General features: G+C 44.5%; 3 protein-coding genes across 4 annotated transcripts; 1 reads left to right on the top strand and 2 right to left on the bottom strand.

Annotated features, from left to right (window-relative positions):
* Positions 1 to 26,175: 26,175 nt before the first annotated feature.
* Positions 26,176 to 57,408, bottom strand: SNAP47 (synaptosome associated protein 47). Of its 2 annotated transcripts, none has more exons than XM_074157335.1 (5): positions 57,341 to 57,408; positions 48,620 to 49,175; positions 43,119 to 43,603; positions 37,748 to 37,878; positions 26,176 to 28,766 (listed from the first exon to the last, which is right to left on the bottom strand). In XM_074157335.1, the coding sequence occupies exons 2-5, from the start codon at positions 49,114 to 49,116 to the stop codon at positions 28,620 to 28,622; spliced, it is 1,260 nt and encodes a 419-aa protein (XP_074013436.1). In that variant the 5' UTR covers positions 49,117 to 49,175; positions 57,341 to 57,408; the 3' UTR covers positions 26,176 to 28,619. The 2 variants fall into 2 exon arrangements, with proteins under 2 accessions (XP_074013436.1, XP_074013433.1); XM_074157332.1 differs by lacking the exon at positions 57,341 to 57,408 and adding an exon at positions 52,756 to 52,822 and having other exon boundaries at positions 26,177 to 28,766.
* Positions 57,409 to 58,151: 743 nt separating this feature from the next.
* Positions 58,152 to 67,696, top strand: JMJD4 (jumonji domain containing 4). The gene is made up of 6 exons (XM_074157146.1): positions 58,152 to 58,755; positions 59,362 to 59,527; positions 61,578 to 61,703; positions 62,881 to 63,148; positions 63,841 to 63,987; positions 64,846 to 67,696. The coding sequence occupies exons 1-6, from the start codon at positions 58,491 to 58,493 to the stop codon at positions 65,155 to 65,157; spliced, it is 1,284 nt and encodes a 427-aa protein (XP_074013247.1). The 5' UTR covers positions 58,152 to 58,490; the 3' UTR covers positions 65,158 to 67,696.
* ALS2CL (ALS2 C-terminal like) lies at positions 67,561 to 97,027 on the bottom strand. Its single transcript, XM_074157145.1, has 26 exons — positions 96,947 to 97,027; positions 96,429 to 96,537; positions 95,327 to 95,519; positions 93,419 to 93,484; positions 92,562 to 92,727; positions 91,546 to 91,674; positions 91,091 to 91,210; positions 89,243 to 89,319; positions 88,775 to 88,841; positions 87,693 to 87,889; positions 85,214 to 85,279; positions 84,309 to 84,407; positions 82,934 to 83,092; positions 82,524 to 82,635; positions 80,942 to 81,019; positions 79,305 to 79,432; positions 77,971 to 78,144; positions 77,298 to 77,391; positions 76,554 to 76,711; positions 74,652 to 74,720; positions 73,492 to 73,665; positions 72,678 to 72,720; positions 71,958 to 72,019; positions 70,907 to 71,056; positions 69,190 to 69,286; positions 67,561 to 68,909 (listed from the first exon to the last, which is right to left on the bottom strand). The coding sequence occupies exons 1-26, from the start codon at positions 97,025 to 97,027 to the stop codon at positions 68,838 to 68,840; spliced, it is 2,940 nt and encodes a 979-aa protein (XP_074013246.1). The 3' UTR covers positions 67,561 to 68,837.
* Positions 97,028 to 116,784: the final 19,757 nt, after the last annotated feature.

The raw sequence follows: 116,784 nt of genomic DNA on the forward strand, positions 1-116,784 counted from the left end.
GGCACCATGAGGGCCTTTACCTGTTAAGTGACCCAGTGCACCAGACGCATCACTGCTGATGTGCACCAGATACACGGCCTGGCGTGATGCTATCCCCGCTCTGGAGATGAAGGGATGTGGCAATGAACCAAAGCTGAAGTTGTCAAGGTGTCCAGAGTCTTCTGAGCTGTTGTCTTGGGGTGGCTTCTTGGAGAATCCTGTTCATTTCCCATTCACTTGATATCCTCAATTTCTCCATCTGCAGAAGGGATAGAGTGTGTCTTATCGGCTGAAAAGCACAGGAGACATCAGCAGGGTCTGAGGCCTGTGAACAACAGAACTGGGACCTTTCGTGTTTGCTGTTGTCCCAGTCCGGATGAGGTTCACCTTGGCAGCCTTAAGGGGAAAGGCTCCCTACCCCATTAGCTCTCCATTGAGCCATCCAGCCTTCCATGCCAGGCTGTTTTATTTGGAAAACGTGACCACTTGTGGCAAACAGTATTTACAATTTAACTTTTTGTTGTTGTTGTTCCGGCTGATGTGAAACTCCTTGGCTTTACAACGCAGGTTTAATAAAGTCTATTAAAAGGGTAAATATAGCAACTCCCTTTTGGAATTTCTTCCTTTTCTTTTCTCTTTTAATTGATTATTTCTTAGAGGTAAAATTTTAATGCAATGGCAAAATATCAGGAGTAATTAGATTAAGTAGGGGGGGAAGCTGTTGAATTTTTTTTTGAGAGCTATAAACCAGAAATGAAACAAAACTTACTTTATATTTGTAGACAAGTGTGTGTGTGTTTATATATTTCTCTAATACTTGCCAGTTTTGCTCTTTTTTCTTCTTTCAAAGCACTACAAGCAATAACACTGTGGATGATAGAACCTTTTCTGTTTATTCTTGTTTTCTTTCCAATAATGAATAAGCTCGAAGGGCATTATTTTAACTAGGCTCCTGTAATCCTTTAATGGGGCTTGTTGAAAATAAGACCCAGCACTGCCAGACACCATGCAGCAAAAAGCTGCTTAATGCCAAACCCCTTGGCACAGGAGAAGCTGGGAATTGGCTGATTTTTCCTCCTGTTCTCTGTTTGAATACGCACCTTCCTGGGTCCCAAAGAGGGTTGCAGTCCAGGCAACACCTGAAACTTGGTCCCTGTCCTTAAAGAGTGAGCAGGATAACACTTTGTGTCTCTCCCAGTCTAATGCACTGGGATGGGCTGAGCCTTAAGGGGTTGGAAGCTCTCAGTGATGTAAACTGAAAGAGGGTAGACTTAGATTAGATATCAGGAAGAAATTTTTCACCCTGAGAATGGTGAGACACCGGCCCAGGTTGCCCAGAGAAGCTGTGGCTGCCCCATCCCTGGAGGTGTTCAAGGCCAGGCTGCACAGGGCTTTAAGCAATCTGGTCTAGTGGGAGGTGTCCCTGCCCTTGGCAGGGGTCTTCACCCTGCAGAGTTAACGCTGCCCAAACTCTGCTGCTACCCTCCTCAATTCAAGCTATCTCTATTTCTCTTCTTATTTTACCAATGAAGTGCATTGCAGCAGCTGATGTTCCTTGGCAGGTTGTCTGTAGAAGAGGAGGCAAACCTTGCCCTTGAAACAGGGAGTCCTTTAGCTCTTTTCTCCCAGCCTGGTATCATGCAGTACAGCAAGGGCTTGTCGGGTCATTGAGAATCTTCCCCTGAGAAAAGCCCATCAGATCTGAAGTGATGAGATTTCAAGAGCAGACTGAAGCCATAGAAAACCAGAAAAGCCAGGAAATAGAAACAGCTGGGTTTCAAGACCCCCTTCCCACCTGGCATCACTTCAAGGAGCCCTAAAACACACTATTAAAAAGCCCTTTGCGCTTTTCCTGGCTCTGTTCAAGGGACAAGGGTGAGCACAGAGCAGAGGACCTGTATCTTGATTCTCAGAGGTGTCTGTCCCCCCAAGGGACAGACGAATGGCTGCTGTATCCCCTTTCCATGCTGCACACTCACTGCCTATTGCAGGTGGTGCTGGCCTGGTGTCAGGTCCCCGTCCCAAGGGAAGGAGGGATATTACAGCTCAAGAGAGGGAAACACTTGCCTGTGGAGTGGAAAGGTTAATCTCGTGAGAAGGACAGAGCAAATAATTGCCATGGAGAGGACATGGTATCTCAGCCTCTTGTGTGCAAAAGGAAGGCAACTCTGGCACAGAGATACTTTTCATCGCCAGGCATTGCAGCCCAGGGGAGAGGCAGTGACATGAAAGCTCCCTTTGGGCTGGGGGTGGAGAAGGAAAATTGGAGTAAACCAGTCAGAAGAGCACACAGCTTCTCTAATGACCCTGAAAAGCCAGATGGAGATTTCTCTTCCAGGGGTGTTAGGCTTCCCTCAACTCCTTACCCTTCTGCTGGGGGTAGTATTTCTCTCTGTAGCTGCTCTCAGCCCTGTTGTAGACCCTCCTGGCCATGGCCATAAAATATGTAGCACAATAAACGGTACAAGGTGGACTAGAGAAGTGGTCTCTCCGCTCTGCCCCAAAAGATTCCCTACTGCATCCACTCAGGATTTTCTCTTCCGGTCTGAACATCTGATCCTCCTTGGGACAGCGTTTCAGATCCCCAGGGCTTGGGCTCAGTCACATCTCAAGAAGGAGAAGGGATCCTTTAGCTGCCTCAGTATGAACACTCTGCTTTTTATACGGTGAGCGAGTGCCCAGGTTAGCACAGCTCAGACTAATCTTCTCCAAGGGCTGGTGAGATTTCAGGAACTAAAGAAAAATAGGACTTTATGAAAACAGTGATGTAAGTATCATAATAGTGGAAACACTAGGAGGAAAGAATGACAGGGTAGAAAAAGAACAACCCATCTTTAGATTTCAATGTCATTTCTTCTTTGGAGTTCAGCAAGTAGAAGTTTTAATCTGGATCAAAAAGGTTGCTGACAAAATCAGGGTCAAATCAACTGAATGGTGACTGTCCCAATTGAGACTTTGTGGAAATTGAAATAAGTGACCAAATTAAGCAAAAATATTAGAGAAGAGTTAAAAGCATCCACGCAATGGACTTGCCTAGGATATTTTTCTGAATTGCAGGAAGCTCTCCAGTGCAGATTTGCCCTTTCAAACAACTTTGATGATGATCTGCTTCCTATGACCATGGCGGTTTGTCACCTCCAACATTTTCAACTTGAGCAAAAAGTCAAAACTTGCCCTTTCCTTGCCACTGCCCTGGTCCCGGCCTTGGGTACTGAGCCAGTTGAGTAGCTGAGACCTCCTTCTGGACCTCTACAACCACAGGAAAAGGACCCTTGAGAGCCGGATGAAGCCCTCAATCACACATCACACAAGTATAATGAGGACTGTTGAAAAAGCTTTTGCAAAATTGAGATAAGCTCCCCTTGTTGCTTCCTTTTCACCAGTGAGTTCACCGGAGTGCTTACATTTTCCATTCACCTCTGAAGAGCCCAGTAGGAAAAATGACAAACTGGAGGAGCTACCTGCATGCACCTGGGAAAAACAAACAGGGCCTGGAGATAAGAGAAAGTGGAAGAACAGAGAGATAAGGAAAAGAACCAAACACTCCTCCCTCCTCTTTTCTTCCTCTCTATTTCATCCCAGGAGCAGCAGAGTTCACAACACTCTGCTCTCCAGCCCCCACTTCAAGGGCAGGGTTGTAGGCATTAGTTTCCTGATGGACCTCTGTTATTCATGTCAGCAAAGTGAGGTCTTCCATGTCTTCTAAAGACATCAGCCCTGTTAGCCTGGATGTCCATGTTCCACAGGATCCAATGCTGAAGCTGAAGAGTCCCAGGTCTGTAGGTTTCTTTGGTAGGACATGCCATGGGAATTTTGAGCACCAAGAACAGATTGGTCCCTGATCCAGCTGACAAATACCAAGCCACGGAGAACAAACGAAATGGAAGTCAGCCCTCAGCCCCACTGCTGAGCTGAAAGACAAGGATGCAAAGGGATGAGTGGACATCCCTACAAAGAGATAGGCATGTGCTACAACAACTTGCAAAGGTCCTCGTCATCATGGCTTACAAAGCTGGGCTTGAAGGTCCAAGGGTCTGTCCCCAGCAGCAGCCTGCATCACCCATAATGCTTTTGCCTACTCAAAATATCAGCCCATGTCACTCCTGGTCTGAGGGCAGCAGTGCCTCTGTGCTGCCTTAAATACCTGTTTTGTTCTACCCTGGTGTGAAGAGGTTTCTGTGAAAGGCTTTATAAGTGGAAAGAAACACTCTGCAAATCCCAGTGTCTCCTGCACTACTTTTAAAATTATTCCAACCTTAAAGACACTCTCTAAGGAAAAAGGCATGTTAGGTACAGAAGAAGAATCAGAAGAAGAATCCACCTGTTACATGAGGTGGTGTTAGGAGGGCTGTGATCCAGCTCACAGAATGCAATATGTGAATGTAGATGTTTCCATGCCGGTACCTGTGTGTTCTGGATGTCTCAGCTCCCAGCCCAGACAAGGTAGACATCCATGGTACAACTCAGCTGGGAAAGCATAGGTATGTAGAGCCATTGGAGGTGCCCTCAGATACCCCATCCCTGGAGGTGTTCAAGCCCAGGTTGGGTGGGGCATTGAGCAACCTGGTCTAGTGGGAGGTGTCCCTGCCCATGGCAGGGGGGTTGGAACTACATGATCTTTAAGGTCCCTTCCTATCCAAACCATCTGTGAGAAACTGGATTCTATGCCTAGCTGGCTTTCATCTTCCATTTCAGGGGAACACAGAGGTGTGCTCCCTTATCTTCTCCACCTCATCAGGGAATCTGATTAAATCATTGTCTAAGGCAGAGGTGGACCAAGATGTGAACCAAGCTGACTGAGGTGGTCCTTCAACCCAATCTTAACTCTCTATGCAAGGTTGCCCGTCCCTTTTACTATAGACTGGACTTCAGAAGGTCTCAGTGATGGGTGAGAATTGGCGGGGAGATGACCCGGGCACTTCTACACCTCCAGAAATATTCCATCTGGTTGATTCTGAGCCAGAGTGACGAGGTGGATTGGCTCCTCCATCATCCAAATCTGCTCTCCCGCCCCTGTTTGAAAATCATGACCTTTGGGACCAGAAAACGCAATGACAGCAAAATTGGCAAGTCCAACTGTCTACAGAAGGGAGTGAACTTGGCATCCTTGCACGTCTGGAAATGGAGCTGTTTATACAGGGGGAGGGGAGAGGAGAGCTGCCATGTATAAGGTCTAAAATTGATCCCTCACATTAGCATAGCGTGCTACGGAATAATGAGGGTCCTACTAACAAAGATGACATAAATAAACCCACGTTAGCTCCTTCAGAACAAGATGTTTTGCACTAGGAGAGAGCTTGTAGTCACAGGAATTACCCCAAAGCATTCTCAATTCTGTATAAGTGTGATTCACTCCAGTTACTAAATATACATTGGTATAAATCGGTAAGAATTAGACAAAAATAAAAGGAAAGATGGCCTTATGTTATTAAAATGCTGGAGTAGGAATATGGTGATTAGGAAATTTTGCGCTGCTACAGATTTTTTCTGAATATTGGAATACCCATATCACTTACTATTAACACTGCCTCCTTCTAGATCCTGTAGATACACACACACACAGACAAAACCCTCCTTTTTTCCTTCCCATTTATAAAATGAGAACACTGGTTCTACCTTCTTTATGTAGATGGCTTTTTCTGTGGGGCAAGGAATACCCTTACAAGCCAAATATCCCATTTCTGTTGTGTGCTGGCTGAGATAATTTTAATTCTGGTGATTTTGTTTTTTCAGAAAACTAAAGTTAAAAAAAAATAATGGATGTTTTCATGGACCAGTATCTTTGCTGTGGCCTAAAGGAGTTCCTTCATGTAATTGGTAGTACAGCCATGGGCTAAAGTTGCAGAAGAATCTGAAGGCATCTAAAGACCATAGAACAGCTGCTCAGCCAACGTCATATAGATCAGTTGTTTGAACCTAGGTGCCTCTTTGAAGTGCCCTGAGATATTCCCCAGGCTCTCCCACTGTCTCTAGACAGGATCATGGCTCTGCCATCCAGCTTGTGGAGATATTTCAGATATTGGTGCTTCAGGTGGCTCTGTACAACCTATTTAGACTGGACCATACCTTGGACTCTACTCACTGTATTTGGGCTCAGCGTAGTTACTAATTCCAAATGTCTAGGGCTCTTGGGGTGTCTGAGAGGACACAGAGCAGGCAGATGAGAGATGGGACCTATGGAACACTGTGGTGATGTCCTGGAACACCAGCTACAGCCCCACAGCTCCTGAAATGGCCCCAAATCCCAATGAATAAGCAGCTGAATGGAGGCCCGGGTGTCCAACCCTTACCAGGCAAAAGAGAGATTGCCAGCATGCAGCCTCTTATAGCTGGGCGTTTTAAATATTTGCTTTGGATGAGGAAAACTCCTTTGCCTGATCTAAATGCCTGCTATTTTGCTACCAAGAAACACGTCTTATCTGCTGAGTGTGGGTTCTCCCTTATAAAAACTATTACACTTTGTGTCGTGTTTAAATATCCGCTGGGACAGAGAAAGAAAGTTCAACTCATTTCAGAGCTGGAGAGTTCAAGCGTGTCCCGGGGTAGATCCTCTGCAGGATGAACTTCACCTCTGGTAGACCCTCTGCTGTGTCTCGAAAGATGAACAAGCCGACATCAGGACACGGCCCTGTAGCAGGGCTGCTGCCTCTTCGCTGAGTGTCCTGATGATTTAAGGTACAGATAAGGCACTTCAGGTTTTGTTTTTGCAAACACCACAAAAGTTTCTTCCTGTGTCTATCCCCTCAGTCAAAACATTTCATTTTGGAAATGCTCAAATAATACTATTTTTTTCAAAACCTGCTCTTTTTTTAATTTTTTTTTTTTTTTTTTTTTTTCAGTTCACACCAAAAAGGTCTGTCGGTTTTGACCCAAGCTGATGTCATGATATGTTCCGAGTTGGACAAAACTGCAATCTGGGAAAGGAAAGGGTGAGAAAGAGAGCAAGAAAGAAGAAACCCAGTCCAAGGCCACTTTTGGGCATGTAGCACTGCTCCCAGCCCCCTGGGTCTCAGCTCATATATGGGAAATATATTACCCACATAGAATAATGTGGGCACAAAGTGTTTGAGGCCACAATAAGGCATCGATGCAGTGACCAAAACTATGATATGCCTCACAGTGTGTTATTTGCTTAGCAAGCGTTTTAACCCGTAGGAGAGTAATGAAGGGATGGAGCGTTTGACCATTGGCTTTCATACCTTGCTCTTCCAGGGCCACACTGGAGAAGGCAACGGGAACAAATGTAATCCTTCAAGGGGGTTTTGTTCAAATCAGGAGCTCTGGTATGTATTAAGGACTGAGAATTGCCGTGTTTAAGCAGTGGCCTGGTTCCACTTGCTCCAGTGAATTTTCTCTGCCCCTTGTTTCCCTCTCCTGCCCTCCACCTCTGTATGCAATCATAGAATGGTTTGGGTGGGAAGGGACCTTAAAGATCATCCAGTCCTACCCCCCTGCCCTGGGCAGGGACACCTCCCACCAGACCAGGTTCCTCAAAGCCCCGTCCAACCTGGCCTTGAACACTCCCCTCCAGCACAGCACACAATCAGAGCAGGGTGTTAATAACGAACAGGCACCGTGGAATTAATGTTCCCTTCTGCAGATGTATCCCCGAGAAGCTGGCGGGGCCGCTGCAGTCTGGAGGAGCGCTGACTAGTGAAGAAGCACATTTTTTCCCTCTGCTAATAAGACCCCAAGCCACAATTGAGCAATGGAGCAATTATGTTCTTTAAGATGAAATTCTGACTCATGCAAAGGAGTCTTAAAAAAATCACTTTTTTTTTTTTTTTTCTTTCCTGTGCTCTGCCAAAAATCCCGTGGTGACCTTCTTTATTCTTTCCTGTTCACGGTTAAGTGGAATGACAGCTCAAGGTCAAGAACAAAAAAACAACATCATTTAAAACTATGTAGAATAAAGTGGTAAGTTTCAAAAGACCAGACATGAATGAAATGGAAGGGAATTTGTCAAATATGAAATCATGGCTGATCTCTAGTATCAGTGTAACAGAGGGGGAGCACACAAAAAAAATCCAAATTTTTCATCTTTTTCTTAGTAACCATAACAGATAGGGAGATATGAGGCTGGATCACAATTCTGGCTTTTACTAGTGCTAAACTTTAGTGATATGTTGGATTTGGTGCTGAACTTTGAATCCCTGCCTTTAAAATGTTTTAAAACTTTGGTGCACAGCCTGAGGGACTTGGGACTTGCCAGATCAGGTCAGAGTAGCAATTTGCTTCAGCTCTAACTAACCAAGGAATTACATATGTATCATCATATGCTACCATGACTTCAGATCGCGCTGGGTCAAATGAGGGATGCAAAATACTGTGGCACCTTTAACCTGGTCAAAAAGGGAAGGAGAGTCTTGGAGAAATCACGCTACTGCATTGGACACACCAGCACAAGGAGAGGAGATGGTCCAACCTGCTGCTAACGGAAATATTCTGATAGACGACATTTGTCCACAATGTCACAGCTGGGTCTGTGCTGTGGCACAAGTTGTCCGAGAGACTCCTGGGAATGCAACAAAGGAGAGAAGAGGCATAGCAGACAGTTAAACAGCTCCTCTATATCAAGACTGGCGACTTTTCCCAGAGAAAGTACTACTGGACTTTACCTTTTATTAACAGGAGAGGTCTAAGCCATGTGCAAACAGAAATGGATTTCATTTATAAAGGAAAAGTCACAAGTTTGGCAAACGTAAGATCTGGCAATCATGGAATGAACGTATCTTCCATAGCTGGGAACAGCCTTATGCTTGGAATGAGCCACTAACGAATGGTTAATTGACAGAAGCCAACAACAGAGCAACCTGTGTAAAGAATACAGCTTTCTGCTGTGGAGAACCTAAGGTCTCACGAGATCTTCACACTCGCGTGGTAGAAGGTTGAACAGACCAGGTCACGTCTAATGTTTGGTTACATTTAATTCATCCATCCTTTTCTCTTAGAATTATCAAGCAAGAGTTAAGGTCTAGAAATTTGATGACTGATTTTGAGAAGGAGACTGTACCGAAAAGCGACAATGCTCTGCAGGAGGGTTTGATAAGGCCGTGCCAAACAGCAGCCTGAGCAGACATCTTCTCATGGTACCCACAAGGAAGCAAGCAGCCAGGAATGAACTGAAACTGGGGCATCCACAGAGAGACAAAAAGGTATAGTAGGGAGGAAGGGATATTGCCCTGGCAATGCTGGAACTGCACAATACCCTGAAAAAATTAACTAATAATCTCATACAGGGCTTGATGACCTAGAGACGTCTCACACTGGAGAGTCAGAAGAGATTTAGGTAGGTGAGCAAAACCCTGAGGATACCAGCAGAACAAAGTCACTACCAGAATGGAAATAAGACCTACCCAGTGAGGTGGTACAAACAGGGAGAGTCTGAAGCTCAGCCCACTTGAAATATGGTACATATCTCAGGACTTTTTTGAAGGGGACCCAGTTTCATGGTGTTCATGGGATTGTCTCCTTAGAACATTGTATCAGACTTTTTTTTCAAAATTACTTCAGCTTTAGGAAGTTCCTCGGAGTTCCTTATCGAGGCAGGGAAGCTGTTGTTAACCGCTGGGGTTCCAGTGGGTGAGACTTAAGAAGTATATCAGAGTTATACAGGACCAATAAAATTCTTATGCGCAGCAAATGACTACTTTGCAGCTTTTAACATCTCCTGCAGCCTACCCAAGGTCCTCTCACTTTCTTAGTGTTTACTTTTTCTATCACCCTTTGGAGGCTGCCAGAAAAGAACAAAAGAAATTTTAAAAGACAGAGAAAGAGGAAAGAAAGAAAAGGAATATTAATGGAAGGAAAAATACTAAAAATATTAGCAGGTGTTTACAATCACATGGGGCGTAAACCTCCCAAGTTGCTTCTGCAAATTGCTTGACATTTTTTATAGGGCAATTTTGGGGGGTACAGATCTCTGAAGTGATGGAGTTCTATGACTTGGATGGTTTTGGCACCAGAGTTTTTTTGAAAATTATCCTTTTTGTTGGATAGGGTGTTTTCAGTGTCTGCAAACAGTATATTTGACCATGTTTTGTGTTCAGTGAGAAAATTTACTTCTGTTGAGCAATAAAAACCTGTTCCCTATGACAAAGCCTCTCTGATTTCCAGAGCAATGATAGATGTAAATTTGCTTCCAAGCAACAAAGGATGATTTGAACCAAATCATGAACCAAAAGATTACATGGGATTTTAGTCTGGAGCTATGTATGGATTTTGGGGATAGTCTGAACCTCTTGCAAATCAAGCTGCACCAGTTTTAAAAGCTATTTCGCTTAGCTGTGAATAACCTTCCAATGAAGATTATTGTTGCGAAGTACCATGTCTGACAGCTTAAACTAAGTCAAGTAACTTTGCACTGAAGCACATTTAATAGTGGTCGGTTGGTCTGATCCCTCCCTGTCCTGTTGTAAATCCGCTCTGGCAAGATTCACATGAACACATCGTTCATGCGTCAGTGAGTTGTGATGCCCGAGGTTGGGACATCTGGGCCCGGAGTGGGTTGCAGAGCCCTGATTTAGGTGACTGTAATCTCTAGGAAGTGCCTGGGCAGAGATTTTGACTATTTCTTTTTCCTAATCTGAGAAAGAAAATAGAAAACACCTACTGAAATTGTGGAAAAACTTTGTGAGAAGGGTTTTAGCTCCTAAATGGCAAACTGGTTTAAAAAAAAAAAAAAAAAAAAAGGAAACTTCTGAAAGAGGGGAAAAAAAATAAAAAAAAAAAATCAATGTTTATGGTTTGTTGAAAACCAAACTTGCTTCATAATATCTAATCAAAGAAACATTTTCCCATCTAATTAAGATTTTAGCTGAAAATGTCATTGGCTGACATTTTTTAATGTTTTAAGTCAAGAACAGTTCAAAAACATATATTCCTTTCCCTTCTCCCCCACAGAAAATACTTTTACAAGAAACACCAAAATTGCCATTTTCCAAAGAACATTGCTATTTTGAAGAAAATATCCTTTAGAGTGGGAGCGTTTTTCTTTAGATAAACATTGACCAGTCCCGCTGACTGACACCAAGTTGTTCTGAACACCGTGTTACGTACACCTTTTGCTTGAGATCTCATGCAATTCTCAAAGAGCAGTCACAGCAATTTCTCGTTGCCTAAATTCCTTTAGGTAGTTCAGTGCTAAATACAGGGAGAGACTAACCAAGGAGCTGTGACTCTTCTGAATCTTGTTCTTCTCCTTTGTAAGGCATTGACAGCTCAAGGTGATCATCGCTGCAACACAATGGATTCTCATCCAGCTGTACGCGGTGCTGTGCACATCTCTATTGTGAAAAATGTGCCGTCACCTTGCTGATAAAATGCCTTTCTTTACTTTTCTTGACTTCACTAATAAAGTAGAAGTACTGCGGGTGTGAAAAATTTCTTATTACCTCTGGCAAGTTTGCAGATCCCAGCTGAGGTATATCAGGCATGTCTGCAGGTCTGGGAATCTCATTTTTGGCAGAGGGTGAGTGACAGAAATAGCCCATAAGAATCCTATTTATTCATCCCTGAAACAACCACAGGGCTAAATGATGGATGACACCCAAAAATTGCTTGCCAATCCATTGTCTGGAGTGGTACAAGACAAAGAGAGGGATGGAGGAAAGAATAGATCGCCTGCAGAAAAAAAAAAAGGAGAACACGGGCAGAGATCCACCCTTTTCCCATAGATTCTTAAACCCATGAAATATTGGTGAGAGTTGGCCTTTTCAGTTGCTTTACACCATATGTCTATACCAACTTCATCTTGGTCCCTTGAGTTTGCACCACAGGAGTGATGCTCTCAGTCCAAAACCACCCAAAAATGGGGTAACTGCCTTTAATTTCTATCTTTGTTTTTTCTTTAGTGCTTCACACAAGAATGCCTTTAGTATGGTGCTGCCATGAAGTCATTACCCTGGGCATCAGCTACGCATCTGCTGACCCAACTCCACCCGATTATCACATCATAAAAAGGAGAGTTCCTCCTGAATGGAGACCGGCTGCCACTTCCCAAAACACACACACACCTTGGGAAGGGAATTGAAGGGCTGCCCATCAAAGGCCACGCACAGCTACGCTTCGCTTCAGAGTGGGGAAAAAGAAGCAATGCAGCTGGGAAAAAAAAAAAAAAAACAAAGACAGTAAAGGCATGAACAAAGCAAGTGAGATCCTTCAGTCTTTGTGCTATTCGCCAGTAGCGCTGTGCTCTCTCTGCTGGCGACGCAGCCGCTATATTCACTGGTGTCCTTGGGATTGGAGTATCCCAAGGCACCAGAGTTAAATCCAAGGACATGCTGATTTACAGCAATTTCCCAACATCCTGGGTTCAACGCACTCTCCTCTGTAACAATCTGTCCTTGACCACGGCTTAAAGAGGGAGCCTCGAGAGTCCTAAATTCAGAAAACACGTATCTCTTCCTTCCACTCAGCCTCTACACATCCTCTCCAAAGCCTTTCCACCCCTCTGAGGTGGGTAAGCACTTCTCGGGGTGAGTCAAGCTTGCAAAATGCAACCCAAGAAGAGAGGAAACAGATTGGGGCTGGGAGCCACAGTGTGTTGTAACCAAGAGAATAAAAGTCCTACGGCCCCACCCAATGCCAGCCATTCTCCTATATCCTTAGGGCGGCATGTTTTTTTCCACATACTGTTCAATTTATTATTTGCCAGTTCCAAGTATAGCAAATTCACAGAGTGAGAAAAATCTCGTTTTGAGTTGGTTTTGGCTCCTCTCTTGCAGTTGGACTCATTTGGAACAAGGTCTTTGTACTTTATTACAGCAAATGCCCACAGGTTATTATTTCGGAGAGCCATTAGGGAAAGAAGTCCAAGTAGAGGGGGGCAGTGGGCTGAAGGGGGGCCAGAAGAAAAGGCGCAAAGCTTCTGAAATGCATCATTTTTCACCTTGCCATAAAAACAAATGGCGGAGAGAACCTGAGCTAATAAACACCCATTGAGAACAGGGTGATATTCCCCCCCCCCCCCCCCCCTTTGGCTTTGACCACTGGGGTTTTTTTCACCTTTTTTTAAACACATGTAAATCATAGAAAAAAAAAAAAGTTTTTATTCAAGCTTACAAAGAAATACCTTGGGCCAAATTACTTTAAAAGAAAAAAAAAAAAAAAAAGAAGGCTTGTGAAAATTTTGCATGGATATGGCCAGATCAGATAAATAGGCAGATAGATAGGACTGGAATCATGGACCTGCATTTCAGATGTCATCTTCTGCAAGGCGCTGTACAGGCACCACTCAGCCTATTTATGGGGATGGCCATATAAAAGGCAGATCAGAACCAATATCAAGATATTGGTTAAATCAATAGGATTGTTCTTCTCTGGGTACAATGTGTCTCCAATCTTTCCTTGACTGTTTTTCTCTACATCAGCATTTAGAGACCAAGAACGCGGCACATGCCAATCCACTATTTCTAGATGATTTGATAATGCTGTTATACAGGATTTCATTAAACTTATCTTTGTCAAAACACAAGTTTTTTGTCAGTTATGCCACAATTAGTCAGAAGGTGGGACTGATTTTCAAAGTCAGAAATAATTTCCTGGGTTTCTGTATTATCAATGGTGAGAAATAACTCTGTCATAGCATAAGCCCCAGAACCTAAAAGTTCTGAGTCTAACCTCGGAGTTAGAAGTCTAACTTTACATGTTTAAAATTAGTTGAGGAGGATACCACACTACTGAGTCATGTTCAAGTCATTACTTTTTGTAGAATGGATATTCTGGATGGATTTAACTCAGAAATGGGACACTGCATCCCTTGTTCAGTCAGGTCTCCACCCATAAATCAAACAGAGGTTTGAGGTGGTATAATCAATCATTTTATTCAGACATAAATATTTGAGATGATAAAGTATGGGGCTTTTTTGGATGACTATAATCTACAGTTAAAGGGTCAAAATTCGTATAAATCTTTTCTGCAACAGAAAATATTTTTCCAAAGTTATAGTATTAAAGCTTTTGTGAAAAGCTCTTTTCAATGACATTTTAATAGTTGATTTTTTTTCTACATTTTAAATAACAAAAGTAAGGAAAAAAAGCTTTTTCCCCTCAACACACTGCCTTTTCTCCTTTTTTCTGAAGATAAATAATACAAGACAGCCAACACCAGGCTTCTAACACTCTAATAAAAGAGTAGGGGGTTGGGAAAGAAAGAAATATTTCAGAATTTTCTATGAAAAAGAAACAAAAAATGAAAAAATAGAAGAAAAATAAAAAAATATTAAGCTCAGTAATTTTAATGAAAAAAAAAAATCTCACTTTTGGCCTACTCAGTTCTACATTAATTTCAATCAAGGGAGGCAATCAGCCAGCAAATCTGAGCAAACATGTCTCTAACCAACATTGTCCTGATGAATAGCATTGTCAGGATGTGTAAAATCATCTATTTTCTTAAACAGGAGGAATTATGAGCAAAAATGAAAACCAGCTCCAAGCGCAGACAGAAAGGCACGTGCCCTCCCTAGTTCCAGCTTTATCCCGTTCATTAACGGCCGTGACCTGCTGTAACTCCACCCCACGGTGATACCAAGTGTGGGATTCGTAGGATGAGTTGTGGGCTTCACCTCATCCAGTAGCAACCATATAAACAAGGATCAGATGAATCATGCCCTAAAAGTTCCTATTCCTCCCCAGCGACCATAAAGGGACCCCCAAGAGACGATTTTCATAGCGTTAGTGGAGATGAATGGGAGATGAGGGGCTGAGTCCAACGCAACAAATATCCATATGGTGGCTTGTGACGTACTGAGAACAGATGGATCGGTGAGCGATTTACAGATGTCATAATGATCCCAACCCCGTAATGAAGTAATATTATCCCCAGTTTGCAGATGAGGAAATCGAAGCCCAGGGAAGTGTAGAGCCCAGTCCAATTTCCGGTGAAGCCAAATTGTTTGTCTGTCGTTACCCATGATGAGGAAAAGCTGGGAATATAACACAGGGGGTTTGAGCCCCATCCTGATACAGAGAATCCCAGTCATAAACTGTACGGTTAGACATGGGACCTGGAGCTGATGTGGAAAGTCTCCCAGTTGGCTGTGCAGCCTGCTGCATCCCAGTAAATAAGCTTAGCACATCCTTCCGACTTTGGTTTTGCTGAAGCTCTAGGGAAGAGCCTCTGGTTCTCTTGTGTCTTGCTGCCCATGGGTTCGGTTCTTCGGGGAGATCCCAGAAAGCAAAATAGCGGATGGTCAAGAGAATTTCTGCTATCGTGTGTCACATCACTGACTGTTCAGGGAGTACCTTGGTTTGTACCTTTTCTTCCTTTGCTACAGGACATGCTCCCGAGACGTGGAACCACTGGTCCAACCTCATGGATGGTGGACCCAATGTTTCACAGAAGCATTGCAATTTCTGTGCATATGTCAGTTGAGTCCATTGCAAATTTTCCCAGGTAACATCCTCCCAGCCCCAAGGGATCTCCAGAAATGGGTATTTTGCTGCAGCTCATGTTGCCAGCGTGATTTGTTCATTTGTTTCTGTTCACCATCTTTCTCAAGGGCAAACTGGGAATCAGCATGTCAGAGCTGGGTGAAGTGGTGGCTGCTTGTACCTATCATCTTTCACAAAAGCACAGGATCACAGCATGGTTGGGGTTGGAAGGAACCTTCAGAGATCACTTAATCCAACCGTCTGCCAAAGCAGGGTAACCCAGAGCAGGTTGGACAGAATGTATCCAGGCGGGTTTGGAATATCTCCAGAGAAGGAGACTCCACAACCTCTGTGGGCAGCCTGTTCCAGTGCTCCCAAGGGCTTCACAAGCCATTTCCTGGTCCAGGTAATCCCAAACCCAGAGGAGAGGCTCTGGATCAGCAAGCACTATAGAAGCTGAACACAAAATGCTCCCTTCTCCAAAAGGACCCATCCAGCCCACAGATTGTTACCACAATGTCCTTGAGAAAGGAGATTGTTGAGGGTGGGATTCAGGCTGGATGAGTTGTCCTGGATGTCCCCAGATGAGTTAAGAGCGGGGTATCTAGCTTCAGAGCATGGAGACTCCTTTCATGGAACATCTGTGCATGATGTATAAAAGTAAAGCTGCTAAAAGACACCAAAAGCACAGTGACAATGCCAAGCTACACCAATAGCTCTGAACGGATAAGCCACGTGGTGGATCTCCTGTTGCTGCAGCACCCAATAAAACGTGGGCTAACGCACTGAGCCATGGTTTGATGGTGGAAGGCAGCAGCAAGCACCAAATCAACAGGAGTGAACTGGCCTGGATTAAAAATATTCAGGTGGGTTAACTGTGCACAGGCTCCTTTTTCCTGCTGTCTGGCCCTTTACAGTTGGCAGATGGCATGGTTTGGACCAGGCTGACCAACGACAAGACAACAGATACTCTCCCCCACCTCTCACTCCAAGGGAAGGAAGAAGAGCAATAAAGAGATTTATGAGTTTAGAAAAAAACCTAAACTGCTTTGATAAAACGGTAATAATAAAATAAAAATAAGACAGTGAAATGTATACAGTTTATATAAATATATACAAAATTATATCAAGTTACCAGGAAGATGTCATCAACAGGCACTGGGGAAGTTCCAGACTGGTCTCAGTGACAAACGAGAACCAGATTCCAGAACTCACTGAGAGAGATCAAAGGCAGACAAACTCACAAAGTTCTCCTCATTGAAGAAGAATCCTTGAAGAGACACTGAAAAAGAGGAGGCAGCTTGACCCACTTTGCTCCCTCAGCTTTTATACTGAGCGTGGCAGATGGGATGGAATATCCTATTGGTCAGTTGGTGGGTCACCTCACCTGTCCACTTCTCTCCACAGGTGCAAACCCTCCATGAAGTAAACAACCAAGTCAGCTGACCCGGATTGCCACAGCAATAAGTATAAGCAAGAGCCTCTGTCACTGAAGGGAAAGTTCATTCTGTTCTGCCCTGAACTAGGACAGTGGAGAAGTGACCTAAGAGACGGAGCAAGCTGTGGGTCCCAGCTGATTGTGAATGTAATCATGGAATGACCCAGGTCGTTAGGTATTTCCTACCTTGGGTCAGCATTGTACCACTGAGGCACCTGGCTATGGGGGATCCACTGGTAGCAACCGGAACCGCAGCTTTAGCTTCATGGTCTGATTTTTTTTCTGCCCACGCTGAGCTCTGTGCTGTCAAGCTCCTTTGCTCCATCACTGCTTGAGCCAGCTGATACACATTTCCCGTCCTCGTGGCTGCAGCGTGGGGTGCGGGTTGATGTTACACTAAATCTGATGTAAATTGCTCCTGTGAGCAGCGACCATTCCCCTCCTCCTTCTCCAGCAATATGGGTTTGATACTCTCAATTTTGATACTCCAGCAATTGTGCAGCCACGTGATAAATCAGAGAAACTGGCGGATCTGACAGAGAACCGAGGAGGTCCACAGCAGATCAGTTCATCGATCGCATTCACCTCTTGGCTGTGCAATTAGTAGGTCCAGCACAAGGGAGGGAAAGGGAATATGTGGCTGGGGCTGTGGGAAGGAGTGAACAGGCCATTCCCTCCACTGCCAAATTAAGTGTGACATGAAACCTCTGGTTTCACAATGGTTTAAATGGTCTAAGGCCGTGGGGATGCTTCTTCCCCCCTTCCCCTCTTAATTCTACCACTCAGTGCTACCACTCAGGTGGCTGCAGGATGCTCTGGATCAGGTTCTTGATGTGGATGGGAGTTATTTATTTTTTTTTTCTCCTGGCTAATGTTGCAGCGGGGTCAGTTCTCCCATCTGGCTCCCCCCACAACTGAGCAAGGTCTTTACCCCCTCACATCTGCTGAAGGGCAGTTGGGGCACAGGACCTCTTGGTGCCATCTGCCAAGGTGTCACCACCTTCTATTCAGCCTCCCTTCCTCCTCCTTACCTCCACCATCCTGGCTGAACCGGACATCAGACTATTCAGGGAGTGGCCTCCCGTCGATTCAAGCTGAATTAGGTTAGATTAAATTTTGCATTTTTGGTTTTTCAGTCATTCAGACAAATATAATGTTATTCTCATCTGTTTAGCTCCAACATTATTATGGGCTTTTCAATGGATTCCATATTGCGCCCTCAGTTATGACATTAAACCAGCCAGCTCCAAACCACAGGATGATTGAAACATTCTGCTTCAGCTGCATGTTCCAGCTCACGTCAAGCCAAGTTACTTTAAATATATCAAAATTCATGGGATGCATAAAGAATGCAGGTCAAACAGAGTTACAGAGATCTGTGACTGATAGGAGTGGCGTTCAAAGAATGTCACGGGGGGTGGGGAGGGTGGGTGGGAGACGGTACCCGTTCTTGCTTTGTGAATTTAAAATAAAAGGAAATCAAATCAAATCAAATAAAATTAATTTAAAAAGATGTGATGAGACAGATCTTAGTACATACAATAGATTTGGAGTTAATCCAGGTTACCTGGAAGAACCTGGGCAAATATGTCTTTGACTTCTAAGTTTGCCTGTCGAACGTGGTGAGTCCATGACCTCCAAGACAATGTTTGAACAACTTCAAGGCCCAGCAATGTCTGGAAGACAGGACCAAGCAAGTCTACAGACCTGCAGGTGTCCGTGAAGCAGTATAATAAGGGGATGCATTGCTTTCACTTCCCAGTCTCTTAAAAAAGCAAGGCCAGGAGAAATGCAGTATAATTTGGGACTGGAACCTACAGGTCTAGGACCTTTGAAATTAGGGACTACACAGACTGGGAGTATGAGACCACAGGACATGTTTTCTGAATGGCTGTTTTTTTTATTTAAAATTCCCCAGTCTGAAAATTGTTACTGGAATATATCTGTTTTCCTCAACAGAAAACCTCAACCAACCAGTACCGTAAAGTGCTTCTTAAAATACTGCAAGAAATACAGAGTTGTGTTTCATCAATGTTGAACCGTCAGCTTTGGGTGAATGAAGTTTTTGAAAAAGAGTACTAAAACCCAAATGCCACCCCAGATTTGGAAAATCATTCTGGATTTCTTGGGAAATTCTTTTATAATAAATGTTCTCATAGCACAGTTGCACGTTTTCATTTCAGGTCACACATTTGACTGTCAGGAGAAAGGAAAATCAAGTTGTAGGAATAGCTGTGCATTAGTTCCGCTGAAATAACCGAAGAGTCTGGTTTTGTGTCCTGTTGAGCTCCCCGTCACTCTTTCTGCGACTTGCTCTATTACAGTGTTTATTCTGATCGATCTGAGCGCATGCAATCCTTTGCAGCTTTGCTGGATTCATTCAAGGCATCAGAAGTGATTTTTTTTTGGCCAGTGTAAACGATACTAACAGTGAGCTTCAACCCATTTGATGTGGTTTCAGTATTTCTGTAAACCCACAGGTTTTTTATTTTTTTAATAAGAGTGAGAAATTTAAAAGTGAGTGTAAATGTATATTGCGTTTGCAATAATAGCTGGGAATTAGTCTGACTCTATTACATCAGCCTGAAATATTAATTTTTCAGAATTCTGAGCTCCCTTTTGACTTTGAGGCCAAGCCTTTGAAACACTGCGTGCACCGAACTTTGATTAGATCTGGATCCCTTGGGCGACATTTGCACCATCTATCCTTTCTGCAGCAGTGCTGAGCTCCTCCGCTTGAATTCCAAAGTCTGATTCTGCAATATCTAGATGCTCAGGGTCTGATTATCTCAGTTAAGTTCTAGGTTTAGGGCTGTAGGCATCCTCTGCTCTTCTGTAGTCAGTGGTGAGAGACAGCTGAGACCAGAGGAAAGTCTTCCCTCTGCAAATTGGGCTGAATTTCCCTCTGGAGCTGCTAATCTCTATCCACTGACTACGAAATAACCCTAATGTGACCACAATTATCATGTAGATGCCTCAAATACGTGTCTACAGCGAGGTGGGATCCACTCGGATGTAAGGAAGAGCCATAGCAGCCTTCCAGTAGCTAAAGAGGGCCTACGGGAGAGATGGGGAGGGACTCCTTGTGAGGGAGTGAAATGATAGGACGAGGGGTAATGGTTTTAAACTGAAAGAGGGGAGATTTAGGTTAGATATTAGGAAGAAATTCTTTGCTGTGAGGGGGGTGAGACCCTGGCCCAGGTTGCCCAGAGAAGCTGTGGCTGCCCCATTTCTGGAGGTGTTCAAGGCCAGGTTGGATGATGCTTTGAGCAACCTGGTCTGGTGGGAGGTGTCCCTGCCCAGGGTAGGGGGTTGGAAGGGGATGATCTTGAAGGTCCCTTCCAACTCTAACCATTCTATGATTCTATGATTCCCGATGTCAAGGATCGTTGCCCTTTATGCAGAACCTGGCCCAGTAAGACCCTTCTGACCTGCAGAAAGGGCAGAAATTAATACCTCTGGGGATGGAGGTCTCAGAAAGCGATGCTGAAGCACCATCAGACCAGGCATTTCACCTCCTGCACTTTTTCACCTCTGGCTCCACACTCTTGGCCTCCCATCTGCCCCCGTCCCGCCCAGCTGCAGCCCACGGTTATGAAGTGATGGAAGAGAGCTGGTGTGGAAACTCTTTTCTCATGTACCTGGAGACCAGCATAATTTCATATTAGAAGCTAAAATTAAAATCCTATTATAATAAAAGTAGCTGGAATCCCGAGGGGACAACATACCAAACATTAGCTGAAAACACCTTCCTGAGCTTGCAAAGGGAATCATAGGGGAGAATGGCATCTGTTACTCACATCTGAGTGCAAATTCTTTCCACCTGCCACAGGCAGAAAGTCAAAACCCCTTCATTTTCTGCCAAGCGCTCGAGCCGCCCCTCTAAAGGCCACTGTAAACTTCATTAAGGGGCTTTCCACCGTGGCCTGTGTGGATGCTGCCATCAGCCTGCGCCGAGGAGGCACCTGGGGATGCCGGTCCAGCTGACCAGTTTGTATTCCCCAGTTAGCGTGGGGAACGATGGAATGCTTTCATTTCCTGAGCAGAAACTGCCACGGTTTGTATTCCTACAGATACATCGAAGCAGGCTAGAAAATCGCTTACCAGGGCAATTGCATCTGCTATAGGGAGAGAAAAGCTTGATGCAAAGGAGAAGAGATGAACGTAGGGTAGATGACATAAGAGATGGCATTTGGGTAGCACCAGCAAGATAAGAACATAAATACAACAATAATTCATAATATGGTCAGATGGTTTTTTAATATCTCCAAGGATGGAGATTCCACAGCCTCCCTGGACAACTTGTGCCAGTGCTTGGTCACCTACACGGTGAAAAATCGTTTCCTGATATTCAGAGGGAACCTGCTGTCTTTCAGTCCCTTGTCCTGTCACTGGGCACCTCTGAAAAAAAGCCTGGCCCCATCCTTCAGGTATTTATAGACTTTAGTAAGATCCCCCCACATCTTCTCTTCTCCTGGCTGAATAGCCCCAGCTCTCTCAGCCTTTCCTCAAATGTGAGGTGCCCTAGTCCCTTCAACATCTTCGTAGTCCTTTACTGGACTTTCTCCAGTATGTCCATGTCTCTCTTGCACCGAGGAGCCAAGAATTAGACACAGAAGCCCAGCTGTGGCCTCACTGAGTAGAGGGGAAGGATCACTTCCCTTGACCTGATGGCAATACTTTGTCTAACGCAGCTCAGGACACCATTCACCTTCTTTGCCACAAGGGCACATTGCCCGCTCACGTTCAACTTGGTGTCCAACAGAACTTGGTGTCCTTTTCTGCTTTCCAGTTGGGTGTTTTTCAGTATGTCCTAGTGCCTGGGGTTGTTCCTTCTCAGGGGCAGGACTTTGCACTTCTCCTTGTTGACCTTCATGAGGTTCCTGTCAGCCCATTTCTCCAGGCTGTTGAAGTTCCTCTGGGTGACAACGCGACTCTGGAATATCAGCCACTCCTCCCAGTTTGGAAATCAAACTTGCTGAGGCTCCGCTCTGCCTCAGCATCCAGATGATTAATGAAGATGTCAAACAGGACTGGACCCAGTATTGACCCGTGAAGTACACCACTAGTCACTGGCCTTCTACTAGATTTTGTGCCACTGATGACCACCCTCTGGGCCTGGCCTTTCAACCAATTTTCAGTCCACCTCACTGTCTGCTCATCCAGCCCATTTACTGGCTCTAAAAACCCCACGATGTGACATTTATGGAAAGTGCTATATAAAAGCCAGGCTTTGTTATTAAATCTCACCCGCCGTCAGCAAAACACTTGAACATGTGCTTAAGATTTAGGGTAAGCTTCAAGCGCGTTGGGACTCCAACACCTGATTAAGTGTCATGCTGAAGCGGGAGGGATTGCTGAGCAGTGGCAACACGCTCCGAGGTCACCTATTGCACTTCATGCTTTGACCTTAACGAAGTGCAACCTGGAATAAAGCTGGATTTCATTGGCCAGATGCTCTGCAGGGGGGCACTTGGGACTGAAATGTCCCCCTGTGGTCCAGCCCTAAAAATCACCGCTGTCCTCCTCAGCAGCGAGGATTTTCATAGAATCATCTAGGTTGGAAGGGACCTTTAAGATCATCGAGTCCAACCGTCAACCTAACACTGCCAAAACCACCACTAAACCATGTCCCTCAGCACCACGTCTACCTGTCTTTTAAATACCTCCAGGGATGGTGACTCCACCACTTCCCTGGGCAGCCCACTAAAGGACAGGGCAAGTACAACTCCTGCTGCAATAGTCAGGACTGACCCCAAAGAGCACGGAGAAATCCTGCCTCAGTGAAAGACAGCGGAAAAAGTCCTCTAAGCTTTAAAGGAAGCTCCAAGATCTTTGGAGAAGATTCTCTCCATCGATTTATTACGGGAGGAGCACAGGACCATCAGCTTCCTCACTTTGAGAAGGTCCTGGAGTTATGGAAGCAGCAGAAAAATCTTAATTTTAAAAGAAATCAATGCTCAAACTTGCCTTTTTGGTCTTGAAAATTTCATAATGTTGTTCTGAAGCCAAAGCTTCTCTGCAACCCTAACAATTGCAAATGGATTAAAACCCCTCAAGATTCTCACTTAATGATCAAAATTTGGGACCTGGAGTTTGAAGGGAAAAATTAAATTGCATGGTATTGAGAATCAGAGAATGGTTTGGGTTGGAAGGGACATTAAAGATCATCCAGTGCCACCCCCTGCCCTGGGCAGGGACACCTCCCACCAGACCAGGTTGCTCCAAGCCCCATCCAACCTGACCTTGAACCCCTCCAGGGATGGGGCAGCCACAACACATTTGTGGTAAAAGTGACAGATTCGAGAACACAGTAACTCCCACAACCTGGAAAACTTTACAGTTGGACGGTGTAGAAGTCTCTTGCTAATAATAATTTTTAAAATGTCTGTTCTTGCTAAAGATTATTTCTAAAATAGCCTGTATTGTGAGCTGATCCATTTTATGCTTTCATTCAAACAACACGTTGCTTTAATTTATATTTTTATGAATGCATTAACCAAATATGTCGGTGTATTTATATAAGGATGTTAAGTCCCACTGAACAAAATACCTGAGCACTCCACAACCCTCCAGCATTTATCTGCCCGGGAACGGGCAGCCCAGACTCTGGCTCTTCTGTCAAAGACTGATTTTCTTTTGTTGCTTTGGGTTTTTTTAATCCACTCCTTTGAATATCGGTTTGAACTCATATTTGTTTTTGAGATCCTGAGCAAATCCCTCCAGCACAACGAAATCAGGCAGCCAGGGTCTGGTCATGTAAATTAGCGTGGAGGGTTTGACCCCAAAGCCTTAAAAATAATTAGCCTTTAATGATAAAGGTGACAAGAAGTTAAGCTGAAGCGCTTTGATGCGAATTCACCTTTACACCAAATAAGAAGAGTCACCTTTACCAGCTGAAGAAATGAAAGCAAAAGAGGAATTTTTACCTTGGACTTTGGTCCGCTTCTAGATATGTGTGTGCCTCAAAAAGAAATAAATTCAATAAATAAAACACATGGAAGCATTTGATGGTGCCATTGCTTTGTGAGAACGATGGAGGGAGCAGGTTGACTTCGCAGTTTGCTCTTTCTAAAGTGTTTCTCTCTAGGTTTCAAGATAGGAATGCTTCATTTCCATAAAATATATCCACACTTTAGAAAAAACAGAGAAAATTACCATCCTGTCATATTTAAATGGGTAGTAGCATTGATGGGAATGCTCCATTTCCATAAAATAAAACCACACTTTAGAAAAAACAGACTATCCTGTCATATTGAAATGGGTAGTAGCATTGATGGCACCAGAAGTTTGAGTTTACAAAGAGGCAGCACGTGACTTCAGCAGGAGTCTTTCAGCCTGTGGAAAGAGAGTGAACAAATGGTCCCTCCGACATCCACATCCATCTTTTCCTTCCTCCAGTTCTCTCCTTTCCTCCCTTCTTCTACGAATTCTTGCCACGAGTGGAAAAAGAGATAGTAGATTAAGAAACTGATCCTCACCTGATACATCAGGGGTTTGGGTGGGACTCAACACCTTCCACACAAGATAAAATGAGCCAGGGCAGGTCTGGAACAGGTTGCCTGGAGAAGTTGTGGATGCTCCATTTCTGGAGGTGCTTGAGACCAGGTTGGATGGGGCTTTGAACAACCTGGTCTAGTGGGAGGTGTCCCTGCCCATGGCAGGGGGCTGGAATTAGATGATCTTCAAGGTCCCTTCCAACTCCAACCATTCTATGATCTTCAAGGTCCCTTCCAACACGGGCAATTCTATGATTCTAAAAAAGGGTTAAAAACCATTGGTTTAAAATTAAACCACGTGACAGAAGCCAGGCTGGACTTTGAAACCATTAAGCAAACACTTTTCCACTTCAAAAAGGGGGCAACTTGTTTTGTCTTCAGCCTGCCCTGGCTCACAGGCAGCTGTAATTACCTTAACGAGGCAAAGCACGGGCTCGCTGGGCTGGGATGAGCAAACGTGTGGCTGATGAGCAAAGCCCGAGCCATCACCTTTCCCACCAGTTCCATGATGGACAGCCCAAACCTATGGCTGGGACCATTACAAAATTATTTTCCCCCTCTACCAGGCTGAGGTTTGACATCGCAGACACGCAGCGAGCAGAGGCAAGGGAAGCCGCTGCCACGCTTTGTCGTTTAAAAAGTAAATACAGCCGATTTCTCTCCCAAAAACTCTTCCCAGAGGTGGGTTTCGACTCCCATGAGCAGCTTTGCTTCCTTTCCTTCTGGGAAGAGCACGGCAGCAGTTTCAAAGCACCAACTTCAGGAACACAGACAGTTATTGTGAGGCTTTGGTTAAATTCATAGAATCATACAACGGTTTGGGTTGGAAGGGACATTAAAGATCATAAAGTTCCAACCCCCTGCCCCGGGAAGGGACACCTCCCACCAGACCAGGTTGCTCAAAGCCCCGTCCAACCTGGCCTTGAACACCTCCCGGGATGGGGCAGCCACAGCTTCTCTGGGCAACCTGGGCCAGGCTCTCACCACCCTCACAGCAAAGAATTTCTTCCCGAGATCTCATCTCAATTTCTTCTTCATATCTCATCTCAATCTCCCCTCTTTCAGTGTCAAACCCTTCCCCCTCGTCCTATTGCTCCCCTCCCTGATCAAGAGTCCCTCCCCATCTCTCCTGGAGCCCCTTTAGGGACCGGGAAGGGGCTCTAAGGTCTCCCTGGAGCCTTCTCTTCTCCAGGCTAAATAACCCCAACTTTCTCAGCCTGTCCTCATAGTAGAGGTGCTCCAGCCCTCTAATTAACTAATGGCCTGAAAAAAAAAGCTCCTTGCACCACTTTTCTGAGGATTGCAAAGTGCCACGTTTATTACCAGCGTTTCGCTGCTCCACAGGAGACATTCCGACTCCCATAAATATATTTAAGCTCCGTTCATTTCAGACTCACCCATCGCTGCCACGAACACACACCTACCGTACGATACAGCTCAATCCAGTTCTGTTTTGCAGGAGCTGAAAAGCCTTCCCAAGTAAAATCTTTTTATTTTCCAGGTTAGAATGGCTTTTATTAGTTATTTTCTTATGTCTCATAAAGACAAAACCTCCCACTTTTCACGTTGTAGTAAAAGACCTGCAAAGAACTAAGAAACGCACATCCAAAAGGCAAAAATCATCCTAGAATTATGTCTCTAAGCCCCATGTAGATAATAATTAAATCAGGGAAAACCGAAGCACAAGAATATTGTTTGGCTGCATCTTCCCCCATGGAGCATCACTCCAGATCCGCCACATTATTTGGAAAATAATGGGTTTAAGGTGGAAGGGAAATCGGGAGGCTCTAAGCACGACATTAAATTCTGTTCCACGGGATGACGAGGGGGTGGGATAGAGGATTTTTTACCGCAACTTCTCAACCAAGTGAATACAAGAGAGGAGGTCGCTATTCCAAGATATATTTAATAAGAAGAAATTACAGGTTGAAAGTCCTCCGGGCACACGAAATGCAGCTAATGCACAGCTCTAGAACGGGTCACTTCTTACAAACAATATTACATTTTTGTTGTTGTTTTAGCGCGGACATGGACTACACAAACCACAAAATACTGAATCAGATGCAACAGCCAGTGCTAAAACCCACAACAATAAAAAATATGGCACAGAGAATGCTAAACTAAACGATCTATAATTAGTATTTACTTTTGGCAATCCTGGTTTGCACTAATTCAGGTCAGAGATTCCTTCCCAGTCAGCACCAGGTTCAGTTAATCATCTTGTGCAAAATACACTTTAAAATTAAGTAAGTAATTAGTCGTGTAAACGTTATCTTCCTTTCACAGAAAAACGACAGTGATTTGGGTATCGGAAAGAAACAAGGGAACCCCAGACAGTATTTTATTTCACAGTACATAGTGTATGTAGATATAATCACCATATTCAGCAAGGTAAAGTGCATGCCAGTAACAACTTGGACTGTAAATTAAGAATTTGCAGTGCAGAAATACACTTTACTCCAACACCAACAAAGTAATGTGAAGTAATACAAAACAAGGTAGAGTAAGAGCTTGAAAACAACATACTCTACGTGATTTACCGTGTCTTTCTTCAAAAGGCAGGGCTGAATTACTCTGAAACGGGAAAATTTTACATCAACTATCAACCAAATAAACAGTTCAAAGCTTCACTAGTTAAAAATATTGCACCAAAAGTGTCGTATTTGAAAGCAATACAAGAATTTTTTAATATAAAAACACTTTAAAAAAAAATAAGACATATTACAACAGCTACTTTTGAACTGAAATAGCTGGTAAACTGTAGGAATTGATGAAAGGTGATAAATATATGGGTTACCTGGAACCTCTCCTATATAACATCAAGTTAGGAGGGGAAAAGGTCTCCACTCTCCAGTAGTTTCAATGGAGCCAACTGTAAACTCAACAAAACCGATGAGATAATTGACAGTATTCCCTTTCGTTTTAGAAATAAAGGTCGACAAGAAGTCTTGAAATGCTTCCCCACCAGTTAGTGCAAATAAATAAAAGCCACAAGACATGGATGTACGACAACTATCAAATGTTATAGACATTTACAGCTCCAACCACAGGTCCCTTGGTCTGTGAACCTGGAGGAGACACATAAAAACCTCATGATGCTCCACACAACTCATGGAGTTCCCATTTAGAGCGAGAGACAAACAGCAGGAGATCCTTGGAAAATGAAGGACAGAGCAGCAAAGGGACAAGAGACGTTCCACTAACATCCCTCAGAGATGTGGCAGCCCAGATCCAACAGGAAATTTAGGCACCACACTACGTTCATGATGCTCTGAGGGCACTACATCATCCCAGACCGTCAACTACGTCAGACCATTACCCAAAATATAAACCCACTGTGGGCAAGTGAGGGATACAAACAGCCAACTCCCAAGAACCGAATAAATTCGCCCGTGAAGAAAATCACTTCCTCCACTCCAAAAATCAATTCCTTCCCTAGGTGTGCAGTCTAAAGAGGAAAAATAAAGCACACAAAAACGTGCAGATGATCGTTGAAGATCAGCAGTCCCTTTTTGGAAAGCAGAAGCATGTATGTACCTTCGACACTTAATTTTTATAAGTGACTTAAGTAAGAAAAACATTTATCGAATGGCAAAACCCCAAAAATCTGCTCAATAAGGAGACGTCTCTACCAACACACGCACATTAACTAACCTTCTCCTCTTGATTTCCCAGGACATGGCAAGAGACAGCTGTGGCCACTAAGTCTTCATTACTCTTATAAAATTTCTGGGGATATTGAAACCATGATTGAAACCTATTAAAACTATTTGCTGAGGGAACGCAAGGTTTTATCACCATCATTTGCTCACCTCAGCATTAACTCACACCAAAAAAAAGCCTCAATGACTTGCAGTTGGGACATCTGGCCCTCAGTTCGGCTATTAAGTATTTTAAAGAAAGACCTTGAGAGAGAATTAATAGACTGTAATCATCTAAAGTAGTCTCATATGCAGTTCATTTCTCCTTCACTTCTCCGTTGCAGTTAAAAAAAATAATAAAAAATTCAAAAGCAGCAACATAAAAAAGCACATAAAAGTCGATTCGGATTATATCACATCCCTTCATATTTACAGATTTTCTGTAGTAAAGAATCCACTATCTTTTTTTTCACCCTAATCAAAATTCTTGGCCTTTTTAATCCTAAAACAGCCTTCAAAGTCTGGAAACATTTTCAAAACCCTCAGGAAACCCGACAACAGCAGCATCGTGTTCCAGACGATATTGCAAACAATTCCCACGCAATCAAAGTGTCTATTGATGAAACAGTCTCGAGAAATGCAGTTCCATGACCCTCCTCTTCCTCACGATGCCATCCCCGCCGGCTCCTGCTACGTTAATTTCTTGATCCTGCGGTTCTGCTTGTCGATATTCAGCGTGGCGCGGTCTACGGAGGTAGTGATGGAATCCAGAGCTTCGTCCTGTCTCTCCAGCTCCGCTTCCGTCTCCAAGGCAAGGCCCTTCAGCTTCTTTAGGATCTGTCAGAAGAAAAGACTTGAGAGCTTTCAGCGATCGACCAGCCGGTTCGTTGAGAAAATGTAATAGACCTGTGGTAATTAGTTATTTTATTGCTTTAAATCACCAAATCATTTGGTGGAGTCTGCCCAGGAGCGTGCTGGTGAGAAGACACAACTCTTGCTCTGATTAAGCTCAATGGAGATGAACTAAGCAATGAACGAAAGACCAGAAAAATCAAATTTGAAATGTTAGGGTTAGATGGGGAGGGGAATAAATTAGAAGTAAAAATCAGTGTAAACATCAGCTTTTTGCCAGTTCTGTTGTTATCTCCTTGGTACGGCTCATCCTGAGATGTTGCACCCGTTGAGAGCCAACGAAGGCCAAGAAAGAGGACCATGTGGCTGAAGGCATAGCAAGGTCAGGCAGGGACCAGGTCAAAGGACAGAAAACGTCATTTTACTACAATCAACTAAAGAAAGAAGCATCATTGGATGGAACAGAAGGGAAAAAGTGAGACTTGGGCAACCAAACAAAGGATTTTCAAGGGACTGGATGGTGGTGTGGTATGAAGGGACATCAAGGTAGCCAAGAGGTTCAGGCCGTACCCGAGATGAGAAACAACAGATGAACTGGCCACAGCTCGAGTCCAGACCACAAGCGTTATACTACACATCGACCAGTTTGTATCACACTTAGCAAATTACTGTCCGTGTGTGGGGCTGGAACTGAGCTACTGAGCTACTCCAGGATTGCAAGAAGACCCTGCTGTCTGAAAAAGCCACCAGATACTGGTCCAAACAGGGCAGAAGGCTCTAAAGTGAAAGGAGAAAAAGCCAGGCTGATGCATTCTTAAGGCCAGGAGACATCCGTAACGATGCCGTACGCCGACTTCTGGGGCTTACTCAACTCTAATTTTCATCAGTTCAGGCAACCAAGGCCAAGAGCAGAGATCCAAACAACACAAGAAAAATCTGTCTCAATTCCTCACCCTGTAACACTGGCTCCTTTTAGCAGCAGTCCAAGGTGTGAGTTATATCATTGCCTTTTCTTCCCTCTTGTGGCTACTGCCTTAATAAGCCCAGTTGCATGAACTGAAGGCACCTGCCTGAAAGGGAAGCCTCAGCTGCCTTCCCTCAGATGTGTCGGAGCGAAATTTGGAAGTACCACATCAGACAGACCGGAAATCCAGCTTCTCAGTCACTTCAGATCATGAAAGGGTTGTCAGTGCTGGCCTACACGATAGAATCAGAGAATGGTTTGGGTTGGAAGGGACCTTAAAGACCACCAAGTTCCAAACCCCCTGCCCTGGGCAGGGACACCTCCCACCAGACCAGGTTGCTCAAAGCCCCATCCAACCTGGCCTTGAATAACCTCCAGGGATGGGGCAGCCACAGCTTCTCTGGGCAACCTGGGCCAGGGTCTCACCACCCTCACAGCAAAGAATTTCTCCTTCATATCTCATCTCAATCTCCCCTCTTTCAGTGTCAAACCCTTCCCCCTCATCCTATTGCTCCAGTCCCTGACCAAGAAGAGTCCCTCCCCAGCTTTCCTGGAGCCCCTTGAGGGACTGGAAGGGGCTGTAAGGTCTCCCCGGAGCCTTCTGTTCTCCAGGCTGAACACCCCCAACTCTCTCAGCCTGTCCTCATAGTAGAGGTGCTCCAGCCCTTGGATCATCTCCTTGGCCTCCTCTGGACCCATTCCAACAGGTCCATATCCTTCCTGTGCTGAGGACTCCAAAGCTGGACACAGTACTCCAGGCGGGGTCTCACAAGAGCATGATCTGCTTCCTTAGACACCCACAGAAGGGTCCATGAAGAGGACACCTTCCCACCGCCTGCTTAATAAGACCAGTTTATCCAATCAATCGCAATAAAAGTCTCCAAGAAAGAAAATTATCCCAGCACTATCCCACAACATCAACTGCTGCGGTACATGAGCATCCAGGTAACGCTACTGAAGATACCAGAACTGCAGCCCATCTAACAAAATAAATCTGTGGCTTTTGGTAAAATAGGGGAAAAGAACTGCACTCTATCCATGCTTAATCATATTTTTTTTTCATTACAACTGGTGAGCTCTGTTTTCTTGTTTTCCTTTTAGAATATATACAAGCAGGCCCCAGAAAGCTGCTGTGAAACATCAGCAGCCCCGTTATCTGCGTGTGGGGCTGAATTCCCCGGCAGCCCCATCGTTTGCAGCTCCGCAAATTACCGGTTTGAGAAAAGCAGCGAGGAATATCGTATCTAGCTGGGACGGCAGGGGAATTTTACGCAGACAAAAAGCTTTGACTGAAGCTGGACGTCAGCCACAGCAGTGAGATTTATCTCGTAAAACATCTCTCAGCTCTTTCCATAAATCACAAGCAGCCAGAAATACGGCTGGGGTGAATAACTAGGTTTGCAATTTGGCTGCCAAAGCAAAAATACAAAATAAACCGTGGATCAAGCTTAATCTACCTTTTTTTTTTTCTGTTCTTACCAAAACTATAGGCTAAAAAACCCTCTGCTTCTATCCCCAATGAAATGCTTCAAGTTCTTTCACTGTAAGAGGAAAGTAAAGCTGAATTCCCCACACTGGAGGTGGTGGATGCGTGTAGGAAAAGCACCAAAAAGAAAAACGACATGATCAGATCCATCATGTGTATGACTGAGGACACGGCTCTGGAATAAGGTCTTGCCTCCCTTGAGGAAGTAACTTTACTATTTGGAAATGGGAAGTTCAGAGGTGGCTCTCCCTCAGTCCTTCCTTTGAACTTCTTGCGCATATATTTTACAAATATATATACTAAAATACATAAAATAAAGTAGCCAGTGCTATATGAAATGACTCCATAAAGTCCCGGTATAATTAAGATTGGAAAAGACTTCTAAAGGTCTTCTGCTCCACTCCACCCAACTAAGAGCAGGGCCAGCTTCAACGTTCAGCTTGGAGTAGATTACAGGGTTTCAGCCTCTGCTCCAATAAACTTTTAATTCTTTATACCAGTTTAAGAGAGACCTCACTCCTTCAGTATATCCCAAAGGATGGTAGTGAAAGATATGTGTTTTGTCATTTACAGATGATTTAAAGATGGTCCATGCTGACACTTTTTCAGCAAGTAAACTGAAAAGCTTTACCCAAGAGCATCCCAAAATTTGTTTCCCAGCACAGCAGAACAGAAGCAGCAGTGTCTACCCATGCTTTCTAGAGCATGGCTTGACCTGCACCCCAGAACGGTCCCTCTGGCCATTTAGCACCTTCTGCAGCAAGGCACACACTTAGAATCATAGAATGGTTTGGGTTGGAAGGGACCTTAAAGACCATCCAGTTCCAACCCCCCTGCCATGGTAAGGGGACACCTCCCACCAGACCAGGTTCCTCAAAGCCTTGTCCAACCTGGCCCTGAACATCTCCAGGGATGGGCAGCCACAGTTTCTCTGGGCAACCTGGGCCAGTATCTCACCACCCTCAGAGTGAAAAGTTTCCTCCTGAGATCTAATCTAAACCTACACTCTTCCACTTCCATGCCACCACCCCTTGTCCTGTCACTACATGCCCTTGTAAAAAGTCCCTCCCCAGCTTTCCTGGAGCTCCTCTAGGGACTGGAAGGGGCTGTAAGGTCTCCCCGGAGCCTTCTGTTCTCCAGGCTGAACACCCCCAACTCTCTCAGCCTGTCCTCACAGCAGAGGTGCTCCAGCTTTCACAGCATCTCCATGGCCTCCTCCAGACCTGCTCCAACAGGTCCAGGTCCTTCCTGTGCTGAGGACTCCAAAGCTGAACGCAGGACTCCAGGGAGTACTTTTGGAGGTTTATCACCAAGCACCCTTAGCAGTGTGGGAAGTTCAGCTTTCCTGAGCCATGTCCTCACCCAGAACATCTCAGTTCATGAAACCCATCAAGGTGAACACATAAATGTGGTGACAGCAGTAAAAGTGTCCAAAAGAGCCACACAGCAAAGTAGGGGCTGGCACCAGAAGATGCAGAAAGGAAGCAGGGACACTCCTCCTTCCCCACCTCTCCAAGAGGCACCCAATTTATTTGTAAATCAAAATTGTGCCAAAAAAAAAAAAAAAAAAGCCCCAGGTTTGCTATGAAAACCAGTTTATTTTTAGTTTCAAACCCGATTACTTTTGATAGGCTTTGCACTCATTAGAGCACACTTAACATTTAAAATACAGAAAAAGACACAATTGTTGAGAACAGAAAAGCTTTTAAAAATACGAAAGCAGTAAAATGGAAACTTAGGCGGCCAGAGGGCTCTGCTCAGTTCACCTGCCAATTAGGCTCTGCCTTGAAAGGCAGCGGGCGATGATGATGCGGTTACTCACACATGAAAAAAATAAAAGGCAAGCAGCTCACTTTCATCCCTTAATTCTCTTTGCCCTAAGAAAGTCTGCGAATAAATCCTTTAACCCTTTGTCTGTCAGCATCTTCAACTGTTCAAGCTGAGCGCTGCTGCTCGAGCCAACGGGACCTGAAATGGTTAAGATGCTTTTCCAGCACAGCCCACAGAGCTCGCCGGAGAGACTTACTGGAACCCAAAGTCTGGCCAAAGCCGGTCACTATTTTTGCTGAGCAAAACAATGGCAAGACATCTAGTTATCGCTGCTCCAGTTCTGTCAGCTGCTCAGAGCAGCACTGTCCTCTGTGCCAGCACGTCATTTGGACGGTGAAACCAAGACACTAAAACTCAGCGTGAAACTCTATCTGTGACACGAAGCCAAACAGCAGGTACGAGCCCATCAAAGACGCATGTTAAAGGCCTGTTTCCTCCAGCCCTGGGCAATCTCACGCTGAGAAAGCCTCAGATTTATGCCACCAGGATTATAATTTGGAAAGTCTGATTTAGCTCCATGGCTCTGCCACAGATTTTCTGTGCGACTTCAGGCAAGTTACCTAATATTCCCATGCACAGAGCTCTCGCTGTCAAAAAACAAGGAAGCAAATTTGTCAGGGTTCTCCAAATCCTCCCCGTGTCACGCGTTCAACTACAGCAGACTCAGGCCTTGCTGAGAGAAGAGGTATCCATCCAAGCTACGTACCCCCAGTTCTCGTATAGACTATGAGGACGTAGAAAACGCAACGTATTTTACACGTCGCATAAGGTCACGCTTCATCTCCTCTGTTTTATGTACCTGCTTAAGGAGGAGTTCAAGCGCTTTCCATTTCTCTCTGCTTCGGCTCAAGTAGCAGCTGAGGTGACCAGCTTTAGCTGAAGACCATCACAACATAGACAGATGACAGGAGAGGACTCCAAGCCTGTGAACCTGCTCAAGCCCCATCACTTGATCACTTTGCCACACCACCTGAAGACCTAAATCCAAAGTGTCAGGCACTGTACAAACAGGGATTGTCCCCCAAAGATCTTACAATGGAGGCCTGAGTTTGATTTGGGTCCTGAGATGCCATCATAATCACGCGATTTAGCTAAAGCTCGTGAAAGATGATCTACTGTCTCAATACAATGAGTATCCAGCAGTAAAAGAGAGATACAGAAAGTGTCATTGAGCAGAAATTATGGTGAGGCCACAACTGGAATATTGTGTCCAGTTCTGGGCTTCCCAGTTCAAGAGAGACAGGGAACTACTGGAGAGAGTCCAGCGTAGGGCGACTAAGATGATTAAGCGATTGGAGCATCTCCCTTATGAGGAAAGGCTGAGAGAGCTGGGGCTCTTTAGCCTGGAGAAGAGAAGGCTGAGGGGAGACCTCATCTATGATTACAATTACCTAAAGGGTGGGTTGAAGGATGGTGGAGCTGGACTCTTTTTCACTGGTTTCCAGTGACAGGACAAGGGGCAATGGGCACAAGCTGGAACATGGGAAGTTCCATTTAAATATGAGGAGAAACTTCTTTCTGGTGAGGGTGCCAGAGCCCTGGAACAGGCTGCCCAGGGAGGGTGTGGAGTCCTCTTCTCTGGAGATCTTCAAGACCCGCCTGGATGCAGTCCTGAGTGATGTGCTCTGGGCAACCCTGCTTTAGCAGGGGAGTTGGACTAGATGATCTCTAGAGGTCCCTTCCAACTCTGAAAATTCCGTGATCCGTGAAATCCTCCCCGAGATCCACTGCACTATCCCTGTGGTGAATGCTAGAGCAGAGCACATCTAACCAGAAAAGGCTCTTGAATGCAGCTTCCCCAAATTCACCTTTTATTGGGAAACAAAGAACTGTCATTTGTCATACTCTGAACTAGGGTGCAAATAGAGCTCTTGATATCATTTGTCATCATTTAATACTCTGCTTCACCTCTGTGCTGAACACATTGCAGAGTGAGCAAGAAGGGGGAACACCACCTAAAATATTCCAATTATGAAGATTCCAAATTTTTCTATTAGAAGATCAACCCCACAACAGGGATTAAACTGAGTAATCTTGCACTGAAAAAATTAAGAGGCCTGTCCATGTCCTCTCCTGCCGCACCTGGAAACGGGCAGGGAGACAGCAGGGAACAGAAATATCTTAAACCACTGCAACACGGAATCAAAGAATTGTCAGTGTCGGTGTCTGTCCTCACAGCAGAGGGGCTCCAGCCCTTGGAGCACCTTCTTGGCCCTCCTCTGGACCCATTCCAACAGGTCCATGTCCTTCCTGTGTTGAGGAGTCCAGAGCTGGACGCTGTACTCCAGGTGGGGTAAAATGTCCTGCTTAGATGTAGTTTCAAGATCTTCAATATCCAAAAGGCTTTGTGTGGTGTTTACTATGATGCTGCCCTTGAACCCCATCAGAATATATCCCCAACCTCTGTACCTTTCAAATGTACTTTTATTGGCAGGAACTCCCCGCTTCAATCACACTTTCCTTCACCTCCACATCTTTATATTTCCCTTCTAAACCTCACCGCATCCTCTCCTAAGGGAACCGAAAGGCCTTGAGCTATTTCCCTCTGGTTGGAGCTTCAGAGCAATGAGAAAAAGCAGTGCTTGCACAACGCCTGGGAGTAAGGGGAGAGACACCAGTCCATACAAGATGAGAAGCTCTGTTCCCAGTTCACAAGACCTGTTGGAAAACGCTGAACTCCCCGTCCTACGTTTCCTCTGCTTCTCCAGTCACAGTCAACTGCTTTGATAAGATCAATCATCAACACGGGTTGGTGTTCAGCCGTCAAGAGCTGGCCCTGGGGAAGCAATTCCTAGAGAGCCCTTTTTTTTTTTTTAATAAGATGTACCAAAATGTGTCTTCAATAGTAGCCCGTGACCAACAACCCTTCATTCCATATTTAGCTTTTTTGGGTCTGGCTAGAGATCAGAATTATAGTGCTGGAAAGCTGACATTTAAGGAAGGAACAGCTAGCCCTTCTGAATACAGAACAGCTGTACAAAATGCACGAGTAACAGATTGCTCCTATTTGTACAACTACGATTGAGCAATACTCTCCCTTCAAATCTTCCAAAAGGTTAACGCTGCTTCAGAAAATGCTTAGTTTCAGATAAAATGATAGATCGTGGAGATAAGCTCTTTAAAAGATGGGAAGAAGGGAGAATGATTAAACAGTGAATAGTCCATATTTTGGTTTTGAAAAAGCCCAAATAAGATATTTCAGTCAAAAAATCTTGCTCATATTGTGGTTACAGAAGCAAGTTTGGGTCTCAAACTGTGTATTTATGCAGTGACTCCCTGCAAGGAAAAGCAACAGGAGTTTTATAGGAATTACAGCACGTACCTTAAAATTATTAATGACTGGAATGATGATTAAAGAGATCTGACTCTCAGGGAACAGGTGCTCAGTGATTATTGGGAAAAAAAATCAGGCCAGTTGGTGACCCATCGGTTTGACATTCAGATCCTCTCCCCACTCACCCCACCCCACAAGCTCACCCCAAATCATTAACTGTATTAAAAATTCTTGGCTTGGTGTGGTATAAATAAACACCAGAATTGTCTTTTGAGCTCTAGTTCATCTTGAAAGTGTTTTGGTTTGTTTTAAATAACACCAGCCATTTAACAGTTTCCAGTCCATCATCCAGCACAGAAAATTCCTGAAATCAACCTTCTGCAAAGGTTAAACTCTCACTAACCCAACTGTCTTTAGTTTAATTTTAATAAACTTTTTTTTTTTTTCCTGCGAGCAGTTCTCCTTTTTAGTCACTCAAGTCACTACTAAGAGCTTGTGACTCTCAAATGGGTTCTAATTCTTAATTATAAAGTAAAAGAAAGGGTCTAGAAAACTGCGGGTTTGGCTCAGAGGCAACAGAATTAGCAGAAAATTCATGTGATGCCATCACCAAGCTACAGATGGAATATTAAAGAGAACAAGATGATAGAGGGGAAAAAAATATATATATAAAGAATAAAGTTTAATCTTCAACCCCATCTTCCCATATGGCTTTAATCATCACAAATAAACCTATTTTAATGGGAAAACCACTAAAACCATAGTCCTTTGCTTTTCCAGTTAGTTCTCCGTTCCAGATCAACATACTACAGAGAGGGATTCCTCACTAAAAGTTCTGAATATCAACTATGAGAGAAATTAAAGACCCATTTAGAGGAACAATATCAGACTAGATTACTTTAAATAAATATCTTTTTCCAGTAAGATCTCTAACCTATCTCCCCTTTATTAATTTGCATACTTATTTCCTAGCTAAAGGTTCTCTCTGTGTGTTTATAAAACACCTCTCTTTTGTGGATGTTTCTGAAATAGAACCGTTACTCCTTACTAAAAAGAATAAGATAGCATAGGAAAACCACAAAAAAGCTGAAAATGATTTAATTGTTAAGCTTCTTAATCTTCAAAAAAAAAAAACCAGGTTACGGTTAAGGATTTTCCTTGGGTTATAATCCCATCACTCAATATATTTTGCTGATAAACCCTGCTCAAAATAGTTAAAAAAAAGTGAAGTGATAGTGTATTTTAATCATCACAGGCTCAATTAACTGATTTTTAAAATATGCCCATCTAAATTTAGGGTGAGGAATATCTTGTTAAGGACAACGATGATGTTTCTGATGACGAAAATGCACCTTATTAAGGAAGAAGAGGGAGTGAAACAACTCTTATATCAAAATGATCTCCACTTATACCTGCTTAAGCTCTTTTGCTTCTTCCTGGGAGATCTTCTCTTGCTTCTGCAGCTGAACCTGGTCATTGTCCGTCCCTTCGCTGCCTCCCACCGGCGAGCTGGGCTGCACCACTCCTCCCAGGAGTCCCGTGGCTGGAAGAGAAATTCCCATGGTCAGACTGCCATCTCCTGTACCAACGGGGAGGACCACTGCTGGTATCAAATTGGTTGACATTTACTTTGCTCCACAGCAGTTTGCAAGGGGACAAGTGCACTCAAGAGAAGCCTAATCCATCCTTGCCCATTAAACTATGTTCTTCTAGAAAGGATTTTGTACAATATCTAACCTGGAGGTGACCAGGCTGACAAGAGCTGACATTATTAAAGGCAACAATTAGAGAATGGGTTCATTTTGGGCTGCGGAGAGGGCTGGAGCCCCTCTGCTGTGAGGACAGGCTGAGAGACAGGCTCGGGTTATTCAGCCTAGAGAAGAAAAGGCTCCGGGGAGACCTTACAGCCCCTTACAGTCCCTAAGAGGGCTCCAGGAAAGCTGGGGAGGGACTCTTCATCAGGGACTGGAGCAATAGGATGAGGACTAATGGTTTTACACTGAAAGAGGGGAGATTTATATTAGATCTCGGGAAGAAATTCTTTGCTGTGAGGGTAGTGAGACACTGGAACAGGTTGCCCAGAGAAACTGTGGATGCCCCATCCCTGGAGGTGTTCAAGACCAGGTTGGACGGGGTTTTGAGGAACCTGGTCTAGTGGGAGGTGTCCCTGCCCATGGCAGGGGGGATGGAACTAGATGGTCTAGAAGGTCCCTTCCAACACAAGTCAGTCTATGATTCTATGATCTGAACAGAGAGTGAAGCAGCAGCAACACACCCCCAATCAGATAAACTGCTGCTTCTTAGAATCATAGAATGATTTGGGTTGGAAGGGACCTTCAGGATCATCCAGTTCCAACCCCCCTGCCATGGGCAGCAACACCTCCCACTAGACCAAGTTGCTCAAAGTCCCATCCAACCTGGCCTTGAACCCCTCCAGGCTTCACCCTGCACAGCTTCTCTGTCCAATGCCTTACGACCCTCACAGTAAAGAATTTCTTCCTAATATCTAATCTAAATCTCCCCTCTTCCAATTTAAAACCATTACCCCTCATCCTATCCCTCCAAATCGCTCCTATTATTTAAAGTATCAGCACTTATTGCAGGATCTGATACTACCCAGTCAGGTACCAGGGACATGCTGCAAGAAAAAGGTTTTATTTCTGATGTAGATGGGTGCTAAACACCCGAGACACACATCTTAGCTCCCAGAGGCAAACATCTCCAAAGCTCTCCCACTTAGAGAGGTACCAAGAAGGAAGCTGGTGGTACCGCTGCCACCTGCGAGCACATGGCCTGACCCAGGAGAGGACAACGACACCAGCTCTTACGTACACGAGGACAGGAAAGCACGTTGGATGCCAGAGCTCCCTGCCAGGTCAAAGAGCTGGTGCCCAGCTGGCTGGCCAAGGGACGGCGTACACTCCCTCGCTCTGGATAGCGTTACTTCCCCGGAAAAAGAGAGACAAAAGCTAAACCCACAGTACCAAACCCTAAATCCCTCTCAAGTAATTACTGTAAACTCATAATCGCTGGAATTATTCGGTTATCAAGCCTGAGAGTCACTGAACTCAGCCACCGTCAAGATTTAAGACAAGCAGATCATTCACGGCGCTAGTGTTACCCCGTGCAAATGCTCCTTGTGTTCAGAGGGGCCAAGAACCAGGCACTGAAAAACGCTGCTCCTGGTAAATTACTGTCATGGTTTCCCTCAAAACGGGGAGGGAATGACAGACCTTCCTACGGAAGCAAACAGCCAGACGAGATTCTTTGTGTTTCTTATCAGCTGAGTGTCACCGTACTCTAATTATTTCATTAAACCGAAGAAATCAATCCATTTCACTCCATTAATCCCACAGAGGACAAGAACAGGAGGGGGATATGACAAAGGCGCACAAAAAAAATGGGATGAGGAAGGAGATCTGGCATTTCCCAGCAATTTTCTAATTTTAAAAAAGAGAGAGAGTTGAATTGAAAGGCAGAAACATTTTAAAAAGCAATTTTGTTGTGGTTTTGTTACACCCAGTTGGACTGTGAGATCCGCTGCCACCACGCGAGGACCAGAAGGTACCAAACCTCGGAACAAAGTGCTGGGAACTCATAATAATGAGAACATTTGGTTAAGCAGAAAACATTCAGCAGCCTCAAAAGAGATGAAATACTGTAAATGCCAGTCTTCAGCTACAGGATTAAGTCAGCACTGCCCCAGATTGTTATACTGCAGGATTTCTTGTGCCTTTTAATCCCAGGTAGATGTTATCAGTCATTATTGAGGACATTATTGGCCAGAAATGCTTGCTTCAGCACAGAAGAACCTCTGTTACAAACCAAACCTCCCTGCTCTGACCTGAGCATTTAAACACCCATGCGGCTTGGTCCAAAAATACAGTCAGAAAAGACACACAAAGCAGCTAAAAATACTTTCAGATAATCTAGTGTGTATAAAAACTCTTCAGAAATTCCTCTCCTAGGTGGAATCAAGCCAAATCTCTTAGGAAAGATGATGATATTATTTTTTTTTTTTTGTATTTAGTTATACAAAAGTGCAATATGCCCAGCTTTAAGGCAGGACTGGTATAAACAGACAGGATCCAGATGAAACTATGACAGTTGTGGAAACGTTCACGTCTTGGAGCCGCACCACAGAGGGGAAAGAACACCATGAGCCAACACACCGAGACAGATGTACCTCCGGCTGCAAGGATATTTCGCCTATAAGTCTCCGAATCAACATTCACTATCTGAAAATAGACACATGTATTTTATGTGTACACAGAGGCAGGCAGGCATAACACAGACTTTTTTTTCCCCCCTCCCTGCTTTTGGGGGGGCGGGGGGGGGAGAAAATAATAAATTAAAAAAAAAAAAAATCAGTATTTCCACCATGTGGAACAGCCGTGGAAAAAACCCAGAGGTTCAAACGTAGTCCGTGACTGCCACCTTGTGACAGAAGAAAGAGGGTGACAGACTCCAGGCAAGGAACAAACAAGGGTTTTGGTGGAGCTGGAGAAGTCAGGATTTCCATAACCTCCAGTTTTCTTTACTGCCATTTCCAAATTAAACAGTCGAGATGCAGGTGGGGGTAGGAGAGCAATATCCTTAACTCACTGACTCAGATGCAAACAGAGCAGAGCAGTGGGAAATTAAGCACAGTAAGGCCGTATATCCAATTATTTTATGTAACCAGCCTTAAGACCATCAGGAACTGAACACCAATTTGTTGGACTAACTCAGTGCTTAAGAAACCAGCAGGTTGTTTTTCCTCTAAGCTGTTGTGCTGACATTTTAGTGCCAGATGTTCAACACTTACTTCCTTAAAAATTAACAAGCTTTTCCAAGCTATGGCCCTCGACTGGTCAACAAGAGGCCATTATCCACCCTGCTGAAGTCCAGTTTTAGCTTGGTGCACAGAAATAGGTTCATCTATTGTTTCATCTTGTATCATTTTTCTACTTGTTTTTAATATGCCGGCAATAAATCCAACCACCTATTTGCTCTTTTGTCACTAACAATTAGGAACAACAGAGGATTCAGGCGTGTTGAGAGAAATAAATTCCTAACAGATAAAAATTCACCAGCTTTCCAAATGAATCCAGGGTTGAATTACAAAAACAAAAAAAACAACCCTCCTGGAATTTTAGAAGTAGTAATAGTATTAAGGAATGTCATTCTTATTGTTGTGAAAGGGTTTCAGTCTCCACTGTGTTTTCTTAAAACGATTAAACTATGCATTCACCTAATCCGAGACCTAAAATCTCCTAAATCCAAACACCCGAAGCTCTCAAATAACAACATTCTATTTTTTAAGATATGAAAATTAACAGGATGTTTATCCCATATGTTATTTAAAAACTCGCTGGACAGGAAATTTGTTTTCAACTTTGTACAATTAACAGAATGACAGACTTAATATAAATATGTTTCCAGCTACAAACTGATAGAGGAAAAATAGCAATGACAGAGGACTTGGAAGCAGTCAGGAGAGAAGAACGGATTTCTAATGACCCTTCCTCACCGAAGGGCACAATATTGAGTTTGTGACCAACAGAAGAAGAATGACATTGTAGTTAAAACCCAGGGCAGTAGCTGAAACTCAAATTAAGCTAATCCTTTCACAAAGTGGTGTGGAGTTAGTGACAACACCAGCTGAGAGAACTACATTAAAGGCTTAGCATGTTCCAGCTGCCAGGACCCCAAGGGACAGTCGTTTTTGGCATCTGCAGTCACAGGTTTTGCTAATGTAGTTGGGAGAAAGTAAACGCAAGTAGATTCAGTCACGCACTTAAAAATCATAGAATGGTTAGAGTTGGAAGGGACCTTAAAGATCATCGAGTTCCAGCCCCCCTGCCATGGGCAGGGACACCTCCCACTAGACCAGGTTGCTCAAAGCCCTATGCTGCAATAGTCAGGACTGACCCCAAAGAGCACGGAGAAATCCTGCCTCAGTGAAAGACAGGGGAAAAAGTCCTCTAAGCTTTAAAGGAAGCTCCAAGATCTTTGGAGGAGATTCTCTCCATCGATTTATTACGGGAGGAGCACAGGACCATCAGCTTCCTCACTTTGAGAAGGTCCTGGAGTTATGGAAGCAGCAGAAAAATCTTAATTTTAAAAGAAATCAATGCTCAAACTTGCCTTTTTGGTCTTGAAAATTTCATAATGTTGTTCTGAAGCCAAAGCTTCTCTGCAACCCTAACAATTGCAAATGGATTAAAACCCCTCAAGATTCTCACTTAATGATCAAAATTTGGGACCTGGAGTTTGAAGGGAAAAATTAAATTGCACGGTATTGAGAATCAGAGAATGGTTTGGGTTGGAAGGGACATTAAAGATCATCCAGTGCCACCCCCTGCCCTGGGCAGGGACACCTCCCACCAGACCAGGTTGCTCAAAGCCCCATCCAGCCTGGCCTCGAACACTTCCAGGGATGGGGCATCCACAGTTTCTCTGGACAACCTGGGCCAGTGTCTCACCACCCTCACAGTAAACAATTTTTTCTAGTATCTAAACTAAATCTCCCCTCTTTCAATTTAAAACCATTACCCCTCATCCTATCGCTACACTCCCTGATAACAGGAGGTGTCATCTCTACCCTCTCCCCCTTGGAAAGAGGGTCCAAAGTCACCCAGCAGTGATTTCTTGCATTTTATCATCAGCAAGGTCTCACCGTTGGGGCAGGTGGGAAAGGGTTTATATATTTTATACACTATTTTGAGTTCTAAAACCACTTTGGAAACGTTTGGTGCCAGTGTTACTACCTACAGATGGATTGCTTTGTCCGTCACGTACCTGCTTGCCAAATGGAGGTCCCCAAATCTACCTGAGGAGACTTCCTGGTCCCAACAAATCCTAGGGCATCTTCTAAAAACTGTATCTTCTTGCTAAACTGCATTTCCAAGATGGGGATTGCTTCTGGCATCTTTGCTGACAAGAGCCGATAAGAGGTATCGGGCTTCCCAATGAATCTCTGTCGGACACTGATTTCATACGGCGTATGAACTCTGATATCATCCACATCCCTCGATTCAAACCGGTGAATGACCTGAGAATTGCAGTCACTGATTTCCAGGCCAGAAGCGAAGAGCGTGAGTTTTCCTGGCTTGACATTTGAGTCTGTTCTGTGGGTGATAATAACTGGAATTCTAATTATGATTCCTTCCTGGTTCTTCGAATCGGAAACTGTGGCAGTTTCCTTTGGCTTGCTTTCCAATGGCGCTTTCCAGAGCTTGCTGCTAAACGGCCACCAAGAAGGAGATTCGAGCTCCGTCAACAACCTAGAGGAGAAAAGAGAGTGTTAGAAGAGAGAAAGCCAGTAGGAGGGTTGTGCTACCCCACCAGTTCAAAGCAAATTACCGCAGAGACAAAGATTTCTTAATAGTGAATCCAGCCGTCTTGTTATTTCGCTCCTCAAACCTCTTCAGAGCTCATCAGGATCCATCTGTTTTAAAAAACCAGCTTTTCTTCGTTTCCTAACACGTCGGAAAGCGGTCCCAGAATCTCACTGTTCTGATGTAAGAAATCCAACTTGCAACTGGACTTAATTCAGGCCAATTTACACCCCTCTGTCCTTCAGCTAACAACACTGTCTTTTTATCTCAATGTTTCCGCACTTGGCCATCACCACTGCTGCCTTTTTCTGCTCCTTTACACCTCAGCCCCACAGTCCGATGCCACCTTTTGCTTTGCCCCCGCTCCTAAATTCCCATTGCCAGTTAAAACGCTAAGAGTGCAAGGCTGAGGCTGAAAACCCAGCAAAAACTGGCCACTGGGATCCAGTGTCCACCTTACCATCAGTGTTGGTGTAGCTCCTGAAGGTGATAGGCTCCTTGATGGCAAACTGTTGCCTTAGCTTCAAGATAATTGGACTCACTTTATGAATTAATTAAGCAACTGCTCCCACAGAAGACCTTTGTACAGCCAGAACTAACACATGGAGACAAACCACTTATTTCTAAGCAAGAAGATGCACCTAAGCAGGCACCTAAGTTTATCAGCTGTGGGCAAGAAAGATCTAAATCCTTTTAGGAAGAATCAATGATACGGAGGATGCAATCTTTCTAGTATATTTTCCATCAGGATAGCCTATCCTCCTTTTCTGGGGTCCTTTCCCAAGAAAGGATCACAATCGTGGATCTCTTTGGGTCTAAGACTGACTAAAAAAAAAAATAGGAATGAGAGAAAAGGTGGTGGGTTTGGTTTGATTTTCCACGTGCTGCGTTGCCCATCCCTTTCCAGGTCTAGGCATGAGTTGGAGGCAGAGCCACAGTCAGCAATAATGATGCTCCGCTTCTCCAACTCTCCTCTCATCCTCTGCCCATCACCCAAACCCATCCTGCGAGCAGAGGATCCTGTTATTTCAGGATGACTCAAGCCTCAGTGGCTGGAAAGAAATTCTGGGGCCAACAACATCTCCCCACACACTCAACAGTAACTTCAGATTCCCCCAGTCCTTCCCACTGTGCAACCAGTCACCTCCTCCCTCACTCACCAGCAGCTTCTGGCACCCAACTGGCATCTGAGGCAAAATGGCTCATCTCCAGTTGCAGGCTGGCGTAGGAAGAGGCAAATCAACCCTCTGGGATGCATCCCTACCCAGTCCCCACTGGAAAACAGCGGAGAGCTGGCTGGAAGCATCCCACAAACCAAACCAGCCTGCAGGTCACTAGTCTGAGAAGGATTTTGTAAATAGATATTTCTCAGCGACTGAGCAGAACAGAAGAGCACAAACAGCTTCTCAATTAACTAACGGGAGGAAAGAGGTTCTATTTAAACCAAACCAAAAAAAAAAAAAAAAAAAAAAGCTCTAAGGAAGTTCAACCCAGATCAGAATTGTGTCACCCACAATCCATAAATACCTTAAAGACTATCCAGTGATGAGGCACGTGCCGCTGGCACAGTCGTTGCAAGTAGATGCTTCTAATGAAGCCAGACCACGTGTAATAAAATCTTTAATGAAACACTGTGATCTTACTGATACTAAACGAGGCTATTTACTGACTTAAATCCGAGAGATGCAAGCCTTATCAAACCAAAATACAAAGTACTACTGCTTCACTGCTATTTTGGAGAGCCAGCTTGATTTATTTTGCTTTTAAGTTTACTCTAGAAAGGTAGTGCCCAATAAAATATGCATCGCAGCAGTGCTCCTCTCAAGGTACGTTTTGTAACGATTTATTTTCCACGAAAGAATCAGAGTGTGTCTACAGAAGACGCTGCACTTTTAAAATCCTGCTTAATTTGGCTGCAGACAAAGTGTAATCTGAAAGAGGAAGCTCTAACTGAACACACTTTATTAGCCGAAGTTCTGCACCGGCTTCAAAACAGACCTTCTTAAAGACATTCATCTGGTACAAAAAGCAGAAAAAGTCATATTGGGAGTCAACCACTGAATTCATGGATAGCGGAGGCAGAATGCATTGTTCCAAGAATCTACTCTCAACTAAAGCATGAACATCAGATATTTATGTAGATAGCACGCGAGATGAGTAATGGGTCTGGAGCTCTCCGCTGCCCTCTGAAAATGCTGCGACACTCTAAAAAGGAGGGAGGAAGACAGACCAAAGGAGATGTAACAGAAAGTTCTACAATAACAGAATTTGAAATGGCACAGTATCATAGATTTAGGGCTGAATTCTGAAACAATGAGGTTCAACTGAAGTTCAACACCGAGAATGACTGCAAAAGCCCCAGGCTCTGCCAGCACACACCGTCTTCCAAATTAAAAGCCATGCTCTAACCTATCTGCTGTAATTAAGCAGAAACAAATGACCTGATCTCATTTCTACACAACACAAAGCATGTTTTCTGTCCTCTTGGTGTATGAAAGAGTTACAAGGTACTTCAGGGAAACGACAGCTTATGCTTGTGTCTTAACCTATGAAAAATCATCAAATTCCTACTGCTGTATGAGTTTGCTTCATCGCATTCACCGTGAGAAAGGCAGCTGCCGTATCACAAGTCTAAACCTCTGTTTATATTGTAGTAACTTATTCTGGATTTTGAGCCTTAATTTTTATCACTTTATCACTTCACCCATCTCCTTCCCCCTTTCCCCATCCTGGCTGGGCGATGCCTAATTTACGGGCAAGATTTTTCTACTGCAAAGCCAACTTTTCTGGCCTTCCACGGAGGAGTCACCCCTCTGTATCAACAAACTGTACGGCCAGTCCTTATATACAAATGAAAATTTGCAACCAGACTACCTCTAATAGTGATAGATATAAAAAGGAACCAGTGAATCTAGCTTTCTGTTTATTTTTGGTCTTTGAACATCTGCTGGCACGTCAGGCTCAGCCCTGCTTATCTGCGCACAGCTCCACTGAAAGCAGCTGTATATACCCAGGCGTACACAAGAAAAGAATTAATAATCCAAAAAAAAAAAAAAGCCCACACAGTCAGGCAAGATAAAGTTAATCACAGTTTTAAACATAGGAAAGTAGATAAAAGGGCCCTGGTTCTTTTTATAAAAGACACAGCCATGAAATCGGTGTCGCTTACACAACCTCAAACTAACAGACACAAAAGGTTGTTTCCTTCTGCACAAAATCTGCTTCGCGTGTAAAACGTAGTTACTTCTCATCCAGTTTCTAAAGAAAGCAAGAATCAAAGAGCCTTAATAGACGTATTTATCTATGTCAATAGTCTGAATTCCCTAATATGCAACAACCAAATGAGCTTCAGTCACTGTTTTCCCCAGTTAGGGACATGAAGAAAGATGCCCTCAGTTCAAGAGAAGATACTGGGGGCGCGCAGGAGGGAGGAGAGCAGTTTTATGAAAAAAAAAAAAAGCCACACACACACACAAAAACTATGGGAATAAACTGTTAGAAGTCCCCAAAAAGCAAAGCGCAATTAAAACACAGTTTGGCTAATGGATTCTGGGCTGCATTTTAGCCTGCGAGCAAGGTGGCCAAACGCTTCATACTGTATATAAAACAGAATCTCGGCTCACGTTCGGTCAAGGCCTTCCTTTATTTTTCCATTTTTAAAAATCAAAGCATCGAGCTTTTCAGATTCATGAGGACAAATAATACCTCCCAGTGCATCTTAACCCAAAACAAAACTCCCTTCCAAAAACAATGAGCAGGTATTTATTTTCCTACTCATTGTTTATTGCTACAGACTTTTAAAAGCTCTCGCTGAAGCTTTCAGTTCTCTTGGCTTTTCATGAAAGGGTACGGAGAACATCACCCGAATCATTGTGAAATCAACACTTGCTGTTAAGACATGATATCCATCTGAAAACAGGGGCTTCTTCCAAAAACAACTAGTTTGAACTTTATTGGGTTTGTTTCTTCATGCAGGTGTCAGAGCTTCCACAGAGACATTCGTAGCTATGTATCGTCAAACATTACAATACTACCCTCAACCTTAACTGTCTGGTTTGGATTGTTATCGAATCCAACTTGCAGCATAAAAAAATAGCATAGAAAAAATTCATTTTGAATGTTAATCATTAAATAGTAAAGTCATAACGTTCTCATTAAGACACCAACCATTTACTATTCACATCGAGTTCTGCAACAGCTCAAATATGCTCCAAAGCTCTTATTTCAGTTGTCTAAAGGCAGCACTCGGTGGCTCATTTTATTGAATTTGAAAAGCTGACTTCCACACACAGAGAAAAGAATACAATCTACTGAAATTAAAGATTAATTGGCATTTGTCTCCTTGATAACTCTAGGAAACTGTCTCCAAGTCTCACCCACTACATTGAACATTTCATTTGACAAGCCAGGAAAGCAGAATTTGCTGTAGAAAAGCAAAACAGGATGGCCCATGACTGGCAAAATTAACCAAACCCAACTTCCAGTATTTTTCATTTAGGCGTATTCTATGACATCTAATAAAAATGTCAATGCCATACCTTGTCCTTCAGTGGGGACATCAATTTGCACCTCTTTCCCCTAACTAGTTGCCAAGTCTCTCAAAACTTATAGGTTGCTAATATTTTGGAGTTGGAATATTCGGAATGGAATTCTACCATTTCTGCCAGTTGTAGCTGAAACTTGTAAGGGCTTGAAAAATTATTTGAAGGAAAGAGGACAGGTATATACACACAAACAACTTCACGAGGGTGAAAGGATGTCACACAGAAGGGAGGACAGAAATACAGAAACATCTTACAACAAGAACTAGATCCACAAAAGACCATCACGGGTTTAAACCTTCACTGAAAGTCAACAGTTTAGTTTCCTGAAGACCCCTGTGGATCTGCCCCATAAATTTGGGGCATAAGCAATAAAATCTCATAACCTCTGCTTAGCTCAGAGGATGCTCCAGTACCGTACCTGTCTGCCACATCCATATCCCCTTCGATCTTGTTGAGTCCTCTCATGATGTTGTCAAACTGCTCCCCCTGATAATGCAGCACTTTCGCCGTGTCCTCCAGTCGTTTCTGTGACCCAGTCAATAACCCCGTCAGTTCTTTTCCCTTCGTTGACTGTAAAGCTGCTGCTTCTGCTCCCGCGCCTTCGCTCGACAGCAACTGCTCCCTCCAGAAGTGCTCCAGGATGTTGAACACCACATTTCTGTTGGGTTGCAAAGAACTGAACCAGTGCTTGGTGTTCTTCTCTAAGATGGTAAGAGAGCTGAAGATTAAATTTGAAGATTCCTTCTTGATCTCGCTGATACTAGAAAGATGGAAGTTGACCAAAAGCTCCCCGGTCTTGTCAGCTGTAAATTTGATGGCAACAGGAGTCAGGGATAGTCTGCCAGAGACCCATTGTTTGCTGGTGTCCAAGTAGTAAGAACAAGGCCAGCTATGGATACGTATGTCTTCGTTCATCAGCTCGCCGTTCAGATCCTCTTCTACAGGAGCAACGCTCTCAAAGCCAGGAGGAGAAACTAGAATAAAAGAGGAAAAAAAAAAAAAAAATAAGGCAAGAATCCTTAGCAACGTATAAAAGCTGATGTTATAAACACCCATAAGTAATTCATCCCATCCACAGCTGGCTTCAAGTACTTTCACTGTAACCTTTCAGGTGCACATCTAAGAGATTTGGAAATAGGTACGGATGGGTTCCAAAATTTGGTCATCGTTCCTAATCCTAAACATCCCAATATTTCCTTTGGAAAAGAAGAAGGAGGACTATCAATATTATTGCCCACTCTGTAACAGCACTTCCTCCCCTTTTTATAGTGTTTTCATCACATTCCAGCACGGGATTTACAACACAAACTTCAAATGACTATTGCGCTAATGCCCTGGATATTTAATACCTGCTGGGCTGTTTTGAAGAAGGAAGGTGCTTTATAATTAGATTTGTCTCTATGTTCACGTGCATATGTTCATATTTTTGAATGGAGGGGAACCTACCAAAAACAGGATCATGAAAAACATTTACTGACTTTCCTGAGCCTTCCACATACCCCTTTTTACTGGAAAATGATCGCGTAAGAAGTTTTCCATCCCCCTCACCGTCATCAGAAGCAGCTTCCCATAAACCAAGAGATAGTGAAGAAAACCCAGAATATACCAAAACACAAGCTCATCATAGAGTCATAGAATGGTTTGGGTTGGAAGGGACCTTAAAGATTATCGAGTTCCAACCCCCCCGCCATGGGCAGGGACACCTTCCACTAGACCAGGTTGCTCAAAGCCCCATCCAGCCTGGCCTTGAACACCTTCAGAGAATACATATCTACAACAATCACAATAAATAACTGGCTCTTCCACTTCCACTCTTGATATCTCAATGCTCGGGTATGTTAAGAACACGCCCAGAACGTCTATCCAATGTATTCAACACCACAGGTGAAACCAAAATCACCACTGACCAGAACTCACAATCATTAAAAAACCAGAAAGACCCAGCCACAAATGGATAAACATTCTTCGCAAATCGTCACTATCTCAGACCATCACTCTTGGTCTCAGGACACTTGCAAAAATACTTCCCTTATAAAACTCAAGTAGAACTTCTGGTAGAATAACGCAGCCAAAATAACCTCCCAGATCTGTAGTATTTGTTCTATGAAATATTTGTCGTTGCTCAGTTCCTGCCTCTGTGACAGGCCGTGTTTCCCTAGGAGCCCGTGACACCATTTGATGACATAATATTAATCCTAATAAGACTTGCTCACCGGTATCTGGAATCCCAGCAAGAAAACATGGGGCTGTCACATGCCTCAGGCCTGGCTTGCTCACATCAAACCAAGCTCAAATTTAGATCTGTAAATTAAATTAAACGTATCTGGAGTAGCATCTCTCCACACTTCCAAAGAGGCTTCTTGTACCCAAGGGTCAGATTGTTTCCTCTAACTCCCTCGTAATCCTACAGTTTTCAGCACTTCACTGAAGGCCAATTAAGTTCCACAACTAATTTCTTTGTGAACACCCATTATGTAATGGTGATTTAGTCACTCACAGATTCATTATCTTCTCAAAGGCTTTGATGTATCATAGAACAATTTACAGATTAGCACCGTAACATTATCTCAAGGTGTTCTGCTACTTGGATGGCGCAATAAATGAAAAGAGCTCCACCACAAAATCCCCACTTAGGTTGACAAGGACACTAATTACACCTTTCTAATTCCATACGATCTGTTCCCCTTAAGGAAATATCTAGGAATCCTAATCCAAATTAAAAAAAAAATAAAAAAATCTAATAGTCTTTTTTCAGGTGAAAATTCACTGGTGTGTATTCCTACAGGACATACGGAAGACCTGGAGCTTTCAGGCTGCTGCATCATCAATATCCCTTAAATAGAGCGCTGTAAATCTGAGTCCAGTTCCAAGGACTTCTTTTATTAAATATATTCAAAACTTCAGTATTACTGAGATAATAACTGAGACTACTCAGTATTCTGCCGTATTCCATAAAAATCTTTACTTTGGATTTCATACCTTATCTCCATGGCATTATGAATTTTAGTGTGCAAATGGAAAAAAAAAAAAAAAAAAGCCATAAATTCACAAAACAGCTAGAGTTTAAAGTGAAAATTCTCAATCTGTTTTGGGTTAATAAAACCACAATCCTGGAGAGACAACTTCACTCTGGACTATGGGACAAAGAGAAAGTGAAAAAGCCCACAGAGATCTGATTTAAATGAGTAGCTATAGCCAACAAAACAATGAAAAGTCCTAGGAAATAGTATTTCTCAATCGTTTGCTACATAATTTCATAATTTGGAGAAACAAAGCTAAAAGCTCTGGCCTCAATTCCTCCATCTGGAAAAAAAAAGGTAGTTCCTCTACTACAGCAAGGTTAGATCAGACAGATCTGATGGACCGAATTTTTTTTCCAGCCTGACCGGGCTTTGCGAGTAGCCAATTATTGTAATTTCTCTTTAAAGGTTATTTTCTTCCTGTCATACGCAAAGAACCAGGGAAAAGAAAATTAGTTTTACCTAATAGTCAAATGCAACTGAAAAGAAACAAGCATCAGCAGTGAGATTCCATAACAGCCATAAGCAGAAACTGGGCTTTTAGGGGATACTTCAAGTGGAAAAGGTTTCTAATACGGATACACAATTATAATAATAAAAATGTATACTGTTATTAGCACAAAAGTGACAACTATGTCAGTTTGAATAACAACATAAATTACATTAGTGCTGAAATCAACTGACAGTTGAAACTAAATCCTGTTATAACTTTATTAATCAAGATTTACAAATTATAAATCCCAATTAAGTTTAACTGTTTGACACTGCCTGGATATGAAGTAAATACAACAGCAAACAAACGATAAACAAAAATAAACATCTTGTATTACACCATCAAGCTCCTCCCTGCCTAAAGGTATTGCAGAGGCAAATGAAATTTACTGAAGAGCTCCCATCAGACCCCGGAAAAAAAAGAATTAAAATGAATCAGCAGCCTCCCAGTTTATCAAACCAGCACGTCACATTCAGGAAAGCAGCAGATCCCAGTCTGTACAAAGTAGCTGACATCCCCCCCCCGACCCTGCACGAGTCTACTTTCTGAAAATCTTATAAATACCAGCACACTGCTCACAACAAGCCGTTGCCCCGAGTATTCATTTTATAAATAACGTATACAAATAATGATGAAAGTTTATACGCCTTGCAGAAGATCACAAGGGAAACCTGGAACCAAATGCAGGTTTCTCAATGCTCACAGCTGGGACAGGCACCAGGGAACATAACGTCATCTGAAAAATAACTCCTAGACCCTGCTAACAGCAACGGCTGCCTTCCACCAGGCACAGACGTACCAGGGAGGCAAAGAGAATCTGGAAACAAGCAACTGACACTTAAAACTTTTGTAAAATCTCAGCCTAGAGCCTGTTTTCACACGCTAAGAATTCCACAAACTCTCCCCAGCTCCCTATCAAGACAGCATTTTGTCTCAAGCCTGCTCTCTACCTTCAGACTGTGAAAATATTAACATCTGATGCAGCCTCACAACCGAGCCATAAAAAAAAGATCTTCCTAAACCCTATCTCAGGCTTCTTACCTCCATCTGTAGTCACAGAGCTCTCAGGCAGCCTTTTGGGGGCTGCTGCTTTTACAGAACTGTCCATCCGTAGGCAGAGCTTTTTTCCTGAGTATTTTTTTCCTCTTCAAAGTCCAAAAGAGCAGGTAAAAAAAACCCTGAAGCTAAAGCAAAAATCCTACTACGCCCGTTACCAAAAGGAAAAAAAAAAAATATATAAATAATACAGAATATATATATTTAACCCTGGATCTACAAGTAAAACAAGTCCTCTCAGTCCGGGAGAGGAAACCAAGCAGTCACTTGACCTGTGCGTATATATATGTGTGTGTACATGCCTTGGGTCATATGACTTTTGACTCACCTGAGACCTTAAAGGCTTTGCCTGAGAGTCAGCTCCGTTCTGTGCCCGAGGTCAGAATATCCAAGCAAAAACCTATTTGGTAATTAAATCCATTCATTGTTCCAGTGCGTTTTTCCTCATTATAATATATATATATATAAAATATACTCATTGTACTTGAGCTGTGCAATGAAAAGCAGTATTAAACACACCAACTTCATCTCCGATGTCAACAGCGAGCTCATCGCTAAAGACCAAATAGCTCAGTTACTGTCCTTCAAAATGAAATTCTCCCCCCCCCCCCCCCCCCGCCCCAATTTTCCTAAAGTTTTGATAATCCCATTTCAGAAACGCTGAGCTAGAGGCCATCTGCCACTTACACAGCTGGTTTATTATAAGGAACTATTACTCAAAATTTAGGATTTCTCTCCCTTCCTTCTCCTACCACTTTACTTTGACCCCACCACCGGCAGTTCAGCATGATGTCATTCACTATTCTACTCCTCCTAAAAGACAATTAGAAATTCCTTATATTACAAGACATGGAATATTCATGAGTTCGTAAAATACACTGAAAAAAGCCTCACCTGCCATAAAACATATCGTTTCAGTATTCCCCACAAGAAAAGAAAAACAAATTAAAAAAACACACAACCAAAAAAAAAAACCCCATCCAACAACGAAGAGATGTAACTCCTTTAGAATACCATGGAAAGAACTAGGTTGGCAGAAATAAAAAATAAATTTCAAATTACTTGTAAATAGAGTCAAGAATAGGTTTATAAACTTGAGAGGGTTACAGTCCTCAAACCACTTCCCTGTACGCAATGGAAGAGGAAGAGATCGGAAGGATTTCACACTAAATTCCTCCCTATTTTTTAAAGAAATATATGTTTGCCTACACGTTTGTTGACAGACCAGATGGCACAAGCTGTCTCCCCCCATCTGGGCTCCCCAACATCAACATATTATCCACATCCTGTAAAACACCTCTTTTTTTGGCAAATAGTTTGTCTTTTTGACACTTTTGCCCCCCCCCAAACTGAGCACAGCACCACACAGAGCTACACACAGCAGCGCAGAGCAAGGACTAGGATTAGCAGCAAAGAGATGGGGATTATATTTCCGGCAGCGTCACCACAACATTGTATAAATTCTTCAGCTAACGCATAATTCGGGGCTGGTTCTATAAAAAGGAGGTGACTCACCTTCTCCGGTGAAGCGCTTTGAGATCATTCAATGAAATGCAAGCATTACTAATTACCTAATTATCCCAGGTGCAAGGAGATGCTACATACACTGGGAGAAGGTGCTGTGAGCTCACGAGCAGGAGACCATCCCTTCACAACGTGTCTACCTCAGAACCTCCAAAACTTAAGTCACAGATTCTTCTCATCTGCCCCTTGGTGGGGAACCACAGAACACTTCTGCACCCGTTTCTAATGTGTTGATGTTTGTTTTTCTCCTCCTTCATGGCTGAAGTTTCCACTGGGGCATTATCACTCCTGTGAGCCCAACAACCCTCACAATAAAAATGTTTATAAGGTTCATCAAGTGACCCTCCCCTCTTTTTTAACTAAAGGCCCAAGATGCAGTTCCATCAGCTTTCTAACTTTGTAATTCTCCAAATGATGCTACAAGACACAAAATACTCAGGGATGACCCTCCAGGAGGTGCAGCAGGCAAAAACACCCAACATCTCTATACTATGGCACACAGAGAAAGTCAGCCCCCCTCATCTCAAAAGATCAACAGATCCCCACTAAAGAACAGCTCTAGATTGAGGGGCTTTTCCACATCAATACGTTTCCATTGTTCTATGGAACAAACATTTTGATCCCACTCCTTTTCTGATACAAAACAACTTCATAGAAGACCAAAGTCCCACCAACCTCTCCCAAATACACTTAAATATGGGACTGCCTCACTTCCCATCCTTTAACCCACATCAAACCCCCAAAGTTTACAGAATCACAAAATCATTTTGGTTGGAAGAGACCTTTAAGATCATCAAGTCTAACCATTAACCCAGCACTGCCAAGTCCATCACTAAACCATGTCCCTCAGCACCATATCTACCCATCTTTCAAATACCTCCAGGAATGGTGATTCCACCACTTCCCTGGGCAGCCTCTTCCAATGCTTGATAACCCTTACGGTTAAGAAATTTTTCCTAATATCCAGCCTAAACCTCCCGTGACGCAACTTGAGGCCATTTCCCCTTGTCCTATCACTTGTTACTTGAAAGAAGAGACCAACCTCCACCTTGCTACAACCTTCTTCCAGGTAGCTGTAGAGAGTAATATGGTCTCCCCTCAACTTCCTTTTCACCAGGTGTGGAATAATTCCTAAAATATAATTTTTTTTATAATTTTATTTCACACATTAAGGAAAGGTATAAAATCAAAACGTTTCCAGGGCGGAGCACAGCAGCAGCTGGTATGCAAGGAATCCGCTACATCTATGACTCCCTGAACAATATTGCTTGCAAAAGCAACACGGAGGATGGAGTGGAGTGAAGATTCCACAGGCAAGCTCTGTGATTACACAGCAGATATGGGAACAAGGTGATCCTATGGAAGTCATAAGCGGCATGCTTGCTACCCTGAGCCAACAGTCTGTCAAATTTTGATGAAATGCTGTCCTTTTTGCGAACTTTGTTCATTATAATGTCATTATAATACCAAAACACACCTCCAGCCCGAAGGCTACCCGCCTCCAAGGTGCGACCACTCCTCCTTGAGTCTGCGCCCTGAATTTTTCGTAAAGTCTACCTTTAAATGCGAGGCGAGAGAATTTTACACCATCATAATAAAGGTATTCATGACTAAAGTCACTCAAACTCCACCTTGAAGGTAAAAAATAATATAAAAATAACCCGAGAAAGGGGGGATGCTAGGGAAGACACCATCATAAACAAGTCAGGGAGGACCCCATCACGGACTGCCTCTGACTCCCGGGACCAGTCGAGGGGCTGAGCCTTTCTTTCCCCCAATAGGGACGCCTGTGGGTAAGACTTAGACTGTGCCGAGTGCTTCCTCGGGGAACTTAGAAATCTCTCCAGAGGGTTACCTGTTACATTTAGAGCCAGGCTGTATTGCTTGTAACTTTGTCACGCGCTTTGTACCATTAACATTTTTTCTTTTACTTGCACGTGCTTTGCAGACTGTACTTATCACCGTCAAACCATAAGAATCTTTATATCTGTTGCTTAAATAAACTACACTGCTTAAGTAGCTAGCCGTTTCGGTTTCTCACTGAACACGATCAGACACTAAAGTGTGGCCGTGCTAGTTCGTGAGCACGACTAGACTGAAGGTGCAGTCCACTATTAGTGTATGCAGAATCGTGATAGTTTAATATATTAAACGTGACTGGACTGATAGTGGTGAATTGGGCATCACTCAGAATTTAAACCCAGCCGACCCTAGCCTCCCACCTCGGTGAGGAGCGTTAGAATGCAAGGGGGTTTATTTTCTGCCAAAACTATTTTGCCTCTTCACGCAACACCAGGCAAAGACCCAAGGCTTCCCCATGGCCAGACCCACCTCCCCCCTTCATGTTTACCCTTCCCTTCTCTATACGTCAGATATTCAAACCCCCATTCCCACAACTCTCCCTGACTCTATGCCAGTCCCCCATCCCTTCCCCTATGCCAACCTCCATCCTCATCCTCCTTTCAGTCTTCATAGAACAGAATCATAGAATAGAACCACACAATTGTCTAGGTCGGAAGAGACCTTTCAGATCACTGAGGCCAACCATCAACACAACACTGCAAAGTCCACCACTAAACCATGTCCCTCAGCACCACGCCTACCCGTGTTTTAAACGCCTCCAGGGATGGTGACTCCATCACTTCCCTGGGCAACCTGTTCCAACGCTTGACAACCCTCTCAGTGGAGAATTTTTTTCCTAATATCCATCCTAAATGTCCCGTGGTGCAACTTGAGGCCATTTCCTCGGTCTCTTCATCCTAGTAACAAGATATAGGACAAGAAGAGACCGACCCCCACCCCTATCCTCCCTCTATCTGTAAGCCAGATATTCAAACCCCCGTTCCCACAACTCCCCCCCACTCTAGGCCAGACTCCCATCCCCTCCCCTAAACCAACCTCCACCCTCATCCTCCCCTCAGCCTTAGGCCAAACCACCCCTACCCAGATACCACCAACCTCCACCTTCCCTCCAAACCTCGACTAGACCCCCCCAACCTCCTCCTCCTTTCCCCCCACCCCGCTCCAGGCCCGGCCCCGCACCCACCTTCCCTCAGCGCAGCGCAGCGTAGCGTAGCCCGCGGCCGGCCCCCGCATCCACCCTCTGCGCATGCGCCGACCGACCGCTCCTATTGGCTGAGCTCCGCGCGGCTGCGTTCCCCCTTCTCGGCTCCCCCCGGGTGCCGCCCGCCGAGCGCTGAGGTTCCGGGAGCGGCCGCGGCAGCCTGTCCCCTCCGCCGCCGCCGCTGCCGCTCGGCCCCGGGGTCCTGCCCCGCGGCGGGGCGGGGGTGAGTATCCCTCCTCCGCTGCCCTTTCCGCTCCCGCGGTCCGCGGACGCGCATCGAGAACTCAACGCGGGGACGGCGTGTGCGACGCCCTGTGGCGTCCGGGTGCCGTCTCCCCCTTCTGGAGCTCCCTGAGGGGAGGGCCGCCTCACGACACCCCTTTCCCCGCCCACCCACCCCCGGGCACCCCGGTACCCCCTTCGCCCCCGGTGTCTCCCCTCTCCTGAAACCCACCCCTGCAGGGTATGTGGCTTCGTTTGCCCTCCGGCCTCCTCCCTCCTGCTCTGTGCTCGGTCCCCCTCCCACTTCCCCTGACACCTCCCTTTTATTCATTATTATTTTCCCTTTTTTAACCTATTATTGCTGCCTGGCCCGTAGAGAAAGGTCTGACGAGGGTGGGGGGTGCCAGGGCTTATATCTTCTCCTGATAAAGGGGTGAGCCCCAGTAGAGTTGCTGGGCTGCAGCCGTTTCCCAGGGCCCTAAGTATTTAGGGGTTTTCCCTTCCATCCGCCCCGGCAATTAATTAATTCAACAGGGACATCCCACTGAAATGAATGTTTCTGCTGTTTTAGGAAGGAAACAGCCTTTGCTGGTCGTGCCCAAGGGAGCGTGGTCGCCCTGGCAAGAAGGTGACGAGGGAAGAGCAACATCACCAGCATCCGTAGGGTGACTTTGTTGGCAGATATCCCACCAGCATTCAACTTCATAAACTATGGAAGATCCTAATTAGCCCAATGTGGTGGGATGCTCCTGCACCATTTCTTCTTTTACCTCTGGCAGCTTATGTTTTCATGGATTTAGAGACTCAAGTCACATTTTTAAAGCGGGTTGGGGTGTTTCCTGCCGTAGCATAACGCGATAGCATCTGGTCAACGGTGCCTTGGCTAAGCCAGGAAGAGTATCCAGCCTGCATGGACAGGGCAACATTCGCCTGTTCCACCGCCTTTTTTCGTGACTACAGCAGCTCATCTCAGGGTGCTTTCTGCCTCCCCGGAGGCCACGTTGACTTTATCGAAAAAGTAGAATCGTTCACTTACTCGGATTTTTTCCGGGATTATTTGATTCCCAACCATCCCTGTATTTTCTCAGCTAAATTCACTGAAGACTGGGGCAGCAGGAGAAATTGGGTTACTTGGGATGGAAAGCCCAACTTTGATCATCTGCTGCAGAAGTTTGGTAAGTCATGGCATTTTTAATACCTAATTAAAACCTGTATGCTAAACGACACTGTTTTTTTTTAATCTTATGAATAGAACCACTAGACAAAACCAAGCAATTCTCCAGACTTTTTTCTACGTTAATACATTCATTTTCTATACTTACTCATACTTTTTGCTTTGCAGATTCCAATCTTGAATTTATTCCCATAATGAAATAAAATAAAAAGTGTTGTGTAATTGAACCATACCAATTTATACACCTGCTTAACTTTAACCTCAAGAGCAGCCTGACACTTTCCCCAGGCAAGGAGAAAGTATTCTGTAGTTACAGTGAAATATCTCTTCAGGCTGTAAAATATTAGTACATTTAAGAAGAATCAATGTAGTTTAAGAGGAAAATTCAGGTCACATTGAACAAATAACTTCTGGTCTGAATTATATTTGCCTAGAGTGATGGTACTGGGAGGGAGAGCTGGGCTAGGGATTGTTGCTTTAGTTTGTACTGTATTTAGCATGAGAGGGCCTAGGTATTAAAAGCTGCTGCAGTGGATAAAGTTAAGGGAATTCAGTTTCAGCGTCAGTTATTCTGTCCCCGCGTGGGCTCAAAGAGTTTACGTTTCAGGAGAGGCTGTAGTACCTGTTGCCAACTGTGATGTCAAGGAGTACAATTCTAACCCGAAGGAGCAGCTCCCCTTCAAGGAGTATATAAAGTACTGGAAAGACTACATTAAAAATGGCTACCGTTCATCCCGAGGGTGTCTTTATCTCAAGGACTGGCACCTGAGCAGGTAAGAGAGCACGGTGAGATCCCCTGCGTACCCTGCAGAGAGCTGCCACGCAGCCTTAACACTCAACTTTTAATGCCTGAGCATTTAAATGCCAGCAGTGCTTTTTGTTAGCACCCGCCCACCAAAATATCAGTCTTATACCACACAGTTCTTGGCTTATATCACACAGAAGATCCTTAAACAAGTTCTTGTTTCCTGAAAAGGCTGATATTCGCGAGCGCTTTCCTTTCCATCTATTTTTTAAATGACTCTGTGTTATCCCTGTGGAAACAGTGTGGCTGGAACGTTAGGCTTTTGTTTGACTGCTACAATGCAATCCTTCTTACGAAGAAGGGAGACATTTTTAATTATGTTTAATTCAGTGTGAGTGAGTTAAAATCCTTTGTTATCCTTTTTTTTTTTAATTATTATTCTATTTTTTCCATTCTTCTATAACCTTCCCAATTGTTAAAGTTCTCTTTATACAGTTCACCTTCACCACCTTCAGGCCCGCTGCTTGCGAGGTGGATGCATTGTGCATTCCCCATGCAAACTTTTATGTCTTTTCACTCAAATCTCTTCTTCCTTAAAAATATCCCGCTCTTATTTCGTCTTGTGATCACTTCATTTTCAATCTTGATTGTGCCAGTGACAGAGGAAGTTTGTGGGTTTCTTCCTCCCAATTTGTCTGCTTTCCCGGACGCCGGTGCTGTGGCTTGTTACGGCACATGCCGCCTGGGATGGGAAAGGGGCAGCATTTCCTGCGGGAGGAGGCCACCTACTTCATAGAATCATAGAATGGTTAGAGTTGGAAGGGACCTTAAAGACCATCTAGTTCCAACCCCCCCAGCCATGGGCAGGGACACCTCCCATTAGACCAGGTTGCTCAAAGCCCCATCCAGCCTGGTCTTGAACACCTCCAGGGATGGGGCAGCCACAGCTTCTCTGGGCAACCTGGGCCAGTGTCACACCACCCTCACAGCCAAGAAATTCTTCCTGAGATCTCATCTAAATGTCCCCTTTTTCAATTTAAAACCGTTACCCCTCGTTCTGTCACTACACTCCCTGACGAAGAGCCCCTCTCCAGCTCTCCTGTAGGCTCCCTTCAGATACTGGAAGGCTGGTCTAAGATCTCCCCGGAGCCTTCTCTTCTCCAGGCTGAACAACCTCAGCTTTCTCAGCCTGTCCTCAAAGCAGAGGTGCTCCAGCCCTCTGAGCATTTTCGTGGCCCTCCGCTGGACCTGTTCTAACAGGTCCATGTCCTTCTTGTGTTGAGGACTCCAGAGCTGGACACAGTATTCCAGGTGGGGTCTCACGAGAGCAGAGTAGAGGGGTAGAATCCTTTCCCCCGACCTGCTTGCCGCGCTTCTTTTGATGCAGCCCAGGATGGGGTTGGCTTTCTGGGCTGCCAGCAAGCACTGCCGGCTCATGTTGAGCTTCTCAACCACCAACACTCCCAAGTCCTTCTCCTCAGGGCTGCTCTCCAGCCATTCTCCGCACAATCTGTATTTGTGCTTGGGATTGGCATGTCCCAGGTGCAGGACCCCACACTTGGCTTGGTTGAACTTCATGTGGTTTGCACAAGCCCACCTCTCAAGCCTGCCCAGGTCCCTCTGGATGGCATCCCTTCCCTCCAGTGTGTCGACCACACCACACGGCTTGGTGTCGTCGGCAAACTGGCTGAGGGTGCTTGTCAAAAACTTGTCAAAACCCCACAGCCTGGCTTCCCTCCTAACCCTCACCCCCCCGGCCTGTCATCCAGTTGGAGCAACCAGTATCGCAGGCGTCTCATCTAAAGAGAATGTGTTTATTAGCAACTTTCTTTGCCATAATTAGGAGGAGTCTCCCAAATAGTAGGTAACCTTCACGGCTTTCCTGGGAGACAGAAAAGCATTAATGTGTGCATTTTGCGTGCAACTCGGAGTTGTCGATGATGTGAAGGAGATGGCAGCAAAGTATTAATGGCCTGAAGAGACCTGATTGCTCTCTGTCTCTGGGCTTTAGGAACTGAAGTAGAAGGAGCAATGCTGTGTTTTTCTGAGACCAGTTTCCAACACTTTATCTTTTTAAGAGCTTTCCCTGAGCAAGATGTTTACACAACCCCGGTGTATTTCTCCTCCGACTGGCTGAACGAATACTGGGATGCTATAGCTGTGGATGATTACCGGTTTGTCTACATGGGACCTAAAGGCTCATGGTAAGGCAGTGTGGTTTCTGTCATCCTTACATACTCTTTTTTTAAGATTATTATTACAGGGGAGTATCACATTGTCCTTCAGGATAGCAACGCTGTTGTACCTGAACCCAGCCAGCCTCATTTCTCAAGCAGCTCATTTGGTTCTGGATGTGAGCTGTCCTTATGCGGTCAGCTAAAGTACTTTTCTACTTCAAAAAGCCCTGAATTGTGCTCATAGAATCTCCAAAAGTTGTCAGCTAGCTTTTATAAGGTTTTAGAGCAGAAACTCCCTGGGGTTCGCCAGCCTTTTATGATTTGCAGAGTCAACAGGAGCCTTGGAGGGGCGCTGATGAGTTGGTCAAATGTTTTGCAGGTGAAAAATTAAGTCTAGCTTTGGTGATAAAGTTGCATTTATAGTTTTATCCTCAGTTCACGTCAGAGAATCCCCTGCCGTTGAGGTGTCTGTGGGACAGATTCAAAACCGATGGAGAAGCACAGAGGCTGTAAAACACTGTGATACCGTGTAGATATAGTGGCCTTTTAATCACAGAATGACATGGGTTGGAAGGGACCTTCGGAGACATCTTGTCCAACCTCCCTGCCAAAGCAGGGTCACCCAGAGCAGGTTGGACAGAAAACCATCCAGGTGGGTTTTGAAGATCTCCAGAGGAGACTCCACACCCTCTCTGGGCAGCCTGTTCCAGGGCTCTGTCACCCTCAAAGTAAAGTTGTTTTTCCTCATATTGAGATGGAAATTCCTGTGTTCCAGTTTGTTCCTGTTGCCCCTTGTCCTGTCACCAGGCACCACTGAGAAGAGCCTGACCCCATCCTCTTGCCACCCACTCTTTAGATATTGCTCAGCATTGATGAGGTCCCCTCTCATTCTGCCCTTCTCCAGGCTGAACAGCCCCACGTCTCTCAACCTTTCTTCATCCGAGAGATGCTCCAGTCCCTTGATCATTTTTGTAACCCTCCACAGGACTATCTCCAGTAGTTCCCTGTCCTTGAACTGGGGGCCCCAGAATTGAACAACACAGTTTTAATACTTAAAGCAGTCAAAATTAAATGAAGAGGGTGATGGCTTGGGAGAAGGTTTGCACACTAAAGGTTGATTTCTGTTTGTATGTCAGATTCTTGGAGACTTTAATTCATCTTACAGCTTTTAAGCGTTGTCTTTAACCTCTGATTTGCCCCACAGGACTCCATTCCATGCTGATGTCTTCCGTTCCTATAGCTGGTCAGCCAATATCTGCGGGAGAAAGAAATGGCTGTTGTACCCCGCAGGACAGGAGGAATACCTCAAAGACCGCCACGGCAACCTGCCCTTTGACGTGACAGCACCTAATCTTCAGGACAGGAGTGTTTACCCTCGCTACAACCAAAGTCAACCCCCTGTTGAAATCGTGCAGGAAGCAGGGGAGATAGTCTTCATCCCCAGTGGATGGCACCATCAAGTTTACAACCTGGTGAGATAACTGATTCCAACCTTTTCATAACACAGAGAGATCAGCAGGCTTGAATCGGATCAAACTTTTCTTGCCGCAGCATGTGGTGGATGCCAAAAGTCTTTAAGTGGGCTGCAAAAAAGTTTAGAGACGTTCACGGAGGAAAGGTCTATCAGTGGCTGCTCAAGTTGGTGGCTAAAAGCAAGTCTGAACTCATAAGCTCCTTGCGTCATTGACCAGTAGAAGCTGGAAGAGTGTACAATTAAAAAAGCTGTCTGAACCCTCTTTTCTTATGCTTTTCCTCATTAGAGTCCTTGAAAAATGGGATGCTAGGTGAGATGGACTTAACGGTGAGGCTGTTAATCATGGTCTCTACCTGTAAATTGTAATTTAATAATGGAAAATTCTAACAAATTTGCCTTCATGATTACAAACCAAAATTAATAACCTTCTTCCTTTCTTCCCACTACCTTCTTTCTCTTTTGTGCCCTTAAAAGGTACGTTCAGACAGAGGAACTAGAGACATTTGCCAGTTTTCCAGAGTGAAACAAGATTTGAATGTTCAGGGACATTAGAAAGGGCCAGCCTTTCCGCACAGCGGTGATATTGGTGCCAAAGATATGGTTTTACATTTTGCAGCCTTGATGTTGTTACAGCTGTTTTCTCCCACTTCCCTATGCAGAGCCTAATAACCGTTGAAATTATTCCTTCAGGAGGATACCATTTCCATTAACCACAACTGGGTGAACGGCTGCAACGTGGCTATAATGTGGTGCTTCCTGCAGGATGAATTAGCAGCCGTCCAACGGGAAATCAATGAATGGAAGGACCCTATAGACGATTGGCACCTACAATGCCAGGTACAACACCACGATGGTGGCTGCCTGACTCCCTGTGAGGGGATCATATATTTCTGGGATGCATTGCACCACCTTGTGAGTCATAAGACACAAAAGTCCTTAATCTCATACCTGGAATTAGTACATATTTCATACAGAAGGAGGAACTGGTGAGACCTTCATCTTGCAGGAAATAAATATTAATTTAGTGACACAGGGAAAGACTTGTACTGGTGCATATTTGCTGTGTGAAGGAGGTCAGGATGTTGTGTGAAAAACTAATACCTCAACTGCTTTTCTTCAACTTTCAAGATTAGCATCAAGATCCATCCTTTATATAGTATTTACATTCCCCTTTATAAAATATAAGTGCTTTTTCACGTAAACAGAACTGATAAGACAGACCTCACGCAGAAGAACTGGTTTGAAGACTATTCATGATGAAAGAACGAATCTGAAACAAGCAAAATTAAGGTGAAGGTGGCAGCAGGTTCCTGTGTCTGCGAAGTGATGCTTCCAGAACACCTAACTTTATTGGGCAGTGTTATATCTTGCATGCTTCCAAAATCTTAAGTATGAAACAAATGTAAAGTTTATTTCTGGAGGCTGGTTACTGCTGCTAGGTTGATATCCTTTAAATATAGATCGAAAACACACAGCTGTTTAGTACTTAGAAGAAACAGACTGTTGCTTTTGGGGCTAGTGGCATTTCAAGTAAGGGAAAGAATTTCAGTGCCATGGGGAAATTATAAAAAATATGATTAAAAATGGTTACTTATAATTCTGGATATTTTTTAGCTTGATAAAATACAGTTTTGTAATTCTTACTGTAAATAAGAGTTGTTTCCATTTCATTGCTTGGTTGTTTTTTTCCCCTAGTTGATCATGAAGTCTTGCACGGGTATAGACTACAAGGAGTTCTACAACTTCCTCAAAGTTATTGCAGAGAACAGGATTTCTGTCTTGGAAAAAGGCCTCGATGACGAAGCTTCGGCAAAGAACACTCCCAAAGCTGCCATTTCCACCTTGGGCATGCTCCATGCGGTGTTTGATTTAAAGAGGACTGTGAAGGTGTTAACATCATTGAGTGCTAATGAAGATTTCAAGAAACTAGACCTGACGTCACTTTCTCCACCTCCGGAGGTATTACTCCACCACTTGAAAGCAGCAATAGATACAGCGCTACTTTAAACTTCCTATTTATTCAGTTCTTTGTAAAACGAACCCTTTTTTTGCAAAATGGGTGTTTGTAGAAGACTGACTCCTCCCTGTTTAACAGCTGTTGCAGTTTAAGTACAAAGAGCCTTAATATAGAGTGGGGAGAGAGTACATTCATAAAAAGACTGAATACTTCTAAAATTGACAGTATTTAACTACCTACAGTAATTGGGCAGGGAAAAAAAAGTATCTGAGATAAAGGAAAAACCCAAATTATGTTAGTGTTATCTTACGAGCCCTGCTGGTGAGTAATCAGGGCAGGGGAACAGAAATTCTCTGGGGGTCAAGCTTAGGTGTGTCAGGGCTAAACACTGAGCTTGCATCGTATCCCCTCTGCTTCTGACAGCAAGTCTGCGCTGTGGGCTCCAGCAATCAAGCTCTGCTTTGTCTGGGCACACCTCAATTTCATTAAGGCCCATCCTGCTTCCAGGTACAGCTCAACCTTTCTTTTTCTTTTATTTATTTATTTTTTTAAATATTAGAGGATCCTATTTAATTAGCTTCCCTTGAAGCCTGAGCTGGCTCAACAGCTGTAGCCTGGATGTGGAAGAGCTGACTCTAGTATTTTTTCCTGTACGGTGGCATCTCTCTGAAGTTGAAAATCTCGGGTAGAGTCAGCCTTCAGGGGCTGCAGGATTACATTGAACACATCAGGAAACCGGAGTCCTGATATCTAATCTGCTAGTAATAATTGAAGCGCGTGATCCACCCAAGCTCAAAAGGAAGAACTTGAATGTACTCTCCCATTTCTACACACTATTTCAAGGCACGGTATTTTATCAGGCAGAGATTTAATTCATCAGGGAAGCTAGCAAGTAGCCTCGTATTATCTCCTAAAAAATAAAAAAGCCATGCTGTTAACACACCAAAAAGCACTACTGCATGGTTACATAGCACAATTTGCAACCTGAATGCTACCCTTGGGCTGAAAAAAACCAGAGTATCTTCCAGTGAAGTATCTCTCCTGCTTTTACTGGTTGATGAGAAAGCCTAGAAGCACAAATGGCTGCACACTGTTAACCTTAGTTGCCCCTTTTAGGGCTCACTTGAATTATTGCTCGAGAACTTCCTCGATTTTCAACCAGAGGACCGGTAAGAAAGAGCCACTAGTAACCCTATGTTTAGCAAGTGCAATAGTAGAAATCTTCTGTAGGCTGAAAAAAAAAAACAAACACATTGTTTTCTAGCTATTCCTGTGGCGTTTGTACATGCATGCATTTTGCATGTCCTATTTTTCTAGTAGAAATTCCGCATTTTGAGTAGGTACCTGAAATTAAAATCACTATCCAGAGCATGGAAGAATGCAGTATGGAAAACAGACTTTTTTTTTCTTTTTTTTCTTTTTTTTTTTTTTTTTTCTCCTCCTCCTTTTTAAACAGCTGTGACCACATCTCAGTGATTCAACCTTCTGGCAGGGTGTTTCTTTAGACTGGAAAAGTGCCAAGTTTTAAAGCACTCTGAAATTAAAAGTTCACAGCTCTTACTTACGGCTGTTTACAGGCAGAGCTGGAGCTTTCTTCCTTGCACGAATAAGGTTAGATTCGTAGAGGTGAGGAGGAACGGTTTAAAGCTGACCGGAGTTCTACTGGTAGGAAAGCACGGGTTTGGTTTTGGATTCCCCGGTCCCTCTGTGTGCTGTGGAACTGGTATTGGCACCAATCGCTTTAAAGACCACGATTTTATAAAGGGTTTGCTTAGATGAACAGTACTTTTCATCTCATGTCCCGTGAAGCTGGAAGGACTTGGCTTCGCTGTTTGAAAACAGCAAAAATAAAAGTCTAGCTTTAGACTGAGAACCCAGTATCGTGACCAGTTTAGACGCTGTACTGTCCAGTAAAGTACATCCTCCTTTGGATGGACGGCACGACTTTGCTGTGATGAAAAAATTCAGGCAGCAGTTTTGGGGGGAAGAGGCATCGTTTCTGCTCTGTGGAAGACTGGTAAGGAAGACGGAAGGCCAGCATGGTAGGGGGGCTGAAGAGGTGTTCAAGTAAAGGAAAGTGGGTCTTAATGACTCACTTTCACTATCTGTTCACCTCAATTGTCTCTGCACCACAGCATCTTCAGCTCTCAAGATGTGTAAGAGCCGTCCTTGGGTGTGATCAGAAACAACGGGATAAAAGATAATAGTTTAATTGCAGGAAATTGATATTAAAAGTTTAAGCCATGTTCTCCTCTCTGATTCGGCAGGGAACAGAAGCCCAAAAATTAGTTTTATTGAGTCAAGTCTCTCTTACAATTACATCGGGAGACTAATTTGTAGTTCAAATTCTCCATTCCTACGAATGATGGAGGCAGTTAAGGGAGCCACACGTTAATTCTCTAATGCCTGGAGACAGCAACAAGGTTGGAATAAGAAGTATGCAAGCCTGGAATCTCTCTTAAAAATTAAAACAGCTTTATTTAAATACAAAGTTACTGTAAAACATACATTAGGATACTCTCATACCAATATATTAACTATTGTAATCAGTGTACTATTTATTAAAGCGTAATACTTGTGATAAACAGGAGGAAACAGCCTGTAGAGTTTTGTTTTGTTTTCCTTAAGTCACAGACCTGGACAATTTAGAGTTAGACTGTAAAAAAAATTTAAAAAAAAAAAAAACCAGATTAAAATCTAGTTCAAAAGAGCTTTTGCTCTAAATACGCAGCTCAGACATTACTATTTTTGTCTGATAGGAACAGGATACCAAATATCCATTCGCCTTTTATAAAGGCGGCATAAACCCCAGCCCGATTTTTATCCGATTTTGTACCCCGCTGGCGTCAGCGGGCGGTCTGTCAGCACAAAGCTGTGCATCAAGGGAAAACCAGTGTTCTTGCAGCTCTGTCAGTGCAGAAAACCAGGTGGATTTATGTTTTTCTCTCACCAGGATTTGAGATTTCTCACCCCAGGACAATGTACGTCCTTCCTATCAGGCGCATGCGACCCCCTTGCAGAATGACAAAGCAGCACTTGCATGGTCAAGGTGCGAGTGTGATATCCCTGAGATTGAAGAGGAGGCTTGCAGAGGATAAATACATGCTTGTAAGTCTTATAAAAATAAGGAAATTAGTCAATAGCAGCTTTATAATGCAATGGAGAGGTACGGAGTTTGGCCTGGGTGGGAAGAGGAATGGAAAAACCTTCCTTTTAGGGATACAGGACAAGGCACCTCACTCCAGGAACAGGTTGTTGAGGAGCACGGAGATGGCCTCTCCTGGCCATGCCACGTTTCTGCCAACCAGAAATAGTCCCACCAAACCAGGTTGTTGTGGTTTCATTTAAGCACTTTCTATAAAAATCACCTCCCTTATGTCAGTTCACCAGTGCAAAACAAACGCAGCGGCCGAGAGAAGAGTTAAAATGAGGTTTTCAGGCAGATTCCTACTCGCAGGAAAGGGAGATAAAAACTACAAAAAGAAACCTTGGCCACTTTCCGCAGAGAAATTCCCAAACACAAGCCGAGGTTGCACAATGAAGGCTTTTAGCCCACAGCATCCCTATCTCCGTCGAGGAGAAAACCCAGCAAGAAACTCTCATCTGATAAATTAACTGTTCTTCCCTCTTTAAAGGCAGCCGGAACAGCAGTGACTCGATTGCTTCTTCATCCAACAGTGTTTGGTCAAGAAAGTACGGGAGGGAGGAGGCTCCCTTCGGGTCCCGGGGCTCAGGAGCTGTGAGGGACTTGGCAGTTCTCTCTCTGGTGGAGTCTCATCCTCTGGATGTGTTCGTAGCACGACTGGGCAAGGAAGAGAACAACCCATTAAGGAGAAGTTTTGGGAACTTTGGGTCAAAAACTGGTCTCTCGCACAAAACGGGAAGCCATGCTACCCCACGGGCTAGACAAGAGATTAAATCTGCATATCGTAAATTAAAGATAAGCATATGCTCTAGACTAGAAGGAAGACAGCCTGTGCTAGGCATATAAAATTAAATGAGAATATAACACATCAGTGTCTCTGCTACTCGAGAAAAGCAACTACAGCATGAAGCTGTCACTGGTGAAGACATTTCCTTACCTCCAGTGCTGTTAACAGAAAGTCGTACAGTCCTCCTTGATTGGTGGGGTCCATCAAGTCTCTGATCAGATGGATTTCGGCTCCCAGGTGCTGTATTCTAGGGGAAAAAAAAAAAAAAAACAAAAGTCGTCACAACTAGAACAAATCTCTGGGCACCGGTGATTTATGGGTGTACGCTTGAAATCAGAGTACGGAGAGAGGGAAGCGTAGATCTGGAATCATAGAATGGTTTAGGTTTGAAGGGACCTTAAAGATTATCTAGTTCTAATCACCTGCCATGGGCAGGGACACCTCCCCACCAGACCAGGTTGCTCAAAGCCCCATCCAACCTGGTCTTGAACGTCTCCAGGGATGGGGCAGCCACAGCTTCTCTGGGCAACCTGGGCCAGGGTCTTACGACTCTCATAGTGAAAAATTTCTTCCTGAGATCTAATCTAAATCTCCCCGCTCTCAGTTGGAAGCCATTACCCCTCGTCCTATCACTACATGCCCTTGTCAAAAGTCCCTCTCCAGCTTTCTTGTAGGCACCATTCAGCTACTGGAAAGCCACTGTAAGGTCTTCTCGGAGCTTTCTCTTCTCCAGGCTGAACAACCCCAACTCTCTCAGCCTGTCTTCATAGGAGAGGTGCTTCAGCCTTCAGATCATCTTTGTGGCCTCCTCTGGACTCGCTCCAACAGGTCCATGTCCTTCTTATGTTGGAGCTCCAGAGATTGACACAGTACTCCAGGTGGGGTCTCACAAAAGCAATCAGAGGGGCAGAATCCCCTCCCTCAACCTGCTGGCCATGCTGCTTTTGATGCAGCCTAGGATGATCTTTAAGTCCATTGCTGATTCCTTGTGCATCACCTTGGTCTTGTAGAGGCTGAGTCCTTGAGGCATCCAGCATGATGGGATCTCAGCAAAGATGCTCAATAATCAGAAAATTGCAACTCCTCCATTTTACACAGTCTCTTACTCCCCTCCTCTCTCATCTACAGTCGAGAAAGCTGCCTCGCAAACAAACCTGTGTCACCCAACATGCTTGCAGTGGAAAAAAAAAAAAAAAAGCTTCTGGATTTCATGGCCATATTTCATGCTTTTTTGGAAACCAAGCATATCCAGGAAGTCAATCAAGGACTTTGACTCAAATTTGCCAGAAAAAAAGAAATACACTTTCATTCTACTGGATGAAAGCAGGTTCTTGCAGTTCCAGTGAAAGCAGCACAGACAGAGCCTCTTTGGCAAAAATATCTTACATCTACAGTCATTCCTACACAGGAAATGTCTAATTACTAGGTGGTCAGTGTTCAAGACCTTCCTAGTCTCCAAAGTGAATTACAGTGCCCCACTGAGAATGGAAAATAGAAGATGTAACATACATAGATGATGCCTTGAAGGCATCAACAATTGGCCTTCAAAGGCTTCATGTTCCTGTTTTCTACCGAAATCTGAGATGCAGGTAAGACCACTTTTGCCATGACAACTCTGAACAATCCTCTTGGGTAAGAGATGGACACTCAGGAAGTCTTTACCCGCTTTATATCATGGCCAACACCATCACACCACAGCTGCCAGAGAGCAGCACACAGAAACCCAAATACAGCTCAGGAAAAAGCACGTTAAAACACAAACCCCAGTTTTTAATTTAAATTATTTGGCCTGGAAAAATGACTTGTCCTTTCTCCAATTGAGACATCACACAACAACGGGACTGGGAAGTAAAGACCATCCACTTACTTTGCTCGGGATACAACATACATCAGTAGGGGCAACAGGTCATCCATGGGGAGCTTGTAGTCCTTCTCCACCACCCGGGACACTGTGCTCTCTATCTCCTCATACGTCTTCTGGAGGATCACCAGCTTTTCGCGGGGATCCACTGTGGTGCTGTCAGTGTGAAAACAGCCATGTCAAAAATGCTGCCACTACACAGCTAAAGAGATAAAGCAGAAGAACTAGAAAACCTCAGAGCAGATGGTCATGCTACAAAGTCCATCAATCATCTCAAATAGCTGCTCTAAAAAGCAGTCAAAAAGGTTGTGCCAGGAGGCATCACCAGGGTGTAACGTCATCCAGGTGGACCTTGAGTCTTCCCAAATCCTGAGTGCGACCTGCTTGCCCCACTATCAGTCTTTCATTTTAGACAGGGCTAACCTGAGTCACGGTCCTTCAAATAAAAGCTAAAGAGTATGAGATGAACCACTTTTGGGGTTCTATCAAGATATTGCCCTTACAAGGGACAATCCAGTTGTCACATCTCTAACGTTGGTTTCTTCTGCCCATAAAGACTTGCCAAGGTACACGCAGCCTGTGCTGCCTTCCCCAGAAGAGAAGTCATGTTGGCTTTCACAGGGATGGTCTCACCAGGACTAGTGTATTTTAGGGACCTGAGACCTCCTGTCTGATGGATCCCACAACACTTCTGTGCTCCCCTTTATCTTCCTTCCCACTCGTTACTGCAGCACCATCCTCTAGGCTGGACTTCAAGCCAATAGATCAAGCTGAGCTTCTTAAATTGAGCTCTGCTTTGCTACTTTAACTTCTTGGGATGCCACATTGGATGGATAACCCTCATGTATCTCCGTGTGTCCAGAGCAATGGGCTCTATCGTGACCAGGCATTCACAGCCAGGCCCAATTTGCTGTGCACACTGACACGAATGATCAAAATCAGATTTTTGTGTAGGAATGTCTCTGCAAAATTAAGGGAAGGGGAGATATTAGCCAGGGGACAGTTGCATTTAAACATGATTGATACTGTCTTGATATTTTTTGGGACAGTGACTTACATCAGCTTCTGCAAACACTCTGTGGCAGAGAGGAAACACTTGTCTTTGATAAGAGACCGCCTCTGAAAGAGAGAAAAAGAGTTGTGCCTCTGTAATAGCACCTTTCTGAGAGCCACCACGTGGCTCCTCAAAGCCAAAATATTTGCAGCCCATAAAGGAGGGTGAAATAAAGCTGTTGTAGATAGCACCACTTTGAACACACTTAGATGTCTACAATCTCCACCTGAACACAGGTGTCTCTGAACCATCACCGAGCAGACCACTGCAAAGCAATCCTACACAGAGATCATATTCCCATCCATGGAAATTCATATGCAGCAGCTACAGATCACAATTAATCATAGAACAGTTAGAGGTGGAAGGGACCTTCAAGATCATGTAGTTCCACCGCCCTGCCCTGGGCAGGGACACCTCCCACCAGACCAGGTTGCTCAAAGCCCCATCCAACCTGGTCTTGAACCCCTCCAGAGATGGGGCAACCACAGCTTCTCTGGGCAATCTGGGCATCCTCACAGCAAAGAATTTCTTCCTAATGTCTAATCTGAATCTCCTTCTTTCAGTTTAAAGAGGGAAGATTTACCCGCATCACGTAACTCCGAATTCTGAGTGTAATCTGTCCTGTGGTTACTGGGTGAAGCTCCATCATTAGCCAGCAACAACATATAGCCCCGCTGCCATCTCATTATCACACCAAAGCTGCTACTTAGTTTTATTTCTTACCTGGTTGGTTGTCAGGGTGAGATCTTTCAGAGGCCAGAGGTGTCTGAAAGGAGATTACAGAGAGAAGATTTAGAAGGCAGATGTCCATGTCTTAACTCCACCCTAAGTCAGTCGCGATTGTTATTATCTCCTTGTTCGAGGTGATGCAAAAGTCTTGTAGGTGCATGAGGCCGAGTTTGCTCCTCCCGATACACTGCTACAGGAAGAATGAATAGCTCAGATTCATTGACCTGACTGTAGGGTTCGTTTTACTCACAGATGCTCCTGTAATAATCAGTGGAGGGTTTGGGCATTTTCAGATTAATTTCCTCTCACTGAATCTAATTGCCAAATTTAGATTCTGGGTCCTCTGCCACCCTGCCTAAGCCCTTGAGCTGCAGATGATGCTGTGTTTAAAAAGCCTCTTGAGTCTTGAGTCATTGGTCCTCACATATCACTTCCAAAGATGGATCCAGCTGCAGGAACAGATGAAGGAAACATCTGGCTCCATAACCTTTTCCCTGTGTCAAAACTATGTCCCCACACTGTTACAGGAAGTACCATTTGTTGGACTATAAGACATGTTTTATAAACTATATCTGATTATTTCTGTGTTGGGAGCAAGCCATTTCTTTGGTGGACTAGAAAAGATTTTTTGCTGAAGGAAAATGAAAATTAACTTAGATAATTGCAGTCACTTCAGCGCTACAGCCAATGATGGACACAGGAACAGGTTATATGTCCTTTCCTCCTGTGCCATCAGCGCTTTCCCTGGCCACTACCTTCCCAGCTGGTATCACGGGGTTGCATCCTGGGATGAAAAAATGTCACTTACTTCTGCACATCCAGAAACTCCAGCAGCTTGATGTCAGGAAAAAGACTTAAGTCCACGATCCCTTGGCAGTAGAGGTCATCTTCTCTTTCATGATAGAGCATGTAGAGCATGAAAAGTTCGGGGTAGAAGCAGGGCAAGATCAGCGGCAGGACCACACTGCATGCCTTCTGGTCACTATGAAGGAGAAAAGCAGAGTCTGATGGTGAGACCTGTAACCTTGATATTACCATGAGCCCCTCAGCACACAATGGAACAGGCGGCTTCTGAGACTGCAAGATGTTCTCCTTGTTCCCTGCTCTTTCCTCCATCTTTGAGTTCAATGTCACAGTTGGACAGCAGTGACCATTATAACGTGTGCCCAAAAACTGAAGATGCAAGAGCATCTTATGCTGTAGGACAGGACGGGACTGTTTCTCCACAAGATCTCCTTAGTCACTGGGAGAAACCTGGAGCACCAGAGACCTATCTCCAGCTGTTCTGAGTTCTTTCAGTAGAGCGTTTGTTATTTCTTAAGGACTAAAGACCAAATAAATTCAGATAAAGCCATTTTCCGGCTGCTTACCATCCCACCAACCTCTTGGCTTCATTCAGCCCACGTGAGGATGGCTGCAGATTACAGCAAAGAGAAATCCAGACCAAATGGGGACAGCTGAATAAAGATGCTTCTTCCCACCCCCAAAACCCCTAAACCTGCGTCTCCCACAATTATTTCTACCTTCTTATTCCAGGAACATCATGTCTTCTACCTTCTCTGCTACGTTTCCCACACTCTACTCCCTATTTCCAGACCTGCCTTTCTCTCAGCGCTGGTATGTCACCATCCCCACACGGAACAAGCTCCTGTGACTAATGCAAAGGACAAGGTAGTGCTGGGACTATCGGCTCACACGCAACTGCATGAAACCTGGTGTGGGTAATCTTGCAAGGCCGTGACCACACACTCCTCCAACTGACCACTCTAGTCTGCTACAGACCATGATTAGAAGACGTTGCTTTCATGCTTCAAGCAGAACTACCGAAAGCTTTGCACTCAGAGAGAAGTGTGGGCACTAAACCTGACTCAAATGGACAAATACAATCAGCTCAACACTAAAGGCATTTTAAGAGACACCCCAAACATCCAATCACCTTAAAATTAAACAACCAGTGGTGACACATACCTTGTATCTCCATCCACACACTTTGCGGGCAGTTGGCCTTTCTGTTCCAGCGCCAGATGGAGCAAACCCCTAGAAGAGGAGCAGAAACAAGGTTTAGTTCCCTCCCTCTTTTTTTTTTTTTTTTCTTCTCTTTTCCACAAGTGAAGAGCTCAGCTGTCCCAGCATCAAGTGGAAAGTTCTCTGTAATCCTTGTATTGTTTCAATATTCAAATTTCACTATTTGAGGGCTTTCTCCACTACCAGCAGAAGGAGCCAGGAATGAATCAGAGTTTCAAAAAATCTCCATAGTTTCTGAAGAGCAGGGTGGTCCCTCTGGAGATCCTAACTGTGGTTCGCATTGAGCACCATCTCCTTGTACTCCCACTCAAGGGACATGAGGTTTCAGGACCTGGTTTCAGCCTGGAGAAGAGATGGCTCTGGGGGGACCTTATTGTGTCCTTCTAGTACTTAAAAGGGGTCTACAGGAAAGATGGGGACAAACCTTTTAGCAGGGCCTGTTATGATAGGACAAGGGGGGATGGTTTTAAACTAAAAGAGGGGAAATTCAGACTAGATACAAGGAAGAAATTTTTTATAATGAGGCTGATGAAACCCTGGCCCAGGTTGCCCAGAGAAGTGGGAGATGCCCCATCGCTGGAAACATTCAAGGTCAGTTTGGACAGGGCTCTGAGCAACCTGGTGTAGTTGAAGATGTCCCTGCTCATGGCAGGGGTGGTTGGACTAAATTACTTTTAAATGTCCCTTGCAACCCAAACTATTCTATGACCTGTCATAGTAACCAATTTTATAATCCATCTATGAGCATTAGAAAATGTTCATACTCCAAAAAAGTAGCTTGGGTTTGTCTTGCTATTTCCAAGCCAAAACCTCATAAATCTTAAAATGGGGATTAGGGAAAGGTTGCCCCTTTTTTTAGGCATTTTCTTTGGTATCAGCCTAGGAAACCCAGACGGGGCACAGCAGAGCAAGGTGAGTCTTCCTCCCCACGCTGCATCTGAAAGGTTTTGATACATGAAGCAAGCTCTGCAAGCTCAGAAGCATCTTCACATGAACCGATGCTCAGGCCGATAGCCCTGTTGTCCTGTTCATCAACACTTCTCGGATGAACTGAATCAAATCTAACTTGTTCCCGTCAGTTGTGCTGCTGTTCTCAGACTGCTCTGGGGCAGACAACCCCTCACCACAGAGCTGGCAGCATTCCTTACACAAGACTACACCGATAACAACAAAGCTTTTACCCAACCTGTTATTTTTAAGGTAATACCACCCCAAGTGCAGCTAGAGGCAGAGTTCCCCACCTCTGCTTCTCGCTACCTTCTTGTATCTTCTCTGAAAGATATTCTAACAGCAACAGGACCCCAATCATGCTTTTGATCCAGTCCTTAATCAGCCATGGGCACAACCACACAATGGAACAACCTCATTTTAGAGTCACTACCCACATCAGCTGAGCCTCAACGACGTGCTTACGCTGCATGTTCTTAACTCCTGTTGAGGCACGTTAAGCTTAAGCTATTTTTCATTCAAATGTAGGTATTGAACACTGCTGTTGTGTGCTCCGATATACTTTGCTGTCCTTGCTACTTAGGGAGGCTTCTTGCTTATATTTGTGGTTGTCTAAATAAAGTCTTATTATGGGTAGCAGCTCAATGAGCTGCCATAACTCAGTAAGATTTAGTCATATTAAAGCTCCTGGGTCATTTACTGAGCAATGGACATAACAAAAGTTTTCTAAGGTCCATGTGACCTCAGTTATGGCAAATAACTCTTTATCTAGCACCATTCTGGAACAATGCTCCTAAAATAAAGCAGCCCTACCACCTGAAAAAATTATCCCAATGGTCTACTCCACAAGCCCTCTATGGTCATACCCATTGGAAAGACTCAGCACGCTTGACTTACTGGTAAAACTCCCATATTTTCTTTGCATAGTACTTGACTTCCTCTTGTGCCATCGTCAGCAAGTGTCTGTTGGCCCCAATCCCAGAATATGTTGCCTGAAAAGCTATCGTCAAGGCCTTCAGCAGCTTTCCCAATGGGTGCAGGGAAGACTTCAATGCCTGCATGTCAGAGGAAAATTAAATTTTACAAGTCAGCCCTTGCCATTGGTAAAAGATAACACTGAAAGGCCACCCAACCTTCTCTTGTCAGCAAAGGAGAACAAGCCCAGAGGTAATCAACTGTAATTTTGGGCTGGTTTTGCTGCCACAAGTCCATTCTCCTCCCATTGTCAGGGAGAAATATGCTTACTGGAATTGCTGTTCTGATGAGATTTGCTGTGATATTGAGGAGAGCACACAAAGGGTGCTTCAGGGAAAGGTTGGCTGAGTGAAAAACAACCACCAAGTGTGCATGGAAGTTTATTAATCATTTCCAGCAGCTGGTTATTCCCTGACACGGTTTGATAACCAAGAGTGAAGCTTTATCATCACTTCCTGGCCTGTATAGCTGTACACAAAATGAGTGTCCAAAAAGCATGAAGGATAATCCTCTTCTTCACAAGTATAGGTATTTACAAAGAACTTAGAGAAGACTCTTGAAATCACTGACAATGTTATACGTGCAAACAGAAAGCTACAGAAAGTTCCTATAACCTGCATCTGTGTCTGGTGGACAGATGTGAATCATTCTGGTTTTAAAATTTACCTTCTCTAAATAATTCTGTAGTGACTCCAACCCCTGGTGCTGGACAAGCTCTTCAAGAATGTCTTCTATTTTCCAGGATACATCTTCAGTCCCTCTAAAAAGATGAGAGGTGAGGAAGGAAAACCACACAGCGAAGCACTGGGATAAATCCCAAGTGGTGTTGCAGGCAGACACCAAGGGGGCAATAAGACTATTAGAAAAATTATTTTTTCTCTGTTCTTTTCAGTGGAACTGCCCCATTGACTTAAAATTCCTGTGATTAGTTAAATTCATTGCCTTCATCTTCCCTTACAACCAGCCTGGGTTGCATCCTGCCCATGCTCATCTTAATTATTTTAGATATTTCTTAAAGGGAGATGAGTTTGCTCTGCATCAGCTGATGATGGTTTCCCTCAAATACAAGAGGAGCCAGTGATGACCAAGTCATGTGCAGGTGCTTACATCTAATCAAATTAATCCCATCAAAATTTTCATTTATAAAAATCAATCTCAACAGCACAACCTTAAATTCAGGCTTAAAATTCACCCTCCAGTCACAAGAGCAGGAACAACTAGATAGCAATTGGGTTCTTAACTATAACTCATGGCAGACCCTAGTGTAAACCACTATCCCCTCTACACAACAAGGTATTTATTTTACTCTGTTGCAAGGGGGGGCATACGATACTCATACCTTTGGCAGAAGAGGTACTCCTGAGATTTCCGCAGCTCCTTGCTCGTTTGTATGTGGAACCCCATGAAAGACTCCTCCGTTTCTTCTTTGCAGCCAGAATGGATGAACTCCAGGAACTGATCATAGATCCCCTTCCATCTCTTCTCCACTGGGAACTCCTCAAGGCCCAGCTGACTGCAAAACATAAACATGGCATAAATATTAGGCTTTTCTGCGCCTCTCCTCAGTTATTTCAGACTTCACCTTCAAGTATGGAAGGTTCTCCAGAATCAGATATTAACATAAGAACCATGGGAGCAGGGAAAGATGACAGAGCCTTTCCGGTAATTCAATGAAAAGCAACTTAAGTCGATTGTCTTGACAATGAGATACTTTGGGTGAAGGAAAATTCCCGGTGCATGGAACATCAATAATTTGAATGTTTGCTGGTGAACTGATCACAGACTTTCTGCTCCACTTATGGATGTTTCTAAATATAGTTATTTATTTTAACTGAAAGCCTGCAGAGAACACTGATGGCAAGAGGACAGTTGAGCAACAACCACTAGTAGTTATTGCTGTCTGAAAAGCACAGGAAACAGGAGCTGTTTCTGCAACATCGATACTCTGATGGACTGGAAATGTTTTGAGGAGGAAAGAAGAGGAAATTAAACTGGGTTTTGTGAGAGAAATTCCCCTCAGGGGACAGGCAGCTCTTTCCCACTGGAAGTCCCTCATTTGGGTTAAACTGGCTGAACCAAGACCCTCCACAGCCTGGCAAACCTTTGCAGGGTTCAGAGCCCCAGGAAGCTCTGATCCTGGTTCCACAGCCTTCCTCCACATAGAGCACTACCCAAGTCAAGCTCTTCAGAGCTGTCGTTCAGTTCTTTATTTTTGGTAGCTTTCCTATCTCTACAATATCAGCTGGTGATATTCATGTCATAGCACACAGAGACAGGAAAGGAGTAAATGATGCATTTTGGCAGCCCTCCTTTGCCTGTACAGCTTCAGATCTAACTGTGTGTACACAAAGAAACACACGTGTGCACACACACATGCACAAATCACCAAAAATGTTAAGCCTCCCAAATTCTCTCTGGTGTGAGGATGGGAGTATCTCTGGCTGGATGGGGCAGGATGGGACCAGAAAATTCTTTTTCTTCATCCTACGTGGCATAAAGATTAAATGACAAACTGTGCTCTCCTCCCCTCCTTCTCTCCTTGCATATAAACCAGTTTTTAGACCAACTCTTTGACTGAGGACTATCTTGACCCCTGCAGGGATTGGTTCAGTACTCCTCTAGGTAGAGTCAAAATACAAGCCGTGACCCGAGAAGCCAACTCTTGTTGCTCACGCTTTGGTTATCCTGTCATCCAGCTGCTCATTCGACGTGTTCAGGATGCCGTGCGTCTGAAGGCCTTGGCCTGATTTGTTAGTAAAGGTTCCCTCCAGAATGAAGCCATTGGCAAAGGACAGCTTTCCCTGCAACGGAGAAATGAAGGGTTATTCTGCCAAGATCTCATTAGCGAGAGGAAACAAGCTGGACCGAGATCTCAGACTCTCTTTTCAACAGAGCCAGCTCCTGAAACGGCGACTAAGAACAACTTCCAGCAGAGAGGTGCACATTTTCAACATCCAAAGCAATAGTGTCATTAAGGTGACAGCCACTGGAGAAAATATCTCCTTGCTATTGAATGACACACGTAGGATCCTGGAGGGGAAAGACCGCCACAATCGCAGAGTAAAACATTTACATTATACTTAAATACGCAATCTCTTCTTTGAGTTATAAAATTTTCTGGCTTAAACTTGACAATAGTTATTTCTAACCTAGAGTGAACACATGAAACTTCACTTTCCCCTCTGTTTTTCCTCTGCTTGTTAAAACCGCAAGCAAGTTTGGCCTCACAGGTAGGAAGAATCATATGATATTCACCATAAACGCTTTCAAAATGTTCACTGTTACCAAGAAAAACCTTAAATTCTCTGAGGCAAATACAGAAGACATGCAGTAGCTCGACTCAAACTTAGAAATTTTAATTAAATCAAATCCAAAGCCAAACAATATCATAACTAGTCTGACTCTGTAAATAATCAGAGTCTCTATAGTGAATGTGAGCCTGGAGTCCTCATGGCTAATAGCAGGAGGCATTCCATCTTTAGATAAAGAACAGATTTTTCTAGACTAACCACTAAAGCTAAACATTAATTCTGGCGGAAGCAGTATCTAAGTACTATAATCAGTCTCTGCAAAATCCACCCCAGGTCTTCTGGTTGAAGAAGATGATGACAAACTCTTCCTCCCATGACAAGTCAGTAAATGACAGGGCTCATTTGCAATCGTCACCAAGTATTTTGACATCCACTCACTCTGATATAACCACACTCTTCCTGTCAGACTCATCATAGACTTCTGTAACAAGCCGGAGGACTAGTTTTCCCTGCAACGGGGCACTTGATGAACACTTTGACCAGATATTTCAGTTAAAGATCAACCACAAAGTGTTGAATGTGTCAGTGCAGTGTCCAGATTGCCAAATCAAGCTTCCAAGATCCCTCAGCTCTGTTAACATCTCGGTTACGTTAGCATAGTGCCAGTACTGCAGCTCCGTTTGGTTTATACATGGCTTCCTGTGCTCCCAACCACTACAAAGGCTAAAACATTTGTTCTAAGAGCACAAGAGCAGCCCAACTGCAGCTGTGAAGCACAGCCAAAAACGTCCCACAGACAATAAAAAAAAACAAACCCAAACTCCTCATTAAAAACCAAAACAATTCAACAAAGCCCGAAGTACTTGAAGTCTCTCAGCTGGAGCCTTCCTTCTGTGAATGAGACTAACAATAGAAGGGGAAAAAAACCAACAAAACCAAACCAGGAAAATGTTATTTTCTAGGGGACTGGGGGAAGTGGAGCAGGAGGGTATGAATTTTGAAGATGATGCTGGAAAGCAAGCAACTGTGTAGAAAGGCTGAGATGGAGGAAGTGCTCACCTTTCCAACAAAGGTTAGATCTTCTGTGAAGTTCCCTTCGTAGACAGAGTCATCTTCCAAGAGCAGAATCCCAGAACCCTGTATTTGAAAGCAGAAGTAGTGAGTTCATGACGTTAACTTCCTACCTACTCAAGTTCATCTAGAAACAGCCACTGGCTTGGAACATTTATGGGCTGCCAACTAAGAACCTTTTTGAAAGCCCAACATAGCATTGCAATGCTCAAGAGAAAAGGAAGGAGGTCCTCCAGAGATAACCCATTAGGCACCACTGCACAGAGGAGAAGTCCTGGGTAGTCAGGAGACTTTAAACAACACTCAAATTGCATCCATTTCCCTAGAACAAGGGACAAAAGACAGGCTCTTGGTCTAAGAACAATCACAAAGAATTGCCATATGGGTCAAAATCATGGTCCTCCCAATCCTACGACCTTTAGGTGGTTGTAACCAATTGTGTCATTCTTTGCAAGACAATTAAAAGAAAAGGGGAAGGGAGCTGCTATATAGAATTAACTTTGTGCCTTGCTGTGCAGTCAACGGGTCTTTAATGAGCTGCTCCTGGGCATTCATAAAATAATTCATTCCATGACCTCCCAACTCCCACGGCTGCTTACGGAAGCACAGATTTCAGGGAAGGAGCACCAAGATGCAGAACAGACACAGGATAATTTATACCAAGGGGGGAAGATTCTTCTTGGTGGGGCTTAGCCCATTGTTTGGCTCCAAAGGTTTATACATACCCATACCAGCCAGAAAATGTGGTCACTTTTAGAGCTGTAACACATTTTCCGCTGGAATGGTTTTCTTGGTGGAAAGCGCCCTTTCTGGCAAAAATAAAAGGTTTCCAAGGGAAGCTTCTTGGCCCTACCAATTTTCCACTAGGAAAGCTGAAGTGACTGCTCCCCACCCGGAAGCCTTGTGAAGTTAAAGGAGCTTTTGGCAACTGGCAGACCAAAAGACAGCTTTATTTCGGTTCCCCGCGGATGGAGTTTTATGGAAAGCCCTTCCGACAAAGTTTCCATGCTAAACATTTTGTCCTAATTTGGTGAGTGGGGAAGGGGTTGTTTGTTTTTTTAAGCACATATTTTTAATGAGAAGAAATGCTTTTCTTTCCAAGCCAGTTCTAGCGATGCCAGTCCCTTTTGCTTTTCCACATCAACATCTAAACTTTCAATGAACTGGACAGCCAACTTGCCATAGGTAAGCTCACATTGGAAAGGTAAAGGCTTAATGATCTCTAAGATAGATTTAATATCATGTATCACTGTACAACACTTTACATGTGAGTTCTGGTCTATAATTGTGAGCTGATCATTAGTGAAACAGACAGACCTATAAGGTGTCACTTTTCCTTGCTAAGACAGTCTCACATCTAGTTCCTACCTGCACCTCAGGAAGATGATAAGAAACAAGACTTAATCTAGGCCTTGTTCTTCAATACCATTACCATGGTAAAATATCAATGCTTACTTTTTCTTGCTTTCTATTTTCCCTCAAAGATTATCGAGTGAAATCTTAATGTTGCCCTTGATGGGGAATTCCATGTCCCATTGATCTAGAGAATCCACTGAAAATGGGTACTCACCACCATCTTATCAGCATGAAATGTCCTTTGATAGCAGACACCCGACTGGGTTACTACAATGCCTTGTCCATGTTTGTGATCGTCAAGCCACGTCCCTATGTATCTCTCACCTCTGGAAAGAGATACAAACAAATTAGGTTTTTTCCCTGTTTTATTAGATCTTTGTCAGTTTGATGTATCACTTACTGAGGGTAGTTTTACCTGATATAATGCTCTGTGCCGCACAAGTGCCAAATTCATGCACAAGTTCAAATAATGTTTCCCCAGAAGTTCAAGCCTTATAGCAGAGGTTGAACACATCCCCCCTTTATCCCCAAATCACCCCATCAGAACATGAGGCTTTACCCCTGCCAACAGAGGGACAAAACTCTCAGCCACCTCAAGCCAGCTCTGATCTATACCACCTTTACCTATCTTTGTCTTCCCAGACCCCATATCCATTCTTCTTGTCATTTTCCCACTGTCCTGTGTATTTAAATGGATGCTCAGCTGAGAGGTTCTCCAGTATCCCAAACCCTTGACGCACGTTGTCTTTGAAGTAACCTTTGTAGACCATATCATTCCCATACCTGCAGGGAGAGAGACAGACAGAATTTAAGACTGTGCCTATTTGGTAGCTACTATTGGAGGAGGCAGTCAGGAAAGCGAGTAGATTGGGCTCATCTGCCTCCTAAATATTCCAAAAATTTGACTGATACCTCTGGAGCGGGCAGTTGGTTGCTATTAGGAACGTGCATCACCAAAGCTAATCACTCCACAGATAGTTTTCTATTATTATATTAGATAACTATATAGATAACATTTTCTAAGGACACAACACTCAGGCTTGCGATTGTCCTGGGAGAGGCCACTCAGTCCTTGACCTCTCACCAGCCAGGTTGCAGTGACCACTGGTTAATCCAGAGTGGGAATAGATAAAATCAAGCAGGAAGCCAGATCTGCCTTCACCTTTCTATGCTCACCAACCACCCCTTCTCCTCAGCTCATCCCCCTGAGAAGAGTTCCCCTTAGCTCTGTCCGGGCAGGCCAGCAGATCTTCTCTGCTACAACAGAGAAAACACTTATGCTAAGCAGAGCTAATTGGTAATTATCAACACACCTTCACATTAGACACCAGAGACACTAGAGCAGCACTGCTCAGTTGGCTCCAAGTTCCCTAGAGATTTCTGCATGTCATAGAATCAGAAAATGGTTTGGGTTGGAAGCGACCAACTTGGATGAGTAAATAAGAAAAAACTCAGACTCCATTTCTAAAATTAATCTCTGGGATTAACCTTAGAATTTGAGTGAGCAAAAAAAAAGCCAACTGGGGGAACCAGTCCCCTTCAGCAGGTGATGATAACAGTTATGACCCCCAGAGAAACAATCCCATGCATCAATAAGGAGCTACTCTACACAAGATTTAGTCCAGATGGCCTGGCCAGGGGAGGCAGAGCAAGATGTGTGCTTCACCACGTCTGTCAAGGGCTGATGGCACACCATGTGCTCTGCTCTGCAACCACAAGCACGAATGCAAAATTGTATCCTCAACCTCTAGGGCACAGAGGATGCTACGTCAGGCAGTTACAACAGTCACAGCTTGCAGAGAAGCTCTTGCTATTCTAATGCTCAGGAGGCTCAGGGCTTGTGAAGAAGCCATATGCTCATCTCCAAAGCAAAAGTTTCTGGCACCTGAAATACCCTGGGTTTTACACCATGACTGAGCCTTCCACAGTGAGGTGGGAACATTAAATATGTGGTGTTCCTTTGCCCCCCTGCAGGAGTCCATCTTTGGGTTTTACTTACTCACAGATTCCATAGCCTCTCATCTTGCCCTCGTACCAGTGGCACTTATAGCAGTCATACCGGTCTTCAGATCGGCGTGGGACAAGGCATATTCCAAACCTACAAGGTGCATATGGCAGAAGTCAGCATGGCAAAAAGTGACTCAGTTCTACTGGATGAAGTTTAAAAACTATGGACCTTCCAGAGTCCCAAGATGATTTGCAAGGTTGGGCTCAGCTCTACCCCCGACACACTCTCCAGGTATCTATGGACTTGCTCCAAGGAAGAGCTCATCTCCTTGTGAGCTGCAGTCACAGTTTCTCATCGCTTCTTCTAGAGAGAGACTTTCAGTGGTGTTGATTTCTTGTAGTCTCTCCCCCTTCCCCAGTTTGGGAGCTGAGTTAGACCACCAAAATAATTGCTTTGGTCCAAACAAAATGTTTTTGTAATCCCAACACAAAGTACTTGAGACATTTTTTTTCCCTTTAAAAACCTTAACTATTCTGGAACTCACATAGAAATGAGAAGTTTAAAAGTCTCATTTTCAAAAATAATAGAAAAATAACGTTTGAATCTCATAGTATGGTTACTTTCCCCTGAAAACTCTTTTAAGAGGTTTTTAAAGATTTCTAAAAATAACTTTGTCAAGGTGTTTCACGTGAATAAATACACCTAGATTTAGAGAACTGGGGTCAGATTTATCCAGCTGAAGAGACGTTTGCATCTAAAAGGGTCATCTGCACCACACTCCCTACCTGCTCACTCTAGGTTACAATCTAAGCCAGGTGTCCAAAATCGGTCAGATGAATGGGCCGTAAGAGTGAACAGACTCTCTCTACAAGACACCTGTGTCCCTGTACCTCTGGGAGGAACCATTTCTTAGCTTATTTTGAAAGCAAGAAACACCCTCGTTTTTTAAGACTTACCCATGCTCCAAGCCCTCTTTGAAATCTCCGACGTGGTTGCGTCCGTCACGCCACTTCAGTGTCCCCCTGCAATTCAAATCAAACATTACACAAGGGGCATCACCAGCAACACTCACAGCTGCAACAGAAGGTATCAAAGCACAACCTAGAAATGGCTAACTTTAAAATATTTCCTCAGGGAACAGAGACACAGAAGTTCTCCAGGCACCTCTGGGACCTTGCCTGGCACTGTAAGGATTGAATGTCATAATGTTTTCATGCCCTGGAAAGAGCGAGAAGAATCCTCTTCCAAGTTCCCTAATCTCAAAAGCATTTTGTAGAGTTGCTGGGTCATCCATTTAGAACCTTGCACGTGATCCTTTCATAATCGCAGTGCGGCATGTGATTAAGCCAGCTGAAGTTCCAGCGTGGCACATCCCCGTAGACAACATAATGACACCACAGTCCAGAACTTCATTGTACCAGGCGCTACAAAAACAGAAGAGACAAGCGCTGGCCTAAAGGGATCGTATCTTCCCATCTGTTTTGTGTGGGGGTTGTAGAAACGATTACACGAGTTAACAATGCAACGATGAGACTGGAATAGTCAATGCCATGATCGGATTAGTGCCCAGCCATGCCCATCTGTGAATGCACTTCCCTCCCTCCCAGTCTCCCACTCCACCCACACTCTCTCACTGTTTTAATTCTTGCATCATCCCAGACACAGCCAGTTCCCTACACATTCCCCGACCAGACACAATAGAAGATGGTGCGCTACCCAAACCATGACGCATTTGTTTGACTTTCACCAAGGTTGTTTCTTTAAACACCTACACGAGTCAGGCTCTTTTTCTGGTATTTACAGGGAAGGGGTCAGATTAATTTTAAGTGGACTTAAAATACATCTCCTTTTGCTTTGCTAGCATGAATGCCAGCAAAGGAAAGCAAGCCAGGGAGAAATCCTGCTCCAGCCATGGGGACAGGTTAAGCTATTTCTCAGTGGGAGTATCTCCTTCCCCCACACCAGGTCATCAGGAGTACTAGGACAAGACAGTGAAGAATGCAGATGTTTTTGCTGAAGAGCCCCGATTCACGCTGCTGCAGCTTTCTGCTCATGTTCCTTGCCTCTCCTTTAGAGGTGGACAAGCCATCAAGGCCATCAAAGTAGCAAGTCACATAGAAGAGCAATTTCAGAAGTGGGAAGGACAGCTCAGTGATTAAGCGATTAAAAGTTCAGGCATTAAAAGCACCTGAAGTCACTTATTTATGCCACAAATTTCCTGGGATGTTTCAACTTCATTTAATCTGAAGTGGCAGAGGTATTGATTCATCTCATTTCTCCAATTCTGGGAGAGGAGGAAACAAAGAGCAAGGAGAGGTGCTTGGTCCTCTGTGTCTACACACAGTGTTTTTCAGATCTCCTTCAGGAGTGCAGGTTCTGGGGAAAGTGGGGATGATGTAAAGGACTCCCTCTGGGCAAAGGTCTACTCCAAATGCCTGTTTAATGCTATTATGGAACAAGGCCCAATCTCTTCCGCAGAAGGTTCAGGATTAAACTTTTGATTTTGGTTATTCCCATTATTTTGAGGCTCTTCCAAACCAAGTCTCTACCTACTTTTTGTTTCAATAGCAACTGCAAACAAACTGTGTAAAACTCTGGAAATATAAAACTTCCACATCACCCTTTTTTGGTGTCCAAGGAGGTCGGTTATATTTCTTGTTTCTTCACAAAAACAGAGACTGTGCTTTATCCTACGTCAAAGAGATTTTGGTTGGGACCTTTTAAGCCTTAATTTACAGACCATTCCTTTTTGGCAGAACTCAAACTTCAGTTGGATTTAGTGAACAGTTTTCATGTTCCCAAAAAAATGCATTTGAGACTCCTTTTTATATATATTATATATTTATTTTTTTTAATTCCTTTGATAATAGTTTGGATGTTAAAATAGATTTTGACAGCACAGGATAAAACTTTTCTCTCATTCACAAGCAAAGGCTTTTTATTGGGTTTTTTTTTTGTCATGATGGTAAGATTTTATGCCTCAGGCTGAGATCTTGAAAATAAACATTAGCTCAAGTCTAAGTCCTAATTACAGGCATAAACCAATGTAGTGCCTTCAATGGGATCATTACCACATTATTAGGGTCAGCCTCTACAATTTACTGCATTAACCAGTATCACTAGCAAGACATGCTTTGACCCAACCCTGAAAGCAAGCCAATGTGTCCCAACTGCCCCTTGAATCCACCCTCAATACTCAGTTCCCCTCTGGAAACAAGGGAGGAAGGAACCAGAGAGGGTGGCACACCCCAGGAGGTCACCAGCCCAGAGTCTGTGGTCCGAGGCCTCAGCATGGGATGGAGCACCCCATGTCCACAGCCATTCTGTGGTATCTATACCTCCACCATTGCATCCACTGGATCCAGTCCTACACAGAGACAGCAGGGCCATCCTTGCATGTTCTTGCTTAGGAAAAGGGTAAAAAAGGCTCCTTACTTGCCATGTGGCTTTCCCCAGTGCCACTCGCCTTCGTAGGATGCGCTCTTGAACTTGCCCTCCAGCCTGAAGACGTAGGTGAAGAAGCGGCAGGATGGGGGCTCGGTGCCTTCACCAGTCTTGCCCCACAACGGGAAATCTCGCTTCCCGTTCAGTGCCTGGCGGACAGCCTGGTTCAGCTTCCACTGCCAAACAGCCTGGGGGCAGAGAATCACAGAATGGTAGGAGTTGGAAGGGACCTTTGGAGATCATCTCGTCCAACCCCCCTGCCAAAGCAGGGTCACCTAGAGCAGGTTGGACAGGAATGCATCCAGGTGGGTTTTGAATATCTCCGGAGAAGGAGACTCCACAACCTCTGGGCAGCCTGTTCCAGTGCTCCGTCATCCTCAGAGTGAAGAAGGGGAAGAGAAGTGCCAAACTAACAAGTGGAAAAAGCAAAATAGCTCCCAAGAAGAGATACTTCAGGAGAAGCAGCAAGAAGGTGTTGGGTTCCCATCAATTCTGTGCCATTCAGCTGGCTGGGCTGGGAAGTTATGGCCCATCTACAGCGTCAACAGGAGGTGTTATCTGGGGTCCTGCAAGTTGGATACTGCTCCAATCCACAACACTTCCATGTCATTTAAACCTGACTCTCACCACCACTATGGCACGGGACCATGCTGGTGGGACTGTACTCTCCCAAGCTCTGCAGCAGATGCTACTGCCCAGGGCAGACCACTTCCAGCATCTGGATATTTTTCATCTGCCATCAACTCTCTAAGCCACCTCTGGCCATCTAATACAGTATTGGCTCCACAGAGGGGCAGATTAAAAACCAACAAACCCCACACTGCTTATTATTCTGCTTTAAATAATAAAAAAACCAGCAAAAATCACAGAGGAAAAGCCTCAGCTGAATATAAGCAGGAGTCTGCCTTCTGCACAGGAAGCTAAAATCCTGATGCTTAATGGGATTTCAGCTTCCACTCAGTACTCAATGTTTTGCCCCCATTAGAAAGCACCATCCCCTCTATGCCATTCCCCCATTTCAAAACTCAAACCCCCATTTCAGGTGGAACAGAAACACCCTGCCCACTGCTAACCTTCATCTGTGGGTCTTTGGCAGAGAGAAAGAACGTTTCTTCTGGGGTTATAATGCGGAGGACATATCTGTGAAGTAAAAGACATTAGGGAGACTATGAAAAAAATCACATTTCTCAGTCAAACTCCAGTTCCTGCTCTTCCCATTCCTCTTCAGAAGCTAATAGTCCTTTTGCAGTCAGGTTTTCCTTCTGAAGAGGCACTCAAATAGTCAACTCATCTTTATTCTCCAGGTCTGCAGCGAAAACTGTGATATTTATTGATTGATTTCAAGATGCCAGAAAAAGCAAGCAATACAAGTCCAAGCTTCCATGGTCCCACCTGAGAGATGCTGCAATTACCCGTAGCCCACAACCAATCCCACTGGGTGGAAAGGAGATGGGACAAAGTTTTGAATCATTTTCTCAGTTTCACAATCAATTTGAATACTTTTTTTTTTTTTAACTTCCAAGTGGAAACTTTTCACTTACAGTCCTGGAGCTGACTTCTCTCTGCAGTTTTCATCTACCCACACAAGCTTCAGATCAAAACTCTGAAAGCTGTTTCCCTGGAACAAAAGGAAAAAGATGTTCTGGTTATTGATGTAAACTTCTGTCCCCCACTCTATCAATCCACTGAACAGCAAAGCAAGACTTGCAGCACTGTAATTTCCCTCTTTTGTGGTCCACACATCTATCCTACGCTACAATGATAGACCTTGGGACTTAAGAAACGTAGGAGAAGGAAGAAAATTCCTAGTTTATCACTTCGTGGTAGTCTGTAATGCCATGGCTACAACTAACAGTAACCGACCTTCTTAGATGGCATTTATCCCCACAAGAGTTTGTTTCCTATTGCATGGCAACACTCCCAAACCATCCCTGGCATGTAGCTCTACCTAGTTTCTCTCATGGTCTACCTAGGATACAGACTTCAGATGACACAGCCACATAGGAGTCACTACTTTAATCAATAGCACACCAAACAGAAGTTCAAAATGGTTGAAATATTAGGTAAAGACTGCATTTAATATTACATCTTCCTTCCCTGTCTAAAGTCCAGGTGCATACTCTACAGAGCTGCTGTCTGTAAGGATGTAGTTGGCCAGGGTTAGGAAATAGTACTATGGATCTCACCATGAGTTAATCACTGATGTATCTACCAGATTTGGGGGAACAGGGGAGGGAGGGAGGTTCAGATTCCTTCATGGGCAGTCCCCTGCTAGCAGGCCAAGGTAACCATTTCAATCCCAGTTCAGTTACATTTCCCAAAGCCTCACTAACAGTCATAACAGCAGATGAGACATTGTGGGTGGGAACCGTTGACTGAACAGAGACGTCTACAACGTGGATATCTCTGCATGAGCTGGTTACCCCGTGCTCTTGTCCTAGTCAATGAAGTTCAGGACATGATTCAACTCACACTAATTTTGGCATCTAAAAACAGGTCAGATGAACCACACCCAGACAGTGCATGTTTCTCTCCTCTGACTCTAAAGGGAGCCTGGGGGCACTTGCTCCCAAGCAAGATCGCCAGTGATGAGAAATCTGCAAGGTAAAGCTGGATGAGATAATAACCACCCGATGATAACCACCACCCGATGTCCTCGGGCCTAGACCCTGTAAGCTGTGTAGGACTGCCCAGCTTTATCATAAAGGCTCATGTTTGGAAGAGCCCGTAAGATCTATCGGCTCACAAGGCAGTCGTGTTTGGACACCTGAGGGGCTGGCACATGACTAAAGAGGTGCACATGAAGAAAGCCGTGCTAGATTACAGGTGCTGTCAGTCAGAGCAAGCCAAGCTGGACTTAGTTAACATGCTGCAGAACAGCTTTGAACACATATTATTCATCTAGCTATCCATGGCTGTAGACACTCCCTGTCTGCCCCACACCCAGGCCCTAAATGCCTGAAATTATCCCCAAGAACACCTGCAACTTCTGGTCCCATGTCAGTAACAGAGTCAACCATGAAAGATCATATTTAGTCCTATGCATGAGTGCTTCCAGTATAATATGTTTGATCCATCAGGCCCCTTTTGAATAAACAAGGACAGAAATCAACAGATGTATATGCAGTCATGGGCTTGGGTTATTAGAAGGGTGCCTGTGGTTATTGCACAGTACGCATTTACTGGGGAAAAAGTTAAGTGGATGCTCCTCTATTCCTTCTTCATCAGGCTTTCTTTTATTCTCCTGTGCAAACCACTGGTGCATGGATCTGAGACAAGGTTTTGCCAACAGCCAAGCTCTGCTGCATTTTCAATATCAAAGGAACCTGAATTTTACTGTCATTTATCTGTGCTACCCTTCCAATCCCTCTGAAAGATTGAAGACTCACCTGAATTAGCACAAGGACATCATCAAAGAGCAAGATCCGGTCTGATCGATTTGTGCTGGCAGAGATGGGAAGATTTTTGCTATCTTCCAGCAGCCTCCTTTCAGGTACACAGAGCATGTCCTGCAGAGGGAACCACAGAAGTCAAGATGGTGGACCAAAAGCATCAGGAAACATCAGGATTTGGGAGAGGACATACAACTCAAGACAACAGTTCCAGAGACTGTCTGACTTTTTGTACAAGCTAACAGGGACAGCAGAACTGGACACAGGGCTCAATTTCTAAAGCACCCAGTGTCCATATGGTTTCTCCAAGGCTTCCACACTGCCCTGCTCTGTTGGCTTCCAAACTAAGCCTCAAATGATTGCTCTGTATTAAATTTCCTCCATGTGTAAGCAGAAATGTAAGGTCTCCAAAAGAACTGCCTATCAAGCCACTTTCTACATCCATGACTCACAGTGAATTTGTAGCCCAAGGATTTCCATAAGGACTTGGTAAAACAAGTTTCATCCAGGACTTGGCCAATGAAAGAATCCAGCTTCACATATTCCTTGATGGCACTGGTAACCACATCCTTTTCAGGGCCCTGATAAAAGAAGGCAGATCTTGAGCAACGCTTCAGGTACAGCTCAGCATGACATCTACTCTTTGGGCTACAGCTGCAGGAAAACCTCAGCAGTTCTGAATCCAAATGAGAGTTAACCCTCCAACCTCCTTTGCAAGGAAAGCCTCCCATATCTAGTAGTATCTCTGCCACCAGCAGATGTATGCAACCTTAAGCCAGTTACTTGACCCTTTGCAGCTCCTCTGTATGATGAGTATATGAGGAAAGGGCTGGAGCACCTCTCCTATGAAGACAGGCTGAGACAGTTGGGGTTGTTCAGCCTGGAGAAGATAAGACTCCGGCGAGACCTTATAGCAGCCTCCCAGTACCTAAAGGGGGCCTACAGGAGAGCTTGGGAGGGACTTTTTACAAGGATGCATAGTGATAGGTTGAGGGGTAATGACTTCAAACTGAAAGAAGGGAGATTTAGTTAGATCTTAGGAAAAAAAAATCACTCTGAGGCTGGTGAGACACTGGAACAGGTTGCCCAGAGAAGCTGTAGATGCCCCATCCCTGGAGGTGTTCAAGGCAAGGCTGGATTGGGCTTTGAGCAACCTGGTCTGGTGGGAGGTGTCCCTGCTCGTGGCTGGGGGTTGGAACTAAGTGATCTGTCATGTCCCTTCCAACCTCAACCATTGTATGATACTACCAGTAGCTCATACTGCACTGGAGTGGCCACTGTTTGTTGCCTTGAGACTTTCAGATTGGCTGTACTCCACTGCTGCTGGTTACTACCACCCCAGCTCTCCACTGGAAATCATTTTCCTTCCAGCCTGCTTTGGATTCACTGTCACCGCCACAAAGCCCCACAAGCCCTGCATAAGGTGTTAGCACAAGCCAGTAAAGTAATGTCACATAAAGCTTCCTACCTCCTTGAGAACCTCGTTCAGCTTGGTAAGGAGCAGTATATATTGCTCTATATGATCTCGGATAGGTTTGTGAAGAACAGTGTATAAAGCCAGTGACATGGAGGTCTCGGAGGTGAAGTCTGTGAGGAATTGTTTCAGCACTGTCTTATGGTGCTTCCAGGCTTCACTGCAAGATGGCCAATTAAGACAAAGGTTCATTAATTACTCTTTTCTGCAAATTGCCACTCCTCTGCCTTCCAAACTTTATATGCTACCTCACTCCCAGAGACTTGAAAGAGCAGGAGATGACATAGTGCAAATAAATTTGCACACCAAACAGACAGAAATAAGGCAATGAGACGAACAAGAGCTCCATCCCTCCTGCCTCTGGCCCAGAGGTCTTTGCAAACAGGAGCCACACCCACAGATACATGGAATATAACATGTATTTCATGATGGTTTGCACACCAAAAGGGTAACTCAAAGTGGCTGTGAATCTGCTCATGTCTAGTGCTCATGCTTTAATTTGTTATTTCCTTGAGACATCTGAGACAAGCAGTGGAAATTCCCTGCCAGATTCCCACATCATCCTTTCTCAGGTCCCCCTAACTTCCAAATTTACAGGCTTCCTCTCCCACAAAAGGAGTTGCGCATGGGAGATGGAGAGATATCTCTTGAGGAAACCTTCCAACAGCTGCTGCCCTGGTCTCAGAAGATGGCAGGAGCAGCCAGTATGGCCAGGCAGCTGGACCATGAAATGGAAATCACTGCGAGGTGCAGAGCTCAGTGCTGCTCACTCTGCTTCAGTATCTTAAACCCATACAGTATCATTGTGTTCCCATCAGCCCCTTCAAAGAAGCATTTTTCAGCCCACTCACCTTTTGCTCTTCGTGGCATGTTCGAAGCCGTGGACCACAACGTAGTTCGCAAAAGTGACGAAATATCTGTTGGCAAGAAAAAAAAAACCCAAACACACACAAGCATGAGCCGAGTTAGAGACACACATTAGCCATGAGGTTTAAGCGATAGAAGGAAGAAGCTCATTTGAAAACGTCACGTCAGGTCCACCTTTCCATGGGAGGCAGAGAGAGATGTAGCTACTGGACTTTTCACCTTGGCTCACTCCCCTTTTGTTCCTTTTGCCAGCTCCTCAGTTGAACTGCCCTGTTGACTTCTGCACCAGTATCGCTACAGGAAGTTTAAATCATCCTCGCGTTTAGCATAAGCAGAAGCAAACTTGCACAACTGTCCTGGAAAGCAAATCTACAGAGGCTAAGCTTTGGAGTTCAGCTTTGGATGTCTGAATTTCTTCTGGTTAAAGTAAAACTTTCTATTACTGATTGTAAATTGAAGGCAAGGTGTCCCAGCGTCAATGCATCTCATCTCTCACTAGAGGGAGATCGAGCCATATTTTGTCAACAAATACCATGCTTTCTTCCAGTAGTGCTTTCAGATAAGTCCTGTAGAATGTCCAGACTAATTGTCATTTATTACATCTTTCAGGGACATGTGTTTACTGCTGATTTTCAGGGTCTAGAAGAGAGGCCTTGCTTCCTCCTATAACGCTCCAATAAGCATGAGACGTTGTAGGATCGGGACGGCACAGAGTGAGTCAGCAGAGGTGGGTAGGAACCAGCTTTTCTTTCTTTGCGTGACACCCAATGAAAACAGGCTTTAATTTCAAAATGAGGGGAAATTAGATCTTACGATAAACTTCCCCTGTGTGTCATCTGAAACCTCGGCGTAAGTTTTCATCCTTTATACACCTTTTTTAGGCAAACCCATTTTAATTCACTGAATCAGCTCCCAAATGAACACCACACACCCTCTAAACTCCATTCACATAAAGGCAAAGTCTGTTGCGCATCGCTTTCTAAAATGTTGCTGGCCAAGTGAAGACAAACCAAAAGGAGCAGTCCTTCCCTTCCTCCTCCCTCCGCACGCCTTAAAACCACAAAACCCAAGACTAGAGGAACAGCAATGCCCAGGAGCCAGTGAGCCAATCTCCCGTTCCTGTGTGGGTGCCAAACTGCACAGACGGCACAAGCCCATCTGGCAAGGGCCTGGCCGCATTTGTGGCCAACGTGATGAATGAAGGACTCGACACCGGCTGATCTTGATGTCATCTCGGATGTCCATAAACCATTTTTCATGCTAGGACATCAACATACAGGTTACACACGCTAGAGTGATTTTGGTAAACATTTTATTTTGTGTTGTGGACAGATGGGGAGCAGACATAATTAATTATAGAAACAGCAATGGGGCATTATGTTTTTCACGTCACGCTACATCCATCACTTGCTATCATATCCCTTGCCAAGAGCATAAAAATGTGGCACAAACACGTAATATGTACCGTGTCTGGTAACATCTTCCTCTCCTCATCCCTATGAGGCCTGTAAACCTGTCTGTGCATGCGTTTCTGTTCCTGATGACAGCCCAAGCTTTGCTCTCATGAATTCCCCAGGCACAAATACTCCCCCTGTCCTCTTCCCATTTTTAAGATGCGTAAAAAAACCCTACACTTGCAAGGAAGAAATTCTGCCTCTTACAAGCATACTCACAGCTATATATATATATATATATATATAAAGCTATTTATTATCCTGTTTATATTCTGTAGCACTTGTTCTGAGCTTTGAATGCAATCACTTCTCTGACCTAATAACCAAACACTAGTGGACAGGACTGAACAAATTACATGTACACATTAATTGCACCAATCTACCAGTTAGTTGATAGATTTGGTCCCTTACACTACTCCAAAATGCTTCTGTACTTACTGGATGTAGAGGCTTAGAAACAGGTCTCCTTTCCAGACAGTGTAAATGTCCTGGATGCAGAATGACTCAGAGGTGCTGCATTTTTGTTTCAGTATCCGGTAATTTTCTTCCGTGAGGTTCCAGAGAGCTTGGAAACGATCATTCAGGAGCAGGAAGAGCTTAAAGTTCTCCTTTCCTTTCTGGTCACTAGGCTCTTTGAGGAAAAGATGAGGGGAGGGGGGAAAGGCTATCAGAAAGCCTTGACTCCAAGAAAGCTTGTGGAAAACATCGCCAATATTTAATATTCAGCCCAATTTTTGCATGTGAAGCACATATATTCTTACAGAAAAACAATGTCGAAGAGGAAGGAGATGACGATTTAGGGTTGGGTCCCTGTGAGTAACTGCACGGACTATCCATGCTAAGGATTTGTTCTTCTCATTCTTGTGGGGCCTGGGGTCAGGGCTGCCTGCGAGGCTCAGCCCCAGCTCAGACACAAGCACTGGAGGGAAATATCCTGTCCCTGGCCCAAAGGGCTGTTCCTGGTCTCCTTGGAGGCTAGACCAAAAAAGGTGGTGACAGGAGAAGGAACCACCTTACGGGTCTAATCCAGTCGCTCCACTTTTGGCCAGACAGGCTTGTGAATATTTATATGGATTTGTTATTTCAGTGGAGCTTCTCTGATTTAATGCCAGCTCAGAACCTGCACCCACAAGTTTTACCTTCAAAGATGGGCATGACCATGGAAGCTGAGAGGCAGAATGGGCACTGCTTAGGGGTCATGTATGTATGAGATGCATTTTGGTTTCCACACATCATGCTGGAAAAAAGCCTCAGAGCAGATGTACAGGCTGAAATTGGTTAGAATTTAGAATTTGGATTAACCTCTTTAAAAAAAAAATAAATACAAAAAACCAGGAACCACAGTCCTAGGCTTGAATGAAAGTTCATAGGCATCCTTAAGAGCTCACTATCTTAAGTGAAATGACTCTACATACCATTTACTCCAGCAAACCAGCCTCCAGCAAGTCCTCAGCCATGAAGTTGCAATTATAATCCCCTTCCTAGGTGTGCCAATGACTCAAGGCTAGAACTAGAGACAAAAAAAAAGTCTTTGACTTACCTGCCTGGAGCAGAGGTTTGAGGATGAGGGCATCTATCCGTGCCAGGCATGCTGAGAAGGTTTCTTCTGCTTGGAGCAGCGATACAGTTGCTTCAGCTGTGCACATGTCCTGGAGACAACAGAGAATACACATGTAAATGCCCTTGCCAGAGTATCCATCTACCAAGGCTTCAGTGGTCCCTGAAAAAAATCAGCCTTTCCTGCTCTTGACAGCACACGCAGGCGTAATCGCAGTCCCCAAAAAGCATTTGAAAATGTTAGAGGAAGAAATGAAAACCCGATAAGGTCAATGTGAGCTGGTATCTCAGAAGACCACCGAGGCTACAGCCCATTTTCCTGATGCCCCAATTGAAGATCTTCTCAGGTGGGCCATGATACCTCTTCCATGACTGGAAAGGCCCTAAACTTCTTGATATGTGTTAATCCTGTTTAGTGCCAGATTTGTTCTCCCAGAAGAAAATCCCAGAAGTACAAGGCAGCAAAGGATGAGGCAGAGCATCTCTTCCAGTATCTCTCACCAGTTTTCTTCCCAAGTGCTTCAGTCTACACCTTTTGGCATTAAAAGCTATTGTCCGGAGCTGCAGAGCCATGCCAGCCATGCCCAAACATCAACTCTCCAGAGGAACAGAGGTCTGGTGTTACGCCTTCCCGAGTAGAACACTGCACTGCTGGTTATATGTCACAACTGCTGCGTCAACAAGGAAAGCTTGCCTAAAGTGGAAGTGGGCAGCACTTAAAAAAAAAAAAAAAAAAAGAGGCAGCAAACCCATGTGAGCAAACTTCAGTAGCTTCCTCCTCCCAGCCTTACCTCTTGAAAGAAATGTATCAGCGGAAGCGAATACAGCCAGCTAATAGCATGTCAGACAGCCTGGAAAAAGGACAGATGGTGAAGGTACTATGGGCAGAATCAGCTGATATTACTAATGGTGATAAAAATACAAAACTATGAGGTTCTTTTAACTTTGTGAACCAAAACAGCAAAGTCAAGGGACTGAATATGGTCTGTTCACATTTAACTGGCTGTAGTGCATGCTCAAAAGCTACGTTCACAACAATAGGCAAATGAGGATATGGCATTATGCTGCAAAGATTTACATTGCTAAATTGGTGGTATAGATTTTGGCACAGTTTTGGTGTGTCAACTAGTGCCTCTCCCAGACAATTCTCGGGCATGGCCCAGGGACCATTTAAAATGGGTAGTTTGCACACAGTCGTGCTATTTTGGGAGGTAAGAAGAAATTAGCTATGTATAAGTTATGCAGTAACCACTTGGCTATGAGGCTAGACCGAATTTATTTACTAATTGAGACATAACTAGAGTCTTTGCACTGTTTCCAGGGAGACCTGAGCTCAGGTTATCTGCTGGTGGCATCCTCTAAGACATCTTGAACCTCTCCTCTGATTGCTATAAACAATATATGAGATTCATTCTCCTTGTGTTGAGATGTCAGGAAGTTTGACATAGAGGCCTAACCCTACTTTATACTTCATAGGAAGAAACATCTCAAGCATCTCATCATGGACTGTAAAAAGGTCACCTGGGTCGGTTGGCTAAATTAGGTGGGAATATCTCATTTTTAAGCTTCACACGTCAGTGAATTCTTTGCTATATAAGAGCTTGAGCTCCCTAAAGTCACCAAACTCTGCTCAGAAACTCCTTTTCAAGGTCATCCTGGAGCTTGGGCTGAAATGGTGTCACAGGACAAGGGACACTTTGCAGTTTGAACAGTTAGCTGGCCTGCTTTTAAGTGGTTGTTCAGATCCAGACACAACTGACTGCACAGATGAATGACAATGTTTTCTCCTTAGTAACCACCACCTTTTAAATTTCATTTGTCTGAAAAATGGGAAGCATTAAAAAATTCCATAATCTCATTAGTTTGCAAGTTTTCATACATCAAGATCTGCCTGACTATAAGGTTATTTTTGCAGGAACACCGGCGATTTGTCCCAGAGGAAAGCTCTAGGCATGCAAACAGGTCAAAAAGCTGGAAGCCAAACTCCTCCTGGCCCCTCCCAGTAAAGGCAACTGAGCCAGGAAAAAAAGCAAAACAAAACAGCAACCAGCCAGCTCTCACCCCAGAATACCAAGAGGACAGGATGAATCTAAAAGTTTATTTTTTTGCCACCACTTAATCCCCTGTCTTGTAGACACAGAGATAAACTTGCTTCTCACAGGTCCTAGAGAGCACTCAGGCTTGTCAGAAATTTCTAAGCACAAGTAACTTGCTTAATCAGTGAATAAAGTCAGGTTGGATATGTGACAGCATTTCATTTTGAAATACTTCAACAGGACAGCATGTAGTGGGTGAGGTCGTATTAGGCTCACTGAGTAACAGTCTGCTGGGTTTTACTTATATTTTTTAAGCCTGACTATTTTGTCTTATTTTCGGAGAAGGGAAGGCAATTCCATCATTTCAGAGCGCTCTGCTGAGAGAGGGACTCGTTCTCCCCCTGGTCCTTATTTAATTCTGCAAGAAAGCATTTTATCCAGGGCAAAACAAAAAGAATGGGTGCTAGATGCCAAACTCCGAAAGTCTTCGCCAAACTCTTCTCTTATCAAAACAAGCAGAGAAGCCACCCATTCGTTACATACAGATGGCTTAATATAAACTGAATGACTCAAACCAGGGGTGCAGATACCCACAGCTTTGCTCCACAGCACCATGATAGTCCACAAGCAGAGGCAGGAGGCTGAGGAGCCTCCTCAGGGCTGAAGAACACATGCACACAGCACAGGAACATCACTGTCCCAGCCCAAGTGTTATTTGGCTACTTCTGTAATGGTCATTTAGAAAAAGAACTACGTATGTCCAAGGTGGACCTACTGATCCGGGTGCAGCATTGCTCCTTCCAACCGTCAGCTGGTCCCACACCCTGACTCCCGCCCATCTGCAATCCTGGTTCATTGAAGGTCTATTACCCACAAAGACCTGAGCTCAGACTTTACAGGGATGACCCCAAAGCATTCCCATGGGCAGTAGACGGGTTGAGAAACCCCTACAGTAGCAACACTGTACAGACACCCAAGTTAACTCTGAAAAAAAAAAACAGAAGCATTTGGATACTCATTTCCATTATAACCTGAGAGAGATTTAACACAGTGGTTTGTTTTGAGTTTGATCATGTTGGTTGTTTTTTCTTCTTTTTAGCAATCATGTTCTAATCCTTCCTGGGAAAATTTGTGAGCTACTTCCAGCCTGAATGCGACAGTCAGGGATCATTTGCTGAATGGGCGAGCAGCACCAGTCAGCTTTCAAAACAGCCCTTCCGGCACCACAAAAAGACCGAAGTTGCCACATCACATCACATCACCCAATAAGGTAAGCGTGAGTTTCAGCCACCCCCTTCCAGGCTTTCCCCATCAGTTCTGCGAGAACGGATGCACCTCCCCTCTGAAGACAGGCTGAGAGAGCTGGGGTTGTTCAGCCTGGAGAAGAGAAGGCTCCGGGGAGACCTCATAGCAGCCTTCCAATATCTGAAGGGAGCCTACAGGAGAGCCGGAGAGGGACTCTTTATCAGGAAATGTAGTGACAGGACAAGGGGTAATGGTTTTAAATTGGAAGAGGGGAGATTTAGATTAGATATTAGGAAGAAATTCTTTCCTGTGAGGGTGGTGAGACACTGGAACAGGTTGCTCAGGGAAGCTGTGGATGCCCCATCCCTGGAAGTGTTTAAGGCTGGGCTGGATGGGGCTTTGAGCAACCTGCTCTAGTGGAAGTGTCCCTGCCCGTGGCAGGGGGGCTGGAACTAGATGATCTTTAAGGTCCCTTCCAACTCTAACCATTCTATGATTCTATAACAGCATTTGCACACTTATTCTAGCCCAGTCGGGCAAAGAAGATTTGAAGTTTGTAACTTTGTGAACAAAACCAACGCTGGCTCAGCCACAGAGGACAAAGGAAACAATGGGGATTGCCCAAGGGCACACAGAGGTCACATGTTGTACGTCCACACACTTGTGAAAAACTGAATGTGAACTGCAGTGCCGCTGGGTGATGGGAGCACAGAGCAGAAACCCCAGGGCTGTCACATGCTGTCTTCTCCCTGGCTTGGACACAGCTTTCACGCGACTCAGTGGTTTTGATATCCTGTGTTTGCTCTGTGAAGAGCAAGGCAAGCTTGAGCAGAACCACTCTGAAGCCTGTCCACAAGGTTTTAGTTGGCTCTACATGGATGGCTCTGCTTCTAGGGAGTCAAGAACTTTGAAGATGGTGCATTCCTGATGGCCAGAATTGGAGGTACACCTCCAAGGAAGGGTCCACTAGCTGCCCATAGCATGACAGCACCTGGTTTTATGTACAAAATCAGAAATTCTCAGGCCCTTGACTTCCACTGGCAAAACAAAACAGCCACCAGCCTGCTTCAGGCTCCCATGAGGAATGATGAGATGTCCCTTGGCGAACATTTTCCACAGTATGAGACTCATCTGTTTATTCTCCTAAAATGAAGGTACGAGAAAGCCATACAGCACAGGTCTGTAATTAGAGAAGGGACACATAATTGTGTTCATGTAGAAACAGAAAAAAGACCTCGAGAAATAGCTTCTCTAGGAGTCATTGGAGCTCTGTGGCTCATCACGATCTTGGCCTGTCCTCTGAGTGTGACAGGGTGGGCCAAAAAAAGGGTGATGAAGCAGCTAATACCAACCTAAGCGGCTACTGAGCATCCTGGGTCAGCTGGAGGAGCATTCATCCTTAATAGGGTCTGTCCAAAGCTGCTAAATACACATTTCAGCAAGAAAATATGTGTCTCAAGAAGCCACAACAGGCTGTTGTACCCATTTTCAGGCAATTGCCAGAAAGGTGGGTGGAAGAGATAGGAAACCAAGCAAAGAGACATGTTGGTGAAGTGCTGAACCTCATTGTCAGCTTTGCATAAAACCCCTTTCTTTGGTGGCTTTGGAGTCTGTAGCTCTGAGGCAGCTCTTCCACCAGGAAAATGTCTGGAAAGCCCCACAGATTTCAGATGTGACACAAAGTTCCTCATGGAAACACACATCTAGTCAACCTTATCAGCTCCTGTACATTAAGGAACAAACTAGACATCCACAGAAGGACTATTCATTTTCCGTCTTCTTCTTGTGAATCCCCCTCTGTGCCAAAGTTAAGAACATCAGTCAACAACAACACCTCTCAGATGGGAGAAACCAGGGGTGAACAATTCCAGATTTAGGAATTGCTTAGGGCATTGTAACACTAAATCACCTGGGATGTAAACGCCACCACTGTGTTTGCTGTTGCCCCTCCCCTCCTTAAACTCTTCTCTTTCCCTGCATCAGCCATACCTAAAGGTCATTGCACCTTTGCAACCCTTTCAATCTCATCCATCCTTGCAGCTCATGATCTTTTTTATTATCAACTGCCTCAGAAATGAGGCCAATCCATCACTCTGTCACGTACAGTCCTCAGGCCAAGTTTTCCCTTCCCTGCCCTTTGAGAGGCAGTTAAATTATTGCTGCCACGCAGCTGAAGAGGTACCTTCCTGCTACAGCCCATGTCAAGCGAGTACATCGTCTTTGCAGAGACAGGGATAAAGCTGCTTTATTTCAAGCTGTGGTTCAGAAGTAAATAAAAGTGTTCCAAATTGAAGCCAAGACGTAATAAAGATACTTCTCTGTCAGAGTAAACCTGAAACTCTTCCTCAGATATTGCTTTTCACTCTCTGGGCCGCTTTCTCTCATGCTGGTAACGGTTCTGCTTCTAACTGAAACATCTAAAACTGTCTAAGAACGCAACATAGAGCACTTACACTTGGAGTAGTAAAAGACCCTCCGTGTTGCAGCAGGATGAAGCCTAAAACATTTGAAATTTAAAACTCTCTTCTTGCCAGACAGTCTTCTAGACGCCCAGAAGGACACACAAGTCCTCCCTTGCTGTCAACCACTCACTCGCCCTTCTCAGGAGCGTTATGTCTCTCCCCAAGCAGTGTATAGCTCTAAAGCACCCACATTACAGGGCAAAATAATATACAGCAAATACAGGGCAAAATAATATACAAAACCTGCCGGTGGGGAGTTTCTCCCTCAGAAATTAGCAAATAAACATATTAAAAGTTTTTTCGTTAGACTGAGTCAATACAGGCCGGAACTTTATGTCACATCACAGTGAATGACGTAACAGACAAATCTTGGGACCTTAAACCAGAAGGAACCCAGACCTAACTGTCAGTTTCCTCCCTTTAGTCAGCTCAACGTCTTTATAATTGTGATTAATATGACCAAAAATAGGGGGTTTTGGGGGAAAAAAAAAAAAAAAAAGGATTTGCATTAAGAGTTGGTCTTAAGGGGTGGAGGGGGGAGAGGAAAGATTTGTTTGAGCTTGGACCATGGACTCTACCCTTCTCTGCCAGATTACTTTTTAACCTGAATCTGTTCCCCAGCAGAGTTCGATGTACCATCAACATAAACATGCCCCCGAGTAGGGTGGGATTTCCTCATTCCATTAGTAGTGCCACCTCAGAGTCCATAAACTCCAGAGGTCCTTAGGCCATGGGGGCAAACTCTGATGGCCAGAGATGTTGCCCCTCTTTCTGTCCCAACCTTTGCTGCTTTTCTCTAGGAACCAAGTATCCTCGTGCATCCTAATTGTGTTTCCAAAATGACATTCCCCCCTCACGCCTCACACTCCAGCTGAGTCTGCATTCAGGCTGGCACAAAGACCGTTCTGTCATGTGGAAAAACAATTCCAGGCTTTGTTTAACCAACACCAACGTGCTGGCGCAAATTCTCCCATTCAGACTCTGCTCTTGTCAAGCCTCAGATCATCACGACTCGGGATGAATTAACATTCAACTTACCGGAGCCACCTCATAAACAGGCAGAAACACACGATGTGGGAGTTACGAAGTAATTGGGAATAAACAGGGCAGAAAGAAAATAAAACCCTGAATCCCAAGACAGCCCTTAGCAGCATAAAAAGGAGAAAGAGAACAACAGAGGTAGCAGTGACTTGGATTAGGCTCCAGCATGGGATACAGGGAGAGTGCTGATGTCAGCCACGTGAAGGAACTAGGCAAGATCTTGTTCAATGCTATCTTTACCAGGAGAAATTGTGGAGCAGGACAGCAATGAAAGTAGGCAGACACAGTACACCACATAGTTTAAAAACACGAGAAAACAAACAAACCCCTCAGAACTCTCACCCTGAACACAAGATTTTTGGTCAGTCCAGGTTTATACACAGATGAGGCCACACAGCAAACATTTGGGGCACAGCACAACCACCTCTATTCTCAAGCAGTGGGGCCAGGTCATGATGAAGAGCAAGATGTTTGACCCCACTATGCCTAATTAAACCACAGAACTCACTGTCACAAGAGTCTGTCATTGCTATGAGCATACTTTACATGCATTCAAAAGCAGCTGGATAAGTCCATGCAGGAAAAATCAATTAAAAGCTTATAAAAACAAAAGCATCAGGTCCAGCTCAGGAAGTCCCTCAGGAGACAACAAGGACACGTGGAGGAAGTATCACTACAACCCTTTCCAGTTTTCGTGGTGTTCTTCTCCAGGCATGTTCTTCTACATTATGAGAGGTGAGATGTCCTGGCTTGGTACAGCCGATTGTATGAATCAGTCATAAAATTATTTGTGGTCACTTCCACTGCAGGACCTCCAACACTGCAAGAAGAAACAGCAGAAGGCTGCCAAAATATCAACAAATTTAGGATAGCAGTGTGTGGCAAGGAGCTTACGAAGGGTCAAACGAGCGTTCAGTACTCTCTTCAGAAAACACTGAGGCTGTGTAATTGATTTTTTCAGCCCAAGGAGAACCACTTTTTTCCCCCCATACTTTTGTCTTCTTCCATCTTTAACACAGAAAAACACGAAACAATGTGGGGGGTTGCGGAGAGGGGAGTGTGTTTTTCTGGGTTTTTTTGTTTGGTTGGTTAGTTGTTTTTCTTTGCAAAAACAGGGAACACAAAAGCTTTACACAAACCTTATCTGACCCAGCTTTTTTTTGTTCTTCCCCAAACCCAAATTGAAAGTTCATGTCCCTTCCTTAAGAAGTTCACTCCTCAGCCTTATGAGGACAACCATAAACCTCCAGTTGACAGCAAAAGGACGAAACCCATCTGCCCTTTCTGGGTGTTTGAAGGCTGAACTACCCACCCCAGACTCGCTTCGTAGCTAAAGAGTCACGTGAATAGCTCATTTTTATCCAGCCTTAGTGACACGAGTGGACCTTTGGGCATACCCGGTCTCTCTCCACTAGCTACAGAATTAAACAGCTCAAATAAAACCCTTTACTTGTTGACAACCAAGGCTAGAGGAGATCACTGTCACCACCATTAAGGATGTCATTCAGCCTTTGCAAATAACAAGGCGAGTACAACAAAGCCTGCAGGTGAAATGATGTTTACTTTGTGGTTTAAACCCCCATGGCCTTGTAACTCCCATTATCGTTATCACTTACAAGCAGCTTATGCATTCAGAAGCATAACTATTTTGACCCAGCAACTCATATGCAACACAGAATTACTTAGGGTTACTGGATAAAGCTCCAAGCCAAACCCAAAACAACTACAGGTTGTCTGGAGGCAGCAAAGGACAGATCGCGAGAAGAGGGGACTCGATAATTCTCCATCGGAGTGGAGAGATGGGAAAGATGGAAGATAACAACTAGGGACAGTTGTGTCACAGTTCCAGTAGCAGCTTTGGGAGCTGGGGCTCCTCTCCCTTGGCCTCATGCTCCCAATATGCCTAACGTGCTTTTCCAAAGCAAATGGGATTTCAGCATGGCCTCAAAAAGCAAGAAAAATGACAGAGCGCTACACACCTCGGGTTTAGAATACATGTTACCATCTGCATCGAAGTAGTTTTGAGTCAGACCCTGAGAAACAGTCTGAATTACAGCCTGGAAACCAACCCAGAGGCACAAACAATCTCAGAGCAGTGTTCCTTGGGACAATGGGAGAGCTGGTAGCAGAACTGCTTCACAGATGAGATGGAGTTCAACGTACAGCAATGTCACCCCCCTGAACCATCCTCTCCACTCAGCACCTCCAGAACTTGAGTAGGACCAGAAAGGATTTTGCTTCCTTTGTGCTAAAAAGACAGAAAATCATCATAAAATGGTGACAACAGCCACCTTTGAGATGGCTGGCTCCGCCAGATATTCACAAGTGAGGCTCTGGCTCCATCCTTTAGCTGCCCTGCCTTTTGACAGCACTACTTGCCTTTCCTCCCAGCTCGCAGGTGTTTCCTTACACTAGAGGCAATGTCCAAAAGCTAACGACGTGTCACTACAAGTAGACATAGCGCTTAGAGAAATGGTTTAGTGACGTTTTTTGTCAGTGTTAGGTTGATGGTTGGACTCGATCTGAAAGGTCCCTTCCAACCCAGGCAATTCTATGATTCTACAAAAGGCCACTTACAAAACCTCCCAGATCTGCTCTACCCAGTGACCCATGCAAAGTCTAAGTACTTCACAGCCTCCCCAGTACCTGCCAGAAACAGGGCAGGGCTGAAATCCGTACAAAGGAACAGGAATGGAAGGGAAAACAGACTTTAATGGATTAGTTTAATCCCTACACTCAGCCTTTCTCCGCTTTCTGTTTGTGTCCCTTAAACTCATTCATGGCCAGGAACACGAACAACAATCCTGACTGAAGAACTGCCAAATTTTTCCTCCTCGAGTGCCCAAGGCCTTTACCAAAGGCTGAGTGTAGTAGGATGCTTCCAGTGTTTCATCAAACCCTTCAGGTGCTTTTGGAGGACAAATTACAAGCCACTGAAGGCAGGACAGATGTCCAAAGAGTCACCAGCACTTCCGAAGCTCTGATCATCATTCTGAGACGCCACAGATCACTGAGATGCTTTGAGTGCTGAAACCCAAGTCTTTTGATGATCTGAAGAGCTGGTCAGAAGCTCTGACAAAACTGTTGCACAAGAAAATTCCTGTTTGTTGAGCCCAAAGTGCTTTGCATGAGCCCTTTCCAATTCAACAGGAATGTAAACATTACCTGACCAGCTCAGGCCAGTGGTCCAGCTAGTCTGGCAGTAAGAATAAAAGCTATTATTTCGAGAATAAACACAAGCTTGGCCACTTTCTGAGGTTCATTCCTCTTGCATTCCCCCAACAACCAACTGTCGCATTAGGGAATTCGAAAGGTGCAACCCTACTCCTAGTATCTGCCTACAGACAGGTTGTCCCTGAGTTTATCTTATCACTCTTGAACTTACAGATATCGTTTGCCTCCAAAATGCACTACTAAATTGAAGGCAGGGTCTTGAAGGACAATTCTGCCTGGTTTCCTTGCAGATCCTCAGAAATCTGGGCTTGCAGCTCATTGGGAACTGAAGTCATTGCAGCAGCTGTAATGAAACTACCAGCAGCTACAAGGTCTAGGAAGCTTCCAGGCTATAGGAAATTTCCACAGACAAGAGAGACACAGCTTTGGTTCAGGTCCAAATTAAACTAAGCTAAAGTTTAAGAACAGTCCCTCCTGTGAACTGCAGCTCCTCCTCTTCTGGCTCTAAACACCTAGTTGTTTGTTACTGTTTTAAAAGTCTTAAGTGGGTTAGTGTTCCCCTATAATTGGGCCTATTGACCCAGACTTTTCACTTAACACCTAAGACACCTGCAAGCTCTTGACCACTTCCCTCCCTTGCAGAAACCCAGGCGAGCTTATCAGCCTCTCTCGCCCTGACTAATTAGTTGGGTATTGGTTTCTTTACTCTGCCAGGTGAGCTGTGCAACCCCAATGTGAATGCACACTTCCCAGCCTTACTTCATCAGGCTCATATTGCCGGGTGAGGCTGCCTCCTTGCCTGGCACAGGTGGAAAAAAAATCCCTCCCTCAAAACAGGAGCAAGCCCCGACACACACACAGGATCAGGCAGCTGCCTGAGGGAGAAGGACCACGCGTGCACAGGCTTCTCCAGCATCCCTCTCTGGAAAACACAAGGTGAGAGCAAGCGGAGGACTTAATGCCACAAGTCTGGACCGAGCTGGGAATTAAACGCCTTGCACACAACGTACCTTCTTTATGCAAGGCCGGTGTGTTGTCAAGATAAAGCACAGGGGTGCAACCAAGTGCATTTTATGCTCCACTTTGGTTATCTGCACAGGGACAATTTCTACCTGTAGAAAACCCACCCAAACTTCACTCTGCCTCAGGACTTTTACTTTTAGCCCATTACATTCAACAGTCCCTTCAGCTGCTAAGGCTGATCTTAACACCCTTCCTATGGTGCATGTCTAAACATAAAGCTGAGCCTCAGGAGCAATGGGAAAACAACCAACTAACGAACACTGGTCACGAAACCCAAAAAATAACCAGCGCGTAGAGCAACGTACCTCGCATAAGGTGGCCAATTAAAATTCCCCCGTGGTAAATGCTACGGCAGCAGCTCCTCTGAGCTTCCGACTCCTGAAATACTCCGTGCTCCCAGTACTGCCGCTCTCCCCTCCCACCTCTCCCTCCCACATTCAGCCGCCTCGTTTGCTGAAACACAGATCTGGGCCTGTTCATTAGATGAGACACCCACGGAGCCCAGAGAGACAGTTACGAAACCCATGCACGTAGGGTTTCTACAGCAATTGCTTATTATTCGCCTTTTTTTTTTTAATTTATTTAAAAGGACAAGAAATTTTGCCATCTGTGCTCTTGCAGCGCATGTGTTGGGGAAATTTAAAATACAGGAGACTGAAAGGGAAAAGGACAGGATGTGTTTTTCTTTGTGCAGTGGCATTTCTCAGCTCTAATCCCTTTTCACCTACAGCACATTCCCACAGCGGTTTGCCAAACGAAGCTCCTGTGCTTTTCCCCCCCTTGTTCTGCCAGTCTCTCCCCTCATGCGACCTCTGTACTTGCTGTAGCTCACAGACGGAAAACCCTGGGAAACAGGACGTTTCCTGCTATTCAGAGCCTGCTGCAGAGAGGGGAGCGTGTGACAGCCTGCACGTGATGCATGCAAGGTCTGTCCTCTGCTACACCTCATCCAGCAGTAAGTATTTCCCCTCCTTCTAAAAAGAAAAAAAAACAAAACAAACCTAAAACAAACCCAAAACCCCCAAATCCATCTGTCAGAGTCTTCCCCAGCCCACCTATTTGAGCTCAGCCACCATCCCACCTCCTAAAGCGTTTTTTTCCAGTTGATCCGCAATTACAGCAAATCCCCACAAGCGTTTTGTCGGAGCAGCCACTGCCACCATGCCTTCGCTCTCCACATCAGAAAGAGTAGATACGCTGCCCGACAAAAGCCCCGTGCCCTCCCCTTCTGCTTCAGAGCCTGCTGAAGAGCACAAACAAAGCCCAATTCTTTCCCAGGCGCTCTGACATGTTACGACTCAGCGGCTCGCCTTCTCCCCAGTTATATGATTTCAAGGATTTTTACAGACTACTGGAACTTACTGTGGGCTGAGAGATCAGGACAAGTCGGTTTCTATAGCGAGGATGCTCAGGGTGTAACAGGAGACAAGAAGTGCCTCAATCGCCTTTTGTTCAGAGAGGTTCTTCTATTGTGTTGACTTCCTTCCCATTTTCCTGGACTCTTGGGGTCCTTTCAGAGCAGATCATGCCCATAACTCACTGTCTGCCTCAACACAATGGTTTACACCACACAGGCAGGCAAGGCAGCAACCCTCAGAGCAGCAGTCCTGGTACACAGTGGGGAACAATACCAGGGAAGGACGCAGCCTGGGAATGGAAAGGATGAGCAAGCAATGAGCTCACTGCTGGCCTCCTACCTGCTCTGCAAGCTGCGAAGTCAGCGAGCTGGTGATCAGGACTTTGGTGAAATTACAGACCTTCTTTCTTCCAGTCCAAAATTTGGAATGAAATCAGATTTTCCACATCCTGAGGATGTGCTCACCCACAAAGGACTAGATGGCAGACAGGCACCTCAAGTCCTTTCAAAGTCTTTGCATGAGTGCTTGAGCCCAGGAAGGCTTTCCAGCCTCCAGACCCTACCTGGATGGAGATTGCTCCCTGGCACAGCTTATGATAGTGCCTGCTCTCCAGAAAGGGAAGAGGGTTTCAGAGGTCCCAGTGTTGAGAATTCCCCTGTTGAGCATGTAAGTTTGGAGATCTCCAGATCCCCTGCGGTGTTGCATGAATGGCCCAGGAGCTCTGCTCCACACTGGAGCAGATGGACACTGGAGAGCCCACCTTACATCTAAGGTCTGTTGGGTCAACCCACTGAGTGCAGTTGGGCCTGGGCCTCAAGCTCAGCTTTGTGGCTTGTTTCTGTACATTCTTGGTCAAGTGGCTTGTTGTGCGTGCTTTGGATTCAGGTTTTCCCCCTCATGATTCTTTTTAACTCCAGTCCAGTAAAACTGTGGTGAAACTGTGATGACACAGAGGGGTGTAACAGTTTGGTCTGGGACACATCTTTCACTTTTGCTTGTGTTTCCTCAGCAGAAATCTGTTTCCAGTCACTCAGTTTTCATGAAATGCTCAGAATTTGCACAAATATCATGATGTTCGGTCTGAGACCTCCAGCTTCACATTCCTGCCCCCTACATGCTGTCCTCAACAGAGGGAAGTCCTTCAGCTTCCATATTTCCCACCATTGTCTAACCTGTCCCCATTGCACGGACAACTCAGCGGATTGTGCGGCAGCTACCAGATTGCCACAGGTTACAGCATGAATTCTCGTTGCTTTGCCTTAAAACACAGGGCGAAAAATGACAGCCATTTGCTGCTACTTCAGCAACCACCAAACCATCCTGGAACTACGACCACTGATTCCTCTACATCCACCCTGGGAACCTGTGGACATCTTTATATCCAGCCTTATCTATATCCAACTATATATACATATATATATATCTCTATATCCAACTATATTAGGTTTGGGTTGGATATGGAGGGTGAGACACAGGATGGTCCATCACCTATATTGTATAGACAGTATTTGCTTAAGATAAAGACTGATACAGCTTAAGATAAAGACTGTCCAGGACATTTTTGCAGTAGACAGGACAGTGATGAGGACGCAGATGTTTCAAGAGCATCTAAGGCTGTGTATGAGACATACTTCTCATCTTGTAAATGTAGTACTACAATTGCTTCCCCATCCTGCTTTGATTTAGGGGAAAAAAATAAGGGAAAAAAAAAAAAGTTACCTATCTGCAAAATATGTCTTTGGATAATTTTTAATCCCGATCAACCCAAAAGAAAAGAGTCTGGTTTTGATCTTGGGAACTTGTTGGTTTCATAACTTGAAGTAAAAAAAAAAAAAAAAGAAAGTAGACCCAAGAGACTTTCAATTGTAAAAAGGAAACAAAACAAAACAAAAAATCAGGGACACATTGACAGATGGAGCTTTTCTTTTTGAAAAAAGGGATCTATGCCTGGAGTTTTTCAGAACTAAGCTTCTCCTACTAACAGTTTTTATTAAATAAACACAGTGGTTTTCCACGGAAGTCTTTAGAAATTCTCCCTATCAGCTCTAGGTCTCTTTCCCATTATCTGACCAGATCGTTATTAATGAAATTGTCGCTGACTATCTGCAGCCACAGACCTTAAACATAGAGAATGTGATATCATTTCTAGCCAGGAGCTTAGTGGATGCTACTAGCATTCGTTTGTCTACAGAAAGCAATATCAGGTGGTTCAGGCTTTACATTTTGCTCTCCTGCTTTTAAAATCTTTTTAAATCCTGCAGTTTTAAATCTTTGCTTCCTATGCTTGCATGTGTCACTCTGGGGAACGTGATTTAAAGCCAGGTTTAACACTGTCACTAGCCACGTCCACTGAAGGGATTGGGGAGAGGCAGCTGGAGCGCAGTGGCACTGACAAAGATGCTGTCTCCAAGGGGTCTTCCCTTAAATATATGGCACAGTAAATTGGCATTCAACCACCTATGGCAATTAAAAGCATTTACCTCTCTGGAAGTAGCAAATTAGGTTTGATTGAGAAAACTATAAGAGAAGTAGTTCATTTTGCTCCTCCCTCTTAGGGTTTTTACCCACAAGAACAGAAACCTCCAGCAAATCTCACCCCAACTTATACCTCATGAGAAAACGTCTCCTTTCATAGAATCATTGGAAGGGATTTTTAAAGATCATCTAAGTCCGACCCCCTCATCATGGGCAGGAACATCTTTTTCTAGATCAGGTTGCTCAAGACCCCATCCAACCTGGCCTTGAACACTTCCAACGAAGAGGCATCTACATCGTCTTTGGACAACCTGTGCCAGTGTCTCACCACCCCCGTAATTTCCTGCAAATACAGCTTCCCTGAAAGAAGTTATCTTTTCCATCAAGAAGTTTTTATTTTGGTTTGGTGGGGTTTTTTTAAACCAAAGCCTATTTATAGTCCATGTTCCTCTGCTGAAACTAGGTCCCAGGCAAATTCTTGAGCTCTGGTGCCAGTGATGCTGAGTCGGCTCTGTTGGCCCGCAATCTTTCTATCACCAGGGCAATACCACCCCATGTTATAAGAACCAACCATTCTGGAAATAGCTCCTTTATGACTCACTCAGTTACAAGAATACCCTTGACTGTACCGGCTCCTGTATGGGGTTACAGAAGCACGGCCCCAGAGCAGCAGCAAACAGCCTGCAGCCTCCCATTCCCACAGCATCACTCAATGAATCCTCAGGTCTTGCTTACCCCTTTAGAGGCTGTTTGAAGATATGAGAACAATTAACTAATTTTTCCCCCCGCCAACAAAAAGATATTCCTCCTAGCATAAATCTCAACATCATATAACTTTCTTTTCCTTCCAAAAAGCTATTTTAAAAAAAACAGCAGCTTCATTTACCCCTCAAGGTATCCCAAGAATTTCAGATGTACTTCAGTGTCAAGTAAAAGAGGAGTGAGTAGGGAGATGGAGGAAGCAATGCAAATCTAAGATGGCACCAGACCCATAGTCCCAGTGAGCAGCAGCTTGACATTTCTGCTGCCTTGCTACAGACATGCACAGAACCACCTGAGGCTTTGGCAAGTAACAGGGCAATCATAGCTGCTTGGACATAATTGGATCTGCTATGCTTTAGCCAGCACCATCTGACATAGCACCCACCCCAGACAGGAGCAACAAGCTGAAATATTCAGATTCACTCACCCAGGGGACTCCAAAGTAGAGATGGACATCTGATCCCAGCACGTACTCTTTAGCTCGTGCCTTGCAAGCCCAGAAGCACAGTATTCATGCATGCCATTGGGAAACTATGCATGGAAACTGGAGCTAAGTGTGCAATTATTCATATCTCATGCAAAAGAAGTTTCACAACCTTCTTGATAATCAAACTTGTCCTGGTTCTTTTCACTGAGGCAACGCAAGCCTTTTCCCTAAAGGGTAAGAGAGGTATGCAAGACAGGAGCAATTAGAAAACAAGAAACTGGGATCAACAATGGGTACAGACATATTTTCTTCATCTGAGCAACAACTGAAGAGTAAACTAGTATAGAAATCAAGCACTTCTAGAAATTTTCCAAACTCATGTCAGGATGCGCAGAAGAATTCAGGTAGTGCTCACTGCAAACAGCCACGTGTCTGCCTCTGTTTTCCTGTCCATGAGAGACAGAGATGACAATCAGACAAGGCCAAGGACAGGCTGCAACACAAGACTGGCCAGGAGACAGGACAGGCAGATTCAAGCATAAGGAGAGGAGACATGGAAAAATTAGTATCATATACTCAACATCTTTCCTTACCACACTCATTTTCTTACGCAGGAAAGCCCCATACGAAATTAAGAGACTGACTCTTCCTACAACCTCCAGCCTCAGTGTCTGCTGGACAGAGAGCTCAGATATAAACTAAATGTCACAGTACTGATCCCTCACAGGCTCTCAGTGTGAAGAGTCAAGAGTTAATCCTTGAAGTGTGCACAGTCTAGACTTTTTCAGCCTTAGTTGAGCCGCCAGATGACCTAAATACCATTTTCCTCACTGTTTACATGACCTTTGGCAAGTCCCCTCCACCTGTGCTCCTCTCTGTTAGACAACAGTTGGTCCTGGAACTGTCTCTAATTATGTGTCCATGCAGTGGCAGGTCTATAGCAGACCCAGTTCTTAGCATTGCTGAAGGCCCAACACCAGCAGGGACTCACTACAACTGCTTTAACTGGTAGAAGCGCAAGGTCATCCAAAAGGCATTAACAAGACCCTGGACGGACAGTTGGCTGATGGCCTTCACCGGGTAGCACTTGGTTCTCTGTAAAGAGCTGGAAAGGGGTAAAACCAAACAGGAGCACGCTAGCCATCAGCATAAAGGACAAAACATTGGTCCTGATCCAAGGACGAAAAAGTACCCAAGAGTAACATGTCTTCTTGTGCCTGTTAGTCAAGCTGTACCAGTTCCTTAGCCCATTGGACAAACTCCAGCTACAACGAGGTGGTGCTGAAACTGTGCATCATGAGCTGCACCAACTGGTCCCATCGTCCCCCTGTCCCACACAGCACAGAAGATTAGGCTGCCAAGGCAGGAGAACTAGATGGGCATGGGGGGGCTGGTCACTGTTTCAAGGTGTGCCACCTTCCATGTGACCTGTGGTACTTGCCTCTACCCTCAGGTAGCCAATCAGGATGCCTGTCCATCTAGCCATAGTGCCCTCCGAAGGTCAGGGTGCTACATTGCTCTCAAAACTTTGGAAAACCTGGATGGTTTACTGACAGTTTGGGAAGATACCAGGCACCTCTGCAATCACATGCAGCCCCACATCACATCCAGGGACCCAAGCTCACTTGGGACACACGGTGTTACACGACTGGTGTGTTTACTGCTCAGTAAAGCAATTCTAATTCTTACTCCACAGAGCAAAACAGAAAGAAATCCTAGTCCTTAGAGCAGCCATCTTTGACAGTGACAAATAGTCCAAGAGAGGCATAGGGGCTCTATTTGAGAGTTACTTTTCAGTAACAACACACACAGAAACAAGGAAGCCTTTTTTAAATAAACCCATGATGCCTACTTAGTTACAAGAATGAAACATGACTCACGATCCCAAACTATTTATTGCTCTGTGGTAGCTTGTCTAACTAAAGGCCTTGCTGAAATGAAAAACAAACACTAGCCTCTGGCAGTTACTCCTAATTCCATAGGAGCTGCTATACATGCAGATAGCCATGAAGCAGGAAAACAGACCAAAAAAATCCCACTTTCCTATGTCAGCACCAAGCTGTCATCTTTCAGCTCAGATCAGCTTCTTCCTCTCTCCAAACTTATCTGAAGCCATGAACCTTTCTGTAGTTAGTTGGATGGATAAGTTTCCAGAAAACTTTGTAATAATAAAAAAGTATTATATCACTCGTTCGTTGTAACAGAATGATTACAACCCTTTCTGCTCTGAAAATGATGTGAAAATTTGTCTAAGTTGGACAGAGAAGCAGTACCAGTGAGATAAGCGAACATTTAATTGTGTGAGTCTTTTGTGCTGCAGAACAGCCCAGCCAGGGAAGAACACAGAGGTCTAAGTGCTTGACCACAGGAGGACAGTGACTTTTATCAGGGCTCTTCCAAATGCTCTGAGCAGAGTGGCAGAACCCCAGCTGCAATGCTGGGGCCTTCTTCCCACTCCTTGACAAGCTATGCCAGATGCATCCAGGCGGTGGATCGGAGGAATCCAATAGCCAGAGGCATCTGGCACGTGGAGACATGAAATTGGAGCAAGGGTGCAGAGCTACGGATAGGCAAGAGGCACACTGAAGGAGGACAGAGAGCAGAAGTCAACTAGATTTTCTTTCTTAATGCACAAGGTATTTGTGTAGCCAAGACCAGTCCTTCCCCATCACCCAGATAGGTTTTAAGGGTACCTCCTCAGAAAACCACCATTTGATTTGAGAGGGCTGGGAAAGGTCTCCTCAAAGACAGGCAGCATAGGAGAAGATGATAAGGGCCAGGCCAGCCAGCACATGAGCAACTCTGAAGAGCAGAGCAAGTCTTGACCCAGTCTTACCCACTTTCCTATGCCTCCCAGTTCCCAAAACCCCCACTGAGATAGCAGCATAGACCAGTCAGGCCACCAGCAACCCACCTTTGCTGTAAGAGCAAGGACGAGTAACTGCCACACTGTCTCCGGCAACAGAACAAACCAGGAGGAGATGACCTTCCTTCTGTAGCCATGTGAGATCAGTGTCCTTCTCCTTGCCTTTGATCAACCTTTCCACAGCACCACATTGGTTGTATCCAGTCTTTCCCTTCAGCAGCTAAATGGACACAAGAAGGTCCTGTCCACTGGGCTGGAAGGCACCTGCAACTGCGAGGCACATCGGCTACATAACAAGTCCAACCTCCCAGAAACATGGTGCAGGAGAAACAAAGGCACCTTGTCCCACAGCGTTGTGATGAATCGCACCATTATATCCCGCGGCACACGCCCTATGAGCACCGGGAGGGATTTTGTGACTATTTGCCACGATGCAAGTAGGAAATGAGCAGCATTCCTGTTTTACGGAGGCAGAGATGGTAGGATTTTGCTGAACTCACAGCCTCCCCAAACTTTCTTGTGTCTTAAACATGGAAGCATCCTTTCCTAACCCTACAAAATACCCAAGCAATAAAGTTTGGAGACAAACACTGTCATGCACTGAACACCACCCCATTTCCAAAGCTCTAGCCCCCCTCCATCTTCATCACAGCTCAGAGCCAAGTCTTTTGCAACAGGACCACGATCTCCCACAAGACCACTTCTACAGCAGTTTAGTAACATCTCGCGGCAGACAAACACCACCTGAGCAAAAAAAGTCCCTCTTACCATGGGTTGAGCTGTCAGCCAGGATATGTAGCCATGTGAATGGAAAGAGCTGGTGATGAAAGCTGCCTGCTCTAACTTTTCAGCTGCTTTATTTATTCACTTGAAGGGGAGGGGGAAAAAAAAAAAAAAGGGAAAAAAAAAATCGAGGAAGTAATGCTCCCCTCCCAAGGTGCACTGCAAAACATTCTTGGTAGACATGGAAACCCCTGGCAGGCTGCCATTGCTTGGCTGGTCTCCACATTAACGTTTCAGCAAGCAACTCAATACTTGAATGGCTTTTAGAGAATTTAAAGGGAAACGGCAGCCATGGATGGGCGACGCGATTGCCACTCCCTCTAGGCAAGCGTTAGGGGTGTTCCTGAGTTTGCCGTCAGCTCCGTGGGGAAGCTTGTCATGCTTCTGTGGTGCACAGGGCAGGCAAGTTATGACTGAGCTGGCTGAAAACAAATGCAGCCTCCGCGCTTCTACTAAGGAGATTTCCTAGCCACAGTCTGCAGGGACCAAGGGCAACATTCAGATCCCTAAAAGGCAGCTGCGAAGAGGAAGGAAAAACCATGTAATGATGCTCTGGGGATTAAACTGAAGCTAAAGGCATTTAAGAAGGACCGTTCCTCCCTTCTCCTGGCTTTTCCCCTCTCCTGGCTCTCAGGTCTCCTCCCTTGCCCTGAGGCTTCCTCCTCTTTGCTCATGGTTGGGCTGAAG

This window comes from Numenius arquata, chromosome 12, assembly GCF_964106895.1.
Source record: "Numenius arquata chromosome 12, bNumArq3.hap1.1, whole genome shotgun sequence".
In the NCBI taxonomy this organism is placed as follows: Eukaryota; Metazoa; Chordata; class Aves; order Charadriiformes; family Scolopacidae; genus Numenius; species Numenius arquata.

Coding starts and splice junctions, on each gene's coding strand:
- ALS2CL (XM_074157145.1), bottom strand. CDS start 97,027: ATGGCTGGCATGGCTCTGCAGCTCCGGACAATAGCTTTTAATGCCAAA. Junction 87,890..88,774: donor CCAAAGACCCACAGATGAAG/GTTAGCAGTGGG, acceptor CTCTGCCCCCAG/GCTGTTTGGCAGTGGAAGCT. Junction 79,433..80,941: donor ATCTAACCTTTGTTGGAAAG/GTGAGCACTTCC, acceptor TCTCCGTTGCAG/GGAAAGCTGTCCTTTGCCAA.
- JMJD4 (XM_074157146.1), top strand. CDS start 58,491: ATGGACAGGGCAACATTCGCCTGTTCCACCGCCTTTTTTCGTGACTAC. Junction 59,528..61,577: donor AAGGACTGGCACCTGAGCAG/GTAAGAGAGCAC, acceptor TATCTTTTTAAG/AGCTTTCCCTGAGCAAGATG. Junction 63,988..64,845: donor ATTGGCACCTACAATGCCAG/GTACAACACCAC, acceptor TTTTTCCCCTAG/TTGATCATGAAGTCTTGCAC.
- SNAP47 (XM_074157332.1), bottom strand. CDS start 52,822: ATGGACAGTTCTGTAAAAGCAGCAGCCCCCAAAAGGCTGCCTGAGAGC. Junction 43,604..48,619: donor GATATGGATGTGGCAGACAG/GTACGGTACTGG, acceptor TTTCTCCTCTAG/GTTGTTGACGGAGCTCGAAT. Junction 37,879..43,118: donor GACCTCCATTTGGCAAGCAG/GTACGTGACGGA, acceptor TTTCTCTTCCAG/CCACGGGACTCCTGGGAGGA.